The sequence below is a fragment of the Mauremys reevesii genome, linkage group 19 (genome assembly GCF_016161935.1).
Source record: "Mauremys reevesii isolate NIE-2019 linkage group 19, ASM1616193v1, whole genome shotgun sequence".
Classification (NCBI taxonomy): Eukaryota; Metazoa; Chordata; order Testudines; family Geoemydidae; genus Mauremys; species Mauremys reevesii.
The window spans coordinates 20,702,899-20,847,077 of NC_052641.1; the positions used below are offsets into that span (position 1 = coordinate 20,702,899).

Consider the following 144,179-nt stretch of genomic DNA (forward strand, 5'->3'; position numbering starts at 1 on the left):
TAGGATTGGTACAGCTCCTTGTGCAGACAACACCTCTCCGAAGCTATTGTCGGGCAGTTTGTAATAATAATGCCATGTCTTTGGTCACAAACAGGCATGCACATCTCAGTGACCATGACACGTGCAAACCTACAGTCACAAGCCAGCAGGACTCATCAGGAGTAACCCTACAATAACAAATGGGATCTGCTGCTAATTATGAATCTGTCTGAGCAACCCTACAAAAACAAACCAGTGAATGCACATGCCACACAGACATTCTGGGAAGGGGAACAGAGATCAGCATCAATGGAATAATTGCAAAGAGCAAGCAAAACTGATCGTTTGATAAATTATAGAACGGTTCTTTACAATGTCTGTTTTTAACAGCTGTCGGACAAGTAGTTAATAAGCAACTTTGCCCTTTCTTCCTAGCAACTCTCTGAGATGCTGAATCTCACCATGTGAAGCTGCAGTGAGCACTGTCTCATTTCTACCTCTAGATCCAGAGCCCACTGCAACTGTTATAATCGAATAAAATCTGCAGACCCACACAAGCCATCCAAGCAACCCTGCCACCCTGACTTGTCTGATCCAGCGCGGGGAGCAAGAGGTTCCGATCTGGCACACTGTTAGATTAAGGGAAATCTGGAGAACGTGACTATCTGAGCGAGGTATGTGTTGTAAGTGTAGGGTGACCACAATAGGCAAAAGGAGGACACATGCAAGAGCCTTGCCCCCCTCTGTGGTCCTGCCCCTACCCATCCTCTTCCCGCCAAGGCCTCACCCCCTGGCCAGGCTGGAAGCCAGAGCCGGGCACTGGTAAGAGCTGCCCAGGGAGCCTGGGCTGCTGCGGGGAGTCCCAAACCCTCCACCTGCCCCGGGTGGTGCATGTAAAATAAAACCTTAATCGTTCATTCCCTCCCAAGCAGAGTGCAGCCTGCAGCGTCAATGCATGGGCTTTGGGAAAAAAAGAGGCAAGCAGGAAGCATGGGCATATACTAGGCCCTAGTGGCACATATAGGCCTGCCAGCCACCCCCGTGCTAAGACTGCCAGCTCTGTGGGGGGAGGACCTCTCTTGGTTATGCATGTGTACAGCCTTGACCCCTGATGGGGGCCTCTAGCTGCTTCCGCCTTACAAGTAATGAATGCTGGTAATTAACTATTGTCCTGCCCAGAATTCTGCAGACAGTTCGTGGCACCCCCACGGTGCATGGCTTTGCTGGGAAAGAGAAGTAAATTGACATGCTGAAACCATGACGCTCTTCATTAGAAATTCAAACACATTCGTTTTCAAAAGGAAACTAACCAGCAGTTTCAGCAGCTTGATTTAGAGGAGCGGTTTGAGTGGGAGTAGTAAGGTGCAAACACCATGAGGCTATAGACAGGCCCGTGTCCTCACCGGAGGGAGCAGGTTGTGGGTGCGAGGCAGGGTGTTCACACCACTCAAGCTTAATTAAACAAAGTAAAACAGGGGATGGGAGCGATTAAACCAGCATTGTTTGTTTCTATAAGGTGCCAGAGGATTCTTCGCTGTTTTCTTCATTGTTTGTTTGAAATTTCAGGTGCACATTTTTATGTTCGCGTTAAGTCATCAGAACGAGGAGAACAAACCAACTTTTCTAGGATCCCCTTTGGCTATTCCATTACTGCCACTCGGTGCTGGTAAGAGAGGCGGCTTCTGGGATCTAGTTAAAAAAATCAGTCTGTGGTTTGCTCCTGCCTTTCTCCAGCCAGGGATATTGATCCCCACCAGGAAGACAAAGCCAATAATGAGGGAGAGTTCCTCAGGAGAAGCCCCGGTAATGGCCGTGTCCTCAGGTAGATGCAAGAGCGGTGAAGCAGACAGTGGCGTGACAACAACTAACAAATTTATGAAGCAGGTCTGCAACCGGAATTAAGGTAATTAACTTGCGGTCTTTCTCTAAGTGTCTCACACGGAAGGACGCTTCACGGATGGGATTTTAAAAGACTGAGCCATGTAATTTCTGGCAGCACGTGACCTTTTCTCCTCTCAGGGCTTGATGGCAGCTTCCACCAGTGCTAGTGGGGGGGGGGGGGTTCGGTGGGTGGAGAGGGAACAAATGGACAGCTGCGCGCTCCCCCGGATCCTGAACCCACCAAAGCCCCTCGGCTCTGTTGCGCTCTGAGGTCAGACAGGTCGGGAGAGTGGCTAGGTGGGGGCAGATGGGTGCTACTGTCCTACCTCCATCTGCAAAGTTTCTGATCCTGTGTTATCCTAGGAAGCTTTCACCTCTGCACCATGAACCCTCCCTAAAGGTGGGACTTTGAGGGCAGTAGGTGGCTAGGAAGCCATGACACCTGGTTCTCGAGGGAAGTAGGCCTAGGGAACATTGTGGGGGCACCGGGGCCTCTGCACGAATGTCCCAGCCCTGCACAGCTGTTAGAAAAGTGCATGACCTTTCCCCTGGCTCTGAAGCTGTCTCCCAGCTTGAAGGGTCTAGCTCCCCAGGTGTGGAGGATGAGAAAGGAGACTCTCTTCTTCACCCCCCTGGAGCCATCAGCTGGAAGCTCTGCAAGGAGGACCTCGGTTTCCTGACATGGTGCATTTGCAGCAATTTCCACCATCAGAACAACAGTGGATGACAGTCAAGGAAAGCACATGGATATTGTGGAAACCTGGCTCTGCTAAGCCAGGCCTGAAAGGGGTCAGATGTCAGCTGACCCCCTGTGGTTCGCTTGCTGAAGCTGCAGCCACTGCATTTTGTAGCCTTGTCTGCAATATGGCTTCAGACCAAGGTAAATGGAATCCATGTGCTGATTAACGAGATGCAAAGGCACCTTTGAAATGTGGGGAAGGTTCTTTCTTTGCACTGTTACCAAGTCCTGCTCGGCTTTCCCAGCCCAGCAGCTCTCAGTGAGTTGGCGGCAGGTGCGAGACATCATCTACCTTTCTGCTGGTTTATAGACCGAGTTACTGAAGGCCAAATCCCCCTTCCTCTTTCAGCCTTCTTCCTCTTCTTGCCTCTTGCCTTCTAACTACTTAATAGTCTCCACCACCAGAGTATCTGAGAGCCTTTCAATCCGTACAGGATATTATCCTCACAATACTCCTGTGTGAGAAGGACGTATGCTCCCCGATTTACAGGTGGGAATTGTAGCAGGGGGTAGATTGAATGACTTGCTCAAGGTCACTCAGGAAACCTGTGGCAGATCCTAGGTCTCCCAAATCCCACTCTGGACCATCCTTCCTACACCCTTTTTCCTTCAACCTAACGAAGTCTGTGCTGCTGGTTTCTCTAAATTCTGGCCTGGCCTCTGAATTCAGGGAAGGGATTGCTGGTTGCCTTGCACAACCCAGCCAGTGACAATAAGACATTCTGCACAGAGGAAATAAAATGAGTCAATATACAGAAACAATTCAATTCTGCAAAAGGAAAGAGCGTTTTTGTGTCGAGGATAAGACTTCAGCTGTGGCTAAGGATAGGGGTTCTTCTGACCTGATTATGTCTAACTTCGCTGTGATAGCTGCCTACATCAGGCTTTCTCTAGCACATTTAGCATTCCAAACCCCAAATGAAGTTTGCTTCCATTTTGAAAAGAAATTAGATCAGTCTAATTCAATGCAATGGGGAAAAAAATGCCAAGCTGCAAATTAAGAAGACAGATAAATCCGGGAGGGGATGTGATCCTGTGGACCGATACAGAAGTTACAATACATAAATTATTGCGCCTAAAAGCTTCTATAATTTAACTTCTATTTGATTCACCATAAAGTACCACAATGCCCTCTGCATCTCATCGTTTGATTATACATTTGTGCCAAGACACAGCCTATGCTTAAAATAACATTACTGGAATAGAGATGGACAAGAGAATTCATTTGAACGGAAATCAATCTGATTAGAAAAGTAAATTATCCAGAGTATATGAGCAGCATGTTGCAGCTCTGAACTTTAAAAAAACTTTGCTGCCACTTTTTTTTTAAACATTTTTTAAAAGACTCACTTCCGGCAATGAATGATGGGTAATTGTCTCAAAATAAACGACCGGGTCTGATCTTCCACTCCTTGTCGCCAACACCTGTGCAACACGTGATCAGCTCAGAACGTATTCCTGCTGATGGGAGTGTTACACCTGCACTTTGCAGAGGTGTCAGTGTTTCCACAAGGTGCCAGGCAATGGAACAGCAGGCTCTAGATATGCCAAATGGCCAGATGCCTTCTGCAGACATGCACCGAAATGGAGCTGTTTGTTGACAGTGCTGCTCTAGTCCCCCAAATGACCCCTTGCTCACTGAGCAGATCTGCTCCCGGTGGGTACCAGAGCCAGAGCCGCTGCCCTTACTGACTAAAAGACACTTTTAGGGCTCGTTTCCCCAGGGGGGAGGGTTGCAGCAGCTCACTTTAAGGCTGCTACATGGAATTCACAGCCCTGAGTTAGGCACCCAGGCGCCCAGGTCGATGCATGGAGGGTGGCAGGCGCCTAAAGAAGGAATGAATGGAAGCCAGCATGCTAAGTAGGGAGCCGCCCAAGCTGGCCAGTAGGAAATGCTGGGGCCTAAGCCCCACCCCCCAACATAGCTAGGTGACTAACCCTGCGCTAGGCGCTGTACACACGCATACTGAGACACACCCCTTGTGCCCCCAAAAGCCTATGATCCAAAATACACAAGGGAAAGAACGGGTGGGGAAACAGAAACCCAGAGATCGTCGTCTTCCATCTGATGAAACACCTGCCTATCTCCAGTGATCTTAATGGAGCGTAACCCACTAGGGACTGCACTGTTCACTGTGCTTTGCCGTCACCTGCTCCAGCAGTCATATTGGCCTAGCTCTTGGAGTACTCTTTGCTAGTCAGCTAGCTAAGGTAGTGTCAGACCAGGGCACACTGTTTCATGTAGGTCCTGCTAATACGGTAGCTAATATTTTTACATTTTTCAATGAGCAGTTGTGGGTATTTTTTAAAGGGGCGGTTTAATGCAGAGAGAACGTTTTATAGTTATTGCTATAGCCAGTGTAAAATGGGATTCATTTCGGGTTCTTAACTAGCTGATCCTGTCTCCATAGCTAAGAGACCTGTGATATGAAAGCCCTCTTCCATCACAGTGCTAATGATGTTATACATTAACATGAAGGGGGTCCCTTCCTGCTTTCCAAGCAGGTGTTGGGCATGACGAGTGATGTATGATTGACATAATCGCCGAGGGCAACAGAACTGACACTTATTTGTGGTACAGGCAACAAGGGAAAGTTTAACTGCAGAAGTGGCCCAAGAACAAGGACTCACATGGAAGATCAAAATGAAATTCCCTGACAGGTCCAAACTCTGCCCTCTGCTTCACCCATGCAGCCAAATGGCTGAATATCAGATTAATCAGTGATTGTAAAATGTAAAAAGAACAGGAGTACTTGTGGCACCTTAAAGACTAACAAATTTATTGTAGCATGTAAAATGTAAGAGGCTTTGTCTACAGGCTCTAGTATATACTTCTAGGCAAATAAATAAATAAACAAGGAATCTTCCTTTCAATGTGGGACAGTCTCTCTAAGGAATCCCTGCTGGGAAGACACCCTGGGATGAGAATCAAGGTTCTCTTCAGCAGATGAAAACCTGCAGGTCTCTCAAACTTTAGCAGTCTTCAAACCATTAGATGCCTGCTGTCTCCCTTGAAGTCAATGGAGCTTGTCTGTCTACATCAGCTGAGGTCTGGTGTGTGTGTCCCTGATATTGCTCAGGGCGAGAGGAGGAGAGAAGCAGTAATGCATTGTCAGGATGAAATTGCTGGGAAGCAAACTGTAAAATGCAAAATAATCCAACACACTAAAGGAATAAGCTTGGAGTGGAGTTTTCCCTGTGCAGCAAAGCAAATTGTGCATGCCATGCCGGGAAATTGATGACTCTCTTAGAAGGAAGCATTTTCAACTCCTGCCCTATGCCAGTGACACTGCCATTTCACGGGCGTCTCTGGGACAGAGGAAATCCCCTCAAGCCAGTGGAAATACGTGGGTGCAGAACTGCTGCTTTATCTGGTGGGGCACCAGGATCAGGCTGAGACAGGCCTCACTGGAGGCCAGGTCAGGTCACACGTGGTTCTGTGTTGTACTGATTAGCTGTGGGATCGGAGAACTACCCTCCCTTGCCTGTCCGGGCTTGAAACGGTCTCTTTCTTCTGAGCTTCCAGGACTATCTCAAGCACTACCTGAGACTGTATGGATCCCCTCACATCTTCTGCCAGCTTTTTGCCTGACAAGGGATTTAACATGTAAGGCTAATCACAGGAATTACTGGTGTCTCTCTGTGAATCATGCTGCCAGTTTCCCTCAGCCCCGAGTGTCATTGATCTGCATTAAATCTGGGTTCGAATCCTGGTTCCAGATTTCTCTCGCTGCCTGAGCTGAGTGGGCTGAGGAAGGCAGCTTGTGAGGAGAGGGAGGCAGTGTCATCCCCTGCTCAATAGCGGCCCCTCTGGGCAGCCGAGGTGCAGCATCCTCAGCTAGGAAGATGGCAGTGGTGGGTGGCAAGGTGGCCCAGTGGGAGTGGTGGTCAGTCCGTGGGGCACTGATGCGCTCGGCTGGGCCTGCTGTCACTTTCATTGGTTCTCCTGGCCAGTGACTCCTTCACGTCTGCTAAGCACCAGTCTGGGATGTTGGGCTGGGCCCTGAAATCAGGGTAATTCCCACTTTTCAGTCACAACATGATTAACCTCAGTTGTAGGCAGAGTAGGCAAAGAGGGATAAATCAGACTTTGACAAGGATGCAGACGATGCCCCAGTGAGAAATGAACTCACACAGGCTTGAGAAACCAAGTCATGTGGATGCATGGTTGATGTATGTGCTTGAGCAGAAAGAGAACAGGGCTGAGACATCATGTGGAAGAGGGTGAGTTAAGAGGCCTGGGGCTGAACTTCCAGCATACGCCGCTATCCTATGAAAATTAACCTTGGGCTTGAATACAGGCTGTGTGTTACATCAATAGCAGCTGATTATTAAAAGTGTGTTTATTCCATGTCAGTTATCATATAATAAGATGGTCGAATTGCACGGTTTGCTGAGCTGCAATATATTTTATAAATGATCAATTGGTGTTTAAATCCCATGTGATAACTGTCTTATTAAATCTAAATTTAATGTGTATTTGGGAAACCCTAATTTAAAGTGTTTCTGCAGGCACCAGCTGGTGTGCTTTCTAAATACAAATGCAATAACATAATTCAGAATTACATCATAAAAGTAAGTTATAAGAGATTAAAATGCACAACTATGTTCTTCAGGCAAGGCAGCTTTTATGTTTTTTCTCCTTATCCAGACACAAATCAGAGCAGAAGCATCTTGTCCCTGATTAAGTGATTTTCCTGATACACTGGGCGGGATATTTTTAATGGCAAACAGGCATTCACTACAAGGAAGTTATAGCAGATCAAAAATAGGCAGTTGTTCCTTCTTTGATGTGCTGTGACAGACAAGTTAAAGCCTTAAAATATCCCTGGAATTATTTTTTGCACTCACTGAACTTTGATTGCATAGTGGTATTGTAAGTACTTGAATGAACTGGTTAGTGTATGGGCTCATCCCTGCTCCACCATGTGCCATAGGCACTATACTGCTAACAGTCGGTGCAGCTTCTCCTTAGCTCAGGTGGGAGGGGGTCTTGGCTTTTGGAGTAGCAGGAACTGCAGAATATAATAATATTATATAAGCCACAAATAAGAAGTTCCGGGGTGGCAATGGGATTGTTATAATGCTGTTCCAACCTCACGTCAGTTTGACTTTGTATTCACACTGGAATCCTCTTTTCTAAATTTACCTCAGAAAAACAGTCCTGCATTTAGGTCCCCTCCTTCCCTTGCTGCAGGATGCACAGTATTTCTGGACAACTCTGGGAGTTGGCTGCATTTCAGTGGTGGGTGGAGAGTGCCCAATAATATGACATGTTCGATCAGCTTCCATCCCAAAGCATTTTGAAACTACCAGTGTAAGTGTCGATATTGCGATTGCATCCGCATAGACAATCAAGTGAAGCATGTCAGTCTGACTCATTCGACAGCTGAGGGAAGGGCCTTGTGCAGGTCCATGCGGGAGCCAGGCTGCCCTCGCAAATGGGTGCAGCCAAGAGCCAGCAAATATGCCACCTACATCTTCCTACAGGCCACAGCAGCAAAGGGGAGTCAGGAGAGCCCCATTGACAGTCATTAGCCACACATCTGATCACGCCACAGCTGAAGCGATTGAGCTTTCCCCACAGATGGCGCGGAAGGTCAAATCCAGGGGGCTAGACTGTTGGAGCTGTCACAAGACAGGCACCGGTTATGTTCGAAGCTTGTTCTTGCCACCTCATTCGCCACCTGGAGCGTAAGTGGTTCTTTGTTAAGGAAAATCACTAGCCGAAATGTCGGTTCCACAGTCACTTACCCAGGGAGCCTATAGGCAAGCTGCTGTCCCATTATGGCCAGCTCAAAGCTAGGGAATTAGAGGAATAGGTGTGACAATGGTACGCACCGTACCAACTTTTCTTTAAAACCCACTCAAATATAAAATATACTTAAGTGCATCAATGGTCTTTTATAGCTGCAATAAATCTAATATCTTTACAAAGACCAGTATTTTCTCTCTACATTGAATGAAACATGAGATTCCTTAATAGAGAGGGAAATTAAAATCTAGTTTTATTGCAGTTCCTGTAACTGGTATCTAAGCTATTAATAATCAATCCATTCTTGCTTAAAAGCTAGCATTTATCATGCCAGCTAAGACGAGCTGATGGGCACTGGGGGGGAAGCACAATTGTCTGCAATTACACTTTGAAAAATGTGATCTGTGCTACTGACCACCTGGGATAAATGATGAGAGCGAGTTTGTTTTTTCAAGGGGGAGGTTTGGATTTTTTTTCTTTTCCTAGAGATCGTTTAGATGCCAAGCTAATCAATACAAACATTTGCCACAAAGGTGCTACCAAACAGTGGGTCTGTCCCCAGGAAAAAGATGGATGCCCATTTGAGCTGCGCTGCTGAATAGCGCTGAGTTTTATCTTCGGTAAACAGAAGTTAGGGTTGGGGGTTTTTTTAAGGAAAGTTGGAGCTCTTGGAAGCTGCCTCAGCTGGAGGTTACAATGAGTCCCTTCTCCTGAAAGGGACCCACAAAAAGCATGCTCAGAAGCCAGCATTTTCCACGCTTTAGATTCTATTCACAACATCAGATAAAAGCTCTCCAAGCAACCTGTCCAGCTCAGGAGATTCTGAGCGCTGAGTTTATAGGTTGTGTTAACTTGGCTGGCAAGCTATGTGCCTGGAGCGGGGTTTTTTTAACCGCTTGGCATAGTGCAGCAGGAGTCTACCCAGATGGGCTGCATTAGGGATTTTCCTTTTCTGTTCCCACGTGAGTTTGACGGTTGTGGATGTGGGGAACTAAGCTAGAGCTAGATGTTTCACAGCCAGATGCTCTGAAACCTTCCCCATGCAGCTCTACCAAAGAGTTTCACCCCTGGCTCCTGCTATTCCAGTCCTGGGCCCCCAAGCAGTTCTGCCAATGCTTTGCCCCAGGCCCAGCCTGCAGCACATCCTCCTATTCCTCTTCGGGAAACCAGGCAGCTCTGCCAAAACACCTCCAGCCTGACCTGCAACGGCCCATCCTTTGCTGGCTTTTAACCCCCGACGGGGCAGCTCTTCCAATGCACTTGGGTCTCACTGTGCCTGTGTAGCTCTGTCCTGATCCCCAGCAGCCCCTGACAGCTGATCTGAGTGCTGGGCCCTGCACACAGTTTTTCTAATGCACTTCATTCCTGACTTGCTGCAAGCATCCCTTTGCCAGGGCAGATTCTGTGACGTGGCCAGGACTCTATCATGGATCCATGACCACTGCACTCCTTTTCCCGTGTGAGCACAGGCTGGATTTGAGCGCTGGTTTCTGCTGGTGAAAAGCAACTCTACTAGAACCACTGCACGCTCTAAGGGCCACATGAGCTCCTACAGCAAGAAGGAAAGACACTCACTGATCTATAATAGTGTTAAATGGTCTCATGTACAACCCTTCTGTAAGGTCAGTATTATCAGCACTATTTAACAGACGGAGAAACTGAGGCAAAGAAAAGGGAAGTGACATGCTCAAATGCAACAGAGAGAGTCAGTGTCAGAGCCAGGATTGGAACTCAGGAGTCTCTGGTACATGATCTCTGGTCACTAGCCTGCATCCTTCACAGCTGTTGGCTTCAGAAATCACCATGTTGCATTTCACTAACGGCGCTGGCTCCTGGCTGCACACAGATATTAATGTGCATGAAAGTGTGGAATTAATTCTGCAGGCATCACTGCTGCACAGTGTAAGGTGAATGAGCTAACCATGGGAAATAGGTACTCAGAGGCCCTGAAATAGGCACACAAGTGTCCTGCCTAAGCAATAAATACCTTCTTGCAGGGCATAGATTGGGGGCACTTGATTTGTGCATCCCATGAGCACCCTCCAAAATGAGGCAGAATTCTCTCCCCTTCACCGCTTCATGCAAGCGAACCTGGGCACTGCTCACTTATGTTTCCAGCCATGGAGCTCTCAGCCGAAAGCTGTCTGCAGCACTCTGTAAACACCCACAGATCCGCGCAGCGTCAGCACTTTCTGCCAAGATCCTCTAATCCTTCGACAGCTTTCTTTGCAGCTTGGCAGGCGTGAGCTGCTGGAGCCGGACTAGCACCAACACGGGCTCCTGATTCTTCTGGCAGCGATGAACAGTGCAGAGATCAGGCTGGCTGGAAGAATGGGGTGGGGGTGTTTCCTGGGGAGACCAATCTCTCCCACCCACTCACGCCGTTCAAGAATCCTGTGCAAGGTCACGAATGCAGATGGGTTTGAAGTCCTGGTACTGGGTCACTTGCTAAGCTGGGCCAACCGGAAAGAAGCTGCATGTCCCAGGAATGAGCAAGGAGCCAGACTGCCCGCTGGGGAGTTCATTTGGCTTAAGGAGGAAGAAACACACAGAAGTCCCAGTGCATTGTGGCCCAGTGGAGTTAGTTCTCTGAGGGTCTGTAACTCTAGGCTGTGCAAGTCCCTGGCCTCCCAGTTCTTTGCTGCCTGTGCCGCTTACTCCCACAGCCAGCATCAAACCAGCAGGGCCAGGGCTAAGTGCTTCCCCTTCCACCTGTCCCTACTTCTATCCAACACTCCCGCTCAGCAGCCCACCCGTCTCTGCTCTGTCTTCTCCTCATTTCTGCCTGGGCAGGTCTACCAAGGAGATGCAGACGCCCTGTGTCGGGAGCAAGCTTTGGAACTGGACTGTCTGTGAGTGCCCATGAAATCCTTGTGCTAAGGCATAAGAACGACCAGACTGGGTCAGACCAAAGGTCCATCTAGCCCAGTATCCTGTCTTCCAACAGTGGCAAATGCCAGGTTCCCCAGAGGGAATGAACAGAACAGGTAATCACCAAGTGATCCATCCCCTGTCGCTCATTCCCAGCTTCTGGCAAACAGAGGCTAGGGACACCATCCCTGCCCATCCTGGCTAATAGCCATTGGTGGACCTATCCTCCATGAACTTATCTAGTTCTTTTTTGAACCCTGTTATAGCCTTGGCCTTCACAACATCCTCTGGCAAGGAGTTCCACAGGTTAACTGCATATTGTGTGAAGAAATACTTCTTTTTGTTTGTTTTAAACATTACATTTAATTTGATGACCCCTAGTTCTTGTGTTATGAGGAGGAGTAAACAACACTTCCCTATTTACTTTCCCCACACCAGTCATGATTTTAAAGACCTCTATCGTATCCCCCCTTAGTCATTTCTTTTCCAAGCTGAAAAGTCCCAGACTTATTAATATCTCCTCGTATGGCAGCCGTTCCGTACCCCTAATAATTTTTGTTGGCCTTTTCTGAACCTTTTCCAATTCCAATATATCTTTTTTGAGATTGGGCAACCACATCTGAATACCATGGATTTATATACAGGGAATATGATATTTTCTGTCTTATTCTTTATCCCTTTCTTAATGATTCTCAACATTCTGTTCACATTTTTGACTGCCGCTGCACACTGAATGGATGTTTTCAGAAAACTACCCACAATGACTCCATCTCTTTCTTGAGTGGGAACAGTTAATTTAGACCCCATCATTTTATATGTAGAGTTGAGATTATGTTTTCCAATGTGCATTACTTTGCATTTGTCAACATTGAATTTCATCTGCTATTTTGTTGCCCAATCACTCAGTTTTGAGAGGTCCTTCTGTGGCTCTTTGCAGTCTGCTTGGGACTTAACTATCTTGAGTAGTTTTGTATTAGCTGCAAATTTTGCCACCTCACTCTTTATCCCTTTTTCCAGATCATTTATGAATATGTTGACTAGGACTGGTCCCAGTACAGACCCTGGGGGACACCACTGTTTACCTCTCTCCATTCTGAAAACTGAGCATTTATTCCTACCTTTTCTTTCCTATCTTTTAACCAATCACCAATCCACGAGAGGACCTTCTCTCTTACCCCATGGCAGATTACTTTGCTTAAGAGCCTTTGGTGAGGGACCTTGCCAAAGGCTTTCTGAAAATCTAAGTACACTATATCCACTAGATCCCCCTTGTCCACATGCTTGTTGACCCCCTCAAAGAATTCTAGTAGATTGGTGAGGCATGATTTCCCTTTATGAAAAACATGTTGACTCTTCCCCAACAAATTATGTTCATCTATGTGTCTGACAATTTTGTGCTTTACTATAGTTTGAGCAAGTTTGCCCGGTACTGAAGTCAGGCTTAACGGCCTGTAATTGTCAGGATCACCTCTGGAGCCCTTTTTAAAAATTGGTGTCACATTAGCTAACCTCCGGTCATTTGGTACAGAAGCTGATTTAAATGATAGGTTACAAACTACAGTTAGTAGTTCTGCAATTTCACATTTGAGTTCCCTCAGAACTCTTGGATGAATGCCATCTGGTCCTGGTGGCTTATTACTGTTTAGTTTATCCGTTTGTTCCAAAATCCCCTCTAATGACACCTCAATTTGGGACAGTTCCTCAGATTTGTCACCCAAAAAGAATGGCTCAGATTTGGGAATCTCCCTCACATCCTCAGCCGTGAAGACAGATGCAAAGAATTCATTTAGTTTCTCCGCAATGGCCTTATCGTGCTTGAGTGCTTCTTGAGCATCTCGATCATCCAGTGGCCCCACTGGTTGTTTAGCAGGCTTCCTGCTTCTGGTGTACTTAAAAAAAAATGGATTTACATTTTGAGTCTTTGGCAGCAGCCCTTTCAGTGAGTCTCCCGAGGTGGTGGGTAGCTGTGCCTAAGATTGCCATTGGGTATCTTTCAAGGTGTTTGTATGTGGTGCCTGTGACTGGAGACAGAGTGTCAGAAGCTGCCAGCATGCCAGTGTCGGCTCTGTCTTACTCTTGAGTACTCAGTCCTGATGCCATTTATTGGCACCACAATTCTATTGCATGCAGCAGGCCAGATCCACCCTACTGACATGGGGAGCGGGGGCAGGGATTTGCACCTCTTGCTATCCACAGGGAATGCTGCATCAGCGAGAGCATCACCTTGAGGTTCCACACAGTTTAAAATTTGCTTCAAGCTCCATCAGCATCCTGCTGGTGGAGGCTGCCCTCTAAAACAGCTTGTCTCCAGCCTGGCCCCATCTTCTCCCAGGCCAGCCTGGGCCCATCCCTCCCAGGCCAGGTGGAAGTTGCCATACCAACTCTAAGAAGCTAATTAATTAAGATGAGCTATTATCAGCAGGAGAAAAGTTTTTTTAAATTAATTAGCCTCTTAGAGTTGGTACGGCAACTTCCACCTTTTCATGTTCTCTGTATGTATATATATCTTCTTACTGTATGTTCCATTCTATGCATCTGATGAAGTGGGCTGTAGTCCATGAAAGCTGATGCTCAGATAAATGTGTTAGTCTCTAAGGTGCCACAAGTCCTCCCACATAGTACAGTGGAGGTTAAGTCAGCACGTTAGATGGGCCACTGTGACTTGCCTTAATAGCACGTGTGCATTTTATTTAAGGGCACTTTTGAAAGCTCCCCTGTATGTGACGAATGCTCACTTGAATCCAGCTGAGGTTATAGCACCCCCTGCTGGAATGTTCCCATACAGCCTGGGGCAGCAGAGCAGCCACCCTGACGTGTATCGATCTATCAGACTCACTTCCAGGTACTAACCAGCTGAGAAGGGTGTCCATACTAGGACTGGAGGTCAGTCTATTTTATCTTTGGGGTTGTTCTTTCATTTGTCTGAGCAGAGCAGCTCCCCCAGGCTAGAGCTGACCATGCTGGGATTTTATTAGATCCATGTTGCACCATGCATTTGTTCAGTAAAACAATTAAAAACCTGCGGACATCATGCTGTTATCCTTAAAGATGCTAGAGTCAATGGGTGAAATCCTGCCCCTGTTGAACTCAATAGCACAACTCCCATTGACTTCAGAAGGGCCAGGATTTTACCCAGTACATCTCCACAGGAAAAGGTGGGACTGGTCCCTTCAGAACATTTCCAGGGCCTAGGTTTGAATAACTCCAGCAAGAGAGACTCTGCTTCTGCTTTGTGAGACTATCCTCGCAGAACGCCTGTATGATAAAACTTGGTTATTACAGGGCCTTTTTTCATCCAAAGTACGCAAAGCACTTTACAGAGGTAAGTCAGGATTATTATCTCCTCTTCACAGGTGTGGAAACTGAGGCACAGAGTGGCATGACTTGCCCAAGGACACATGGTAGGTTAGTGGCAGGGCTGGGACTAGATCCCAGCTCTCCTGACTCTCATTCCAGTGCCCCACCTACTGGACCCCGTGTTCAGTGGCAAGTCGTCTTTGCTCAAGTCCATCATGTTACCTTCTAGCTATTCCTTCTGAGCCCACAGTCTACAACTTGGTCTTACTCTTGAGTTGTGGACTGCTACCGTATCCACTCTTAGCTGTCACTTAGCCAGGCAATATACCGTATGTTTAGCCTTTCCTCAGCAGGTCTATATCTGCAAGCTCTTAACTATTGTTTTTTATCCTAGGTGGGCAGTTATTTAATATTACAATCAAAAATCAGAGTCATGAGCTCAGCTGGCAAACCCAGAAAAGCCACCTGGACAAGAGACTGTAGGTAAGTGTCAGTCTTCCTTATATTGCACTGGCCTTGCTGAATTTGAAAATACCACATTGCTTTTCCTGCTGCATGGCACAAGGATGATGCACACATGATTAACATGATGCTGGTACTTAAATTCGTGTTTATTTTAAAAGCATCTACAGAATTTAAAAAAAATTAACCCTCTCCCCAAGTTCCTTTATCCGCTTATCACACTAAAACTAAACTAAGATACTATCATTCTTGAAAGGTCCCTATTGTATTTACCTGTTATGCGTTGATTAATGCGCTTCCAAGTCATTCAGTAATTTGATTGTACAGGTGTTAGAGTGCTTTGTTTATAGCTGACAAAGACAATCCAAAGCCAAAGTTTCTGGCTTTAGGTCTATTAGTTTTAATTCTGTATTTTACAGGGGGTAGGGAGGAGCAGGGGGTAGGAATTGATTTGCTTGATTTAGTGGTATTAATGGAGCCTCTGACCATAGATCTCTGGCAGTGATATTAAACTTGCTGTGATAATTCTCCAGACTCCAAACTTTTCAAATGAGTTTTTTGCCATTTAAAATTAATAATTGTTCTGTCTAGAACAAGGATAATTAAATGCCTGCTCATCCTCATTATCATCAGCCTTGTGATTTGTTGTTTTCTCTGTAATAAAATTAACCAGTTTAACTAATGGATGCCAAAACTTGATAATTAGAGCTGAGCAAATAATTTGCAACAACTCATTTACCCATTGGCTTTGGCTTTTTTTTTTTTTTACTTGCTTATTGTAAAATTTGCTGAATTGAGGCTTAGCCATAAGCCCCAGATAAAGGGCAGCGCATTGTTGTTCTGCTCCAGGACCAGACCAGGAACCAGATTGTGACTCCAAGAACTCAATGACAGGAGTGTGGATGCTGGTTCCAAAGACTCCATAGTGCAACATATGTCACATCACTACATGGCATGTCCCTCTTCGTGCCTGACCCAACTCCCACTGAAGCCAATAGACTTTAATAGATGTTGGACCTAGCCCCTAGATTGATGTCAGTTGCTCACATCTATTCTGTATACCACTGTCCATCTAGTGTTTTTTTTTTAACACAACACATAATTAACCTGTGGGTATTTTCCCCTCCTTCCAAAGAGGAAGTTTGTTAAACAAAGTTGCAGCCAGCTGGTTTTACTGTGGCGGGCTGATTGGATGTTGTGGGTAAACTGCAAGCACTGGCTCTAATCTAATGGAGGCAAGAGATAGAACAACTCATAATACTTCCACATCAATGCCAACATTTAGGAACAAAGTCATATTTCTTAACCACTGTGCTTGCATTTATGCTTGGAGAAGAGCCATTCAAAATCTGACAGTGACCTTGGATTGATATCTCACCTTTCATCCAAATAGATTTTCATCCAAAGTCCTTTACAGATGAGGGCCCCGATTCAGCAAAGCACTAAAGCACATGCTTAGCTTTAAGCTTAAAGTCAATGAGGTATAAGCACTTGCTGCTTAACTGCATTGCTGAGCAGGGGCCTGTTTCACAAACTTTTTGTGCTGGTGACCCCCTGTGGACTTACAAAAAAATTGTGACCTCCTTATATTAAGACTTGAAAAAATGTTGACCCCCGACCTTAAATATCATTAAGTAAATTAGGAATAATACTGGCCCATCAGCGTTAATAAACTAATATTTCAAACCTACGCAAATATAGTGCGTAATTTCAGTTCCGATACATTTTTATGTTAGCAGAGATTTCTTCCCCCTTAAATATTGTGTCATTAATAGTAGTAGTCTTCCTGCAACCATGTGACTTCCCGCAACCATGTGAGCTCACTGCTGCTTCCTGTCCAGACAATGTTGTTGTTTTTCACGGCTAGCAAATAGTGTATGCACATTTTTCTTCTTGCACAATGGATACATTTTTAGAGAGAGCTCAAGCAAGTACTTCACAGAATGAAGGAGTGGGGAAGGCAAAATGCAGCAAATATGACTGCTGCTATTTCATGGATGGCCTTACAACAATCGGAAATAAACCTCGTTGTGTTGTGTCCCGTGAAGTGCTAAGTGCCGAAAGCATGAAATCTTCAAAATTAATTCAGCATTTGGAAAGGAAACATCCGCAGTTAAAGAACAAGCCTCTTGAGTTCTTTAAGAGACATTTGAACAGCTTGAATAGCTGTCCAATACAAGTAATGTCAGTAAGAATGCTCTTGAAGCTTCAGATCTCGTGTTGCCCAAACATGTAAGGCACATACAATAGCTGATAATCTTAGACTTCCTGCGACACATGACATGGTTACAAGCATGCTTGGCCAGGAAGAGGTAAATAAGCTTCAATCTATTCCTTTATCAAATGATACAGTTTTGAGGCGTATGAATGGCTGATGACATTCGTGAGCAGCTGAAAGCAAAGCTACAAACGGTGTGAATTCCTAGCTGTTCAGTTGGAACTGGCTCACCGCAGTTTGTAGCTTTCATTCGATATAATTCAGATGCTCCAGTTGAGGAAAACATGCTCTTCTGTAAAGCGCGGCCTAGCCACATGACTGGTGAATGACTGGTTAACATGTTTGTTGAAGCTGCTGAATATTTTGAAATCGATTGGGGAAAATGCATTGCTACCTGCAGTGACTGTGCCAAAGCAAGGCGAGAACAGCGGGCTTGTTGCAAGATTAAAAACAATTACGCCGTATGCAATGTGGATCTATTGCTTCTTACATCGGCAAGAACTCGCTGCAAAAGGAATGCCTTCCGGGTTGCATCAGGTCTTTGATGAGTCTGTAGAATTTGTGAATGTCATAAAACGCAGCTTGCCTGTTTGCAGCTTTCTGTGATGAAATGGTGCACTTCATAAAAGTCTTGTCTTGCACACTGAAGTGAGGTGGCTCTCCCGGGGAAAAGTGTTAAGCAGACTTTTTCAATCGCAAGCTGAAATACTTACGTTCCTAAAGCATCAAGGGTCTCCTTTTGCTAAATTGTTCAGCGACCCATCGTGGCTCCTTCAGCTGGCTTACTTAGCAGATGTCTTCAGTCATCTGAATGAGTTGAATATGAGTTTTTTCAAGGACGACACAGAAACATAACAGTGTTGGGAGACAAAGTGAGAGCCTTTGGAAAGAAGCTTGGAGCCTGGTCCGCTCCGCTTAAGAGTGGAAACTTTGAGTCATTTCCTCTGAGTTGCACGTTCATGAAATTGATTGACAATAATGTGCCTTCACTTGTAATCCCCCCAAACCCATCCCATGACCCGCCAATACCCAGGTTGAGACACACTAGCCCTAATCCAAAACTCATTGAACAATGGAAAGATTCTTATGGACTTCAGTGATCTCTGGATCAGTCTGTATGGGTCAGTGGGACTCCATGTGGGGGTAAAGGTCTGCATGCATGTATCTACTATAGCATCATAGCTAAGTCTCTATCTACAGAGATTACTGCAGTGTTAACGAGCAGGCAATAAAGATGCGTCTCCTGCAAGTCTATTATTGTTCCTCATGATAGTGTGTTTCACATCTTCATGCCCACTCATCCTTGCATATTATTTGCTGCTGTTATCAACATGAATGAACTCTCGAGCCATCCCAGCTCTAATTAGCACGGTACATGCCAACAGGCCGTGTGTAATAGAATACGCCGCACTAGCTGGGGACTGCACAGCAATTACAGCGATGCAAAGCCCAGCACTTTCCGCTCACTGGGGGTTGTATTGTTTTCAGTTAATGTTTAAAAAGTGCTTTGCCGATGAAAAGTGCCCTCGGCCAGATCCTGATACCCTCACATGGAGAAGCATTTTAATCCCCAAATAGATCTGTTCACTTCCGTGAGACAACTGGTGAACTAAGGTTCTAATCACCAGGAGCAATGGTACAGTATCACAATCGACCCCTGTATAAGTGCTAATAATTATTATTATTTTAACCATTAATATCCAGATAGTCAAACTCAGCCTTGAGAGAGGAAGGACAGTCCAGTGGTTAGGGTGCTAGCCAGGGACTTGGGATACCCTGGTTTAATTCCCTGCTCTGCCACAGACTCTGTGTGACTGTGAGAAGCCACTTATACTCTCTGTGCCTCAGTTTCCCACCTGTAAACTGCAGATAATAGCACTGCCTACCACACAGCGGTGTTGTGAGGATAAATACATTCAAGCCTGAGCAGTGCTCAGATAGTCCAGTGATGGGGACCAGATAAATATCTAAGATAGACAGGTTTCATGGATGAATTCATCCTTGCTGTAACGCCATCAAATTCAACAGAGTTACAGCAGAGATGAATTTGGTGCCTTTGATCTAGAAAGTGTTTAAACTTGCTTAACTACCCCCTAGAGCAGAGGTAGGCAACCTATGGCACAGGTGCCCAAGGCAGCATGGGAGCTGGTTTTCAGTGGCACTCACACTGCCCGGGTCCTGGCCCCCGGTCTGGGGGGCTCTGCATTTTAATTTAATTTTAAATGAAGCTTCTTAAACATTTTAAAAACCTTATTTACTTTACATACAACAATAGGTTAGTTATCTATTATAGATTTATAGAAAGAGACCTTCTAAAAACATTAAAATGTATGACTGGCACGCGAAACCTTAAATCAGAGTGAATAAACGGAGACTCGGCACAGCACTTCTGAAAGGTTGCCGACCCCTGCCCTAGAGGGTAAACACCTCCACTGCACACTGCAGAGCCCTGTTGCATGGTCTCTGTGTGGTATTTTCATTGAGGTCAAGAGGGTCTCCTTGAGCGGCGTGAGCATGGAATATGCATTAGGAATCAGCACTGTGAACTGGAAAGGAGAAATGTGTCTGTAATGAAGATTTGAAAGTATAAAATCATGGAGTAAATTGTCCAAAGGGGAGGGTCACCCTTCAGCATTCTGTTTATCACACTAACATCCTCACACTGAGAACTGCACGGCAGATCTCCTGTGCACCAGGAGAGAGAAGCATTCTGCTGGATTTAAGAGTGCCTAGCTTTTCATAGCATGCAGCAATTAGAAGGAAGGAGAGATTAAATTAGCACTCCTGAATCACTCTCACTGGATATGATTGAACTAAATAAGATTAGTGAAATAATGCTACCCACATTAGGGTTCTGTGGTTACTCTTCGTTCATGCACAGTGTGCTAAAAACAGGAGACACGTTTTATACTTAACCACCAAAAATCCCTGGTGTAACTCACTGATTTCAGTGAAGTTACCTTGAGGATGAATTTGTCCCACTTATGACCTGGTATCAATCAGCATGGGCTTTCATAGGGCCAGCAAAAGACACCTCCTTAATCCGTGGACTGTCCCTCTGCCAACTCTCAGTGTCGTGCAAGCAATGAAGGTGCAAGTGCTCTTCAAAAAATTATCTGAAGGATTATTATGTTGTAAAGTGTAAGGCTTCTAAATACAGGGTCACTGCCATTCACCCCAGGTAGAACCTATATCCTCCTAGCATCACATCCTCCACAGAGATGAATAAGCAACATATTGTTAAACTTTGGTGTGTCTCAGTTACAGATGATGTTCTTGTGCTTAACAATTAGTTAGCTCTGATGATTCTCTGAGCAATCATTGCTGCTGTTCACTTCTCTTTCTTGATGATTTTTGCAAGCAGTCCTGCAACCAGCCAACCATTTGAATTGCATCATGAATTGTGCATTGCGTCTGACACTTCAGCCAGGACGGCTGACGTAAGGAAGGCAAACCTAGCCCACACTGATCAAAATGGCAGAAATTAACCAGAGGAGCAACATGCCCTCGGCACAGTCCCTGAACAGGACTGAGATGCCTACAGCACAGCAAGATGATGTTTTCCAGTAGCAAACTCCTGGGTAAGTAAAGAAAAACTTAGCAAGAGAACTTTTTTTAAAGGCCACAGGTAAGACACAATTGGTTCATGGAAACGATCTTGTAAGTTTCAAAGTTTTTTGAAATTTCACCTACTGGGCCTGACTTTTCCTGCAGTACCAGTGTGTAATCTGTACTTGACTTCATCAGAGTTAGTCCTGTTTTACGCCAGTTTAAATGAATCCATCACTGAATCCCTATGAATATGAAGCGAAGGCTGTAGATTTAGTTTTGTATCTTTCAAGAGTTACCGTATGGTATCTTGGATGAAGTGTTACCAGACGAGTAACCAAAGCTAGCAAGTCACTTCCTCACTTTTCTTGAGTCACTTAAATGTTAAAAATTTATAATTATATGTATTTAATTATTTTATATATAATTTCTAAGAAAAGAGAGTCCCTAAAAGGATTTTTTACACATGAGGAGCATGAGATCAGTTGCTCATCAGCTGACACTTTGTAGGGTTATCAATAGATTAGGAATGCTCACAAGAAGTGACAATTACTCTTAAATAAATTCCAAAAGACAATATGTAAATACTCTAAACTTGGAAAATATCTAGGGGAGAGGGACATTAAAATAATGAGCTAACAAAATAAATTTGGTCAGGCACAATCTTTTAACAGGAATGGACTTTAAAATTATGGTTATTAGCACTGTTTCATTGCATAAGCAGTTAAAGAATCTTCAGAAGGTGATGCAATTAATTTTTAAGTTTATATTACACATTAGAACACAAGGGGCCATTAACAAGGCAGTGATATTAAATTTAATGTACTTGGAAAATTGGACAGTGTCTCTCCCCCTACTGAGTATATTCCCAGGTGGCAGATAGGGGAACTACCGATAGAGGTATATCTCATCATGTCAAAGAGGAGTAATGGCCATTAGGCTACGTTTGAGGGACAGGCGAACATAACTTTGTAGGGAAGATATTAGTCATCCACGAACAGTAGGTGCACACATGGGAAATTGTTAAAATACCATCAGATGGATGAGAATTCCCAGGCACCATAAAAAATAGAAGGTGGAGCAATGGGCCAGTTGCATCATTGAACAACCATGCAAGAGAGGAAAGTAAGAGATACAAAGACATCCCACTGAAATATTGCACTCTCCTTGGGTGTGCCTTCACTAATGGGAAAAAAGGTGAGTTCTCACCTCCTGTTAACTAACACAAGGCAAAGCCCTAATAATGACAAGGCAGTTTGTAGCTTTCACAAGTGGAAGGAGGTGGGAGGTAAAGACTATCAGGGATTTGAAGCAGACAAGAACAAAAGATCCGTGGTTGTGAATGGGCTTGTTAGAATAGCAGGAGGATCAACAGGGAACAGAAGGATTGAGGTAATCTCCTGCAAGAAGACAGAAAGCAGAACATGGAGATGCAGAAGATCTCATGCTGAAATAATCCTGGTAGCTTTCTGACCGCTGCTACTTATTCTGGTGCCTGTGCTAGAAACCACTTCCCTTAAACAACCCCCCTGCTTTAAATACAGCACCGTAAAATGTTCTCTGAGCTCTCCAATGTTTGATCATTAAACACCAACTCAACCAGGCAACATATTTTTCTTCCCTAATCCCTTGTTTGAGTGATGGTTGCAGACAACTTTTGCTGCATTGAACAAGTAGGTTCATTGATTGGTTAGTTCAGCCCTGCATGGGATCAAGGGGAGGTGGGATGCAGGATCCAGTCAAATCGAGCAGTTGAGATGTGAAACCACCCATCCATGAGATGAAAGGTAACCTGGAAAGTCCTTTGAAATGCAGACCAGAAGGATGGTCTTGTGTAGACCAATGGCTGTGAGCAGAGTATCGGAGGAAGTGTAGCAGGATTATGGAAAAGACAATATTTAATGAGATGATATGACAGTGCAATGGTGAGAGATGTGGGGGAGAGATTGCTAAACACACCGCTATGCACGGCTCTTAGGGAAAAGATAAAGGAGGATGTCTGAAAGTAGAGCATCAATATAATTCAGACCCTCCTGAGGGAATATATAGTTACACAAAGAGAAAGCGGCTGGTAATGAGATAGTGCGGGTCTCCCTCCAGGAAAGTGACAGAACACAACCTGCTGAATGTTGATCCGCATCTGGAGTGGGGTAGCAGGGTTCAATGACTGTCAGTAGCAGGGATCTCAGTCTCAGGTCAGGTGTGGGGAAAGAGATGGAAGGTGTTGGCCATGCAAGCAGAAAGAAGAAGGCTGTAAAGGTGTCGTGGAAGGCCCCTGGATCAGGTGGGTGGTATGGCTCACATGTGGAGGGGATGGGCATGGCGAGCTGCTGTTCTCCATTCCAGATGTGGGTTCTTTCCCCTGGAACTGAATGCAAATATGGCCATAAGACTCTTCCTGTGCAGAGTGCTGGAGGAGAGGGCTCATCTGTCTATGGACAAGGTTTGGACGATCCAAACTCCCTGCACCCAGGGATTTGTGCAGGAGGCAAGGCATCCGTTAGCTGCTGTTCTCCATTCCAGTTGTGGGTTCTTTTCCCTGGAACTGAATACATACATGGCCATAAGAATCTTCCTCTGCAGACTCTTTGCGCAGAACTCCGGAGAACAATGGGAGCTGCAGAGTGTAGCCCCGGACTTGCTAGTCATTTTGTGATCATTGCAGAGGGGACATGTTGGCCAACTGCTCTACAAACATTTCTTGCACCAGTGCTTGCAAACCTGCAAGATGAGGTGGATTCTGTCAACCAAAGGGAAGGGGTGACTCCAATGCCTAGAGTACCATAGAGACAAGTGTAATCACACAGAACTGAAGTGGTGCGGGAGCCAATGCCCTGAAGTTTCCCACGAGTGCTTTTTTCAAGGGGATGAAAAATATCTCTTTGCCTCAGGCCACTTTGTAGTTCTCACACAGGTAGATGAAAGTGTTGAACTCAGGGATGGCCAGCCAAATTCTATGTTTGCTCACACTCGTGTAAATCCTGAGTAACTCTGTGGGGATCAACTGAGTTCTCCAGATTCGCAGAGGAGTGGGAATGACAACGGAATCTGGCCTTGAGACTCCACAGTTACGTGCCTCCCACTCTAGAAGGCCAACAGGTGACATTGTGTTCAGGGGAACAATGACAAGAGCCAAACTTCTCAGCCCCAAGTCTGCACCGCAGCAAACGAGATTCAGAGAGTCTGAAGTGTCTCCTACTATAACTTTAAATTAAAAAAGCAATGTACTGTTTATTGGTTCTTCCAAGTGTCTCTGGAGTGGCAGGCTCATAAAGATCATATTATAGTAGAAGCCATTATGCAAAGAGTTTACTATATATACATTTCTAAATGCTTCAGCAAACAGCAGCCTACTTACAAGCAGAGAAGGATAACTGGTTCGTTTGGGGTAATAAATGATCCTTGATTTGATTTTAAATGCAATGACAGCAAAATTTATTTCTTATTTAATCACTTTCCTGAGCTGTTGAGGATGCGATGGTATTAAACTGCACAATGCAGTATATGACTACTGAATCAGTTGAAATAGGCATAAGAATATATTATGTTTATAGGGTAGAAAAAGATTGTACAGCAATGCATATAACTAAAATGGGTATTTTTGTCATTTATACAGTAGCTTATATCATTATTTCTTCCTGCTTCCAATTTTTCGGTAATAAAAATACAGGGGATGTGATTCTCTTTGCATTACAGACAAACCATCTTGATTCTTTATTAAATATTTTTATTAATCTAAAGTACCACAAAGCTTTTGAACAGATAAATCAGGCTCTGAATAGTCATTTCCCCTCTGCTATGGCTCTATAAAGCGGATTCATTTATGAGTGCGCAATACCAGAAAAGAAGGCTTCCATATTCATGAATATGCTCCCCTATGTTCTTTTTTTTTTATATCCCTGTGTACTATGCAGAAGTGCTAGTGCTAACGAGATAGTTGTTCCCCGAAATAATATAGATCTTGGTAATCTGTTCCATAATCCCTCCCTGGTTTGTGTCCAGTTTAATTAGGAATTACTGTAGAGCTATCATTCAAACAGCCCTTACTTTGAGAATGAAGTTGCTTTTTATGGGCTTCCATGGCTGGAAATATTGCTCTGTCTTTCAATGCAGCAATCCCGATGGGAATGAAAAACCTTTCTCTTCTGACTGAACATCAGAGACAGTCTAATCGACATAGCCTTGTGCTGCAAAGGAGCCTCGGTAATGCTGGGCCATATCCTGCACCGATTTTCACCCCCTCGCTACTTCACTGGGGCAAAGAGGTAAGTAAGTCAGCACTGAAACGGCCCTTCAGGGACGTGTTAATGCTGGAGTCATTCCAGTAGGAGCTACAGCCACATTCAGCTCCACCGTGGGCTGTGTTGTACTCAGCTGTGTATATCGTAAGTAGAGAGGCGGCAAGTAAAGGGTTCCTCATCATCTGGAAGGATGTTTTCTTCCGGCCGCCGGTCCCAGTTCTATAGCCCAGCCCCATGGCGTGTGGCACGCAGGTATTTTATTAGAGATGATCCAAAGCATTTGTGCAGGATTCCGAGACGTTGACACAGAGTGGGTAAGTAGGTGCAGTGTGTTTCCACAGAATCATGTGCAGCGGAGATGGGAAACATTCATGGGCTCAGCTAATCCATCCTAGGCAGTACAGGATTGTTCCCTCTGTTGTTGATCGCCATATTTGGGGTCAGGAAGGAATTTTCCTCCAGGGAAGATTGGCAGAGGCCCTGGAGGTTTTTCGCCTTCCTCTGTAGGTGCGGCACGAGTCACTTGCTGGAGGATTCTCTGCACCTTGAGGTCTTTAAACCATGATTTGAGGACTTCAATAACTCAGGCATAGATTAGGGGTTTGTTACAGGAATGGGTGGGTGAGATTCTGTGGCCTGCGTTGTGCAGGTCATCAGACTAAATGATCATAATGGTCCCTTCTGACCTTGAGTCTATGAGTCTTCTTTCCTGCTGCATGCAGGTTGGACGGTGACTGCAGTAATTTGCAGATGGATTTATTTGCAGAGAAATCGCTTGTATCCTGATGTAGGGGCAACCTTCCCAAGGAATATTTTTTGAAAATATCTGCCTTGTGGTGCCATTTGGTACAATCCAAAGGCACAATGTTCAGAAACAGCCTCACAAAAGAGGTACAGGGGGTAAAAGATTTCTCTCTCTGGGAGGAATGGCTTAGCAGTATCCCGGAAGACGTGTGAATTCCATCTGAAGTAGGAAATTCACCCCCCCTCCCCCCGCAGCACTCTCCTCAGTTTGAACTCTAAGGGCTAAAACAAACTTCAGGTTAGGGTAACAGTGAATCTCAGAAAGGAATTTGCCTTTGAGCACAGCTTTAAATGACCCAAGCAATGGAACTTTCACCACTTTCATAGGTGTACAACTATTCAGCCTAATACCACTCAGCATTCGGACACTTCCTGGGATGCCCACCCTAAATTCTGCACGTATCACTACTAATTTCCTGCTAAGGGTATTGGACGTAGTTTTGGCTCTACGGGTCCCTCTAAGTACCATGCAGAAGGCAAACATTACTTAGCAGAAAAGAGACTGTGTCTTTTGGTGGAAGTTTTAGGCTCCACTGTCCTGATCTCATTTCCCTTTCACATTGCCCTCTGCCTTTGCTTGTTCTCACCAGCCACACCCGTGTCATAGGTTCACCGTATTTCCATGAGCTGCCTCCTAAGTTACAAGATTGCCCAGGGAGGAGAGCTGGGCAAAAATTTTTGGATGAATATTTTATGCATTGAAAAATGCTGTTGCAGGTCAACCAAAATGATTCGTGAATCTGGGTTGAATTTCACTGAAGAGTTTCCACTGAAAAAAATTGGGAAAAAGTATTTAAAATGTTTAAAAAACGTTTTGACTTTTCATTTTGAAATGACTTTTCATTTCAAAACGTAGCTAGATTTTCTTTTTTAAAAACCTCCCAGTGAAATAAAGGGTAAATAAACATCTGAAACAAACTGAAAAAATAGTTTTGGGTCAAATGAAACATTTTGTTTGACCCAAAATGAATTTTTTTTGGATTGGCTGCAGAATTGAAAAATCAGTGAAAATTCACTCAGCTCTACTAGGGAGTTCTTTCAATGAAAGTTTAACTCAGCAGCACTCAGCCTTTAACAGCTGCTGAGTCATTAGCATCAAAGAAAGCTGCAGAGAGTCACAAAGTAATGAAACCTATTTAAAATACAGCCAGGTGTGTAAACAAGTTTATTCTATTTTAACAGTTAATACCCAAATCAAATGGACCAAATGAAGGTTACAGTAGAAGCGGTGTTATTTAGGCTCCTTGGGAGACCTGGCATTTTGGAGTCTGGCTCAGTTAATGTTTACACAAACCACTAATCTGTCTGGTTTCTTTTCACTTGCTGTTTTTCCCCTGAGGCAGCTGCCATATTGACAGCCATGTCAGAAAGACGCAGAACTTATTGGTTTTGCTTCGTAACGGGTGCAATGCTCCTCGCTGCCTTGTGAAGGTTTCCATGATCTCTGCACCAAGGGGATTTGAGTTCAACTTACAATTTTAATGCAGCAGCTGACTAACACGTGTTTGCTTTTTAGAAACAAGAATTGCGGAGTTGGGCTAAAGACAGCATTCCTCAGGGAACTCTCGACTGCAGCTGGCGTGATGGCCGTCCCCTCTCATCGAGTGTGAAGCTCAGCCAGTCTAAGGCTTTGGCCACACTGGCACTTCGTCAGCAAAACTTTTGTCATTCAGGGGTGTTAAAAAAAACACACACACCCCAAACGACAAAAGTTTTACCAATGAAAAGTGCTGTTGTAAACAGCGCATGGTTGGCAGGAGAGCCGCTGCCACTCGGGGGTGGCATTTTTTTGTCGGCAGGAGAATGCCTTTTAGCGGCATGGCTGTAGCAGCATGGCTGTATCGCTAAAAGCCTCGTCGTGTACTATAGCTTAAGACCCCAAAGCTGCACCATGTTACTTATACTGCATGGGGCCTTTTGCAATGAACCTGAAATTACGCAACATAATGTAGTGTAACACAGATCAAACCTGGGACCTCTGGAGCTTAGTGCATGAGCTAAAAGCCAGCTGAGTATTAGCTAAGGCTGTAGAGGTCTCTCTGTCTGTCTGTCTCTCTCTGTCTGTCTGTCTCTTTTTCTCTCTCCCTCCCTCTCTCCCCCACCCCACTAGATGGGACAGAACATCAAACCCAGAAGGGGTGTGGGTTACATTAGCACCTAGAACTTCATGCTTCTCCATATAGAAGAGTGCTGGAAAATATACTTGTGTGGTGGATTTTGCCATATGACTCTCTTTCTGTTCACTGCACCTTTACATTTCTATTGTCTGCAGAAAGCCATTCGGTTTTTGTACAGCACCTAGCGTAATGGGGTCCCAGTCCATGACTGGTGCTTCTAGGTGCTCCCACAATACAAATTCATTATAATAATGTGTTCAGATGCCACCTACGACAGAGGAGTCACACATGGTGCAGTCTCTTACAGAGAACTCCTGTTCACTCTTAATTTGCTTTTCTCTTAACATAAAATAAAGGGGAATACAGAAAAGAAAGCATCTGGATGGCAAAACATAACAGGACGGCTCCACAGCTGATTTAAACTGGCATCTTTCCACTGATTTCGTTAGAGTTTTGCTGATCTCACACCAGCTGAGGCTCAAAACCAGCATCTTCCAGTTTCAACTAAAGGTGTGTAGAGGTGAAAAGATCTTGAACTGACTCCAGCTGGTTCAAGTTTGGTGAGAAAGCCCAAAACTAGATGTGCAGCCATATTCTGATAACAAAGTTGAGAAGCACCTTACTCCATGAAGGGGTCCATTGATTTCAGTCAGGAGGAAGGTACTAAGAGGCTACATATAGCACAAGATCAAGAACCACTGGTTGAAAATCACTGGGTTCGTTACAGAAAGGAAACAGTGCTATGCTATGGTGCATCTTCACGTGTGTTGTGGGATTCAGCACTGAGGAGATAACAGATAGGCCAGCAAATAAATACACATTCTGCAACCATAAAATCACAGCTGTCCCCGGACATGAATTTTTCTCTAGTTTTAGTGCTGGCATAAAGCTAAATTATGATGCTTGTCAGCATTAACACAAATGTTCATCTCCATCCTCCCCATCAAAAGCACATCAGCCAATGGTTTTCCTTATTGGCCGGTGAGACCTAAGAGAATAGAACATGAGGAGGAGAGTTGAATCAACCCAGAGGTTTTTGAAATCATGGGATTGTCGAATGCTACTTTGTCTCATATAGCCTGGTGTCTACTGGAAGCACTGATACCTGTATTTCTACCCGTAATGAATTCCCATCCATTGTATGGGAATAGGTGTGTCAGTTGGAGTAATGTGAGAATTGTTTATGCTGGATATTTTCCCAAGGCAACATTGTAACCATCCTTGAATGGATGAATGGAGCAGCATGTTTCTGTACCTCAGAGGTAAGCATGGCCACCTCCAGCCTAGAGATTCATTTACAGTCCCTTTAATTCCAAGCTTTCAAAGTGCTTTGAAAACATTAATCAATGGGAGATTCATCTCCCCATAGAAAGGTGAGTGAGTATCATTATCCCCATTTGACAGATGGGAAAACAGAGGCACAATGAAATTAAGCTCAGATTTTCTAAATTTCCCTCTAACTCAGATGTCTCAACTCTTGGGGTCCCATTTAGATACTGCGGGTCTGATTTGCACAGGTGCTGAACATGCACAGCTCTCACTGACTCAGCAAGAACTACAGGGGCTCATTCCCTGTTAGTATATAGACGTGTATGTTAGCTTGAGATAGAATTTTGGGTTTGATTTTTGATACATTTATATCCTTACTAATATGTGTGAACAAAGACACTGTGTGTTGCTTCTGCCTAACCAGATGGGCTTTATAGCACAGTGAGAAGAGATAAGGAAGAGAGTTAGTGTTGCTGGGTGTGATGGAAGTACAATATATGAGTGTGCACCTGAAGACTGCCCCAACTCCTATCTCAAGGCAAGGTTAAGCAACAAGTCGGGAAGCGCAAAGGGGGATGGAGGGGAGGCATAAGAAACACTAGAAAGCCAGAGAAAAGGTGACCCTGGTCAGTACATAACCTCACTCCTTACCCCTCTCAAAAGAGGTGGTACTGAAGAGGTGGTACTGAAGCCCCCAGGCTCACAACCCTCCAAAAGGGAACATGACCATACATTGTAAGGGGTGGCACCAGGGGCGTGCACTACAGGTATGATTCTGCCTGCTAAGAAAGAGGAGAGGGACAGGGAAAGCTCTGAAGCGTACTGAGCTATGGACATGCTTGCTTGATTAACCCCAATAGACATCACATTGCCTGCACTTCAGACTCTGGTCTTCTACTTTCTGCCTGCGTGACAAGAACCGAGGGAGGGCGAGGGGAAAGCCATAACATCCCCCCCCCCCGAAAGCAGCCCCTGGTTTTCTAAAACAGGTTACACTCCTGGGTTGCTGAAGTTGCGTGCACAAGGGAGGTGACAGCTGCTTTCAGATATAGCCCTTCCTTCAGCCCTCTCTCAGGGGCTGTAGGGACTCCTTGCTTCTGCTGGGATAGACCCAAGAAAGGATCTAGCCTGCAGCATGAAAGGCAACGGGAGATCTTTGGATGAAAGATGCTGTTGTTAGTGTAAAGTGCCCTCCATTCCCTTTTCAGGACAAAAAATGTTATTTAAACACCTGCATGGAAAGGACCAAAAGCATTTTCTACCTTTTCAAAATAACATTCAAGAAAATCAGCAGCTAGTGATTGTAATTGAGATGGATGAAAAGGCGTCTGACTTCCCCCAAAGCATTTCAAGCAACGTATTTGAGAAGAATATGAAGTGCTGCTGCTCTCTAAAGATCGCCACGCTGTGGCTAAATTATTAATGACTAGGAACGATTTCATATTTAATCTACAGACTATTAATTACACTGCAGAAGAGCAACACACCATCCCGAAAGCCCCTCTCACAAACTGAATAATTTAGCGATGGCTCATATTTTAACCTGATGTCAAGGAAGACAGTGACACACACCCCTTCCATGAATAAACTGATGGCATTTTGGACGGAGATTAATGTCCCAAAGGTAAATGGTTTTGAGGACTTTAAAACATTCTCAAGAGCTGGTGGTCCCCAGTTCCCAGGTGAGCTCTGGCTTCAAAACAGCTATTGTCTAACTGGCCTCTTGAAGTGGATCTCAGAGAAGTTCATCAAGAGGCTCTTGGGTTATCGAGTCATTTCCTCTTGGCCAGCACAGGAGAAGCTCTCCAGTGGCGGAGATTGGAGCAGCTTTGCTCATATCCGTGGTACCGGGTTAGTTTATGCCAGCTGGGAATTTAGCCAAGTCTGTTCCTGATGCTGTGTATGAGTCAAGTGATGGGCTAGGGAGACTGTTCTGCAGGTTGGTTTAGTGAAGGAAAAGACACAGTGGGCCCACACCAGGGAGGTTCTCCATGTCTCCCTTGCAAAGCCATGAATATCCTCAGTTCCCATTGAAGTCAATGGGGAATTGAGCCTGCTCAATATCTTGCAGGAGCTGTTCGGTGTCTAGCGGGGCTCAGGGCCATTGCTGGCTGGCAGTCAAGGGAGTGGAGCCCTGGGTGTGCACTGCCAAGTGGGAGATCTGGATTCAAGTGGCGGCCTTGTGGCTTTGCGCCCCAGACCAGCAGGTCTCTAAGTCAGCAGTTCTCATACCGCGGTCCCAGGACGTCTTGCTGGTGGTTTGCAGAGAGCTGGTCACATAGTGCTGGCTCTCTTCCTTGCTTCCAGCTCCTGAATTGTACTGATGGGCAGCTAAAAACATGCAAAATACTCCCCCAGCATCGCTTGTCCGCGAGAGCAATGGCTGCCGTCACTGGCATGCAGTCACCAGCGGGAGGGGCGGCGGCCTGAGCTATCAGTTCTACCAGCTTATCAAGCCGCTGACTCCTGCTTCCACTCTGCCGATGGCCCTCGTCTGTCTGGGGGTTTGGGTCGCCTGCTCGTCCGCTTCTCCCCTCAGCCTCTCTGTGCTCTCTCCCACGCTGCCCTTCCCCGCCCCTCCAAACCTGTTTTCGATGGTGTGCCCAAGGTCACTCCTGTCAGGCACCGGTGGCTCTTCTGTTCATTCTGGTGCTGTACCCACCCTGTCTGTCTGATTTGTCCCCCTGTCTGTCAGGTAGATGGGAGCACCCTGCAGCCAGGACTGTCTTCTTTGTTACATGACTCTGCAGCACCCTGATCCTACAGGGTTTCCTCCGTGCTCCCCCAAATAACAACCTATAGACTAGGCTGCCGAATAAAGACCCACTTGGCCCACGCATCATGTTTCCCTCATGGGTTTGACAGCTGCCTGTGACCGGCAGCCTGAGAAGAGACTGCAGCAGGGAGGTGGGGGAAGGGTGCTAAGTATCTCCGGTTGCTGTCAGCTAAAGAGAGAGAGAGAACAACCCCCTCAGTGATCTGCAGCAGGTCAACAGCTTGGCAAAGCACCAGCTGTACAGGGTGTTCCAGCTGAGCGGAGCTGTATTTATATGCAGAGAGGCTACTGGAGCAGTGGAGAGCCAGGGCTGCGTGTGCAGAAGGCACTCCCTCAAAACACAGGCTTTGCTCACCTCATCTCAGTAGCTGGCAGGGGGCTGCTCTTTGGGTAGCCTGAGACAGGCAAAGCCAGTCCAGATTCGTGGTGCATTTGCAATAAACAGTGAAACAGGGGGTGGGGGGTAGGGGCTCTGTATTGCTTTGATCTGTGCTGCCCCCAGAGCTGGGTCAAGCACCCGCTGGGCATTGCAAAGACCCGGCCTCGCTCTAGCTTACGTCGTAGGTCTCAGAACTACAGCCCAGTTCCTGAGGTCACAGAGTCAGAGAGTTTACGACCAGCTAGGCTGAGCTCCTGTATATCACAGGCCACCGCCCTCACCCAGCACCCTCACGCGAAACCCAACAACCAGAATGAGACCCAAGTATCAGCCCACAGGAGACTAGCCTATGATGTGCCACAGGCAGAGAAGAGGAGCCGAGAGGCACCAGGGAGCCTAAGACCCCAGCAATGGCAGGGAAATGGACTGGGCAAAGGGGAGTGTTATCTGAGCAGAGGCTTTGGTGTAATCTGATTGATCTCCTTGTCCAGGCTCTGTGTGTGCTGGGTAAATGGTACAGCTGGTTTTTTGTGGGTTTTTTTTTACAGATGTTTACTTGTTCGTCATTAGTGTTAAGCACGCTGATCACTATTACGGTGATTCTAGGGATGATCATTAAAACATGCAATGGGCTGTTTAATAATAATGCTTAGAGCGTGCAGTTAGCTTCACATTATGGGGAAGTTTAAGCATAAGCCCAATTAAGTCCCTGAATATGCCCAGTTGTGCAAACTATTAGGCAAACTACAGGCTCCCCTGGAGTCTGGCATTCTGCTAGCAAGCCACTTCTATCCCGAAGCCAAATTAAAATCCTATTGTGCTGCTGCTGTTCATATTTCATGCTCTTGTTTCCAACAATTAAATTGTGACATTTAGCCAAACTTTATGAGGAAACAAGACCACCTCCTTTACCAGCTGAGAGAATAATTCCGATAATCAACCTCCCTTGTGGCTCCTAGATACTATGGTGATGGTCACACTACAAACTGCAGTTGACTGGATTAGATAAAATGATGGAGAAGGGGGGTGGGGAGTCTACAGAACAATTGTAAGCTTTTTCTTTTTCGTTTCTTTTTTTTCCCCCAGATATAAATCATTGCACCAGCTCCTTAGCTGGTGGAAGTCAGCATAGTTCTACTGACGTCAATAGAGCTAAGCTCATTTACACCAGGTCAGAATCTAGCCCAAAATGTATTTTCTCCTGATCTTTAAAAGCAAAAATGTTAATACTAATGTAATTCTGACTTACATTACTGTACAAACACTGAGGACCTGGTTCTGCCACCCTTCCTCACCTTGAGAAGGTGCTTACTCCCTGAGTAGCTCATTGATTGCTAATTTGTCCTATCAGCCCCCACACCCCAAGATCCCGTGAGCTAGGGTTATTAATCCATTTGGGGGGGTTTCTTTCTCTTTCAGGTGAATTTGATGCTGGTGAAAAATAAGAAGAGTGGCAGTTCTGGAGTGAGAATTCCTCTGTAGCCAAACATAATGTACAGCCTAGGCAGCAGCAGTGCAAGCTATCCCGTGCCACCTTGCACTGCCTCAATCCTGGCCTGGATGGAGGAAACCCCTAAGTAGGTGAGAGGGGTGTCGTGTCTCTCTGACCCATTGAATCCGTGGCCTCTCTGCTGAGACAGTTGGGCTGGTGGAGCGTGGTGATGTGGATACATGTCTACAGACAGGTCTGAAAACCGCAAAGCCCATGTCACTAAGCAGCCACCAGACGGAAATAACTTTTGGTCCCAGCCATCCTGTACTGGATGGCAGCTGGCGAGATAGACGGGAAAGTGCCAGACACAGTCCCCTGTGCTATTCAGACTCCTTTCTAACCCTTGTGTTTCCACATGCAACAGTGGGTCTGGGGTGGAAAGACTGGAGTTCAAGCAACATCCTCCAGCACTTTGTATTCCCCCTTTCAAGCCTGAAATGTCTGGGGCCTGAATCTGATCTCACTTGCAAGGCAAGAGTAATCCATGGCAGTCAGCATGGTTCATACAGGCATAGAGTTTAAGGCCACAAGGGACTAACCGACCATTTAGTCTGACCTCCTGCGTTGCACACGCCCCTAACACCTGCACACTAAACCCAATTGTAATCAGGCAGCCCCATGCTTCTTCTGATCATTGAAGCAAGCCTCCTCCAAGCACCAAAAAAAAAAAAGCATTTAGGTGTGGCACATGGGGTGTCACAGAGGGCCCGGACTCCAAATCATAGGCTTGCAAAGGCTACCCGATTCCTCTTGCATGTTTTTAACTGGATCCCAGCTGTTCTTTAAACAATCTCTTCCTAAGGTACTAAGGCACATTGCTGAAAGGAGCTTCTCTCACGTGAGAAGGGCAGAAATTGATATAAAATAATCTGTGTTGCCTGGAATTCTGACTAGATAAACCCAGATGGGGGGAAGGGAGAAAACAAGCTTGTTTAAAAAAGAAATGACTATTTGGTCACTGCTTAAAAGTTGGTACTTAGAAATTCCATGAATTTTAAAATAAAGACATCATGAGATTTGAACATTCTCTGAATACACACAAACTGCGGTATCTAATACCTTCCTTGCCAATTAAAGAGCTGTGCTGGAAAGCAGAGCATGTTAAGTATTATACTGATAGAGTAGTTAAACAGGATAATAGGAACTGTGTTTGTAAGGGTTGGAATCAAGGTATAGAGACAATACATAAACAAGGTCATTACCAACCATGGTAAGCAGAGAGAGAAAATTTCATGAAAGGCTTTGTATATTTATAACAACCCTGCGAAATGGTTTGGAACACAGTCAGAGGGCTTTGAGAATGATTCTGGGAGTTAAATATCACTGCACAAATATGTTTTACATCACTACAGCCATAAAGCCAGCTTCTAGGGGCTCTGAGCCGAAGTGAGGCTGAAGCCTAGAGTTCTGCACCCCTTCACTGATTAACCAGAACGGGAGATGGCAAACGTTTTGGGGCAGAGCACAATGAAGGCAAATAAAAAAGGGTTTTGAGACAATGGGGTGTAAAAATAATTGTATAATCATCATGCTGATTCTTTATTTGCATTATGCTAGCACACACACGTCATTTGTGACCCCACTGCGCTGAGCACTACACAAAGTCATACAACTACAGCTGCTTGAAAATTTTCTCAAGGAATGTTTTTCCCTGGGAAAATGCTATTTCATCAAAACCAAATTTTTCCATGGGATTTTCAATGAAATTTCGTTTTGGAATAAAAAGTGTTTTGGTAAGATTGAAGCAGAACACTTTGACCTCAGTCTAATGGAATACTTATTTTCAAAGGACATTTGTTTGGAAATTATTTTTTTTTGTATTATTACTTATTAAGTTGTCTTAAAAAGTCCGAACTGGAAAAAAAAAGTTTTGATTTTGTTTACATGGAATGTCTTGATTGACCCAAAGTGAGATTTTTTTTCAAAGATCTTTTGTGAGATATTTTGATTTGGTTTTGGTTCTTGTTCCAGTTTGGAATGGAAACAAATTTTGAACCATTGGGATGTCCCAGGGGATAGAAATTCCACGTTTTGACCAACTCTAGTTACATCATCTGTAATGATATCTCAGATACATAGGAGCTAGATCCTCAGTGGAGGATTTATATAAGCTGAGGATCTGGGTCAGAAGAATCTCCCAGAAGGAACTATTCTGATCATCTGGTCCAACCTACTAAATTACACAGGCCAGAGAATCTCACCCAGTGGTTCCCTCATCAAGCCCCTAAGACTCTTGGTGGATTCTTTTCTGCCTGGGGGCTCCCTGCCTCCTCCATGTGCAAACAGAGTCACAGACTGAAATGAACATGGTTTTTGCGTGTGTGTGTAACTTTCAGTCTACTGTTCTCTGGCAGGTGGAGTAGAAAAACGGAGGCAGGAGGGGAGCAAGAAAGGATGGGCAGAGGAACTTATTCTTTAGCATGTATGGGAGCAGCAGACAGAGGGATGCAAATGTCAGGACCCTCCATGGCTGGAAATCACATAGAAGGAGTGAATTGGTGAGTCCCACCTCTTGATATTACCAAATAAAGATCAGCCGCTAGTGGAAACGTGCCCTGCTTCCCAAGCTGAGATGTAAAGTTAAGAGCAAATGAAATTCATGTCCCTTCCCCATGTCGTAGCTGATGAAGATGACAAAAAAGACAGACTTTTCCAGATGGTTTGAAATGTAAATAAAAAATGGAGAAATGAATCTGGGCACTTTCCACTCACCCATGTGTCTTTAACATACTAACCTCACAGCCAGATGAGAGGGCTCCTGCAAGCCTCAGGACAGACAGAGGGTATAAATAAAGTTCACAGCCAACCAATGGAGGCTGCTGATACTGAAGGCGGGTAGAATCTCCTTCATGATAGAGAGCAGACCGGACTCAGTGGTAATGAATATAGAGATTCCTTCTTGAGGCTGCTGGACCCAGGCAGATCCTGTGGTTCTCTCTGGTTCCTGTGTTACAACACAGGGTCTCTGAGAAGTCATATAAAAAACTGCTGACTACATGACAGCAGCGTACGAAGATGCTGCTCAGATCCAATGTACCAATGGTAATGCATATGATTCAAAACAGCATAGTCAGAGCAACTCTGCATGCCCTGAGGAGCCACCTCTGCAAGGAATTTCAGACTCTGTGTAAACTAATTGCAAGAGATCACCATCCAAAGCATATTTATTGCTTTAATTTCAATAAATATGTATTTTGTATTTACAAAAACTTTACTCTGCAACTGCTGCAAAATCTGAAACGAAGCGATACAGAAGCAGTTAGAGCACTATCCATAATAAAATGCTAATTACAATTCATAAATTATATTGGGCTGCACAGGACTATTGAGGAGCCCTGGATGAAATGTAGTGTTCAATTTATCCTATGCATGCTGCCAACTTTGCTGCCAGCCTCCTCCATGTCCCCCTGTGTTATTTTGTCATTTCTGTACTATCACCAATTCATCACAAAGGCAACTGAACCCTCTGATGTCCACCCCCGCAGGTGACTGTGTCCTCGCTACTCTATGACTTCTAAATTAAATTGTCAAAACATATTACGGAGAAAAATATTGTGAAGGGAAAGTTCTTTACCCCTTTATCCCATCCGAGGCGTGAATCTGTTTGATTGGAGGAAGACAAATTTGCTTCATTATCCTTTCCACTAGCATATTTCTTCACTCAAAGCTATCAGGAAAGATACTCAGTGCCAAAGTCTTGAAATAAATGATGATCTTCCTGCAGTAGGTGTGTATGCCACAGAGACCCTTGGAAATGGGTCCTCTGTTCTTTGGAAACAACTTTCACTTCAGACCTGCCAAACTCACTACACCAAACACACATCTTGCCGGGTATTTATCCATAAGGGATATCATGTGAGGTGTCTACAGAAAGCTCATAACTTGTCAAAACTCATAATCATACCAAGATGTATGTACGGGTAATATTTAAGGAACAGTGTGTGTATATTCAAGGGATGTTTTCTGGACTTGGAGTTGATGTTCATGGCCCAGTCATGCCACGGGGAGTTGTCACTCTGCCCTGTCTGGCCCATGATGCAATATAAGGTTCAATTGCTTAGCCTCTTGCAATACTAACACATTGAATGGGAAACCATCAGAGGCCACGACAAAGAGTCAAAACCACTTAAAGGTAAAATAGAAATACTGCAGCAAGACAGGATTCGCCCTGTCTGTGAATAGAAACAATAGACTGTTTCAGTATCACAGAGTGAGGGGAAGGATGTTCTGGATCCATTCACTGAGGAAACCCTCAGTGGGGAGCAGGGGTGAGAGGGGACATTCATGGATGCTTGGATCCTGAGTTGTCTGAAATCAGCCAGCTCTTCAAAAGACTGAACTTTCAGGGGAAAATCAGTTGTTTTGGATAGGAAAGGAACCACTGATAAGTGTAGACCCAGATTCACGTTCTGTGTTTTGTTTTGCATTGTGACCACTTGTTTCCACCATTCTCTCCTCTTTCTAGTTATTTCTTTATTCTTTCTTAAATACATCTACTTTTCCTTTACTGTAGGTGGTCACACAAGTGATGTGTGGTTCGCAGGAGTGGGGGCTTATGGTGAAACTGGTAAATTGGGGCACACTGCGCCTTTGGGGACAAAGGATCTGGAAGTTCTGTGAGTAGCCAGCGACAGGGGAGTGATTCAAAGAGATTCAGGGGTTGGGGTGCACCTGGCAGGGCGAGGGAAAGCCTGGCCTAGCCCAGAGGAGTGTGCTTGAGTGGCTAAAGGGCTGGCAGTGTCAGGGAGCCGCTGCTGAGCAAGCAACAAGCCACACTCCCTCTTGCTGGAGGTGGGCGGGGGTGAGAGGGCACGAGAAAGGAGCCAATTCTCACCCCTGCACAGACTCACTATAAGCCCCTTGATGGGAGTCCCCAGCTGGTTCCTACACTGCCTTTCTTGGGGCATCTGGAACAGAGGGTATGTCAGGAAAGGGAGCAGCCATAGCAAATGCATGCTAGGTATCCTCAGCCACTGTCTCATCTCTAGGGGACCAGAAACAGTCTGCAGATGTTAGAGCAGCCCTAACACTGCTCTGACTTGCACTTGGCACCATGAAGAGAATAAGGGAGGCATAACCGACTCCCTGACAGCTCCCCTTGTCTCTGTTGGGACCATCGTAAGGTAACATCAGAGAATCTGTCCCAAGTTGTGTAGCAATTATGGCCTGGATACCCACTCAGAAGCACATGGCATAGCTCAAGTGGAGGTTGCAAAGGTGGGTGGTCTTTGCACTCTGTACATGTCTGGTTCTTTGATGTGATTTAGAGCAGCCCCCAGGCCAAATCCGAGTCACATTAAATCAACAGGAGCTTTGCAACTTTCTTTGGTGAGACTAATATTTGGCCCAGTCTCTGAAATCAAGGAGATTCTTGCTGCTGGAAGCAATCACCTAAAATAATTGAGCCAGAGACATAAAATGGCAGATGTGAGTTCTCAAAGGAAAAAAGACTTTGGTTTCCACTTTTCGTCATTCAGACATTTGGTCTTTTAGATATGGCATATTGGTAATAAAAAGCAGGTAACAGACTGTGCACTGTTTGGCTTTGGATGATATTAACATAATAAACATATTATATAGTTATTCTGCTAAAGGGCAAATAAAGCAGGTAATGTCCCTCCTTTAAACAGACTATTTTTAAATGCTCATAGTTCTTTAGCCTTTATGATGCATTATCCACCAGTAGCCAAATTGCCCTGTATTTGCAACTTTATGAGCACATTTTCTCAAGCAAACGGGGGCTGCACTCAAAGCATGGAAATAAACCATTCAGCTTCAGGTTGGTATATAATGTTCATGTGCAAAACATGGCCAAAAAAAATCCTTTTCTCTGCTATAGTTCCACACTCCTCTCCAAACGCGCCTTAGCCCTTGTGGAGAAGGGGCTATGTTCACTTGAAGTTGTTTGATATGAGATGTTGTTCTAGGATAAATGTTGTTAAGCGAAATTGTATGATGGGGTATGTTGTTGGCTGAAACCTAGAAGAACATATGCTGCAGGGTGCTCGGAGACAGAGGCTCAGTGCAGGGGCGGCTCTAGGCATTTTGCCGCCCCAAGCACAGCAGGCAGGCTGCCCTCGGTGGCTTGCCTGCGGAGGGTCCACTGGTCCCGCGGATTCGGCGGCAGGCCTGCGGGAGGTCCGCCGAAGCCGCGGGACCAGTGGACCCTCTGCAGGCAAGCCGCCGAAGGCAGCCTGCCTGCCACCCTCGCAGCAACCGGCAGAGCGCCCCCAGTGGCTTGCCATCCCAAGCACGCGCTTGGCATGCTGATGCCTGGAGCCACCCCTGGCTCAGAGTCTGGGATGAAAGCTCCATCCCAGTTCTTGTTGGGAACTTTGGGGAGTTGCATTTGAAGGGTGATTGGCTGGCTCCTGAGCAGAGAGGGAGCAGGATCACAGAGCGGGTTAGGGAGCTAAACTGTGACCGGGAACCGGAACCACTGCCAGGCTTTTCTAAGCTTAGGCTTTCCCTTTAGGAGAAGGAAGTAGAAGGATCACTGCTCACTACTGTTATGTTTAATCTGGTTACATACAAGTTAGTCCCGTTATATAAGGCGTTGGTAAGACCTCATTTGGAGTATTGTGTGCAGTTTTGGTCTCCCATGTTTAAGAAGGATGAATTCAAACTGGAACGGGTACAAAGAAGGGCCACTAGAATGATCTGAGGAATGGAAAGCCTGTCGTATGAAAGGAGACTTGAGGAGCTCGGTTTGTTTTCCTTAACCAAAAGAAGGATAAGAGGAGATATGATTGCACTCTTTAAATATATCAGAGGGATAAATGCCAGGGAAGGAGAGGAATTATTTCAGCTCAGTGCTAATGTGGACACGAGGACAAACGGATATAAATTGTCAGTCAGGAAATTTAGGCTTGAAATTAGATGAAGGTTTCTAACCATCAGAGGAGTGCAATTCTGGAACAGCCTACCGAGGGAAACAGTGGGGGCGAAGGACCTCCATGACTTTAAGATTAAGCTAGATAAGTTTATAGAGGAGATAGTATGATAGGATAACAGGCTTAGTCAATAGTTCAATTAAGTGCCACACTGGTAATTAGTACAATGGGTCAATGATAGGATATTGTTAGCCTTTTTCCAGAGGGTATGGCTGGAGAGTCTTGCCCGCATGCTCGGGGTTCAGCTGACCGCCATATTTGGGGTCGGGAAGGAATTTTCCTCCAGGGTAGATTGGCAGTGGCCCTGGAGGTTTTTCGCCTTCCTCCGAAGCATGGGGCAGGGGTCGCTTGCTTAAGGAGTGGGTGGATCGGCTTATGTGGCCTGCATCTTGCAGGAGGTCAGACTAGATGATCATAATGGTCCCTTCTGATCTTGAATTCTATGATTCTATGATTAAGTTTAGTAGCTTTTAAACCCAGAAGACAGAGGCATAGTAAATCAGTGGGGTTTTGAAGAGAGCCATAAGAACAGCCATACTGGGTCAGACCAATGATCCATCTAGCCCGGTATCCTGTCTTCTGACAGTGGCCAATGCCAGGTGCTTCAGAGTGAATGAACAGAACAGGTCATCATCAAGTGATTCATGCCCCATTCCCAGCTTCGGGCCCTTGAAATACAGTTAGGAAAAGCAGCCAGAATCACTCGATAGCCACATGAAAGTATCCTGAGAGGAAGCTTAGAAGTGTAAACGACTGTACTGGTGACCCAGAGACACCGGTGTTGAAAAAAGTGTGTGCCAAGGAAGGGGTGGGTCATCACAGTCCAGCACCAAAGGTTGTGTCAAAGTCTACACAGCTTAGACTTGCGTAGAGCTCACTGCTGAATTTAGCCCATTGTGGAAATCGCCTGAGTGTTTCATTGTGTTTAAACATCTAACAAAATATACTGGTTCCTCCTGGCTTAGGTGAGAGGAGCTGCGAGGACCTCAGCTAGCTGCATTGTTCATTCAGAATCCAAATTTTCATCTTCTCCCAGGACTGTGGAACCCATACAAGTCCCATTGAAGAAATAATAATAGTAATGATAATAAAAGTATCACTGCTGGTTCCTTTCGGGAGGGAGATTGATTCTTTTGCTGGCAACCACAACAGGCCTGGCAAAGGCTGAGCCACAGCAGCAGCTGTGCACAGACGTATAATTGTGGGAATGCTTTAGTAGAAAGTAGGTGTGAAGGGTCCCAGCCTAACGGAAGAACATCAAGGTGCCTGGGAAGTCTTGGGAACCAAAGGGCTAATCTACCACCCATTGAAGTCAATGGGAAAACTGAGACTGACTTCAGTAGGAATTGGATCAAGGTGCAAATGTGCTGCGATGAGTAAACTGCTAAGGGCGGGGGAGTGGGGCATGTGTTTCAGCACCATGGAGAGGGGCAGTGAGACATACACAAAACTTCAAACTTCTCCTCCCCCACTCCCTGAAAAGAAAATATAAATGAGCTCCTTCTGCTAAGAGTTGCTCAGGTAAAAGCACCAGGCTGAACCACAAGCAAAACCACAAAGTGCTTTTGTACCTATTATTATTTGGTTATTTGACTTGTATCGATGAGCAGAGATAATCGCTAATGAGAGAGGATTTCTGGCACTGTCAGCCAAGGGTGAAGGGTGGTTAGCCTGGGTATGGGAAGGAGGGATATCATACTGCAATGTCACAGCCCTTTCTTTCTTTCTTTTGTTATTCCATTAATAATGGAGGGGATCCCTGTCAATAGATATGAAAGTAAAACCAGGCAGCATATTCAAATAGCTGATGGGGTAAAAAGTAATGGTCTTTTATGTGGGAAGACAATCTATTCATCAGCTGGAAGGCTCTTGCAGTCTCTCCCCAGAAAAAAGAACAGGAGTACTTGTGGCACCTTAGAGACTAACAAATTTATTTCAGCATGAGCTTTCATGAGCTACAGCTCACTTCTTCGGATGCATAGAATGGAACACACAGACAGGAGATATTTATGTATTCTCTGTATGTATGGTAGGTGGCAGGGGATCATCTAAGGGGAAATTTTCTCCCTCTTGTGGTCTGTTAAAGCTAAGATCTCAGAGGCTTTAGGATGGTGTGCAAGATGCAGTTGTTTAATTTGACTTTGTAACTAGGGCTAATAGCTGGGTGGGTATTTATTGGCTTGAGGGACATGACAGTATTGGGGAACAACTAGTTAATTTTGGTTGCCAATCAAGTTTGTTTTAATGGCTATAAATTTACCCACATATTTTCATTATGCATGTGATACAGAATACAGTAGAACCCCTATTTTATGAACTAATGGGGGACTGAGGAGTTCATAAAATTTAAAGTTCATAAAACTGAACATCTCCAAACTACAGCAGGTAGGGTATGTACATTGCACTATGATACACTACATTAGACACATCAATATTCTACCATGGAAAAAAGTACTATGTAAGTGCAGCATGTATTTTTTTTATAATTGTATTTATTTATGATGATGATCTTGAGATGGGAGTCAGGCGGAGTGAAGATGGAATAAAACAGTGTAAAGACTGCTTTGGCCATAATCTTTTCAAGACAAGACCATATCATCCTAAATATACACCAGTTGTTTAGCATTCTGATTTTTGCTACAATCACCTTCACCCTACTCTGTATATATTATGACTCTCAGGGACATGGTGGGGCATGATTGTAGCAAAATTGTCTTCAAAATAAATAAATAATAATAATAATTAATAATGAAATCCCTAGCTCTTAGTGCATTTCATCAGTCGAGCTGAAAGAACTGATACAGGTTTGGTGTGCAATCAGAAATGGGGTGCCCCACAGTCAGTAGCCATGTGCCTGCATACAATTGGGGAGATACAATGAGCCTTTCAGAATTATTGACTAGACCCTTTACCTTGAGAAATAAATGTTCAGTGCACAAACCCACCAAGCCACTAGGAGTGTTTGGATTTATTTTTTCCAGAAAGCTTCATCTGCCTGTCAGCCACACTTTATATTTCCAGTAATCCTGTCTTCCTTTTTAACAAATCCTAAATACAGTTTATTGTCTCCCCCAAATGGCCAAACTGAAAACTTCCTGTAAAGTCCCACAGCTACACAAAAATAATATCCATTATTGCACAGCTACTGTTTTCAGTCTTTTACCCATCTCTGGGAATATCATAGTGCAAATGTAAGGTATAATTAACAATAATTTCAAAAGGAAATAATTGACTGTACTTTTCTTATGTTTGTCTCATACTCCTCATCTTTTTATTTTTTCATTTAATAACCTACATGTGTTTCTAATTGTCTTTTCATCTTAAATTGTTCTGATGTCAATTGATTTAACGTAATTTTTTTTAGCTTTATGTATTTAGCCATGTATTTCCTTTGAACTGCTTAGATGTGTTTAGAGCATAATTTAGCATAATTTTTTTCCATCATCTGGAAAATGTTTTTTTGTTTATCTAATCCATCATCTATCTGCCTATCCAGGCATTTATATTGAGCTCATCACCATAGTATCTGATTACCTAAGGACAGGTTATTTTGTTCTGGGAGTCTGTAAGAACCAAAACTTCAGAAAATATATGGTAATTGAGTAATAAAAAGGAAGGGTGATGTTTGAACATTTATAACATCTAGCTGCTATACAGAATCCACAGATCACAACATCCTGCATCCTTCAGAAAGGAAGATAAGTGTCTACATAAGGTAAGTATCCAGCCCCCATTACTGTAATATCTTAGTGCCTCACATTTTTTTAAAGTGTTTCTGTCCTTACAACAGCCTGTGAGGCTTGGAAGTATTGTTTTATTTGCAGGTATGGACCAGAGGCACAGAGAGACTAAGTGAGCTGCCCGGATCACACACAAAGTACATGGTGGAGCAAGGAATTCAGCTGCACTCTCCAAAGTCTCAGGCTAGAGCCCTAGCCACTGAGCTACCCTGCCTCTCTGTCTGTCCAGTCTATAGATGGGGAAACAGAGGCACAAACAGGTGAAATTACTTATTCTGAAATTACAGAGACTCTTTTACCACCTTCATTACAAAACAGGGTCGAGTGGAATTCTCCTAAAATGACATAATCTCTTTTATTCATACATCAACAAGAGGAATCAAAGAATATCAGGGTTGGAAGGGACCTCAGGAGATCATCTGGTCAAAGCAGGACCAGTCCCCAGACAGATTTTTACCCCAGTTCCCTAAATGGCCCCCTCAGGGATTGAGCTCACAACCCTGGGTTTAGCAGGCTAATGTGCAAACCACTGGAAGGGCTGAGTGTTACGGTATCGCTGACACCTCAGTCCCAGCTTTGAACCCAGCCCATTAGTGGTAGGGTGGATGCCTGTGGGATGTTGTCTTGTAGGTTTTTTATGTTTTGTTTGTTTTATTGAAATGTACATAATAGTACATCAACTCCTGTTTCCATTGCAAGATGAGATCCAATACTAACAGACATACCAGCAACCACTATTTTCTGTCACCGCTGGAGTTTGTTTTTTAGGCTTTAGTTTGAAATATAAAATGACCATGGCAATGCTTGCATATGTAGCTATTACATAATTCCTTCTGCCTGTTATGGTGTAGGAATTGAAGTATTTCTGAATACCAGTGAACTTGTGCTGTGTTCCAGAGTCACGTCCTGCCATGGTTGCTGGTCCTGCTGCACGCTCTTGTAGTTGTGAGAGAGAAAAAGCTGAGAGAGGTAGAATAGACAGATTACAGTGGATTATTTCGTAACCAGGACTACAACTCCCATAATGCACTTGTGGGGTTTTTTTTCTAACAGAGACTACTACTCCAACAATGCACTTGGGCTTCATTTCCTGACTAAGACTACAATTCCCATAATGCATGTAGGGTTGTTTATTAAATAGGGCCTACTACTCCCATAATGCACTTGGCCCGTTTAATTTCCTGGCAGGGACTACAAATCCCACCATGCACTTGCACTTCACTTGGAAGTCCCTTGTATTCAGAGAGAGAGGATGTGCAATTTCCACAATGCACTTTGTTTGAGGTGAGTAAAACCCACACAATGCCCTGGGACTGCAACTGTTTACAATGCACCATGCCTTTTTCTGGGTGCGGGCCTCAACTCCCATCAGAAACCAGGAGGCTTCCCTCCTCCCTCCCCACCCCAAGTAAAAAACTACAGCTCCCAGAGTGCACTGGGCTCCCTTCTGGAATAAGGTTCCCAATTTTAATTGGACATATTCCTGGATATTTCATCACATGACATAATCGTTAATTAAAAGTAATTTTTAATTCCTGGAGGGTTGACAACTGGAGAGGGAGGTAAAGGGGGAACCTACAGCCCCCAACAGGCAGCTGGGCCGGCACTTCCGGAATGGTGTCAAACTCTGGCAGGCAGTGGAGGGCGGAGAAAACTACACGTCCCAGCATGCAATGCGTCTTCCACTTCCGGTGTTGTGCTAAACGCCTGCGGGCCGCTGAGGGCAGAGAAAACTACAAGTCCCAGCATGCAGTGCGGCACACCCTACTTCCGGCGCTGTGCGGCTTGGGGCGGCCTCGGCGGGGACAGGAGCTGCCGCTGGAGCCGAGGGCGTGTGTGAGGCGGGGGCCGCAGAGCGAGGAGCCGGGCCCGGGCCCTGCTCCCCTCCCCGCCCCGCCGGCCGGCCGCAGGGGCCGCGGGAGCAGCAGCCATGGCCGCGGGCTGGTGAGGGCGGCCGGGCGCGATGTTCGTGCAGGAGGAGAAGATCTTCGCCGGGCGGGTGCTGAGGCTCCATGTCTGCTCCATGGAGGGCGCGGAGTGGCTGGAGGAGGTGCCCGAGGACACGACGGTGGAGAAGCTCAAGGAGCGGTGCTTGAAGCACGTAAGGGACCCCACCTCCGGCCCGGCCCGGCCCGCCCCGGCCCGCTCTCCCCGCCCCTCCCCCCCCGTGGCAGGGGAGCCGGGCCCCCGGGGTATTTATAGCCCCTCTGCGGGGGGGGGGGGTCTGCAGCGCATTGGCAATAGGCCCCGAGTGTGCCCGGGGGGCGGGGAGCCTCAGTTGTACCATCCACCCCCACCCGCCCTGTCTGTAGCCAGCCGGGGGGCGGGGGGCGCACAGTGCCCTCTGCCTCTTTCCCCCACCACAAAAGAAAAGTTCCCTTCACTGTATGGGGGCGGGGGAGGGGGGTCCTGCATTAAATACCCTCTGACTGTAGTTAATTGTCGCGTGTCCTTGGTGGTGGTGCGGGGCTTGTACGTGCCTAGTGGGTGCCATTAAAATCTTGAGGCTTCATACACTATTTGACCTCTGAGCCTGCTGGCCCAGGTAAATGCTGCAGTTTGTAGTGAATATTTCAGATTTTGTACGTTCCTCCCCTTAATGTCCTGTATATAGAGAGCTGTTTTCTATTCCAGTTCGGGGGGCGGGGGGGAAATGAGGTTAATGTGGGAATTGCTGCACAACCTTTAACTACAGGAGTTAGGATTCATGGGACCCCTAGACTACATATTTCTAGCTCGTATACTCACACTATTGTATGGGTTGGCAGATACACCTTGTGAGAAGTTGCTGAAGTGGTTTTGGATGGTTTCCTACAAGCGACTGCAATATTTGTTTGTTCCTTGGTTTTCTGTATTTTCAGAACAAACATAAAGAATAGGGATAACAACTACAAGTTCTTTGAAGTTGACAGTGGGGTACTACTTTATCAGAAGATTACTACCTACTACATCATTACTGCTTAATTGGTTCAGTAATGTGGGTTTCATGTTCTCCTTGCCTTCAATCCATTAAGGCTTTCACATGCCTCGCAGTCCTTTGCCCTTTAGGAAACTGATTGCACTGAAGAGAGAATATGTAAAGATGCCATTGGATGAAATTTGGCTGAAACAGAGGGTTTCTTCATTCTGGTTTACTTATTTACCATGCATCTTGTTGGTGACAGGGTTTGGATCTGTTGTTCATCAAGAGAATGGGTCAGTTTGTTGGCGGGTCTGTTGGACTGAAATTCTAAGCTTGTAATGACTGTTCTATTTTTTCAGTAAATGTGACAAATACAGTAACGTATAGGTTTCAGTGATAGTCGTGTTAGTCTGTATCAGCAAAAACACCCGAGGAGTCCTTGTGGCACCTTAGAGACAAACTCAATTTGTTAGTCACTAAGGGTATGTACAGAGTACCGGCCGGATCGGCGGGTAGCGATCGATTTATCGGGGATCGATATATCGCGTCTTGTCTAGATGCGGTATATCGATCCCCGAACACGCTCCCGTGGACTCCGGAACTCCACCAGAGCGAGGGGCGGTAGCGGAGGCGACGGGGGAGCCACGACCGTCGATTCCACGCCGTGAGGATGGGAGGTAAGTCGAAATAAGATACGTCAAGTTCAGCTATCGTATTCCCGTAGCTGAAGTTGCGTATCTTACATCGACACCACCCCCACCCCCCCCACCCCCAGTGTAGACCAGGCCTAAGGTGCCACAAGGACTCCTCGTTTTTTGGTTTTTTTTACAGTAACCTATAGGATCTCAGTACATGAGACTGTTACCATGGTTTGCCCCAGAAGATGCAATTCCTGGGGCAAGACAGCATGTTCAAGTTGTCTGAGCCAGGAACTCCTGCGTTCTAATCTTGACTCTGACACTAAATGGCTGTGTCACTGAAAACGGGGCGGGGGACGTAAGTCCTTGCCTATTTCCCAGAGGAGTAAAGGATATTTTCTTGCAAAGCACTTCTCCTCTTCAAAACGTTACAGAAATGTGAAGCTTTGTGTCTCTTAGTAATAAAAGTGTGTGTATACATATATACACACACGATAGCTAGATATATACACACGATGTGAGAGCAAGCAGTTATACCAGAAACCTATAATTATGTTTACACTTTATATTGCTTACATAACTTTAAGTAAAGGGTTTTGTCTCTTAGATGTGTAGTGACTCCATTCGAGTAAGTGTGGTCAGTGAGCTAAATGTAGTAAACAGAAATTTTATAATGTGTCCCCTTGCTGTTTTATTTTAAAATATGGAACCCCTGGAAGCCACAGGTCTCAGCATGCAATATTCCAACTTGATGCAAAGGGTCATCTGCTCAGCTCATAGCATGCTAGGGCCTGTAGTCTCCACAGCCATATCTGTATTTGGAGAACAGCTTCATTTTATCCAGGGTGGGTGTGGTCCTTGGTAAGGTACCAGTGCAACCTTTGGTTGGGAAAATTAGGGTGCCTCTGCATTATAGAATAGGTGTGGGACTGCCACATCCTGCAGAGCTCATGGAGAATTATCATGTTGCTATCCTTATTCAGCCCAACTGAGTGATTAAGCACAAGAGTGGTGTGAGGATTGCCAAGCAGAGTAGCACAGTGATTGCATGCGTATCTGAAAGACCTTTTAATTTTCAGGAAGCCTAATTGAAAAAGTGCTTGTAGGTAATGTGAGTTGGGGCAGAAGACAATTGATAACTAGGCAGTGGTGTTTCATCTCATTCTGTCTGCTTCTTAGTGATAATGGTGTGGATTTGCATAACCATTATCGATAATATATAACCTTATGAAGAGGAAAAATGGAAATGGAAAAATCTTGTCTAGTGATCACAAGCATATTGTAATGAATCTTGGTAGCACCTTCAGATAACTGATGCAGCCACCTCTAATGTGATGCTAATTAATCTGTCCCCCAAAGCCCCTGCAGTCACTATTGCTGTGAGTAGTAGAAAGTAACATTCATTACATAGTCCTACTTTGGATAAGGAAAGAAGGCATTCCATTTCTCCCCCCTTTTCCTCTCCAGTAGCTTCCAAAAGGTCACTGAGCTCCAAAGTTGTCATTAAGTATCCTGATGTCTTTTCCTAACTAATTCTGCACTCAGCTCTTTATCCTTAATTATCTTTACTCTCGGAGGGGTTTCTGTCGCAAGCGTTTGTACCAACAAAAGAGAAGCATTTTCCCCCAGTTATCTGTGAGCCAAGGCCCCGCTCCTACGAGCTGCTCTGTGTGGGAAGATGCCTGCCCCTGTGAGGAGCCCCTCAACCTTTAGTGGGGGCTTGGTGCTATGGTCTACCTGCACATGACACCTGGCAAGTTCAGGACCCAAATTTTCCCAGTTCTGGTTTTGAAATTGGCAGTATTTAAAGAGAGTTTTTTTTGAAAAGTCTGTTCAACCACACACAAGTGGGCATAATTACATTGCACTTGAGCAGTTGGTAAGTTGGCAGTTCAGGAAATGACACTATAATTGGTGCAGACATTTTGGAATAATTCCTATGAGCAGATGTTAAGCAAAGAGTAGGGTACACGAGTCTAACATAGGGGATTTGTCACTTTGAAGAGGTGAACAATATCTTCATCATTGTGATGGATCCCAAAGGGTTGTAGCCTACTTGCAGGTCAGGCGTCTCCCAGATCAATCTCTAGCTAAATCCTTAAGGTGGTCTGGCTGGATGTTCAGTCTTTGTCCACCATATGTTCAGTGGTGTGATAGGAAGAGACAATGGCACGCTGCAACCAGATGGCCCTGGAGTCCGACTGTAGGTGTATAGTACAAATTTTAACAACCCACACAATGTTGCTGTAACTAGAAAAGCAAAACAGAATTTCAAACAAAAATTTATTGAAAGTAAAAAACACACAAACTCTCAGCAATATCTTCTTGTCTACCAAGGAAAGTAGCAATGCAAGCAAATATTAAGGTTGAGTACCCACAATTTTGCATACTATAAACAAAAAATTAAAGATTAACTGCAGGCCTTAGATTCCTAGCAAGATGCCAGTATGGTACCAATAGTTGCAAAGCTCTGTAGTTAACTCTAGGGGAGATAACTTAGATTTATCAGCCCCATGTTCTTTCACAGAAGAGTCTTAATCCAAGGATTTGTAAAATGTATGGTGTCCAGAGATCAAACAAACCACTGATGGTCTCTTCTCATGCATTTTGGGTACCTCGTTAGATCAATTTTAGGAGCTTCTGGTTGATCCTAGCTTCTAATGCAGTCTTTGGCTTTAGATCAGCAGTTAACATGCTGAAGGACTAGTTGTAAGTCACTGATACGCAAAGCAGAGCTAAAACAATCTCACTGCAGCCCTGTTGATGTGTTAGAGGTGTTCGGAAATAATTTAAATCAGGAGCTGAAGACTTGTGATAAAACTGGTGCATTTTGATGTATAAGAAGAACATAAGAACAGCCATATTGGGTCACACCAAAAGTCCATCCAGCCCAGTATCCTGTCTGCCAACAGTGGCCAATGCCAGGTGCCCCAGAGGGAGTGAACCTAACAGGTAATGATCAAGTGATCTCTCTCCTGCCATCCATCTCCACCCTCTGACAAACAGAGGCTAGGGACACCATTCCTTACCCATCCTGGCTAATAGCCATTAATTGACTTAACCTCCATGAATGTATATAGTTCTCTTTTAAACCCTGTTATAGTCCTAGCCTTCAGAACCTCCTCAGACAAGGAGTTCCACAGGTTGGCTGTGTGCTTTGTGAAGAAGAACTTCCTTTTATTTGTTTTTAAACCTGCTGCCCATTAATTTAATTTGGTGGCCCCTAATTCTTATATTATGGGAACAAGTAAATAACTTTTCCTTCACTTTTTCCACACCACTCATGATTTTATATACCTCTATCATATCCCACCTTAGTCTCCTCTTTTCCAAGCTGAAAAGTCCTAGCTTCTTCAATTTCTCCTCATATGGGACCTGTTCCAAACCCCTAATAATTTTAGTTGCCCTTCTCTGAACTTTTTCTAATGCCAGTATATCTTTTTTTGAGATGAGGAGACCATACCTGTACGCAGTATTCAAGATGTAGGTGTACCATGGATTTATATAAAGGCAATAAGATATTCTCCGTCTTATTCTCTATCCCTTTTTTAATGATTCCTAACATCCTGTTTTCTTTTTTGACTGCCGCTGCACACTGTGTGGACGGCTTCAGAGAACTATCCACGATGATGCCAAGATCTCTTTCCTGATTAGTTGTAGCTAAATTAGCCCCCATCATATTGTATGTATAGGAGAGTGATCAGTTAAGGTGAGCTGTTGTCAGCAGGAGAAAAAAATAACTGTTTGTAGTGGTAATGGTAGTGGTGGATGGGCCATTACACAAAGTAAAACTATTTCTCCATGCTTATCTCTCCCCTCACCCCCAGTTCCTTATATCTCTTTGTCAAGTGCTGGAAATGGGCTATTTTCATTACCACTACAAACAGTTATTTTTCTCTCCTGCTGACAACAGCTCACCTTAACTGATCAGTCTCCTTATAATGTGTATGGTAACACCCATTGTTTCATATTCATTGTGTGTGTATATATATCTTCCTTCTGTATTTTCTACTACATGCATCCGATGAAGTGAGCTGTAGCCCACGAAAGCTTATGCTACAATAAATGTTAGTCTCTAAGGTGCCACAAGTACTCCTATTCTTTGTGTGGATACAGACTAACACGGCTACTACTCTTAAACCTGTCATTAATACTAATGTTTACAAAGTACCAAAGAACCCACTGAAGTCAATGGTAAATACGTCTTAGAAGGGAAAGAGACTTGCAGAGAACAGAGTAAAAATACTTAGATAAAAATGTATATTGAAAAGAATCTCATTCAAAAAGCTCTGTTTTCATTTTTGTGAGCAACTGTGTAAGGTCTTGCTCAAGGTTGTGGTTATTAAGTGTTTTGCTTGGCCTCAATGAGCTGCCTGGGTGAGATGAGTAACTTTATCAATCTTGTGGCTTCGGTGATTTTAGTTTCTCCCTTTCCAACGTTTCAACTGTTACATTCCCTGTTTCCCCTGGAACAAATGAGAAGCCTCTAGATGCACTGATGTAATGTTATTCTGGGAGTCTATCACTTTGGGTCACTGAACCATTCTCGCGTGAAGATGAGCCAGTTCAAACTGTGGATGGATTCGTATTTTGTGTCGCAATGCTAAAATAGCCAAGCAGCGTAAAACGCCAAGCTCCTTTCTAAAGCTTCACTGGGCTACGTACGTTCAGAGGCTAGATGCTTACATTTGCTGAGCTTACCAAAAGCTTAATCCTGTGCAGTCTGTCTTTGATACCTGGACAAAAAGGGCCAGATCCTCAGCTGGTGTAGATCAGCAGAGCTCCATTGACTTCAGTGGATTTTGCCAATTTACACCTGCGGTGGGCCTGATGCACAATCTTAGCTTATACTGGGTGCTAGAGAACGGTTTTCCTTATTCTAATCAGATTTTTTTTCCGAGAAAGAGGAGAATCCCTGGTTTTGTGTCAGGCTTTGTAAGTATGCTGGCATTGCTGGGCACTGTTATAATCTAACTTCTGACAGCATTTCTATGGCAAGCCCAGGGGGTTTGAGTTCCCAATTTCGTAATGAGAATGCAGTGACGTATGCGGCAAAAATATCTTTAAATGATCCAGTTACTTCTGTTTTTAACGGTTGGTGCATTTCTAGACATAGAACACTAGGAGGAAAAACTAGACATACTGTGAATATTTCTCAGATCAAGAAGAAAAGCTACAGAAAACACTGTTCGGTCTAGTGGTTTACAGCCAAAAGGGAGTCTTGAGGCTAACTCTGGTATTGATTCCACTGAGGGACCTGGGGCAAGACACAGAAATTTCTTCTATATTTGTGTGTTCTTCTGTACAGCAAGGAGTTCTTGTGGTACTTAGTGTTTGCAAGTGCTGTGAGATCCTCTGACAGGTGCAATAGAAGTGCAAAGTATCACTACATATGATGGTGTGAGAGGAAGTAGTGATTGCTAGATTAGGCAGAAGGCTTGTGCATTTAACACTCCTTGTGAAGGAGACGTCTGCTAACAGCATTGCAGCCTTCAGTATTGCAAGAATGTTTTAAAAGCTCAGTGTTTGTTTTCTTCAGCCTTTTAACTTGAAGGCCTAATTGCTACTGTCTGAGCTGTCAGTCTTTCCCAAAAGTCTCCCTTTGTCTGTATATTGGCCCTAGTGCCCAGAGATTTCACCCCTGAGCAGTGTGATAGAATCAGCTCTTACACCAGTGTAAATCTAGTCGACGTGGTGTTATACTGATGTACCTGAGATCAGAAGCTGGCTCGCTGAATGCAGATCTTCATTAACTTCTACTGTCCTCACCTTCAGTTCTTCTGGAGGTAGCTACTCAAAAATGTCATCTACTAAAAGTGAAATTGTTGGTTCGGCTTTAAAGCAATTTTCTTAGCAAACCCTTTCTATCTGTGAAATTAGGAAATGTTTGCTTTTATTAGTGATTAGAAAATTGTAAACCATCTGCATCACCCCAACCCATAGAATCGTAGGACTGGAAGGGATCTCAAGAGGTCATCTAGTCCAGTCCCCTGCACTCATGGCAGGATTAAGTATTATCTAGACTATCCCTGACAGGTGTTTGTGTAACTTGCTCTTAAAAATCTCCAATGATGGAGATTCCACTACCTCCCTGGGCAATTTATTCCAGTGCTTAACCATTCTGACAGGCGGTTTTTACTAATTTCCAACCTAAACCTCCCTTGCTACAATTTAATCCCATTGCTTCTTGTCCTATCCTCAGAGGTTAAGGAGATCAATTTTTCTCCTTCTTCCTTGTAGCAACCTTTTACGTACTTGAAAACTGTTATGTCCCCCTCTGTTTTGTCCCCCTCTGTTTTCTCTTCTTCAGACTAAGCAAACCCAGTTTTTTCAATGTTCTCTCATAAGTCATGTTTTCTAGACCTTTATTTTTGTTGCTTGTCTCTGGACTTTCTCCAATTTGTCCACATCCTTCCTGAAATGTGGCACCCAGAATTGGACACAATACTCCAGTTGACCTACTCAGTGTGGAATAGAGCTGAAGAATTTTCAGTAGTAAAGTAACAGAGAAGTTTGCTCTCCAACCGTGACTGCTCCTGGGGTGCTCAGACTGAAATGAACATAGCACATTATTTACAGCTCAAACCTATATTTCTCAGCAGTACATATTTTTTTAAAAAATCCATAGAAGCTCTGAGTATGCACATTAGGAAGGCAGTGGCTGCTAACCAAATGCTAGCAATTCCAGTTGAGAAGCCTACCACTTTAAAGCAGTATTTCAGCATTGGCCTTATATTTTTCATATGAAAAGTCTTAAGGGTTTTTGGGCTAATTTGTCCCTTTTTAAACAGAGAGAAACAAAATTAATCCTCCTCTGATAATGTTAAATTAATGGTCTCTCATGTTTTCTGGATCACCAGATTAAATAAATTCTCATAATAAAATATTATATCTTGCCAAATATTTCTACCTGACATTTCTCTTTCATTTTTTTGAGGCCTGATCCTGTAGCTATTGCATGAGTAGCCTACTGACTTCCAAAGGACCATTGATACGTGAAAGGGCTGCAGGGTTTGGTCTTCAAAGTTAGCTGTTTGAAAAAATTGTTTAGAGCATCAGTCAGTCAGCAGAAACCTAGATATTGCTTTTTTCCAGCTTTTAATTTTAAAAGCATCACTATGATAGATCTGAAATCCTCCTTTTGGATGTTTTCCCCTCACTGCCAGGGCACTTGGCTATGTGGAAAGATATCCATTTGCTTGTTCACTACCACAGTGAGTACTGTGGTACACCATGACTCAAATTTCCATTTCTTTAGTGCACATTATACTCTGCATTAGCCTCTGGCATACTGTCCTATTACAGGGGTTCTCAAACTGGGGGTCGGGACTCCTCAGGGGGGCCGTGAGGTTATTACATGGTGTTTCGCTAGCTGTCAGCCTCCACCCCAGACTCTGCTTTTCCTCCAGCATTTATAATAGTGTTAAATATATAAAAATGTATTTTTAATGTATAAGGGGGGGTCACACTCAGAGGCTTGCTATGTGAAAGGGGTCACCAGGACAAAAGTTTGAGAACCACTGTCCTATTACTTAAGCTATTAAGAGACTGGTAAATGCTGGCACAGTTCAAATGTGGAAACTCCTTTCAATACGAGGTACAGTGATTCATGCAGTAGGCTTATTATTCCTGTCCTCTGATGCTTAGTATTTATCGTTTTCTCTAGTGTGTACCTGGGAGCTTAGAGGATCCAAAAAGCATAACACATCATAAATTGATCCATGCTACTTCAGAGAAGGTGCTGACAGATACAAAAACGGTCTTGGAGGAAAACATTCAAGATAAAGGTAGGAGAGCTCTATGATTAAACCTCATTGATGCGATCGTAGCCTGTAAGCCTAGTAACATGAGACTGTATTTAATTGTGAGGTGCATGCCAAGTTCTGACCTTAATGCCTATTCTGGATTCTGAGACAAGGGCACTGATAAAATGGCTAAAAGGTACAGGAAATAGAAAGTGTTTAGACTATCATATGTTTTTGCTGCTTGCTGCAACATTGGTTTTTTTAAAAGAAATAAAAACATGAATTATACACACCGTAGATGAGCCAGTAGGTTAAATTATTTTTTTATTTTGTAAATCTGTTTTAATACCAACAAAAAAGGAACTAGAGTTGTAATCCGATCAGCCTAATAGGTTCATACAGTGCACAGCTTTTCCCATTTGCAATTGTGTTTGAGGATGGTAAACACAAATTAGACCATTATGAATACCACCCCATGCATACTTTTATTTTGAATTGGCTTTTGGATATTTGGTAGGGCTGTAAAGGGATTAAAAAAAATAATTTTTGTTTGATTGCGCTGTTAAACAATAATAGAATACCAATTTTTAAAATATTTTTGGTTGTATTCTACATTTTCAAATATATTGATTTCAATTACAACACAGAATGCAAAGTGTACAGTGCTTGCTTTATATTTATTTTTGATTACAAGCATTTGCACTGTAAAAAAAAAATAGTATTTTTCAGTTCACCTAATACAAGTACTGTAGTGCAATCTCTTTATCATGAAAGTTGAACTTACAAATGTAGAATTATGTACAAAAGAACCTGCACTCAAAAATAAAACAGTGTAAAATTTTAGAGCCTGCGAGTCCACTCAGTCCTACTTCAGCCAATCACTCAGACAAACAAGTTTGTTTACATTTGCAAGAGATAATGCTGCCCACTTCTTGTTTACAATGTCACCTGAAAGTGAGAACAGGCATTCACATGGCACTGTTGTAGCTGGTATCACAAGATATTTACATGCTAGATGCGCTAAAGATTCATGTGTCCCTTCATGCTTCAACCACCATTCCAGGAGACATGCGTCCATGGTGATGATGGGTTCTACTGGATAACAATCCCAAGCAGTGCGGACCGACGCACATTCATTTTCATTATCTGATGCCCCGAGTAGAAGGTTGATTTTCTTTTTTGGTGGTTTAGGTTCTGTAGTTTCCGCGTCAGAATGTTGCTCTTTCAAAACTTCTGAAAGCATGCTCCACACCTCATCCCTCTCGGATTTTAGAAGGCACTTCAGATTCTTAAACCTTGGGCTGAGTGCTGTAGCTATGTTTAAAAATCTCACATTGGTACCTTCTTTGCGTTTTGTCAAATCTGCAGTGAAAGTGTTCTTAAAACGAACAACATGTGCTGGGTCGTCATCTTAGACTGCTATAACATGAAATATATGGCAGAATGCCGGTAAAACACAGTGCAGGGGACATACAATTTTCCCCCAACGTGTTCAGTCTCAAATTTAATTAACGCATTTTTCTTTTAATGAGTGTCATCAGCATGGAAGCATGTTCTCCGGAATGGTGGCTGAAGCATGAAGAGGCATACGAATGTTTAGCATATCTGGCACGCAAATACCTTGAAATGCTGGCTACAAAAGTGCCATGCAAATGCCTGTTCTCACTTTCTGGTGACATTGTAAATCAGAAGAGGGCAGTATTATATCCTGTAAATGTAAACAAACTTGTTTGTCTGAGCGATTGGTTGAAGAAGAAGTAGGACTGAGTGGACTTGTAAGCTCTGAAGTTTTACACTGTTTTGTTTTTGAGTGCAGTTAAGTAACAAAAAAAACTACATTTGTAAGTTGCACTTTCACAACAAAGAGATTGTACTACATCATTTGTATGAGTTGAATTGAAAAATACTATTTCTTTTGTTTATCGTTTTTACAGTGCAAATATTTGTAATAAAAAATAATATACACTTTGATTTCAGTTACAACCCAGAATACAATATATATGAAAATGTAGAAAAACATTCAAAATATTTAATAAATTTCAGTTGGTATTCTATCGTTTAACAGTGCCATTAAAACTGCGATTAATCGCGATTAACTCAAAACAATTAATCACGATTAAAAAAATTAACTGTGTGAGTTAACTGCGATTAATCGACAGCCCTAATATTTGGCTATAAGTGATTATTTTTATTTAATCTTAAAAAAAGAAAGAAACCACCTTTATCAGATCAGGTCTCCAAGTCAAATAGTGGGGTTATGTTGCTTTCTGAAGTTTTTTATTTCAGCGTCTCAGTTTTATGGCGCTGTAGGCTTACGGTGTGCTTTGCAGATGTAGATCAGAATGGATACCTAGTGTAACTCCACTGGTTATAGTGGAATTGCTCCAGGTGTGTATTTAGCCTGTAGAATTAAAATGCAAAAAGGCTTAATGTGAGACAAAGGCAGGTCTAAAGGTTTGAGTAGTCAGGTAGCTGGGTTCTGTTCATATTGGGCACATACATTTTCAGAAACTCCCATTAATTTAGGCCTCAACATGCTTGTCTCCCCATCCTCCCTTCCTGTAAATTGATATTAATGACCTACATCACAGGGGTACTGGAGACTTAATTAAGCCAATGGGTTTAAAGCGCTTTGAGACCCTTGGAAGAAAGGTTCTTTTTGTAAGTGCAAAATATTAGTATGAAAAGCCTAAAGGGAAAGCATGTGATGTAACCTGAGATCTTTCAGACTTACTTTTATCTGTCCAGAGATTTGCTCCAGTTATAGCCTTTGGTGGGCAATCACGAGTGCAGACACCTAGTCAGAGCAGTTCACTCTGCTTAAAGCTGTCATTTGCACCTCAGTGTCAAGTAGGGGTAATCTTCACCACTGCCGGTAGTGGCTTTGCATGCATATACTAGGGGTTTGCACTGGTGCAGCTATACAGGTGGCTGGCTACTGATGGCTATAATTAGGGCAAATCCCCAGAGCAGAGAACACTGTAGGTGGTTTGGCTCAAGGTTTTCTTTCTAGCCTCTGGTTTGGCAGGGAACTCATTGCTACTGGATTTTTGTGGTGGAGCAGTTGTCACTTTCGCAAACAGCACAATCCATTTTAGGGGACTTGGGGCCACAAGGAGCTCCTTTCCTGGGGCAGGGGGGAGGTTTAACATGTAGATGAAGTGTAACTAATGATGAACCATGTTCTCAATTCTATTAGAACTGTAAATCCAGGATAAAACCGTTGTTTAAATGATGTCAGAATTTGGCTGCAAAGGTCTGATTTTTTTTTTAAGTGCAATATTAAAATAAGCCATTTCCCAGCAATATCTCAGATGATTACAACTGAAAGGATTGTTCAAATCTAACTTTTCAGCATTTTATTTACTCTTTGCATGTCACTCCACCTGACCCATAGACCAGTCAGTTTAACTTTGTCCAATGATTTATTGTCAGTTTAATTTTTTTACTTTTATGCCCTAATATAGAGATGCAGCAGTTGGATTGCTTGCACTAGCATAATGCTGGAGTGCATGAGTTGCAAACAGAGAAGGGGAATGTTTCTATCCCAAACCGTTTAAATCTGGAAAATCCCTGAAACTGTGCAAAGAATGCAAACAAAACTCCATTTTTGTTAAAACCTTCATTTTACAATTTCTAATGTGACTGATGTTGCAACCACATGCAATCTCTCTGGGGACTATATTGTATTTATCACTGTGGGGCAGGGGTTGTATGCAACTCCAGTGGGGAGGGTTGTCACAGCTCCTCCAGGAACCAAACACAGTAAGGGGTGACTTAGGTGAAACACCTTTGAAGAGGTGCCACCCTCTGGGATGGCTGGTATATACTGGTGCAAAGTGGGTTTTCCAAAGACCAACAAAGAAAGGGTTTGGGGCATAAAAAAGCTGCATTTAAACTGACTTGGGCCTTCTTTCTGATCCAGCAAATGGACAGGACCTTCTGTCCAAGGGCCCCAACCCTCGTGGAAGGGTTGGGAAGATTTTGGCCCCATAAGACTGATGGGTGACCTCTAGTAAGCTTTTTGCATGCATATAGGAAATTTCATTGTTTTTTTTTTTTTTTGTTTACTCTGTAATGCTTTTACCTCAAGAATAAAGGTGCTAGCTCACAAAGATCTGAGCGGTACCTTGTAACTGCTGGCATTATGCTGTTCATGGTCTTCGCGGGGAGAGAGCAACGCACAGGGGCTGCTGGCAAAGTCTGTCAGGCAAACTGGCTTGCAAGGTCATCACAGTGGATGGTGGGGGGCTATGCAGCCTTAAAACCCCAGTTGGCAGGGAGAGAAATACAGGTCTCTGCTTAAGAGAGGTGCATCTGGGAGCTGGAAGCTCTCAGTGGGTATCCTCGAGGGATCCGTGCAGGGGGAATACAGGAGCAATTAGCCCAAAACTGACATCCTTCATCGTACAGTTTTTGTAAATTTTTCATTCTAAATTGCCTGTGGCCCATTGCATGTTACTTCCAACATATTCCAGTATCTTCTTTTTCTAGATGTCTTGTTGTTGGTAAAGAAGCGAGCTCCCCCTCCGCCTCCCAAAATGGCAGAAGTATCAGCAGAGGAAAAAGTAAGTTCAGAAGATTTGTAGGTTTTTCTGGTCTGCATTTTCCCCCTTTTATTAACAACTTGGAAAAGCGTAGCTGGGTGTTCACTGTTTATTTATGGAGGCAAATGCATCCATTTAATTAAAGATTAAATAAATTAATTTCAGGAGGATTCATGTTCCTTTGAAACTTCCCAGAGAACACCTTAAGCATTAGAACTGTAAATTAACAGTAACGTTTCTCTCAAACAGGACAGATACGCTCTGTGGAAATGCTGTAAGGTTGATCTTTGAATGTCTAATAACAGAATAAATCTATTTTAGGTTGTGCCATGTTGTACCTTCAGATAGATCTGCCCTTTAGAAAGTTGTGTCTAGCTGCTCTAATTTCTGTCTTTAGCTACACCTGGTCTCTGGCCCTGTAACCAGGTCTCTAGGAGTTTGTGTACACTGGAGCTGGGAGCGAGCCAAAATAGCTGTGGGGATGTTGCAGCACCAGCAGGGAGCTCAGATCCAGGGGGTAGAATCCACACAGCTGTTTTTAGAGCATTAGAGCAAGCACCACTAACACAAAAAGAACAGGAGTACTTGTGGCACCTTAAAGATAATAAAGGTAATAATTGGAGATATACCAATCTCCTAGAGCTGGAAGGGACCTTGAAAGGTCATCGAGTCCAGCCCCCTGCCTTCACTAGCAGGACCAGTTTTTGCCCCAGATCCCTAAGTGGCCTCCTCAAGGATTGAACTCACAACCCTGGGTTTAGCAGGCCAGTGCTCAAACCACTGAGCTATCCCTCCCTTAGAGACTAACAAATTTATTTCAGCATAAGTGTGTCAGCTGGAGCTGGAGGGCTGGCTCCCAGCTCCAGTGTAGACATACTCTGGGGCACAAGCATTGGCCCTGCTAGAACTTTATCTCCAACTGGGACAACAGTGGGTTGCTTTTTTTCCCCTCGGGGTGTAATTGTTATTACAGTGGGTCAACATTCTCTAAAAGGACATTTCTGCCCAGGTGGTGCTGTAGCTGCCATCATCTGCAGATGTACTGAGTTGTGCCATTGCTTGTCCTTGTGAATTGCTGGAGGTCTCTGCTTGTATGTGCAAACCTGTTTTTCTCTTCTGCCATTTGCTTCCTGTCGGTATCTGTATTTCCCTGTGCACTGCCCCTGTGGGGTCTTGCTGTGCTGCGTGTCACACACTCTTCCTCACACTATGTCCTCTGTGCATCTGTGTCTTTGGACTTCAAGCCTTCCATTTTTGGACTGTATGTTGAAAATTTGGAGCTAGTCTAGGGCACTGTATTTCCCCACACTGTATTTACAAACAATGCAACGCTTTCAGTATTAAATGGCACATAAGGTGTTCACACAACTCACATCTCCCTACTAATTTTGAACAGAAGACAGATATGTTTGGAGAGAGTGCCCTACAGGGAAGGAACATTGTGACGGGTTTGGGCCCTTTGGGGTGTCACCTGATATGTTGGGATGCCACTGGGTTAGCCTATCCTGCCAACTACGCCACTGTAACTGTGCCTCAGTGGGCCACAACTGAGGATGCCAAATTCAGAACAAACTGCTGAGAAATAGGGCAAATATAACCCAAATCTGGTGGTGATTCTTTCATAAGCTATACCAAACCAGCCACACCAGTAAACTCCTGTTTCACCACACTGGTTAACAAGAAGTCATAAAAGCAGTTTCCTTGGGCATTCCAGTTCTTATATCCCCACCAAAAACACTGGATTCAGAGATGAGTGGTTCTTTACAACCAGTCTCATCAAATGAAAGGTTCTTCTGATCCCAAAGGACCAGCCACACATCCAGGTCAATATCTTACCCAAAAATCATGCTGATGCCAATCCCTTAGAATTAAAAATCTAAAGGTTTATTTATAAATAGGAAGAAAGTTGAGAGTTAAAATTGGTTAAAATAATCAAATACCTACTGTAATTGCAAAGTTCTTGGTTCAGGCTTGTAGCAGTGATGGAATAAACGGCTGGCTTAAGTCAAGTCTCTGGAATATATCTACAGCTTGGATGGGTCACTCAGCCCTTTGTTCAGAGCTTCAGTTTATAGCAAAGTTCCTCCAGAGGTAAGAAGCAGGATTGAAGACCAAATGGAGGTGTTTCCAGGACCTTTTATAGCTTTTGCCATGTGGAGGGCATCCCATTGTTCTTACTGTAGAAAATTACAGCAACAGGATGGAGTTTGGAGTCAGATGGGCAAGTTCTATGTCCATGCATTTCGCCTAGTCACAGCAGGAAATTGCATTAAATGTAGATGGTCATCTCCCATGGTCCATTGTCAGTTAAATGTTCTTTTGATGGGCCACTCTATTTCAATAGTCCCAACAATATGTGCTGACTAGCTACCTTGTGGGCGTTACTCCAGGAGCGAACACTTGAAATCCAAGTATAGAGACAATATTTATAACTTCAAATACAAAAATGATACATGCAGACATAGCAGAACCATAACCAGCAAATCATAACCTTTTCATAGACACCTCACTTAACAACCTTTGTACAAGATTTTCTGCAAATATATAACAGTGGTTGCAACAATGATCTATATGGTCATATTTTAATCGGATAATGTTACAAACATATCATAGTGGTTAGAGCATGGGACTGGGAACGGAGACTCCTGGATTCTATTTCCCGCCACTGTGTAACTTTTGATGAGTCAGTTCCCCCCTCGGTGCCTCAATTTCCCCATCTGCAAAATGGGGATAGTTCAGTGAAAAGCACTATGTGGCCCTGTGGAAAATGTGGGAAAACTGATTTATTTTTATAAAAATATATGTGACACAGCAGGTCTGCTTTGACCCTGTGATTACAAAGTATTAGTGCAATTAACCAATTGCACTGCTAGTCAATTCCCTTAGTCACTTACATCACTTGTTTGCCTGCAAGAGAATATGAAATCAGTTGGCTATAGCATAATTTTTATTACTGTATTTCAGTGGATAACAAATTACAAAATCTGACCATGCTTCCTTTTTTTGGTTAGAGGAAGCAGGAACAGAAAGCTCCTGATAAGGATGCTATTCTCAAAGCAACAGCAAATATGCCCTCTCGCAATGTAGATCGCACTGTGGCCCACCACAACATGAGGGATGTAAGTATGGTGCTTTTTATCTCATTTAATTCACATGCTAAATCTAGATTTCCTCCCTGATTTAACTCTTCTCTGCTACACCCATAGGTTAGTTAATCTTGTCTTGAAGACTTCACTGAAACTTGGGCCTATTGCTTATTTCTTTTGAAATAATTGAAAATGTATGGTCCATGTCTCAGGTTAAAAATAATACGGTGTGTGTGTGTGTGTGTGTGTGTGTGTGCGCTTAATATACCGGTAGCATAGGTAATTTAAAACTGAACTTTAAGAATCAAACTTAAGGTTTTCCTTGTTTATGCTGTGTTTTACTTCTTGCATTTCTCACTGAATGATAAAGCCTAGACACTTTCAGATTCTAATGCACTAGCACAGCAGTGCAAAGTTTGGTTGGGTCAGGGCAGCCCAGAGGATTCAGGGGGCCTGGGGCAAAGCAATTTTGGGGGCCCCTTCCATAAAAAAAGTTGCAATACTTTAGAATAGTATATTCTCCTGGGGGCCCCTGCAGGGCCTGGGGCAAATTGCCCCATTTGCCTCTCCTCCCTCCCCCGTTCCCCCCCCACCCCCACCCCCCCCGGCGGCCCTGGGTTGGGAATGTGGTGTTTATTTTTTTGTTTTTAAAGAGAAGTATGATCTTTATTCCCTGGTTTTAGGGTATTATCTCATACATGGTCATAATAGTGAAACTGCCCTATACCTGTACAAAATATTTACGCATTTTGTTCCATGTTTTTCACCAAAGAAATTAAAAAAAAAAAAAAAAAAAGTACCTGATCTTTTGTCTTAGTAGCTACCTACATGGTTCTAATACAAATCTTAATTAAAAGACCAGTGTGATTATAAACTGTTCCCCGCAGAAAATAAACTTTTTTTAATTCCAAGTTTCTACTGCATTCTGGGTTAGGTTAAGGTTCCATTTGTAAAGGATTAATGAATACTTAATAGAAGTTTTAATAAATGGGTTAATCAAATATTAGTCTAAAATGTCAGTAGTTTGCTTATAACCATCTATAACGTCTCATGCTGAAATGCTTATAACACCTAACATACTTAAAGGGTTAATAAATGATCACCTCTACCTCGATATAACGTGACCCGATATAACATGAATTCAGATATAATGCGGTAAAGCAGTGCTGGGCGGGGGGCGAGGCTGTGCACTCTGGTGGATCAAAGCAAGTTTGATATAACACGGTTTCACCTATAATGCAGTAAGATTTTTTGGCTCCTGAGGACAGCGTTATGTTGAGGTAGAGGTGTATTTTGTTAAGGTTCCATTTATAAATAGTTTATAAAGTGACTGCACTTTGTTTGCATAAAAATTTTGATTATACGTGGAGTTTGAGGCAGTTAGTTTTCCTCATCTCTATTTTCAAAGTTTAAAAATGCCCCAGCACTGTGCAGCTTTCAAAATGCTGAAGGACCTTGTGAGTATGTGTTAGTGTGATTTGCTTCTTCAGGTTTGATACTGCCATGTGCATGAAGTAGCAAAGCCCTATGTGCAGAGTATATGCTGTTTATTTTTCAAGATTTTATTTATTGACTATTTAAAAAAAAAAAAAGTCAAATGTCCCTAGCACTTACTATTAATTAAAATGAAGTATGGAAAACTTAACATGTTTAGTGAGCAGCTTGCCCTGTTGTATATGGGGTACACTAAAGATGTTTCCAGATGAAGGAAGGGAAGCCGTGACACATTGGTATGACAAGTCTCAGAAGAAGCTGGTCGTAGGAAGAAAATGACACTAGCCAAGAAAGCTCATCCCTTTATAGAAACAGGGGTCCCCAGTCCTAAAAGTAACTCCACAGCATCTGACCAGAGGCCCACTGACTTCTGTCTGCCCTTACAGGGTTGGGCCACTGTTTTTCCATTAAGAAATAAGCTTTCTCAGCTAGTGTCATTTTCTTATGGGACTAAAAGCAATGGAAGAAATAAACAACCCTTCCTGCATGGCAATTCTTGCTCTATATAGCACTCCACGGGAAACATGCCAACATATTTTTGATAGGCTAAACGCAGTGAAAGCAAAGCCATAATAAAGCAACTTTCTCTACAGGGGGCAAGGGCATAGCATACAGACTCTAACAATAGATGTATTAAGTGACGATGGCTATTGGTAGCTTCCTGTCTAAATGTTTTGACAGTTTCCTTTCTTGCAGTTCCAGACAGAGCTTCGGAAGATCTTAGTTTCACTTATAGAAGTTGCACAGAAATTGCTAGCACTGAACCCAGATGCAGTTGAACTATTTAAGAAGGCAAATGGTAAGAACGTGTCCTCAATGTGTTTTGTGGAGCTGTGTTTTGACTAGTCTTGTCAAGAAGTACCCAAAATGTTTATTCATCCTATTACAAAATGTCTGTAGCCATACCCACCTTCTGCTGTGATTCCTTCATATCTCCCAAGCTGAGCAGAGGTGGGATGGGTCAATACATCAGTGGGACTCTTCTGAGGAATACTCAGGTACAGAGGAAGGAAGTGCTGTTGGATATTTAGTAGGTAGTACTCTTCCCTCTTACTAATCAGTCTCAATTTGATGGCTTATTTTTAAAAATATTCCTGTCCTATACTTAAGGCCCTACCAAATTCATGGCTGTGAAAAACGTGTCATGGACTGTGAAATCTGATCTCGCCCATGAAATCTGGCTAGTGTAGGGGAGGGACAGGCCTGGAGCCTCTTACCATGTGCTGGTTTCCAGATGCCGGAGAGGGATGGGATTTCCTCTTCCCTTGCAGGGACCGGGTCAGACCCATCTCTGGGAACCTCCCCCTGCTGCAGGTAGCTCCGCAGAATTCTCATTGAATTGAATTGGGGAGGATTTCATCCCTTGTGTATTGGTTTTTGTTTGAAAAGCACTTGGGATGAGAGGTACCATGTGAATGTGAAATTATTCCTAGTACAGTATAACTACTGGAAAACTTCACTCAAACTGCAGCTCTAGGGAAGGTGAGGAATGGTTTAGGGTGTAGGGCACTAAAAGGGTATGTCTACACTGCAAAAAAACAAAACAAAAGTATGTTCTTAACTCTAGTTGGCTAACCTGTGTTAGCTTACTGGGGTTAAATAGCAGTGAAGACTTGATAACTTGTCTTGTAACTTGGGTTAGCAGCTAGAGGTAAAGGCTATAGAGGACCATAGGGTTGAACTCAAACTGCTAACCTAAATTGCCATGTCTTCAGGGTTATTTTAACCCAAATTAAGAACACACTTTTTTTAGTGTAGACCTACCCTAAGAGTTAGGATTAAATGGAGAAAAGGGAAAATGTAGGATGAATATAATGGAAAACTTCCTGACTCTGGGATTTATTAGGGCCTGATCCCACCACATTTGTGTCTCTCTCTCAAATAATTCTTTAACGTGTCTCATAGAAGTCAGCAGCACTGCTCGTTTGCGTAAGGACTGCTCATGTCTAAATGCTTGAAAGCTCAGTCCCGAGTGGAATAGAACGTTAAGGGTAGTGAGGAAACCCACTCCCCGTCATTTGAGACATTGAACGCTGTTCTTGACAAAGCCCTGGGAACAATCCAGCGTTAGCTGAGCTAATGGGGTTGAACTAGAAGACTTAATAGGTTTTTTCTCTCACTTTCTGATTTGTTAGGATGGGAAGGGGAAGACTAAGGATTCAAACTTAGCAGATATCTTTCCAGATGGAGCAGGGACTTAATTTGGCTTGAAATCCTAACCTGAATCTTTTTTGTCTGTAGCCATGTTGGATGAGGACGAGGAAGACAGAGTGGATGAAATAGCCCTGCGCCAGCTTACAGAAATGGGGTTTCCAGAGAGCCGAGCTGTCAAAGCCCTTCGGTTAAACCAGTGAGTATACGCAGTCCTCAGTGTACAGGATTGCTAGTTACTGAGATAACTGGTGCACATTATTATTTGGCTAATAACGCAGTTGCTGTAAACCGCCTCTTGGGACACCTAATCCAAGACAGGACAAAGCACTAGCTCAGGGAACAACCCTGCTCAGGGTAGAAGTCCATATGGGTGGGGAGAGAGTGTCAAGTGACAGAACCTTACTCTGCTGCTGACTGCGCTGGACTTGTTCTGAGAATAAATGGGGGTCTCTGTATTTGGCATCATTCATGAGTATTAAATTCACACTCTCAGTTTAAAAAACAAAACAAAACCCAGACCCAATCCTTAAACTGCAGAAGAAACATTTCACTCTGACTTCTAAAACCATTTTAAATTATTCATTTCTGTCCCCACATCCAAACAGTGATATCAAGGGCTGTTCCTTTCTTCTTTGGTTATAAAATTACTTGTGTGATTGTGCCAATCCCATCTCTGGATTTTTCCTTTCTCTGGTACTATCTCAAGCTTCACCTACTTCAGATACCAAAATGACATGAGACACAGCAGATTATGCAGAGGTTCAGAATATGATCACAGTGATCTCCTTGAGCTTGGCTCCTTTTCAGTGGAGTGCAAGTGCTCATAGGCTCTGCTTGGTGGGGATCAGATGCTCTTTTGGGCTCCAGGGATAAGTGTGGGGGAAAGAAGGGGTGATGCTCACCCAAGCACCATCCACTCCTGGTACCAAAATGAGCTGTCATTCATGGTAAATTGTGTAAGTGTGATGTGCTTGCTCCTCTCCTTATTTGCATGCTTTGATTGACAGTGAAACAGTTCCCAGTGTTGACATTTTAAATGATAGTCACTGGGTATCAGAATTAATACTCCATAGAGATGAACAGGGCAATTCAGCGCTCTGGGCTATGGTTTCAGGTTCTGTGGAAACTTGGGCAGACATCACATTGTTAATTGCAAAGCGAGAGTTTCTTCTGACCTGTAAGGGTAAGAGTGACTTTCTGTGTTGAAATGGAAGCAAAAGCATGTTTAAAAATGCTAGATTGCTGCTTCAGCTCATCTTGAACCCTGGCTTTCCTCTATCTCCACCTCACCTCACCTCTCCTTTCACTATTAGCTCAGGAGAAATCAGTTTGTGGTGTCCGTGGTATTTCAGGAACATCTTGATACAAACTAGCTGGTGATGCTGAAAGTCCTAGGAACAAAAGCCAAACCTGTGTGGGATGATGATTTACTCACTGAGTCTGTCCCCCCCCTGCAGCTTGGGAGTAAGCCTCTGAGACTCCATTGGCCCGAGTGTAGATGTTGCCACTCGGGCTCTCAAGCCCAACTGATCCCCCTGGTCTGAGCTCAGGTGGCCAGCCAGTGTCTCTGCTGGAGCCAAGGTGTCCACACTGTTAAGCTAGTTGGAGTCTGTCTAGCTGGGCTCGGAGGCTTGCTCTGAACTGCAGAATAGAACAAACCTGTTGAACTTTGCTGACTCCCCATAATGGTTTCCATTAACTTTGTGTCTCAGTATGTCAGTGACGCAGGCCATGGAGTGGTTGATAGAACACGCGGATGACCCCACGGTTGATGCACCGCTTCCAGGTCAAACCTCATTAGAAGCTGCCTCTGAAGTGGGTGCTTCCTCTGCTGGAGCAATTGCTGGTCCCAGTTTGGAAGCTGGTGGGGAAGAGCCCAAGGATGAGCTGACTGAAATATTCAAGAAGATCCGCAGGAAAAGAGAATTTCGTCCTGACCCACGAGTATGTCTTGTCTTTTACTCTTTACCCAACAAATGTAATATGAAGGAAACCACGGGGACACAGTGGACTCCAAGTAACCATGTTTACTAACTATATGCAAAATGTCAGGTCTGGATACCTATATACACTGCTGCTCTAGGAGGGTTCTGGAGGCTTTTAAACACAGAAGATATTAAGGACCATTAGAGGACTCTTAAAATATTTAAAAGGATACCACCCAGTACCTATACGCTACAGTCTCTAACACAGGTGCATGTAAATTACCAGTGGTGTTAGGTCTGCCCCAGTGTTGGGGCTAATGTCTTGACGTAGCTGTTTGTAATCATGGTTTGCTCCCACCACTAAAGCCAAAGGAAATAATGTAGTTGTGTGTATTGGTGAAGAAGCACCATAGGATACTAATTATGGTGCCCTGAGGACTCTTACCATAGAAGGGTACAAAAGAGCATTTAAAGTGAATCTTGAAAAGTTTGCAGAAGTGATGGTGAAACATCTCTTCTAGTTGTTTATCTGAACTATTATAAATATCATGCATAGAAAATGTATCCCTGTTCAGAACAACTTATATGATTATTTCCCCTTAAACTCACCAGGAGGCGCTGTTTAGAATTCAAGATAGATCTGTTTTTTACCACTAAAGGTTTCCTGAGACTTTGACAAGATCCATCAACAACTTAATAGCTAATGTTAAGACATGAGTAAAATTACTTACGTCTGAAAAAGACCTTTTAAAAAATTCAGATACACAGTTCTAAATATTTAATGCACACCAGAACTAAATCTAATTACTAGAACTCGCAAATGCACGTGACAGCATGTGTTTTATTGCCAGAAAACCACAAGCCTTGGATATGAAGCATGAAGTACAAGTTTTAAAATCCTGTCTCCCATCCCCAGCATCCCAGTTATCTGGCTCCATACCACATCATGGCTGTATTATCATAACTTGCATGGCTGCATTTCTGTTGCACCAGTGGAAATTCAGAGTTACTTCAGTGAACTCTAGATTTACACCAGCGTGGTTAAGAACAGAATTTGGCTTACAAACTCTACTTTCTGCTTCGCTTTAAATCTGCAGTTGTTCCTTTGGGTCTTGCCTCCTCTCTAATATTCCACAATACATTTCAGATTCTGCCTGCTCGTTTCTTACCTTTTACATTCCACTGTTTAGTAGTCTGATCTAAATTATGAATATTACAGGCAATTAACCTTCTTAAAAAGACCAAGCTAAATACACTTGTCGTCTTGCCTATCTATATTTCAACTGTGCCCACCATTTAATGTCCTAGTCACTAAATAACCTGGATCCAATTTGTCTGTTTGTAAATTGTTTTCTTTCTGTGCATGAGGAAGGTCACCTGTATATGAAATCTCAATTTGCCTACATTGCAATGAAATAGTGTAGTGGTGAAAAGTGGACTTGTTCCAGATCAGTGTTTAGGAATCATTTGTGTAGCACTATAACATCTGGAGTGTTTAGCTTTGTAAGAACAGTTAGTAAAGGAAGCACTTAACCACAGGAGTGAAATCCTGGCCTCACTGAAGTTAATGGGAGTTTTTCCCTAGGTGGATCCAGGTTTTTACCCTTAGGATAGAATCCTGGGTTCCTTTTGCCTAGGGCAGGCTAGATGGTGGCTGGGTTTCCTCAGATAACGGTTCCCAATAGATATAAGTACCTTTCTACTTTTCTGAGTTGCATACAAATGGGAAACAGGAATAAAACTATCCCATCTCTAGATACAGAAATGAAAACCAAAATATCTGAAGAGGAGTATGATGGGGGTATTAGGAATGACTGATGCAGACAGCAGCCTTCCTTGTTCTTATTCCAAGGCTTGTGTTGAACCTGAAGGAAACCATGGGCTACAACCAAGTGCTGCTTAGTTACACAGCTGGAACTCACTGAAGTCAACCTGATTTGACCCTGCGTAACTGAGAGCAAAATGTAACCCTGCAAATGCATAGTGGTAAAGGGGGAATGGAAAGCAAGTAGCTTCTGTCCTTCAGTACAAAACAAGTAACTTTCAAAACTGGATGTGAGAGTTAAAGCAAACTGTCCCATTTGACGTGTGGTTTAGACTTTAACCTACTTCTTAAGAGAGTCTCTGTCCTGGCTTCTGACCCATCACAACCCTCTTCTAAATGCCACATTGCCCAATCTAAAATTAGTGCCAGAGCCTACTAATGGCACATGTACTATAACTGAACTCCTAATGCTGTGAAAACCTCATTTAAAAAGAAGGCATTCTGACATTAACACGTCCTGATAGAAGCAACTAAGATGTGTGACCAGAGACGAGCAAGAAAGGCAAAAAACTAGTCCTCCTAGTGCTTGTTTGATGTGTACAGGGCTGGCTCCAGGGTTTTTGCCGCCCCAAGTGGCGAAAAAACAAACAAACAAACAAAAAAGCCTTGATCGCGATTGGTGGCAGCTCCACCACTCTGCTTTCTTCTTCAGCGGCAATTCGGCAGCAGGTCCTTCCCTCTGAGAGGGACCGAGGGACCTGCCGCCGAAGAGCCCGACGTGCTGCCCCTTCCCCTTGGCCACCCCAAGCACCTGCTTGCTCAGGTGGTTCCTGGAGCCGGCCCTGGATGTATAGGAGCTAGGTATGGGGAAGTTCACCTCTTGCATGCTGGGGCTGCATTTCCTTATATATAATTTTACATTGGTGCTGCTGTGTTTGTCCAGATGTTCCGTGTAAGTAGTAGGTGCAAGGGTGGAAACTGCTTCCAGATTACCAGCAAAGAGAGAGGCTTCTAGTGAGAGGAATCATCTGTTCCCCCTCTGAGTCCCAAGGATATTGACGTGGAACAATATTATAATGAGGGATCATTCAATCATTTCTCTTTCACCTATGCGTTGGAACAGTGCAGTAATACTTAGTGCTCTTAATCATGGGGGAGAGATAGCTCAGTGGTTTGAGCATTGGCCTGCTAAACCCAGTGTTGGGAGTTCAATCCTTGAGGGGGCCACTTAAGGATCTGGGGCAAAAATCAGTACTTGGTCCTGCTAGTGAAGGCAGGGGGCTGGACTCAGTGACCCTTCAGGGTCCCTTCCAGTTCTAGGAGATTGGTATATCTCCATTAATTTATTTTATTTTATTTATTTCAAACAGCTCTGCAAACATTTTCCCCCACAATACGCTGGTGAGATAGGTAGGTCTGAGTGCTCTTACTGATGAGGGGGAGGGAAAACAGAGGCAATGGAGATGAGTGAATTGCTCGTGGTCACAGAAGGAATGTGTGTTTGACATGGGAGTTTCTGCTTCCCATCCCATCCTGCTTTTTTAGAGCCAAATCCTGCTTCTGGTGACATAAGTGGGATTTTGACACTTATTTTAATAGAAGCAGGATTTGGCTGCTGCTATTTTATTATTATTCGCTTTTATTACAGTAGTGTCTAAGGACTCCAGTCATGAATCAGGGCCTGGTTGTGCCATTGGATTGGAAACAGGCTACTTGTAGCCTGATGGTAGACCTTCAAAATCTCTTGAATCTCTGCTTGCCAACAGTTTGCACTCAATAAAAGCCTTTTAGGAAATAAAACAGTCAAAAGGGAATTTATTCTGCTATATTCTCCTCTCAGTCACACAGAAAATCCCATTGGCTCCTCTAGTGAGGAGAATGTGACTTAATAAAGCCAGTCAGGATTCTTAAAACCAGGACCATCACCTTCTGCACCTTTGCTGTATGTGGAGAAGGAAGAGCTTTCCTACAGAAGGAGAAGGGATACGATTCATTCCTTGTGTGTGTTGTAGCTGCCATGGACAAGCTAAATGCTGCGTGTAATAAGCTGTGTGTTTCTGATTTAGGCTGTCATTGCCTTGATGGAAATGGGCTTTGATGAAAAAGAAGTGATAGATGCACTCAGAGTAAACAACAACCAGCAAACCGCAGCTGTGAGTATCCTCTGTTATTTTCATTCCTAATTGCTATGATCATCATTTGCTCAGTTGAGAATTCTTGATTGCTGAACCGGGTGGCGCTTGGTCATATTTTTAATTCAAACTCGCCCCATTTTACACGGCCTTCCTCTTCATATTCCAGCCCTAGCAGTTATTGGAGTTGAAGCAAACATGATTAAATATTGTGCATCTTTGAAACTAGCTACGTACACCACTGGAAAGCAGTCACTTCTGGACTGGAGAGTGGCAGTCAGCCAGCATCCTGCACAATGAGAGAACTGCTTGCAGAATGGAAATGTTGAGATGGAGAACTTTGGCCAGGAACATGGGAATTGGTTTTTGAGGTTCTCATCTGAAGGAACACACACACACACACACACACATGCGCGCGCACACAGAGGAATGCTCATTTTATCCTCTCCTGAAGGAAAAAGGGCTGAGTTGACCATGCTGGGATTTTGAGATGTGCTCCTGACAGTCAGATTAGTGAGCCTGCCTCCAACTTTGGAATTGGGAATCCTGGAGGGTTCTGGTGTAGGAGGATGACAGTCCTGGAACAAGCTGTAGATTTCCAATGTGATCTACAGAATGTCACCTCGTGTGGGTTTGAAAGCCAGAAATCACTTTACTGCTGTGTCAGGCTCTAGTCCAGCTCCCGCTGGAGTAATGGGAGCCTTGCAGTTGATTTGGAGCAGGACCTAAGTGAATAGTAGTTAACGTGTTAATAGAGACATGCTTTAGTCTTTCAAATTGCATGCAGGGATGATCAACGTTGTCTAGGATGTTCTATCTTGTGCCTTATTTACATGCGGGATTGAAGTCCACAAGCTTGCGTTTTAATGGAACTAATTATAAACTTGTCATGCCTGCTGACTTTTACAGTGTGAATGGCTGCTGGGAGACCGAAAGCCATCTCCAGAGGATTTAGATAAGGGAATTGACACCACTAGCCCTCTCTTTCAAGCCATCCTAGAAAACCCAGTGGTACAGTTAGGGCTAACGAACCCTAAAACGCTGTTAGGTAAGTACTGTCCTGGCTTCGGATGAAGAAGCATTGCTTCCACAGTTGCTGGCAATCAGAAAATACTCTGTTTAAATAAAGCCACGTGAATAGATGGGGGAGGGTGCAGCCTGACAGCTTGCTTTGTAGTGCTGATGCCATGTGGGCAACAGGGGCTTGGGAACAATCCTGGGGCTGTCAGATATGACACTGAATCTCTAGGGCAATGATTTCAACCTGCAACCATCTAGAATGTCATGGCTGCTGGCTAGAGTATCCATGTGGATCTAGGAGACTCGTTGCACCCAACTTGGCCAGAGTTGGCAGGGAAAATGTAGATCTCTGCTTGGTATCCTGGGGTCCTTAGCTGCAAAAAGCATGGAAGAGAATGCATGCTGTAATACAGCTCACTATAGATTGAAGTCTGCTCATTACTCAGAGGGCAGTGGTTGGCCGAGTTTAACTGAACTGAAAGCTGCCAGCTAAGGACTTCTGTGTGTGTCCTGCCAAGGCTGAAATAACAGCTATGGACACATGCTTCACCCTTTTTGGAGGTTTGCCCTGTAGAGCACCTGTGTTTTCTCGGTCGAAAAGCATCTGTGGCTGGGAAAGCCACATCACTAATGAGCCCAAAAGAGACTGAAATGTAAATCTGTGGTTGGTGGATTGCTCTGAGGAAACTCCGCACAGGGAGATATTTAGTAGGGAGCTATTTGGCCTTTTTGCAATATATAAACATGCTTAATATTTGGCCTCAGTTTTACCTAGACGTTTTATTTAAAGACATGTTTTAAAACATAGGTTGCATATGAATTCCTTTGCAGTGGATCTTTTGAACACTTACATTTACTATGAAGTTTCATGGGTTTTAAAGAATGCAGGAGCAGAACCTGGCCACCCTGATTTCTAAACAAGTGGCATCTTCGTTTCAGAGGGAGGGTTCCATGCTGCAGCGCAGGATATAAAAATAGAAAATGAAATGTCATTGTACACATGTATAAAGCTTGGATGAGCATCAGAGCACGTACTGTAGCTAATGATACCTTGGCTTATTGCCAGTGTCATGCATTTTAACATGAATATTTGCATTGAATTAGAAAATACCTAGTTATGAAAAAAATGATCAAAAGTCCTTCTTTAGTTCAATATATTTTTAATCTCTCACTTCTCCCCAAAAGAGGAGGAAGCATGGTCTAGTGGTCGAAGCATGAGAGCTATATTTTATTCTCAGTTCTGCCAGAGACCTGCTTTGTGACCTTAGCAAAGTATTTATAGTCTGGCATTCAGAGGTGTTGAGTACCTACAGCTCTTGTTGACTTTATTGGGAGCTGTGGGTGCTTATCACCTTTGGAAAATTGGACCATTAACCTCTATGCCAGAGTTTGCCAGACTCTGTTATGTAAATTGTTACACTGACCTTTAGGTGACTTCTGAAAAGGTCAGACTTGTGTTTTGTGTTGGGGGTGGTGAGTGAGTTCCAAATTTCAGTATTCTAACTCAGTGGGAAGCTAGATGTCTATCGGACCCATGTCCCAAGCATCTGTAAACTACTGGATCAAATGTTCTTGTTTCCTGCCGTGTTTGCACCTCAAATCTTGCAGTGATGTGCTAGTGCATGAAAACTACAAAGTGGCTCTGACTTGTCTGTTCTTCATCCAAGCTGAATGAAATGCAAAATAAGTTAAAACAAACAGTCAAAAGTAATAAGTGGAATAATCTTGGGATAGAGGGGTTGTTTGACACAGGTAAAGAGAACCATTTTTAGCCATTTGGACCTAGGTCATCCTTCCAAAATCTACAAATGGAGGGGACCCTTCCCCTGCACACACCATGGAATTTGGGGTCTACTGTCTCCATGGCAGCATGCATGCCCTTGACTCCAGTCCAAGGTGAGAGGGCAGTGATTAGGCTGGTGGAGGAAGGAGCTTGCTCGCTGGTGGGATAACACACTTTATTCCCCCTCTAGCCCCAGAGAAATTTTCCAGGAATTAAGGATCGTCTTGTGGCCAAGGCACTTGACTGGGACTCAGGAGATTATAGTTCACTTCCTAGCTCTACCACGGGCTCCCTGTGCGACCTAGGGGCATGCCTCTGTGCCTTAGTTTCACCACTTGTAAAATGGGGATAATGCTTTACCTCACAGGGGCGTTGGGAGAGTAAACTGATTGCTGGAGGCATTGAGGTATTGTGGTGATGGGCGCCATAGGAGTACCTAGGTAGAGCGTGTACCACAGCTGGCTTTTGTACTACCTCCTTCTCGTCACCCCCAGTAGCCACAGCCACGAGGAGTCGCTGGCAGCGCTGCTCCAGTGGAGTTGTGTTGCCAGGGAGCTTGGGGAGAAGGCCTCTGTGTGGGTGGCTCTGGCGTCCCAAGATCTGTCCTGACTGAGTTGTGGTGATCAAAGCAAGTCGTGATTTCTGCTGCAATTTAAACTAACCTTTTATTTTGTAAAACATCCAAAATACTCAATATTTGCCAAATAAACCATCATGAACTGAGTTTTACCACCTCCTTCTCTCGGCAGCCTTTGAAGATATGCTTGAAAACCCCTTAAACAGCACTCAGTGGATGAACGATCCAGAGACTGGACCTGTCATGCTACAGATCTCTCGAATCTTCCAGACGCTGAACCGCACGTAGAGGGGAATGCCGATCCACTGTGCCACTTCTTGCTGTCTCTAGCTTCATGTTTCCTGAACAAGAGGAAACAGATTTTTGGTGGGGGTGGAAGGAAAATGAAAGGAGGTCTGAGGGAAGAAGGTAGCGGAGGAAGCAAAATATCTTTTTGTTGTTTGGATAGGCACCTCTCAAATAAGAGTGTGTGTAGTTATAGCCATCCTGAAGTTAATAGCCTTGTGAATTTAATGTTAGAGGTAGAGGTTTGAAGACTTGTTCTGGGGTTTGTTTGTTTTTTTTTGCTTTCAGGTGGTAGGTTGAAAATGAAATATATATCCAAATACAGGAACAAACTTTGTGAACACAACTGAGCATCTGATTGGCGAAGAAAGTAATATGATGACATTGCCTCATGTTTCAATCTTCTTGCTCAAAAGGCCTAGGACAGCAGTTTTACTAGCCGGTGGTTGTAGCATCTGGCTAGTGTTTACAAAAGGTCACTGACCACTATCATAGGATAGTAATCATACTGTTCATCTCTCTGCAGTGTTAATTTATGTCTATATCAAAATACAAAATGCTTTTTAAATTGACACTTAGGAATTTGTTTTTTAAAATAAGTCCAAATGTTGAGAGAACATGCTTTTATCCAGACTTGTCTGTCTTGCATTCTGATTTAAACAGAATAATTCATAGATGGAATTTCTTTAATTAATAAATAGCGTTATTCTTTCCTATTTATTTGCTGAGTTAGTGTTGTTCCAGTCCTGCAGGACTCATACGTTTGCAGCTCTCACTCAGCGAGATTAAAGATGCAGTATCTCCTTTCACAAAAACGTAACTTGCCATTCCAGCACTTTGGTTCTCAAGTGCTACAGTTCAGAGGTTTGTCCTGTTTTAACAGATCTTAGTTTGAAAGGTGACTTGTTTCCATGCAGTTTTCCATTTCTAAATGTATACTTTAGGAAAAGAGTTCTGTGTTGCAGGCATCTTTCTTTTCAAACTCTGCTTGCAATGCCAAAAGCCACGAACTTACTTGGGTTTTAATTGAAAGATCACCTGCAAAATGAAACAAGAAATCACACAAAAATATTTAGGTTTGTGTCCTGTTTTTGCTGGCTTGCTTATCTAAAACACACTTGAAATTATTGCCCTCTTCCAAATAAGGAATTTTCCCCTACTTGTTCTGTACCTTAGAAATATCAGCAATGTCAAGTCTTGTCTTCCTTTGTCTTTATTGGAAGACTCGCTGGAGGTCTCAGATGTGTATTGTGAGTTTTGTCATCCTGCCAACTAAAGTACAAAGGGCTGAATCTCACACACAGATCTCTTCTTCCAACTGTTTATGCTGCAGTTGAGTTACACAGGTCTTAACAACATTTTTAAATAGTTGGACTAAAAATCATTTCCCTTTTCAATCAAGTTTCACTTGCTTGGTATCTGCAGTGTAATAAACAAGTCCTCCACTAGTCTATATAGTCTGCCAGGAAAGACAGGGTAAACAAGACCTGGATTTCTAATGTAAAAAGTATGCTGAGAAAATAACCCGTTTAAGCTTTCATTACACACCATAAAGGTGTGTATGTGTTTTGCGAGAGAATATTCTGCATATCTCTGCAGGTCACCTGTTAAAGTGATCTTACTGCGGGCTTTTAGATTCAGACCTAAACCACACAACAAGTTTTGGCCTGATCTTGGCATCTGAACTGTAATATTATGCAGCTGAGACACAGAAGTTGCCAATTTCACATAATTAATGTGATGGGTGGGGAATTCAGTCACTCAGATCTTATCTTTACGTACTATCCCAGTTTCATTTTTGGCTTTTGTAATATCCCATTAACAGCCTATTGCACTTAAACAGATTTCTGTAAGGCGCTTAGATTTCCAAATTCAAAAGTAACCATTTCCAGCACCCCCATTTTTCTTTCAACCCATTCTTGGCATCATCTAAACTTAATTGCAGTTTTGGTTTTAAAAACGGAGTCAGATCCTTCAACTCAATAATTACTCAAATTAGTCCTATTTGATTTCAGTGCAACTGCTTACGTGAGTAAGGGTTATCGATATGATATTAAGAATAATATTTAAACAAGTTTCCTGATGCTAAAGAATTTCAGTTGTTGGTTCGATTAGTCTTTCTGTTTTGCAATGGTTTCCTTGAAATACTACCTGAGGATGTTATTACTTGAAGCTCTAAGCATTTGAGGCACTGAAATGTATGGTATTCCCTCTTCCATCCAAGTTCTTGTAAATAATCAGTGCTTGTTTCTACAGGACAGTATTAGGTAGAACCATCATGTGATTATGCTGATTTCCTTACTAAACAAGAATTGTTCCAGACTGTGGTTCTGAATGTATTGGACGCAAGTTGTGACAGCAGCATGTCCTGTAAGAACTTATGGTCTGATCATGTTCCCATTAAGTCGTGTCCAAGCTCCCATTAACTTCCCATGCTGTAAGATCAGACACTTTAAAGTAATTTATAAACAGAGATTCCACAAAGAACTCGCATACTGTTTTTATCTACATATCCTTCATACTTCAGCCTTCTCTTTCAAGGAGCAGAATGGTTCACTTTTAAACTGTGTAAGTTCTGCTGCTTGTGCACCTCTGCATATCCCCATGGCAATGGACTTGAGGTAGATTGCATGGTTTCATCACTGTCTGTTACTGAACAGGGTGTATTTGTTTCTATGTCAGGCTTATCTAGGTGACACAAGTAAATCAAAACTGCACCCCTTGGCATGTCAGAACAGGTTCAACACATCTTTTAAAATAGTTTTCAGTATAATTGCAGTAGAGAAAGTGAAATAAATGCAGACAGGAATGCCCTGTGTATCTGCTTTCCTAATAAAACTAATATGGCAACTATAGTTTAAGAAACCTTGTGATTAAAGGAATACTGCATCTTTAAAAAACCTAAAAAGTTTGAGGATATGCAGTTTTAGACCCTATTATTTTAGAGCTTTACACCTGTACTGTATAAGTGTAAAAGGAGAGAGGCTGGTTATCATTATAAAGTGTCCTCCAGCCTTGGTTTTTTCCTATGGCTTTTTTATTTTTAAACGCTGCTTGTCTTTTGAGAACACAAGTTTCCAGTGGCCAATATCTGGGATTAGTGGAAGGTGATATGGATTTAATCTTTTTCAGCAAGATTTAGGAGTGAATAAAGATGTACTTAACAATGTCAATTCAAATGTAATGTAGAATGCCACTTATTGAATCAGTTGATTCAGCTCATTAATATGAATGTCTGACACTAATACATGCTGTGTGCTGCCAGTGACTCTGGAGCTTAGAAGTCCAGTGGCACGTCCTGTGAGCTGGATGGGTTGCTACTCCAACCAGGTTACTATTGCTTTTTAAGTCTGTTGTGGTTGCAGTTGTGGCAATTCTCCTGTGCTTTCTAGAATTCTGAAAGCCTAAAGATCCCTACAGTGACTATTAGGCTGGGATTCATCATTTGCAGGGGCTGGTCTCCAGGTAGTGTAATGATGAAAGGATTGTGGGTTCAAACCTGAAAAACCACCAGAGTCATGGGAGTAGACACTTTTTAAAAATCAATGGGATTACTTGTGTGAGTAAGGATTTGCAGGTTTGAGCCGTGTGCTTGCATGCCTAAAGTCCCGATTAAAGCTAGCAAAGAGATTAGCAGTGGTGCTGGCTTCATTGCAAAGTGTCTCATTGCATCATCAGAACTAGGTCAAGGGAAAAAGTGGAAGATAGATAAAACCAAGGAAAAATGAGGAAATGGGCCAGGTAGGTGGATTACCTGCTGCAATATTGACTGCTTATAATTGTTCTTCTGCTAGGTCTATACTTGCCCCATCAGTTGACAGAGACAATCTCTTACCTTTTGATATGTGTGACTCTTGAAAGCTAGCTAGCTATTTATTTAAATAGATATATATGTAACTTATAATTTTGTCATCACAAAGCTTTGATATTTTTAATAGAAATGTTCTATATAGAAGTTTGTTCTCAGGGCTTCATATTTATACTATCTTTACAGGGCGATGCATTAAAGTGATGTATTGGGGTGGAGGGGGGAGCCAGTTGCCACTTTGCAACTTAAACGTTGGTTATTCTTGACCTGTGAGACCGAGCTAGCATGAGACTCCTCTGAGCCACCGTAATAGGCAAGTCCAAAGAATCCACCACTGTTTCTTCTTCAGTCTCTTGAGGGTGGTGGAAATGGTCACACAAGAATACACAGCTGCTTTGCACATCGTTGCCCTTTACACAGTTCCAAGGACACTTCTGCTTTGTGTGTATCGATGGAAGTGGAAAGCTGATTCACGCAGATTCTAGTACAGTAGTCACTACTCCTGCACTCTGCTAGGAATGCAAGAACACATGGCTGCAAGAGTTCTTCAGTTTCCAGACATTTGGCCACTTGCAGCCTGTCACAATTGTTCCCCAGAACCTTTGACCCCATTTTGCCTGGAGCCAAACTTGACTACTTGGGGTGGTTCTTGGTATCTGAGAAATGGTTGTGTTTATTCAAATGCTTTTTAGTTGGAGCAAGTTGCAGTCTTCTGGCATCATGATCCATGGGCTGAGAATGATGATCGTATTCTATCACTGTCAGCATATCTTGCCTATTGAGCAGGCACATAAATTGTTCCCAGTAGTCTGAGGTTCAAAAGTAGTATGTACAGGATAGTAAGAGTGTTCTCCAAAGGAAATACCTCATTTTTCTGCTAATTAGAGTGGCATTTTTTATCAGTTGTTAATATTTACTCTTAGGACTTTATAAAGAGCTGATGGAATAACTGCATCCACAGCTGGACATTTACATCCACAGGTATATTGGATAAGATCATTTAAAAGGGATATAAATCCTCATGTTTCGGGGCATAACCCAGCCACTAACTGCATCTTCATTGATGGGCAGATTATTCCTCTGAAGCATTTGGTGCTGGCCATTGTTAGACTCGCTAGCAGACTAGCTCAACCACTAGTCTGAGCCAGGATGGCAGATCCTATGGGGAAAAAAACAAGCAGTGCATAAGTTTACATGTACATGGTTTAAAAAGTCATGTTCACTTGCAGCCCAACCTTTTGTCATAACAGAAGGCATGTGTTGAACATGTGGCGTACCTTTTGCTCTAGGCTTAAAGAACTTACATGCAGATCCCTGTTTGAAGCTTACAAACTTTAATAAATGTAAAAGCATTAAATTCTTATTGAATTTGGTTATAGTTTTTTATATATATAATCATGTTCTGGACAGGGGAAAAATTGTGCTAACATTTTAAACTAAAAACCTACCAAATGTGTGTTGTCTTGTTGCAGCAGGTAAGAAAGGCGTGTAGACCTTTATTAATTTGCAAGTTTATTTTTATTATAGTTTAATGAACTATAGAATGTGATTTGCCATACAGCACTGACCACAAAGTAGCACTAGTGAAGTTATACTGTAAGGTACTATGACTTAACACTTTTCATTTCATCTGTGTATAGAATGGGTACAGTACATAGTTTTTATATGGAATTGACACTGATGTGTGGCATGCACAGTTGTTTTTAAGATGTAATGTTACTTTTATGAAGTTTAACTTGGGTCAATATCAACAAACCTGTAGAATTCAGGGTTCATTCTGAAACTTATTAGCATGGGTCAGTAATCTGCTGCACAGCTGCAGAAAGATTCAGCACCAACTAGTGCTAATACTAAACATTTGTCACCCATTTTTGCTTTAATACGACGGTCTGACCAAAAGAAAATCAATTCTGCATCGTTACTAATCTGATCCCTTTTAAACAGTCAGGCTGTTATCTGCGGAAATGTACCGGTATTTTTGAGAGGCTATCACGAGTGTTCGTTTGGTGTGGCTTTGCTGGTAACTATTACCTACGTTAGTATGGCGAAGTTGGACCCATGAACGTGATTAGAATGAACGCTGAGTCTTTAAACCTACACACGTGCACTCTGAGAATGATCTGGTAATGTGTGTTGTACATTTATAACATCTTCAAATAATAAAGTTTTTTGATTTATTACAAACTGTTTCTAAACCTTTTGAAAAGTATCATTGGGCTGACAAATCCAGGTTACTGACCAGTCTGTATCGGAAGGATTCTAGAGCTGTGCGCCTACTGGTAAGCGGTTCATTAACAGACTATCTTTTACTGACCAGTTCTGCTGGAAGGAAACCTGGAACAAAGAGTGAGCCGCAATAACCATTTCTGCATCTGGGAAATATTCTTCCTCCTGCTTATCAACTTGGCTCCTTTAGGGTGAAATTCACCCTAAGGGCTTAAATGGAGCATAGACCTTGTGCTGGCCTTCTGCAGAGCGGTGAATGTTTGCTTACCAGGGATTATCCTGAATCTTAGTTGATTTGTTGAGCTGAAAAAAAGTCTTATCCAGCATGCTCTGCACTCTCGCAACAGACTGACTGGAAAATTGTGGGCTAGAAAGAAATGGAGCTAAAGTAAATAAGTGTAGTGCGGAAACAAGGTGGGATGCATCAGTACTATGACTTGCATATGAGTTACCTAAGATGCTGCTCCTACTCATGGGGTACTAGTGCTACTGCAGCTATTTGGGAACATACTGGAAGACTTTCTCCCTAAGTTTGCCTGTGCGTGGTCGCCTTGGAGGCTGCTGAGCAAGAAATGTAACTGTGTTAGATAGTTACTCTGGAGAGCATCTGGGATTTATTAAAACTTTTATGAAATGTACAGAGGAGAGGAGTGAAGAGCATCTGCAAAGAAGAATTGGACACTGTGCAGCATGTAATAAGGAGCCTGCCATAACCCTCAATACATCCTTTGCAGAAAGGAGATGACTTGGCTCCCAATTCCTGTCAGGTATTCCTCCAAAATTCTTCCTCTCCCCTGCCTGGGCCATGTGGAACAGTACAGGTTAGGGAGTTTGAGGTGGCTCCAGTGAACAACTGATTAGGATTTTGCAAAGATTTCCATTAGGAAGTTTACAAATATCTTAGATCAGCTGGACTCAAGAGAGTAACCTTGAGTAACTGTTTTTTGAGTTTGCAAATGACAAAAAAAAAATGCAGGAGGGGGTAAATAAGGACGAGGACAGGCCACTGGTTCAGAGCAATCTGGATCACTTGGTAAACTGGGCACAAGCGAACAACGTATGTTAATAGGGCACAGAATAAATGTATACTTCTAGGAACAAAGAATGTAGCCCATACTTACAGAATGGGGAACTCTATCCTGGGAAGCAGTGACTCTGAAAAAGATTTGGTGCGGGGCATGGTGGATAATCAGCTGAACATGAGCTCTGTGATTCTGTGGCCAAAAGAGCTTGGGATGCATAAACAGGAGACTCTCGAGTAGGAGTTAGGGAGGTTCTTACCTCAGTCTTTGACCATGGCTGGAGTACTGTGTCTGGTTCTAGTGCCAACAATTCAAGAAGTATGTTGATTTAAATTGGAGAGAGTTCAGGGAAGAACCACGAGAATAATTAGTGGATTAGAAAAGATGCCGTCTAGTGATAAACTCTCAGAGCTCAATCGATCCAACTAACAAAGAGAAGGTTAAGGGATGACTTGATTTGTCTGTAAGCACCTACATGGGGAACAAATATTTTATAACGGGCTCTTCAATCTAACAGAGAGGTAGAGCATGATCCAATGGCTGGAAGCTGAACCTAGACAAATTCAGCCTGGAAATAAGGTGTACAGTACACTTTTAAAAGTGAGGGTAAATTAGCCATTGAAAAAATTTACCATGGGTCATGGTAGATTCTGCATCGCTGACTATTTTAAAAACAAGATAGAAAAACATCCTAAGTGATATACTCTAGGAATTATTTTGGAGAAGTTCTCTGGCCGCTGTTAGACATGGGGTCAGACCAGGTGATCACAATGCTCCCTTCTGGCCTTGGAATCTGTGAACCTCCAGTTCTTCAATAGTCAGTTATTTAAGTCTTGAGTAATGTTTTGACTGCTGTACATGATTAGGTAGTAGCACTTCAAACTGAATCTAAACAGGCACAGCAGGTTTTCTCTCACGTGGCAGCTGGCATCTCAGTAACCAAAGTTTAGACATATACTCAGTCAATGTTCAGAAAGCACTTAAGTGCTGAAAATGGTTAAGTGCGATTATTACTAATTTTGTTCTTCAGCAGTGCTGATCAGAAAAGTGATCCTCTATTCTGGCCCTGAAGTCGCAGTGCACTTCCTTGACTGAGACCTTGTGGTCAAAACCTGTGTTCTGCCCTGAAAAAGGATGGGAAAGATAAGTGCATGCCATGCTTTGTTGAGCAATCTGAGCCTAGTCCTCATCTCAGGCCTTATCGACAGCAGCAAAATTCAGACACTAACAAGCCTTCACCCTAGGTTGGCTCATCCTAGGGTTACTCCTTCCAAGACCTTTTTGTCCTTGCCCCTCTCTCTCTCTCTCTCTCTCTTGAAGAGAACATTCCCCCACCTTCTTTATCCTGAATTGGAGCTAATGAGTAGCGATGCTCTCAAAAGTAAGGAATAGAATCCAGTGTAAAAGTGTTTGACCAGCTCAACTAATGTACACCAACTGGACTGGGTTCAAGGATAGAGCAGAATGAGTCAGCAGATGCTGTCCCTGTGAGGTCCTAAAATCTGGAAGTCAATCATAGACAGGTCATAGATACAGTCCCCTCAAGAGAGCATGTATCCATCTAATATCTCATACTATGTTTGATTTTACAGTTAAATACAGCGAACTTGTGATAAAGAACATCCAGAGGACCGGAAAGAGTCCGCCAGTAGAAAACTGCTCTGAGATGAGGGTACTTCAGTGGTTGTTTAAGATGGGATTGCAATATCTGGGGTGGGGAAGGAGGATGGGTTGTCTTGGGGCAGAAAAAATGGTATTAACTCTTCCTCCACCCCACCCCTGGGCCAAAAATTCCTAACTCCAAATAAAATTTTGATATATGTGATTGAACCTGGCAATAGCTCAAATGTCTTTGGCCTGGAAGGTGACTTTCAGCTGGAAAATATCTTCAGAGTGAATGTGGGCGCATTGGCAGAAGACCTGCCACGTAAGTACAGTGAGACCTCCAGTTGGCCAAACCCTTGGGTATCTAGTATCACTAACAATCCTGTGCCGTTTTATATAAGCAGGCCAGAAGCAACGTGTCCTTTGAGATGTAAAGACTAGACCGTACTCTACCAGAATACAAGTGGATGGTGTGGCTAATGTTTTCAAAACTGGGTCTAAACTTTGATGCCTAAACAGGGACATGGGTCCTAAATAAGTGGCCTAATTTTCAAAGATGCTGTGAACCCTTCACTCCCCTGGAGATCACTGAGAGCTGTGGGTGCTCAGCTCTGGAAAATCTGGCTGCTTATTTTGATGCCTCATTATGGAACAGGGTACTTAACTTCAGGCAGTTGAGTTTTGCAGTTGTTAGCCTGTGATTCTGTGTGGTCTTGATTAGGCCCTGGTCATGTGCATTGTTAAAAAGGTACAGAATTAACCAGATCAGTTATTCAATTGTCTCTATAGCATTGCTGTGATTAGACGGTTCTAACCTGTTTTATTAGACCTAGCTGAATATTCTGAAGATGACACCAGTGACTGCACAAAGGGCTCTCTCTCATTTAGTCTGGAAAAGTCATGTACATCAAGCTGGGAGCTTGCTTAACTGGTTGAGCTTCTGATCACTTGCCAGCATGTGTTCACTGATAAAACCAACATATGCCCAGACCATACTTAAGATTTATTCTTAGCAAATGCTGTTTAAATGGTAAATTATGTAAATTGTAAATTATGCTCCCCAAGGCCTCCTTGCTTGGGTGAAATGGCCCAGGAGTAAGATCCTTTAGAACGCACTGGCATTCATCAATGTTAAATTTCCTGAGCGAATAAATCTATCAGGTTTCCATCAGTTACTACTACGTCTATATATAGATTCCCTTTCTAAAAATAAAGGCTTATGGTACTTGAGCAATGTTCTATTCCATGACCCCTGGCTTCATATGAAAAGGTACATAGGAAAAACGGCCAGAGGTGTGGGGAGCCATGCATGTAGGCACTAGGGGCGAGTCATGCTTGTGTGTAACTCCTCATGCAAATGGCTAAGAAATAAAAGCAGTTGAAATTACAATATTTCTTAATTTTTAGATTAGGTGGGAAGTCAGTTTCACTGCAATTTCCTACCATCACTTTATGCTAAATGTGGAGTCTTGCACAGAATTTTTACTCACTAAAAATATTTCTTGCTGTCATTTCTGGCTAGGAGATCAAATAAACAAAGCCTGTGACAGAGAGATAATGAAGCTTCAGTATTTCTGGTTTTTTTAATCTGATCTTCTAGCAGAAAGGTACTCACGGCATTGCTATGAGCAACAACTATATGAAACGCATCAAATAATTATGAAAATATTTGTTTCTGAATGTAAAGTTAGCACGACATTTGCTTTAGAGTAGCATCTATGTGCGTGTATTTTAATATTTCTCTAGCATCTTTAGCCAAGGATCTCAAAGTGTTTCCAGACTTGGGAACTGATCTTAGCAGCTTGTCTACGCAGGCATGAGCAAGATTCCCTCAGGATTGGGGCTCGAGCGCCTGAGGCAGTCTCACGATGCCCCTGCGAGGCAGGTAAAGTAGCTCAATGGTTAGAGAGAGGCCCAGATTCGGTCGCTTGCCAAAGGTCCGACAAGGAGACAGTGGTGGAACTGAAGAGAGCGCTTGAGAGTCCTGCTCCCGATGCTGCGCTGTAACCAAACGGCTCTGGAGATACAATCACCCTAAGGCCACGGGAGGCTCAAGGGCTGCTGGGCCACGTCTGCATTTCTAAGCTCTGACCAACAGATGCAACTATCTGATGACTAGTGCGTAATCCTGCATGTAACTAGTGAGTGGTCCGACTACAGGTCCTCACAAATAGCCTCACCATCCTAATGGGCAGCGATGTCATGGAGACTGAACTTCCCCCATCTCTCCAGCAGACTGGGGCACGTGAGGCAGCTTGCTCTGATGGTCTCTCTATTGAATGTATTTCAGGGCTAAACAGAAGGCTTCAGGTTCCACTCCCCTGCATGTGGCACCTTTCCAAAGCAATCCGGAGGTCTTATTTTTTAAAGATGACATGCCCAGGAGTTTTAAAAATAGAGCTTGGGCCTTTTTATTCTGCGGTGTCTGAAAAAGGCTTGACAGGGTTTTGTTTAGGGCTGGACTTTTTGTTTTGTTTTTACTTTCAGGCGATGTCTAATCTATGCGCTGGGGGTGCGATTCCCCTGCTCATGTACGCATGTGCTAGCACGAGTATAAATAGTGAAGCCGCAGCAGAGCGGGTAGCAGCAGGGGAACCATGGCTGAGCTGTATGGGTATGTGCCTCCCACAGCTACGCTGCTATTTATACTTGTGCTGGCTCCATGAGAGCTGGCGTCAGTGTGAGTACATGAGCAGGGGCATCACACCCCTATCTCCTAGTGTAGCTGTAGCCTAGAAATATCGGGACTCTCAAAGCTGCTCTTCCCTTGTTTTGCTGGAGGACCTCTTGGGGAGGGGTGTGGGTGTGAGAGTGAGTGAATGCATCTGTACAGTGAGTTCTTGCACTCCAGAGGGGTGGGGCTGCGCAATCTGTGACAGATATTGCCTCCAGAATGTATGTTAGTCAGTGAAGTAAAGCAGGGATGAATAAAAACTAGCACACCAGAGTTAAGCAATCTGACTAACAATCCCTTGCCCTCTCAGCTGTTGTGATGTGCTCATTTCAGTGTCATTCAGGACTGATGAAACCTAAATTTCTAAGACAAAAAACCCCATTGGGCGTGGGGGGAGACAACTGCCTGTCAGGCCTTCTTTAGCCCTCAGAAGGAAGCATAAGTAATGGATGTAAGCCCAATTTCCCACCCTTCTTGCAGGTCCCCTTTAGAGCAGACTGTGTCTTGATCGTAAATGTAAATGCTGGGTGTGTCTTGCTAGCATTTGCCCAGCAGGGGGAGATGTTCTAGAAGAGAGCAAAACATAGCAAGGGCAAAATAACACAGGCTGCTGCTGCTAAATGCTAGCAGAGAAAAGTGATCGCTGGGGCCAAAGAGGACGACAGGAGGCAATGAATGGAACAAAGGTGAGCAGTGAGGTTAGGAAGTGATGCGGAGTTAGTCAGGGGAGTAATCCAGATGCACGAGGACAGGGCAGTTTCTCTTTCCGGTTGGACTAGAATAGAGGACAAATGGCCCTAGACTGTATAAATGATCTGAATTAAATGTTAAATTTAACTTCTCTAGCCTAGCTCATAACAAATGCATCCCTTTGTGTGTGTGTGTGTTTCTCTCTGTACGCAGGCTGAAAAACTAGCAGTGCTTAAAATTCAGTCTTTAAACTAGCCCAGGTTTGCCAGTGAAACAAAGGATTGAATGAAGTGTCTGGGGAAGTGGTCTTTTAACAGTGCCACTTAATACAAGGTACTTAAACTAACAGGACAGTATAAGGGATCGGATGCTGATTAAGCTGCATAAGGAAAATGGAAATATAGTAAATTATACTGGCATGGTTACAGAGCTAACTGCCCCCTCGGCCCTGCTCCCTACATGCTCTTGTCACCCCAGTATTTCTCATCAGTTGGGGCAGCCATGAGGGGCTTGTCCCCCTGCAGGACAGGCCTTAGCCAAGCAATGCCTTTTGTAAATGAGGGGTCCCCAATTCATGCTAAGTGTGAACCCTCAAACCTTCCCCTGAGCTGAGTTCCAGTCTCTGCCCCTCCCCTGGGTGGGGTCAGGGTCCCCTCTGGAAACACCCCAGCTCCCCCAGTGAGGGTGGCAGTGGACCAGCCCTTTGACCGCCTGGGATTTCCCCCCGCGTGGAGGCTGTGAGGCCCCTTTGTTCCGTATCTGCTGAGTAGAGGTGAGCCGTGCTTCCTCCCAATCTGACTCAGGGACATTTCTATTGGGGATCTGGCTGTATTTTACTCTCGGGGTGCACAGATAGCTGGAGTGTGAATTCAGTCGCATGTACATTTTACATCCCCTTTGGGGCTATATCCTCCTGATTAGCCTGCTGCATTGGAGGGCCAGCATCCCAGCCCTCCTCTGGCCTGAATATCAATATGCTCACCTGCCGTGGCTCCATGCCAGTGGCTGAGCCTTGGGAGTTGGCCTGTTGATGTCATGACCCCTGGCAGCTAGAACACTCAGATCTCTGGTCTATTTCCTCCCGCCTCAGTCCACTGCTGTGCTGGTCCTTGGTTCCTTTCCTGACAGTCAGAATACACTGGGTTAACTGATGTGGTCAGCTCTTGAGAGTTTAGCTGCCTGTCTGCATAACTCCACCTCCTGACTTTTCTAGAGTTGCTTGGACATCCTTCATGTCCATCTTTTCCCTATTCTCTTCCTGACAAAGAATATAGGGCTGGTTTTCTTTTTTTTTTTTTTTAATTCTTCTGCTGTATTTGCTTTCGCTGCTCTTGGTACTTCACCACTGTCCCAATCTCACTGCTGTATATGTCCCATTTACTGCCACTAACTACACCTCTGACGGCTCCTGGTCCCTTGAAACAACCCCCCACTCCCTAGGTCTTGGGCCTTTAGCCATCTGGAATCATGCAATTCTCTCACACTCAGAATGGCCCCTGGGTTGCAGTATATCAACAGTGATTATCTCAGCAGGTCTGACTTCAGTTCAGACCCTGCAGTTTTGTTCCCTCTAGAGCTATGATGATAGTATCCAGAAACCAAACACCCCCTTAGAGCAAAGTATTTATTTAGAACAAAAGCATTTCAGAGAAAAGACCTTAAAACAATGAACCAGGTTATATGCATGACTGCCTTTCCCTAGGGCTTATCCTTCCCTGGAGCTAGGGTCCAATGCTTTCCAGCTCCTCCAGAGTCTCTCCTCTTGTCAGCTGGTCTCTCCCTGGGCAGCTCAGACAATTGACCTCATTTGTCCTGAGGAAGGTTTTTCAACTGTTTCCAGTTCTTTTGATCTCCAGTCTCCCAGCCTGGCAAAACAGCTGTGTCACTTTGGCCTGGAGTCTGGAAGTAGGCCATTGTCATTCATGTGTGTTTGGGGTGTTCTCATCTGGGGACCCATTTCCTTGCCTTCCTGTTTGTTCTTCCCAGAGCATCTACTAAGCGAGATCAGTGCATTTATACAAGCAAGTCTTACTACCCACTATACAATAACTTCACTGACCAGGTGGCGTGCAGTGTTCATCAAATTATTACATCTCAGTATGCTTAGATGATTACGTGGCAGCTCCTCATCCATCTCCTATACCCACCTTTGCTTATGGGATCAGGGTCAGTTAAAACTTCCTTGCCTCTCTAATTATAAACTGTTCAATTACAAAACAAACAACACTGCAGTGGTATTCATCGTTGGACCTACTGGACAGCACATGCATACATAGTTACATACACTACACACAGTAAACAAGTTTAGTTCTGGCTTTGGTAAAAGGCTTACCAAAGAAGAGTACGTAAGATGCTATCAATAGCCATTTTAGAAATTTCATTATAAAGGGTTGGTGTATTATATATACTTGTATATTGGTGAACAAGCAGATATTACTCAAAGTAGGTTTGCATTATTACTACCATAATGACTCTTAACTCTGGATGTGCATGATGCGCTAAATCTTCCAGTGCTTCATTGGGAGTTTTGACTGTAAATGAACTGCAGGATTTGGGGACATAAGTCATGCCTAGGGTATGGCCTAGGAAATAGCCAGGAACAAAGTGGTAAAATGTGTCACATGGTGTGACACTTGCATCTGAGATCAAAAGGATTTCACAGCTTCTCATGTGCAAAATGATCCTCCGGGTAGTTTCTCACGAAAAAGGATGTTGTTTTAATCCTCCTTCATTTTAATGTCTGCTTAAGGATTGATTTATCCATGGCAGGGTTTACCTAAAGCTTCCATTGTTAATGCTAAAGCTTTCTCTTCATTATAACTGCTAATAAATATTTGATGGTGAAATTCACAAATTAGGTGACTGGGGCACAATAGATTACTTAGTTATTTCTCACCCCTGGGGGCAGAAATGTCAGATTGATGGAACCTGTCCTGAACAGATGGCTGCTTGTCTCAGCTCAATTTGAGAGGGAGGCAATATAACCCACCACCCAGTATTATCAGGCTTTCCAGCCATTCATCTGATGTTATTTGCATTTTATTTTTCTTTTCTCAAAGGAGCTGGAAGACCAGGATTTCATGATTTAACATGCAAGACCTGCTGCCCTGAGCCCTGCACATGCAGTGGTTGGGCTGTTGGTGTTGCTAGTCAGGTCCTGAATCACAAAGAAGGAAGAAGGTAGGTTTTACAGGCTATGACAAAGCTCTCTCCTCTTCTGGCCCTTTCTCTCCCCTTGGGGTTAGAGCCTAAGCAAAGGGAGAGGAGTAACCTTCACCGATAAACCAGTGTGTCAGTTATTGAGTGGCTGTCACTGCGGAACTGTTGGGAAGCCGTCAATAGAGGTTGCTATGCTACCACCACTAGTAAGAGTCAGAGGAGGAAGGATGTGCAAATAAAAGGACAATAATAGTAAGTGTTGATATCAACAAGGAGCTGGGATAAGCACCTGCCTCAGCCTGGTCCATAAAGTCAAGAGACCGTCAGAAAACCTGGGGCCAAATGTAAGTTTCATGTGGAAAAAACAAAAGTTATAAAACACGCTTTTAAATGTAAGAAGAGAATCTTATGATTGGACTTATGGTTCTGCTAGTCCCCTGTAGCCATGTATTGCAGCATTGTGCTAGTGCATGAGAACCAGAAAGCAAAACTGATGAGTCTATGTGCACCATCCAACGTGAAGGTTGATTAAAAAGTCAAGCAAGTATTTATAACTGTTTTGGTTAATAACTAAAACTAGTGCTGGGAACATAGATCAGGATTTTTTTTAAATCTTCTCCCATTAGGTGTAGACAGTATATTGCATTGGCAAGAGAGACAGTTTGACTTGCTAATTGACAGTCATGTTCTTTTAGATCAAACTTAAGCTTTTCTCATGAGTTCAATGTGTAACTTGTCTGTTTTATCAGGCAACTGTCACTGCAATAATAACTTTCAACTTTCTTCACATGATTGTTTGTCTTAACACATTAACAACAGCTAGGGTGACCAGGTGTCCCGATTTTTATAGGGACAGTCCCAATTTTGGGGTCTTTCTTATATATAGTCTCCTATTACCCCTCTCCCCGTCCCGATTTTTCCCATTTGCTGTCTGGTCACCCTAACAACAGCAGGGTTTCCTCTTTCTAGATCTACAGCTTCCTAGTTACTGTTCCATCTAGTTTAATCCTGTACATTCATTTCTATAGGCTCTAGAAGCCATCTCTTGTTTGAAAGGCTAGAGAAGTGATGGTGGCAACATGTTAATAAAAAAATTCAAATTCTGATCTGACATGCATTCCTTGAACACCTGGAGCCTGATTTTCTCATTGTCCTGCACCTTGGGTCGCAAAAGGTACCAAGTTAGCATGGTATTGCTTGTAAATGATGCAGGGCAAGTGAGAACCAGGCCCTCAAACTCTAGGTTTTTTTTTTCTTTATTCAAAGAAATCTCAATGTAAAAAACAAATTTAACAGCTAGCCCAGACGAGTGCCCGGACTCCACCCCTCACACACAGGGATGAGCTCCACGTCCCGCACTATAAAAAGACTGCCAGCGACACCCACAACCTGGGGCTCAGTTGGAGCAAATGACAATTTGGGGGACATTTACCAGCATTACTACTGGTATAATTATACCCGTATACCTCCCCGTGTGGACAGCTCAGAATATCAGTGGCCTTTTCTTCTGTACAAGAAAAACTGATAAAAGGCCACTGTTCTTCTGGATAAGACTGTGCACGTGGGAAATAATTGTATTGGTATAGTAATGCTGGTAAATTTCCCCACATAGACCAGCCCTTTTGCACAAGGAATGCAGAATTAGGCCCTAAATCTACGGAGAAAATAATCTGAGGCCGTACTAGAAAGGTGCATTGGTTTAACTAGATTGACTTAAAAATTGGTCCTGTTAGCATCTTCATCTGCAATATTTGGAAACACTGGCCTATCTGGAACTACAGATCATCAAAATTCTAATTCATGTAAATGAAACCTGCTTAGCTGCTAGATTCCCCGCCCCTTTCTGCCCTAGGAGGATTCAGAGTTGCCTCCCTGTAAGCCTTCTAGCTCTAGGGTTTACATAAGCTAAATCAAAGTAAGGTAAGAGTTAAACTGATTTAAGTGCATCTACATTAGGGGTTAGCAACTGTTTAACAAGATTGATTTTTAAACGGATTTAGTTACTGCGGATGAGGCCTAAAACCACATATAAATGAGAGATTGTTTTGGCTAGTCTTTTATGGTGGTCTTCCCCCAGTTATAGTTAAATCAGACCAGTTTCAGTCAGGGGGGCTTGAACCGATGATCTGTTATGTTAGCAGGGCTTATATCCTGTCTGCTGTGGAACCCTAGAGGCTGTACCATTTGGATTCCCCATCCTAAATTCTGCCCTGGAGGTGGCCTTTTTACAGCAGATTGAAAATATCATCCAGAGGTCAGCTTTTGTCAAGGAACAAAGCAGAAATTTAAATGGATTCAGTCTTTCGCAGCTCATCCTAATTATGCAGATGCACACAGAAAATAGAAATACCCTCCATGCTTCAGGAACTGGCTGGCAACCAAAATGTTACCCTGGGGGAAGAAAACAGAACTGAAATGTCGTCTTCAGCCATAATGCTCTTTCTTTAATGAGCAAGGGGAAAAAAATCCCACCTAGCCACTTGCTGTTTTCATCCTATCTCTACTGCAAGTGGAGGCAGAGAGCACTTCCCTACACTTGAGCTCTTCACAATCTCTATTGTGTGCATAACACACACTGATTGCTCTGCCTGGAAATACTTCACACACACCCTTCCTTCGCCCCCCCCACCTCCTCTTTTGCTTTTTTGTGATGTCACATTATAAAATGATCATGATTCATTTAGTGGTTGCCATAGTGATGCTTGCTATGCTCCTATCCACCACATTTGCAGCAGTCATTCACTGGGAATGAGTCAGAGAATGTGGGTTGGAGGCCAAAGCCTGTGTCGATGAGCAGCTGTGTGAAGCATCACAGACAGTGGCTGTGTTTTCTTCTGCAGGGAGGCACTTGAGTACCAGGTGATTAAGGAGACTGCAAAGATTCAGGCAGAAAAGGCCAAAAGTGCAGTCACCTCCAGTAAGTTAATTGTGCAGGTAATTTACCCTGCTACAGTGCTTTCCACCCAAGGGTCTTAAAGCACTCAGACACTCAGCTGTACATCCCCATGTGAGATGGGGAGTATTAGCAGCTTTTTGCAGATGGCAAAACAGGGCCGGGAAAGGTTGGGACGTGCCCCAGGTCTCTCAGATGGTCTGTGGCATAGCTGGAAGTAGAATACTCGTCTTGTGACTCCCAGTGCTGTCCTTCAGCCACAAGGCTACAGCTTGCAGTATCCCTGTTGCAAGAAAGAACAGGAAGGGGGAGAAGCGTGGTGCATGGAGAAATCTGTCAGTCAGGCCTTGATCCTTCATGGAGAACCAGGCAGGTGGAAGACCTGTGAAGTCAGTGAGCTCTGCTGGGGTGCTGGTGTCTGTCTGCCTGGTTCTTAATGCAGGATGAGGTTATGACTTTGCAGCTGATTTGCCTTCAAATCTTCGCTTCTCTTCTCTAATCTTTCCCTGTCCTGTAGTTAAAACAAATAAATCGGGGGGAGGGGGAGCTATTCTGACTTGCTCAAAAGAAAAACTGTTCTTGTTTTTAAACTGTGGCTTAACCTGATACTCATGAAAGTGCAGGAGCTAATAACATGGGTTGGGGGAAGGCATATTAAGAGTAGATGCTATTCTGTCTTCCTTCATCTAGCTCTGCCAATGCCCCTCAGGTTGCTCAGATGCAATTTTCACCAGGGTAGACCAGAGGCACATGAATAAGTTTCCTGAGAGGCGATTATTTCAACAGACCCAGTGGTGTCCATGGTGCTTCCCAGACCAATGTAAGACACAGTCCCTGCCCAAAGAGCATCACCTAGAAAGGGCAGATTCCCCCATCCCTTTCAGAACATGCCGAAAAGACAATCAGATGTGCCATGCTAAAATCTGGCTTAAAGGAGAAGTTTTAGCCATCAATGAATATATGAGCACCACCAATTTTGCTGCGTAAAAGAGAGAGACTTGTACACCTCTGTCCACGAAAAAGGTACTCCTAAATTGGCATGAAGATGCTGCTTTGTATATCAGAACATGCCAATTGTTATAATATGCCACTCAGAGTGGAGTGGACCTGAGCATGTGGGGTGTGGCACTTCAATTAGATATTTTGTCTTATTCATTTTTCTGCCCTTCCATTAATTGTTGCATTCAAATCATATTTAAATAGTATAAATGTTGGGATTAGCCATTTACAATATGGTGGAATTTTACTTTCCAAGGTATCTTTCAGGAAACAAGTGCTCTACAAGAAAACTATTTTTGTTTTTAAATTATATAGTAAATGTAAAACAAATGAATAATTCCCACCGGAAAGCAGTTGAAGTAGGTGGGTTTTGTTTTGCCCATCTGGGAATTATCTGACTTTGATTTTAATGTTTTTGATTAGATTGTGGAAACACCCAAAAAACTTTCCAAATGCACAGGGAAATATAGCCCCTGTCCTGTATCTCTGGGGTGGGACTGGAAAAACAAGAACAAAGGCAAAAATAGGATGCTAAAAAATACCTTTTATGGAACTCTTTATGGAAAACCAAACTGGTTTGTAAGTACTGTTGCACCGTTATACTCCTGAAAAACAACGTGATGTAACTCTGCAACTATAAGAAACACATGACCTGACTGTATGCAAGGTATTTTTAAATAATACTGTCCAATTTTAATAAAATTAAACCTCACTGACTTCTTCACTAAAGCTCTAATTATTAAGTACTATCACAATTCTGAGTGAGAGAAAAATCACAAATTCTTCACCTTTGGTAAATCAAACAGGAGAGGTGGAAGAACTGGGAGGCTTAAGAAGAGAATTAGAGGGAAAATAGGAAAAAGGACAGCCTCCCTGCCAATAACTGATTCATTCATGTTGGTTAAGCTCTTTGAAGATAAGTGCTTAGTAGTAATAGTACTTTGAGTAAGATGCTGATCATATTGGTGCAATGAACAATAAATGGGTAAGATGCCCCTTTCTGTAACATGTTGGTAGTCAGCACCTTCAGCACTACACTCCTTATTCACTTACAAGTGAAGTCAGCTCCACTGATTTTCAATTAGAGTTAGCGTACAAGAGGAATGCTGAAGTGTGCCCATAGCCTGCAACCTATAAAGTGTTAGTGGGAAGTTCCTCCAGGCTTAAAAACAGTGAAAATAGTTTTTTAAACAATAGTGCTACTATGATGACACTCTGAAATACAACACATTTCAAATGAGGGAAATTAGCATGTGCCTAGATAACTATATGGATCCCATCAGTGTAGTTTCTGGGCTTTATTTACATTTTATATCTTAATTATTAAATGGATTAGGATACACTTTATTTTGTCTGCATTATTAATAGAACATCTTCACTATTTTTTTCTGTAAAATAATCTGTTTGTTGCATGTGGTCTATTCTTATTTCCCCAAAGAAAACACGCTATCGCATATTTCTGATGCATTATGTACCTGAAGCTAAGTAATCACTGATAACTGCATTACACTGTAGAAACTGTTCCTGTGTTATTGATAATTGCACTATGATAGTTCCTGTATTACTAAGACTATTATTCTGATCTCTCTTCCTAAAGGATGGATACATAATGACCTGTCATGATATGATTTTGTACATGGGGAAGAAAAAGACATTTAAAAACTGTCAAGGCAACAGCTGAGTTAAGGCCCTGCCTAATTCCTTATTTCACATTCATGTCATATAGGATTATCAGGTCCCATTTGCAATGTGTTGTCTTAAATACCATATTTTATTTATTTACTTGATCGAGTACATTTTAGAGTTATATTAAAACCTAATGGCACAATGACGGAAAAAATGTGTTGTTTTACTGACACTCTCCCATGCCATCCCTGACAGCATATAGGCAAGAACAATTGTGCAGAGATGAAGGCAGGAATACAGTTAAAACAACTTCCAAATAAAGCCAACCACCCTGGCATGCTCCTGAAGGAGATAGGAGGATTGGCAGGTGCTCCCACAGAAATGCTAATGAGCTACACCAGCAGCAGACAGCTGATTCCCGGAAGGATGTGGGTTATAAACCAGCTGGAAGGAAGAGAGAGCTGGAGTATGAGACACCAACGTGGTGGTTTCTTCTTTGCACTGTGGCCAAGCTGCCAGAAGCAAACCAACCTTTATATCATTTATACCTTTGGGTATAGAAAACCTTGATATATTATGAACCATTTTTGAGGGGATTGGGAGAGGAAAAACTTCCCTACTCAACCAGTGATGGGCTCTATCATTTTGGATTCCTTATCATTCCTAATCCCTAAAATGGGGATAACACTTGCCTTTGGCAAAGTGTTTTGAGAGCTTCATATAATAACCACACCTAGCTCTTATATAGCACTTTACATCAGTAGCTCTTAAAGCACTTTTAAAAAGGAGGTCAGTATCGTTATCCCAGTTTTACAGATGGGGAAATGGGCATGGAGAGGCAATGACTTCCGCAAGGTCACTGAATGGAGCTGGTGGTGGAGCCAGGAATAGAACCCAGGTGTCCTGAGTCCCAGTCCAGTGTTCCGTCCTCCAGGCAACATGGCCTCAATACAGCAATTAAAAAAAACCCAAACAACCTGAATGAGAGCAGAGTGTTCTTATGAGGTGGTAGGCTGTATGTGGTGCGGCTGCTATGTTTACTAGCCAGAGTTATCTAGTGTGACAAAATGCCTAAGTCACAAATCCTCCCTGCCCATTTTTGTGAATTTAGTGTGGGTGAAAGATGGAAGAGTGACAGCCCCAGCCACTGGAATCTTCTACTTATCCATAGAGCAGATGCTGGACAGACAGTGGCAATGTAAACTTTCCATGTCATCTCCCACCGCTATGCCTCATCTCTGATCTGAAGGGATCTGATGTGCTGAGAGCATTTGAATACCCCACTGCCTGTTCAGTTCTTGGCCTCTCTAATGAGACTGCCAACAAAGGTGCCAATTAGTGCCATTAGTGGGTGGGCTCAGTTCATTCTGTCTTTGCAGCTGAATGACCTATGACAGTGATGTCGAAGATAGTTGCAGTGCAGCAGAAATATCAATGTGTTGCATTGTGAATGTACCTCCATGTGTCATTGGGCTGGTACAAGTTGTTTTTTTGCCCTTCCAAACTGGTTTGTGTTTTTTAAAAAAAAAGGCTCCAAAAGTAAAATTCCAAGCATTCTTCTAAAAAGGCAAGGAAATCAAGAGCATGGTTCTAGCTTCGCTAGCTACACTATCACTGGGAAAGGTGCCATGTTTTGATACAAAGGTAGCACATACTAGCAAATTATCTCAGAGTACTGGAAAAATGAGTTGCATAACAGTCCTCAGTGCATATTTACACCCACTCTGACAAACGATAAAGAAATCAAGGAGAGCATCATAAGAGAAAAATGATTTCATATGAAAAAGCAATAAATTAACACTTTTCAGCAGCTAAGTCTTAAACCAAATATTATAGCGCAGGACGGGGCTAGGAGCAATTGGTATGTGAATAATAAGTTTGCTACTACTTAATGTTGCAGAACATGGGATAGTCATTAACATTCTCATGGCAAAAGCAAACACGTTCAACAACTCACTGATATCCCTCCCATTTTAAATACAGGCTTTTCATCACTTACGTGGTTTTGAGAATGCCAGCGTTACCAGAACATCAGGCAGTGTTAAGTGCCTGACAAGCCACTTGATCATCAGATCCAGAGCTTCTGCAAGCATCAATTTTTGTTTCCATGTTAGAACACAAGTCCCCTAAGTAAGGCAGTTACAAGATATTACCATGCAGGAAGAAGTCATAGAACATTTTGCATCAGGAGTGGAAGACAGCAAGGGTAAAAATAGCAGTTGAGTACAAAGTAATGTTAGGGTTAAGTGGAGGTTCAACTAAGTTATCTCTGATGATACAGCATAAAGTATTGATCATGTCTGTACAACTGGACAAACTTCTTATTCTCATCATTAGATTTCTCCATAGCTTCAGGTTTCTTCTAAGCTTCTGTAGTTTTGAGCCAAAAGTTTCCATTGGTTTGTCCACGGAGGTGCCTGGGTTTGGCTCAGATACACCTTGACAGATTACCTATAAGAAGCAAGTTTTAAAAATATGCTTTATAACTCTGGAGTGAATTTTGTGCCAGACTGACAGATCTGGGTACCCGAGCCCTCTGTTTGTCAATGCAATAGATACCGCAAGTGCAGCAGCAGTTCAAGCTTCCCCTGCAAAATGTGCCCCAATCTCACCCTAAAGATATCCTCTCTCTGGCCCAGGGGTTAATTCTGTTTCTACAGCACATTTAGGGCCCAATTCAATATTCACTGAAGTAAATGGAAATATTCTCATTGATTTTCTATGCAAGTTAGGTCAGGCCCTTTATCCCTAACCTAGGAACAAGAGTATCAGTTATGGTGATAGCAACATCACAAAACTACCCTGTATGAAATTGACTGAAAACACCAACTCATTTTACACAGACCCATCAAAAACTAAGTACTTTGCAAAGTACATTTAATGTATCAGTTTTTGGTGCATGCTGTTGAGTACAGAGTTATAGCTTGAGATAGTGACACAGATAACTGCTGTAGTTCAGACCCACCCCTCTTGAAGACATGAAGTTGAATGCTCTCTATTTCTCACCCGGAAGAGGTTTAAAAAAAAAATGTGGAATTGTTCAAAGATGTCAATTTATTTTTAATTGTTCTGAAGCAATTATATTCTCCAAACAGAGAACAGAAAGGAAATCAGGCGGACTAAAATAACTACGTACTCCTAATCTGCTATAAATATTCAGTTCAATTTGTTGAATTTTAGCCAGAAACATGCTCGATCTACAAAAGATCAACTTTGTCTCCCATTGCAATTGTACAAAGTATAGAAATTACCCTTAGCTACTACCTCTAAAATCCTGCACATACTTATTAAGGACCTAAACCCGTAGATATTTACATCATGCGTGTAACTTTACTCATGTGAGTATCCCAATTGACATCAATGGGACTCATCGAGTGAATAGAATTACACACTTAATTACTGCAGGATCAGTCCCTTAGGCCATGCTCTCAAACTGCCTAGGCACTCAGAACCCTACTGATTTCAACAGGGCTCCACGTGAATGCAGGGATCTGTCCCTCAGATTGCATACTCTTCGGGACAAGCAATGGTATCTTTTTACCTGCCTATGCTGCCTAAAAACTTACTGTAAAATAATAATTAACAGCATGGTAGTTTTAGTGCAAGAAGCTAAAACACTATTTACCACTCAAAATTTTTGTAAAGCAATGAGATAACATATTTTCTCTCCCTGATAGCAAAAGGCCCATCACACAACAGAGCATAATCAATAAATCACATGTGGTTACTTTGCAGATCAAACCATATGTTTCTATATCCATGTCCAGACTGTAATAATGTTTGCATAATCTTGGTGGATTTTTCTAGTTCCTTGCTGCTAGTTTCATTTTTTTAATTCTCAATTCAGTGACTGTAGGAGAAAACAAACTGCAACCACAGTACAAGAATCAGCAGAAGACTCCACTTGCCAAACATCACTCCCCTCTACGGCTTTGTGATTGAAACTCATGCTCAGGTGAACAAACTGCCTTTCTGCTAAGAAATCTTCAGAACATGTCACCTAGTTACCAGTATGAAAAACCAAAGCCACCTTTGACATTGACAGATCATGAGCTCATTGGTACATGGCACATCCAAATCAGTACAATAAGAAAAATTATTCTAGGCAAATAACCTGATGGAGAAAATTATAAGAAATCTAATAATTCCAATAGTTCTCTGTATTCCATAAGAGGCAAGAGACCTTGAACCTGCAATTAGGTGCCTGATTTTACTTCAGTGGGACTAATTGTGTAGTTATGCGTTTTCAGGTTCACTAGGTAAACCAAGGGTCAAAACTCTCAGAAATAGACACCTTGGAAACATATCCTGACATTAACAAAAACAAAGTTATAATGACACTATAAGAATATGTGGAGATGTTTGAGTATAGCAGACCTGTCCGATCAGTGGCCAAGCAAACAGTGGGCTCTCTGTGACTGGGTTAGGTTCCAGCATGTGAGTCACCATTAGAGCACTGAGCCTGCAGTGGATCTACCAGAATGGATCCCTGAGCCCAGACAAAACCCCAAAGGGTGCTAACAGTACTGACTGAAGGACTGGGCCTTAGTTACAGATCACTTATTATGAAAATATAGACAGGAACCGTGGCACAAAATGATCAGTTCAACCCTACTTATGAACCTATTTTAGTTTCCTGCTGGGGTTTGACACAATTATTGGCTATATTTTTTTAAACAAAACAATATTGGCAACACTAAATTAAAAAATCATGACTCAGTTTCCAAAAACCATAAGGTTGGCTTAAGAATCATATTTAAAAAAAAATTAAAAACATTTTTGTTTCCCATTTGCATTCAGGTTTTTGAGCAGGTAGGAATCACATTTTCCAGCTTTACTCAGCAGCCACGAGGACTACAACCATTTTTGTCCCCAGATAAGGAGCTAGGGCTTTAAGAAAAACACTAGATATTGATGGAGTGGGTGACACGGCCTGGCTTCTCCTGAGCCACATACTAGGCTGGACACATTAAATTAAGTTTTGGGAACAAAAAATTCCCCAAACCCACTTCATTCCGAGTGCATCCATTGCTGCAGTGTCCATACAGCCCCAGTGCTACGAGCCACTGCCTGGGGTGGGGACACCAGGACCTGGGTCCCAAGGTCACAGCAGAGACACCCCCCATGCTAGGGACCATGTATGTGCTGGGAAGGACAGAGACCTGAGCCAGCTCCAGTGGCCTGGGGCACCTGGCAGATGTGCTGGGCAGTCCAGCCCTCATGCTCCACCCTGGCCCCTTCACAAGATAGCAGCATATACAGCTCAGACTGGGCCTGGGCAGGTCTTTATATACAACTCCCCCTGCCTCTCATCACTAGGGGACGGTTGCTGGGGTAGACGAGGGAGCCAATGACAGGCTCTAGCCCTTGCGCTTGCGCAGGGCCCGAAAGGCGGGGCCGCTGCCCACGCGAGAGCTAGAGCGCGAGCGCCGGTCCCGCTCCCTTTCCCCGAACGCGGGCGCGAGCCGGTCGCGCCCCCGCCCCCCTTCCTCGCTAGCAGGCGGCTGGCAGCGCGCGCCGTCTGGGGGGGCTCGAGGCTGAGAGCGAGCGCGGGCGCGCGCCAGCCAGCCCGCCCGCCCGCCCCGGCTCCCTACGTCCGTGTGAGCGGCGCCCCGGGAGCCGGCCTTTCAGCCTCCCCGTCCCCTCCGCCCGCGCGCTCCGCCCGGGCGCGGGCGCGGCCGGGGCATGAAGCTGCCGTAGCCCTGCGAGGTGAGTGGGGGCGGCCGGGCCTACAGGCCGCGGGGGCCGGGCGGAGGGCTCCGTGGGGAGCAAGGTGGGTCGAGGGGCCTCTGTCTCCCCGGCATCCTCGGGGCGCCTTCCCCATCCTCTGCCTGCGGGCGTGTGAGGAGGGGGGCGGCCGCTCCTCAATCTCGGCCCCTGAGTCAGTGCCTGAGGTGCTGCCCCCACCGCAGCCCGGCAGGGGTTCCCGGGGCGGTGGGACCAGCCTCCAGCAGCAGCTTGGTACCTGCGGGTGTGGTGAGGCTGGCCCCGGGCCGGGGAGGACAGGGTGTCTGCGGCAGGCAGGAGATGAAGGGGACCTTGTGAGAGGGCTAGAGACCGAGCCTCAGCTTTTCTTTCTCTAAACGGCTGGGATGAATACGGGATTTGTGCCCGTGCCTCGCTGATACGGGCTGGTAGCAACTGCAAAGGGTGGTTCTTGGGGTTTTTTTTTAAACAAAACTGAAATGCAGGGTTTAAAAGGAGAAGGTGGGCTTACATGGCTTTCAGTCGTGGGTGAATTTTCAATTGCCAAATAGATCGAGCCAATAAAAATCTTTTGAGGGTCTAAAGGCCTGTGTTGTTCAGTCTACAGTATTGTGCCTGGTGTGATGCATTTGAATGAGCTGTTCAGGCAGCTAGTCTTCTATGTGTGTGTTTTTTAAGTGTAATGGAACCCATTGCATTGTTTTTGTTTTAGATGGTGGATGTTGATGATTGTGCCGTTGGAGATAGCACCAGAAGAAAAATGGATGCCCTGACAGATAGTGCAGTTGAGATTGTCCCTTTGGAGCTCTATGATTCAGCCAGAGCAAAAATAGCTGCTAATCTACAATGGATCTGTGCTAAAGCCTATGGAATAGGTAAAATCGCTTTCATCGGGCAGTCGTTCTTGTCTCTATTCTTGCCCTTTTCATCTCCCCTGCCATCACACAAGTAATTAAATCAGGCTTAAATCACCTTTGTTTTCATTATCAATAATGTGTCAAACCTATTCCCATGTAATAATCCAGTATTTCATGATGCATCTAATAAGAATAAAGCAAACAATCAGAATAAAGTGGTGTATCAGGAAACCTGACAGTGAATGCTATCTATTGTCACTATGAATGATTTGTACTTCCAAAATCTTATTGTTTTTACTAAATAGGATTTTCCTAAACCGAGCTGTTTGTTACCACCTGCAGACCTTTAGCTCATGTAGGCCTCAAAGGCTTTATCCTGATTCCTTGTCTAGTCATCTTTGCAGATTGGTGCTAGGACCTTGATGCTGGGTTGTTGTTTTTTTTTCCACATTGTCATGTTAGCTTCTTTTATTTTAATTTTAAGTTATGTAATTTATGAATCTGCTTCTAATGAGTAGCAGACTATTCCTTTTTTCCAAAAATGTGAACAAAGCTAATTTATGAGTTACAAATACATTTATCTACATTCTAGAGTATAGGGGAGGGAGGTAGTGTGAAAAAGTAAGGAAAGATACTTCTATAAGCTGTTCTTTGTCAGAAACCATTGATATCCAAAGAGTTTTCCTATGGCAATAATAAAGATTATGTTGGAACCTTGCAATACTTTCACAGGCATCTGTATCTACTGATTTTTTTCTATTGCAGTAGACCTGCTTGTATATTGTGAATTTTTGCTTGCTACCATTTGAACATAAATAGCCATGCTGTATATAAACTTGATGGAATACTTGTCTTTATACAAAACATAACAAAAACCATGCAAAATCTTGTTTTGGAAAATTAGATAGCCCTGTTAATCTAACTCTAATTTGCCAAACTCTAATATGCTTACTGGATTAACACTAGCTTATTTTGTGACAGGGCTGAGCAAAACAATACATTCCTGCAATTAAATATTTTAGACTGTTTTCAACAAGAATGTTGCTTTCTTCTAGTATTTTCAGAACTGTCAATATTTTCTGTCACTTTTGCATTTTTCTACAATTAAGAGTAAAAAAGAGATAGTGATATTGTTACTTTTAAAATTTATTTTCCTTTCTACCGAGTGTGAAGTTATTGCATTTTATGAGAGGAGTAAAGGGTAACATAACAATAGTATGATTATCTAAACAAAAAAATTCTAATGCAGCCTTTGGGTGTGTAGATATAACATAAATGTTGACTACTGCTACCACTATTAATAATTGGATACTCATGAAAACTAAACAGGCATTGTCCTGCATGAATATATTTCAAGTGCTTCAGTTGCTTGTAATGCCTCATTAAAGAGATTTTTAGTGAGTAGAAATAAAACATGCTTTGCAAGTTATAGAGGTTCATTGTTTATATTTTGGCTTTGTTTCAAAAGAAGGACCTAATCCTGCATTAGGATCCACACGCATGGATCCTGTGGTGCAGAGGAAGGATGACTGACTGCCTCATGTTTACATTGGCATTAACCTTTGTGGGACTCTGTAGGCTCAGAGATCTGTACTTATGCCTTAATCCTGCATCAATTTGCTAAATTTGTAGCGTATACTGGTTAGAGAACTAGCTGTTATTAAATCAGTTGGCCTTTTCTACGCTAGAAATTTAGCCTAAAATTCTTATTTTTATTAAAAACAATATACCATTGCCAGTGATAGAGGTGGTGGGAATACTTGTGTAGAGAAGACCCCTGTGGCTACTGGCATTTTTTTCCCACTGTCATGTAGACCTGCTTGGATCAAATGTAAATAAGAGTTAAATGTCAGCAACAGCAGGAGCATTATTTTCAGTAGGTACTTTCATTGTTGCTACCACTGGTTGGCTTCAATGGGACTAGTTGCAGTGAGTAAAGTTAAGCATGTGCAGAAATATTTGTAGGATCTGGACCTGAGTGAATTGTCTCCATATGGTGATACAAAAAAAGTTGCTTTGAGATATATTAGCATTACTTTGCTTTTTCTTTCCTAATCATGATACATCCTTTTCTACGTTGTCTTCAGTGACTGCTTTCCTCCATGATTTTCTCTTTCTTTACATGATGCTTGTTCTGTCTGTTTTCTTCTTATAAAAATCTATCTGTATCATACTCTATTTCTAGTTTTACTCTGTTCTCTTCTACTTCTAACTCCCACATGCTTATTATTTATTTGTATTATGATGGCATCCAAGGGCCTCAATGAAAATTGACTCTACTCTGCTGGTGGTTTAGAAATACACAGGAAAACATCATCCCTACCCCAAAGAGTTTAATTTTAGGGCTTGACTACATGATGGGGTAACGCGTTCAACAGGGCTGTGATTTCTAAAGCACACTGATGTGCTGTTCATTAATTGGACTGTATAGACCTTGCTGGTGCATTCTAAAGTTTACTTAGTGTACTTTAACATAATGCTGTTTGAAAAAGTACTGTGTTAAAGCGCACTAGGAACCTTCAGTGCACACCAGAATGGTCTACTCTGTTCAGTTAATGCATAGCACATCAGACCAGTTACTGCGCTTTAGAAAACACAACCCTACACTGCACATTATCCTACCACATCGACAATCCCTGATAAGTAAATGTAACAAGAAGTGGAGAGAGGGAAAATAACAGTGATAGTTAACCTAGGTAACAGTGTAATCCTATGTGCTTATGATTCCAGATCACTTGAAAATTTTTAAGCTCCATTTATGTGAAAAGTTTAAGACACTTACTTAACAAACAAACATATAAAATAAAGGGAGGCCCCACTAGCCACAGGGCAATGCCCTGTAGTGAAAGCCCAGCCCCAGTGCCTGCAAGATGCTGAGATTTCTACCACTGAGCTCTTGCAGTGGCTCCTACTTTGAGATTCTAAGTTTAGTGTTAGGCTGGCTAGTAGGTATCTGAGAAATAAGAAGTGCACCAACAGCCTCCTCTGGCTGCTGAAAGGAAGGACCCCTATGGCTGTGGGGACAAATTTGTGAAAAAACAAGAGGTTTTGGGGGGAGGAGGGGAACCCTGTTCTTTTTTCCTTTTGAACTGCTATTTCACTGAAGTATTTACACAAATATAATATTTGAGAGCTGTGGGTACTGAAGTGTTCAGTTTTGTCTGAATATCAGCTGTAACTGTTCAAAAATGTTAAAAGGGAGATGTTGAGAACATTAAGGTTCTTGTTATGCCTGTTCGTCTTGTTAGGAAATAATGAAAAAGTTGTCCAACTGTCTAGAAGCACAGAATGAAAGAGGAATGAATGGGTGGAGTTGTTGGTCATTATAGGGGTGTGGCTAGTGGTTAGAATAAACTCTCTCTGGATGTTGAAGAGGGGAGTAGATGGAGCTGTGAATTTTTATGGGGTCTTGGTTTACTAGAATCTAGATAGGTCTGGAAGGTGGGCAGGACATCTGACCACTTTTGCTTTATGTATAAAGTTGGCAAGGTTATCTTATTGTTTCATGCTTCTGTGTTGAATTTACAAGGTGATGATTTCTCAGTCTGATTATAGTAAATGTGAAAGCCAATGATCAGTACTGCAAATGGGTTATTAATGTTTAATGATTACCAAATGTTGGTGTATGAATCTGTCTGAATTAGCATGGCTAAAGTTGAAATAAATGGTAGGAGGAAAAACTGAATGGATTAAAGTAATGAAAAACTAATTTGCAAGTAAAATGTACACACCATCAAGAGTTAGATGGATAACAGTTTTGTTCATCTGAAAGTTCAGGAAATCTTTTTTCATATACTTCAAGATCAAATTGGCTGTTGAATGAAACTTTTCTATTGGAAGTGGAAGAGCAGAAAGTTGATGAGATTGTTCTGCAAGTGAGATCTCTTTATGCCGTTGTCTTTAAAAACATAGCTGTGGTAATTTAAGCCTCTATCTTGGGCTTATCATCATCATCATTCAGGAAAAGTCTGTGATGTCTTTGGTACCTAAAATATAGCAAAGATCAATTTGTGATTATGCCTTAAACTGACAGGCAAAACTAAAACTTGATAAGAATTTTTCAGCCTTTGTTCATGCTAGCACAAAATGAGCAGTTAAAAAATAGTGGAGCACTTTGCCCTTGATATACTCTTCCAGACTAATTTAAACTATCTGGACCAGTACTAGAATAAGAAATAGGAAAAACAAAAGAAAGAAATAATAGAATCTACATTGACATTCATTGGGAACCAGAAGCTCCATTTCATGTTTGCCAGTAATACTTGCTCCTATATAGCACCATAAAACATTATTTAGTATGTAAATACTACTGCCGCTTCATAGACAGGAAAACAAAGGCTCAGAAGTTATCTGACTTACTAAGGTCACAGCAATAGTACCAGGACCAAAATTAGGAACCACGTCTGACTTCCCCTACAAGTCCTTTGAGTAAGCCACCAGACTACAGTGCTCCCAACTAAGGGTTAGTTTGTTTTTTTTGGCTCTGTTTCTCTGTCTGTTAAACAGATGCAATGATATTTTTATAGGCCCGGGTTTGAAAAAAAATGCGCTTAGCCTTAGCAAGTAGACACTCACCAAGGAAAGTTTCCATTTATTTTGTAGATTCTGAGTTTTCATTTAAGAATTTAAAGCTCCTCATCTTGAGGGTTACGAAGATAACTTTCCAAATGTAAAGTGATGTAGTACCGTCTTAAACCTGCAGACCTCCAATACCTTTATTACTGCTCATTGTTTTTTCAAGACTCAGCAAAATGAAAACTGACTAGTTTTGTCAGTTTTGACTGCTGCTATTCAGACCCCTGAGAGTAAAGTAAAACTGACAAAGATCAGGTCCATTTCACTCTGCTGTTTGGCAAACGTTTTTCAGCATGTGGCCTATTGTTTAAATCAAGCAATGAGTCTGCAAAAATACCACTCTTAGACTGCCAAGTTCCTTTAAAACTTCTGTCAGTTGCTTTTGTACGTTAAGGTGGGATCTTCAAAAGCACCTGAGTGACTTCGGTTGAACACCCAAACATCAAAGTTTAGCTCTATGCTAAATCCACTAGATCATTAGGCTTCAGAGGTGGCATCTTCAAGAATACAAGTTTTTCAAAGTAGCTCTTTGCTGTTTTGCAAAGATTTTAAATTACAAGACATTTTTCTGAATATTTGTGAGATTACTACAATTTCATTGAAGTTTTACCATTTTAAAACATGCAGATTTCATGGAGGAAGGAAGTCCACAATTAATATTTTACCCATGTTACTAATGTCTACATTTGTGGTATTCACCTTTTTAGTTTGAGCACCAAATGCCATAAAAATTAACTTTTTTATTACATTTTGACAGTAAAATTGGATCTAGGTCCAGTCCACATCACTCTTGCGACTGTGATAGCAACATCTGTGTATAAGGTTTCTAGCCTGGTTTCCCTGACTGATGTGGGTAGGGTTTTTTCCCTCCCAAGTAACATTATTATAGATGATTTAGAGAAGTCTATAATACGGTTCTATAATACAATTATAAGGACAAAAATCTCTTCTAATTGGTCAGGGAAACATGCAGGAATGACTTCAGACCATAATGTAGACAAGGCCTTAATTGCAGAGCAGGGGTGATTAATGCTTTATTGCATTTTAGTGTAGCTTTAAGTATACACATGCAGGGCTTACTTAAATGATTGTGTAGACTTACTAATTTAAAATTTTGATATAAAATTAAATTTTTGCTTGGATTTTGGTTCTCTATCATGGTATCACACCTCAAACAGCATTATACTACTACCTGCTTTTGTAGTTTAGATGATAAGTCAGATGTTTCAAACTGGTGCATTATTCCTTAACCATGGTGTGTGAGTGAGAGAGGGGGTAAGGAAATTGTATCCTGGGAGCGGGGGGCGAGAGAGACTCTGCAAAATGTATAGCTGGCTGCTGTTAAATTTGAAGTTATTTTAAAAGTTACGTAAGTAACTTTTTAAAGTGATCTGTTGTATACCAAGTGATTTACACTTAAGACTGCTCACTTTTGGAAAAAACAGAATTCATTAGCATGTGTTAAAATAAAAACTTTCTCATCAGGAGTAATACAAACTTGCATTTGAATATTTCTTCTCTGAAAATAGCTCACCTATCTTTCTGCTTTACTCACTGGAACAATTAATTTTTTTAAATTAATAATTGGAGATATACCAATCTCCTAGAACTGGAAGGGACCTTGAAAGGTCATTGAGTCCAGCCCCCTGGCCTTCACTAGCAGGACCAAGTACTGATTTTTGCCCCAGATCCCTAAGTGGCCCCATTAAGGATTGAACTCACAACCCTGGGTTTAGTAGGCCAATGCTCAAACCACTGAGCTACCTAACTTGTACTTGATTATTGTGTGTTGTTAAAAAGCTGCTTACGAGCGCTGGAACACACTTTTTATTTAAAAAAAAAAAGCATTGCATTTTTTAATGGAGAGGCAGAGTAAATATATATATGGTATTTCAAAGTTTATGCCACTATATGAGGGGTTGTGATGGGAAAAGGTATCTTAAAATTTTAGAATTTTTTTTTGTCATTTAATACTGTATCAGTAGGCTAATTCAATTGATCTAATTCTGTTAGCGTATTCCCTACATTAGGGAGGTGTAAGAATTTTTGAATCCATAAATATTGTGCATGAGCGGGGAGAAGGGGACAGGAGGTGTGCTGCTTGTTGTTTTTGGATGGCTGTGTGCTACATATAGAGAGGTAATTGGCAGTTAGAGATGTGAGACTTTGACTTGTTAGGTGATCTAGCCTCTCCTTTAAAATGGGTTTTGAACCTTACAAGTGATGTTTGCTGAGGAAGACAGTCTCTTAGACCAAGGAATAACCTAAATGTGTAGTTGTGTGATGTTGCTAGGAAAGCTTTTATTGCCACATGTTTGAGATTAATACTTTACATGTTGCAAAGCCACAAGGGTATTATTCGAGTCTTCTGAAACTCGTGATAGTAAACATTATACCATTCATTCTGCATCACATTTTGTCCCACTTAGGTTTTTTTAGTTTCCAAATTTTCTGGTTCATTAATCAAGCTAGTTACTAAGGTTCAAGTATTCTTCCTGTGGGTTTATTTTAATGATATCCACAAGAACAGTATAAAGTAAATCTGTATTATAAATACAAAAGCTTACATTGTTACAATTTTTAGTCATTGACTCTAGCTATGAGAGTTGCCAAACAAATCCTTGTAAAATTGGTTTAAATTTATAAAGTATCTTGAGAGACTTTGCTTCTAAATTTGTTATTACTAGAATCAGTGGTTAAAAATCCTGTTGAGTTGAATGGGTGTAATATCAAGTCCATCAGGAGTTAATGTTGCCTATTGTGTGTATATGTTGTACATTTCTATTTGTAATTTGTTAAAACTGTGATAGGCCTTAGCATTTAGGCATTAAATTGATTAAACTTCCTTGCATTTTTTTCTGAAGGAATATTCTTACTTCTAACTCTGATATATAAGGTACAAAAAATCCTAGAAAACTCGACTGGACAAACATTGCTATGGAATTAATCAGTAACATTAAAGAACAGCAGTAAACCTCAAATTATTTTTGGTACTGATGTGCAGATTGAAATTATTTCTAGCTTTGATCTTCATGTTAATTGTTCAGAACAGCAGTTGGTGATGTTTTTGGATGAGTTGTGGACTGCGTACTATACTGCCCATCAGAAACTGGGGCAAATTAGTTCTTCTAATTACCTTTAAAATATTTTTCTTAAAACTCAAACCAAAAATCTTAGGTTGGCATTATAGAAAGCTAGGTAAACAGTGCTGCTGTGCCTTGAATTGCTGAATATGCAGTCTCTTTATTCAGATGGGGACCTGAAGGGATACCATCAAATTGAAAACTACTCAGTTTCAAAAGTGAAGTGAGAAGTAGTTTCATGTACTACACTTATTCTGGGCCCTTCTGCCAATTTTTGTGGTTGTACAGTCACATTTTCATGTCTTTGAAATGTTTTCTCTTCTATTGCCTTGTCAAAACCCACCAAAATTGTGAACTATATAGGGAAATCAGTGAGAAGAACTATACGTAAAGTGCTTTCAAATGCACAAAGAAAAAAACAAGCAGAATTTTCTGTAATCTTTTATAGTAATCTTAGATGTTACTTGTAATGATAGCAGGTACAGGGCCCAGTACAGTTGGCACCCCAATCTGGGTGAGGCCTCTAGGTGTTGTTGAAATATAAATATTAAATAACATTAAAACATTCTTTAGACAGAAGGTTTTTTGTTTAAGACAATGACCTTTTAAAAAGAAACACACCCATTGTTTCCATCCGCAAATCATTGTAGTAAAGAGTTCTATCTATTAGAATGCTAGAGAGAGCATTTGTATTTTTAAGCACAAACATCTGAATTAATTAGACTACCGCAGTTTCTGATCTTTCCTCCTTTCCCTGGAACTGCAGCTCAGGGTTTTTCCTGAAACTAGTAATCATTTTTAAATTGAGTTATGGCTTAACCATATTATAACACTAGCCTGATAAGTGTAGACAGAGCTGAAATAATTTTAACTAGATTTTAAGTCTTGAATCTGGCAGAGTTTAAAAACTCTTCCTACTATAAAACTGTAAATTAAAGGATGAATGCTAAAAGGAAGCTGTCAAGAAGAGTGAAACAAAATGTTAATGTTAGTACCGGTATGTTAGTTGTCCTTAGTAAAGCACTGAACTTGTGAGCAAATGCGTTCTGAGCAATTGGGAGGGGGGGACCAAAAACTTGCAGTTAGAGTTTTAGGAATGTAACTGAATAAGAAGTTGTTAATTCTGGTCACTTTTAACATAAGAATTATCTAGCTTTTGACGTCATTTTTCAGAGTGTCTTTAAGAACTACGTGATATGAAAAGCTAATAGAAATTTAATATTTTCCACTTTTTTAATGGGGCAGTTATTAAACCACTTGCAAATGCATTACTGCAGAGATTCAGGGTTCCAGGTGGCTGTAAGGATTTTAAACACTATCATGTAACCCTGCCTAGACACAGTGATAAAAATATAGGTGATCACTGGTGCTTTGTCTATACTAGCACTGCTACTGTGGAGCTGCACTGATAGTAGCACATGTAGGAATTTTAAGGGGAAAAAATCCCACTGTAGACAAGGCTGAAGTCTTCTGCATTCATAATTTAAAATGTATGTAAATTACTGTGCTCGGGGTCCCATGTTCAAGTTTATAAAAACATTAAGATGTCAGATGTGAAACTGTGTTGCTTCATGCTGAAGGCAATGAGGTGATTATTAGAAATCCCGGTTAAATAGCTTTTCCTTCATATATTTGCACCTAAATAAAAAGGGCTTCAAGAGTAGTATTGTTTTAGCTTCTGTGCTTTCATTATGTTGAAAAAAACTTGTTGTTTTTTTAAGTACCAAAACTAAGATTAATCAATTTTGTAACCAATATATAAAGCAGCTGAGGTGTGTGGTGTTTTTTTTTTTTTTTAAATCAGCTTCTGGGCTTTCTTGGTAACTGGTGCTATTTAAGCTTTATGTATGTTTCCTGTCACATAAGCCTTAATCCTGGGTTAAAAAATTTTTGATCCTCCTTTTTCATGTGATTGTGTTCATCCAACCCCTCTTAATAATTGAGCACTAAATAATTTAGAATAAAGTGGAAACATCTTTACTACGAGCAGATGCTTGTGGATGCTGCTTGAATTAACCTACAGTTTTGTTTTGAAACAGTGTATTTTGTACATCTGTGATAAACTCCATCTATAGCCTGGATGCTCTGAATAAATGGTTAACAATATTACTCTTAATTTTAATTGTAAATCTCTCGTGCACTACCCACCATGTACATAGCCCTTGATTCAGAGGAACTTCCCTATTCAGGGAAGCACTTAAACATGTGTTTAAGTCTAAATGAAATCAGTGGGACTTAAATATGTGCTTAGGTGCTTTCCTGAATTGAGGCTCTTGTGATTTAAGAGAGAACTAGAAGTACATTGGTTTTTAATGTAACAGTATTGTGTATAGGAGGAGGGAATGATGTATGTTGCTACTTCAATCAAGCACATGCTGTTAAATATAATTGAAAACTATTCAGCATATAAAACTGCAGACTTCATTTTATTTCTCATTCAGTATTTTTCTTTTTGGTTGCAAAATGAACCACGCAGTTTGTTTTTAATATGTATGTGTTTTCTCCCTTTCTCATGTTAGTTTTGAATTCAGGTGCAAAGTTTTCACTTTTGCTTACAACTGTATCCACTTGTTTGAGACTCTTCGTCTTTGTTTCAGATAATATCCCAGAAGAGCTGAAGGACCCATTTTACATTGACCAGTACGAGCAAGAACATATTAAACCACCTGTCATCAAGCTGTTGCTGTCCAGTGAGCTATACTGTCGTGTCTGTAGCCTCATTTTGAAAGGGGATCAGGTGGCTGCTCTGCAGGGACACCAGTCAGTGATTCAGGCTCTGTCTCGGAAAGGGATTTACGTCATGGAGAGTGATGATACCCCTGTGTCTGAATCTGATCTCGCCAGTGCACCAATCAAAATGGTTAGCTTAAAGTTTAGAGATGGATTTAATCATTAAATCTCACCCTTGACTTTGGGGATAGATAATGGAGTGAAGAGCTTTTCACCTCTAGGTTGCTTGTCTCAGCACTTTTTCATGCAAATATATTGTAAATACAGTTAGAATATGTAAAGGTGTTTATTTCTTGATGTATGTTTGACTGCAAATACTTTTGGTTTGCTCCTTAGGGTTCTCATATGGCAATGATTGATGCTCTAATGATGGCATACACTGTAGAAATGATCAGCATTGAAAAGGTGGTTGCTAGTGTCAAACGTTTTTCTACGTTCAGTGCCTCAAAAGAACTACCCTATGATCTGGAAGATGCAATGGTTTTCTGGATTAATAAGGTAAAACTGATATTTAGAAAGGATTGCTTACTTCTAGAAAATTGTAACTTCTAAAACTGATTGTTAAAAAGGGCTTGATCAGTGCTTTGTCCATGTTTTGTTAGGCTTCCATTGCTGGTCATGCCCTCTTCTGATATGGAAGAAAGCTATTTGTAATTACCTTAGAATGTCTTGGCTCTGCACAGTGGCAGTGAGCCAACCACCTGTATTCCTTTAGGTATACAGATAGTAGTTATTGCTTCTTTTTTGTGCACCTGCAGCTTTTTTAGATTTCTTCCTTCTTGGCTTCCTCATCCCCCTCCAAATGCAAATCAATATTTGCCAAGAGGAAGAGGACAAGACTAGTAGGGGAAATACGTTTCCTTTTTTTCTTAATGGCACAATGGTAGATTTTGTCATCTTTCTAATATAAATCAAATTAGAAAATACTGCAGTTGGTCTGTTTCCACCTAAGCTACTTGACAACTGTCTTTCAAGCATACTGTGGGGAAAGAATGTTTTTTAAAAAAACATTTGTGTTTTAAAATTGTACATGGAGGTTGAACCAATATTTATTATCAGGTTAGAATCTGCCAAATAGGAGTTGGAAATAAAATTGATTGTAGATACTAACATACCAGATGATTTTTAGTAGTGGAAACTGTTGCTATTAAAAATACTGCTAATTAAAGATGCATTTTTTAAAAGTGTTAGACCATCTCTTCCAAACCCTTCTCCCCTATGTTTGTTTAATTTTTAAACCTGGAAGTAGTATATGCAATGTAAAAATAAGAATTCCTTTTCTAAAGGGAATCAAGTAACTTTGTGATATCATTTGTTTGGTAGATGAGGGAAGCGTATTGTTTCATGTTCACTAGCCAGATAGATTTGATTTTGAATATATTTTACTGTAACCACATATGAAACATTTCAGAGGCTATCAGTTTAGAGTTTATACATGAAATCCTTGAGCAGTAGTATTACTGTTTCCTTTACATTCCACACTTCTTCCTCCCACAGATTTTAGTGCAGTACTATAAATCTTGTATTGGATAGAAAGTTAATAGTAAATCTGTCTAGGATTTTTTTTATATATAAAAACAAATTTTCAAGAAATCAGGAAGCTGGTCTACATAACTGTTAAAACAAAATTACTTCTCAGATTTTTTTATTTGCGTAAAACTTTTATTGAAAAGTAACTTCTTGGGTTATTAATCCACAACTTCTTCTAATAACTTTTGCATTCTGTCAGATTTGTGCTCTGTTGCCAATGGGTAAGAAGTTCAGCTATATAGAGGAGTGGGAAGAGACCATTATTTAAGAGATCTGGGGACTATTCATTGAACTAATTAGCCCCTGCTCTTGTTCTTGAACAACGCGTCTGTCTGTGGCTGCACTGAAACTATTTAAAGAGAGTCAGTTTCTGCAGTGCCAATTTTATAGTACAGGCAACCCCAACACAACTAGAGGAGAATAGACTCCTTTATTTTGTAACAGTGGTATACACAATGAAAGTTAATTGAATTATTGTAGTTTATATTGTAGAAACATGTCTGCCTCTCGCAGGAGAACTAAGAATGTAAATTTACACTTACAGCACTTTCACTTCTAAGTATTTATTTTAAATATATCTGAACATTTTTTGGAAGAAATTACTGTTATGGCTATATTACTAATTAAGCAATTGTATTTGCAAAGCGGTACCTTATGTTGCTGCAAAGCTTACCAGTATCAGTGGAATGTCAGTTGAATTTAGAAGCAGAGTTTAAAAAAAACAAAATCATGCGTATTATGAGTCGTATTTCTACAATGGTGGGAAATAAAGATTGATCATTATGTTAAGTGATGACTTCTGGAAATTGGTATGCAATTGCATTTTTATTATCTTTTCCCTACTATTTTAGGTGAACCTTAAAATGAGAGAGATAACAGAAAAAGAGGTCAAATTAAAACAGCAATTACTGGAAAGCCCAGGTCACCAAAAGGTAAAATATATATTTAATTTTCTTAGTAGCTGAATTATGAACATTGTCAGTTAAAACTGAAATCATGCTGTGAAATCGGATATAAATGAGTTTCAGTACTTTTTAAATAAAATTGTTATGAGGTATCCTCCCCAGTGAAATTCATTTGAGATTTTGTGTATACAATTTGTTTTCTATTTATCTGTAATGCCCTTACTTCCCTTTAATCCCATTAGTGCCTTTTGTCTTATTTTAAGTTTTGGTTAGTATTGAAATAGCTTTGAATGCTATGATTTTGGTAAATACAGTCTATGATTTCAGTACCACAAAACATACAGCATATGTTTTGAAGTCCTTTCAGGCCCAGATTCTTTGTACATAAAATGACTATAGCAAGGAAATTCAGGAGGTTAATCTAACTTTAATAAGTATGTTCTAAGCATTTGAATGGTGTATCTGTGTGTGTGCAATTTTTACCCTATTCCCCCTTAACTTATGTTACAATGCACTAATGTTGCAAAGATATAGTACACTTTCATTACTGGAGAATGTAAAATGGATTTTCCTCAAATATAAATAAATACAATACTGATAATCTCAATGTATGTCTTAATGAAGCCTAAAAAATATCTTTCTTATGCTTGTCCCTCAAATTGGCACTGTTGAGTAAAGGGATACAATTGTAATATGCATAAATGAGGCAAAGATGTTTTACTTTCCATATTGAGGAAGAGTTACATTTTTTCAGATCCTTTGACACAGAATAACGTGCTTCAATTTTAAAGGTTTATATGCTGTTTTTAATTTACAAGTGGTCTTGAGGATCCTGCTAACAATTTGGTTATCAGTTGAACACCTTGGATTTCACTGTAATGCTTTAAAACTGATATTTTGGACTAGCATCCCTCTACAATATGAAAGTGTTTGTTGCTTAAGTGCATTTAAGTATTACTGTGTATAACTTGCTCTGCTGATGTTCCTCTCCTATTCCTACATTCCTTTCCTTGCTTCCTGAGCAGTCTCCTTCCAAATGGTATTGGAAATTAGTACCTGTAAGTGAACTACTTTTACACCAATTGTCTTCCACAAAACCATTGCTTTTAAACTTTTTCAAAGTACTTGCTTCCATTAAAATGCTCGTTAGACAAAAAAGTTAAAAACCTTTCTAATTAAGGTTTTTGGAAATAAAGTTTAGTTTCCATAACATGATTTTACATACTGTACATACAGCATAATCATCACTATACAGCACTTTAGAACTTCAGAATTGTGTTAGAAATACAAGAGTGAGGGATGGGGTGAAATAAGATTACAGTAAGAGAAAATTAGAAGTTGCAGGAATGGTACTTTTTGCTCAAGGTAGACATTTATTACAGTACTAAGGTGATAAAAACTGATCAATTTAAATTTAATAGGTACTTAAGTTTTGTAGTAATTCATTAGATGCATTTCCTGCACTCCCTTAAATAACACTTTGCAGCTACAACTTGGCTAAAAAAAATACAAACTATTAACTTTCTGTTTATTTAACAATAACACCCTTAGAATCCTAACCCACTTAATAGAAGGCTTGAGCCTTGCCTTGCCGGTGTTTACTCTGTTGGTAACCCAGCAAATGTCAGACACCATTGTCCAGTGAGGTGGGTTAGAAGACATGATGGTAAAACACTTGAACACTAAGTTACTGCAGCTGGTGGAAGTGCATCCTTGGTGATTTAATGAAAATAGAGGAAACATACTAGGGAGAAACGTAATTAACATATGTTTAGGCCTGATCCAGGGAGACTTTCCTTCCACCTGTTGGCAGAAGTACCTACATGAAAAATGAGTTTTTAATGGAATTGAACTTATATTGTACAAACCTACTTGCTTTTGGCTGGGGTAGCAAGTTATATGAATAGGCCCCTACCAAATTCACGGCCGTGGAAAAACACATTGCAGACTGTGAAATCTGGTCTTCCTCTGTAAAATTTGGTGTTTTGTGTGCTCTTACCCTATACTATACAGATTTCGCAGGGGAGACCAGCGTTTCTCAAATTGGGGGTCCTGACCCAAAAGGGAGTTGTAGGGGGTCACAAGGTTATTTTACGGAGGTCGGAGTATTGCCACCTTGACTTCTGTACTGCCTTCAGAGCTGGGTGGTCAGAGAGCAGTGGCTGTTGGCTGGGCAGCCAGCTCTGAGGGCAGTGCCCCGCCAGCAGCAGCACAGAAGTCAGGGTGGCAATACCATACCATGCCATCCTTACTTCTATGCTACTGCCTTCAGAGCTGGGCGGCCAGAGAGTAGCAGCTGCTGACTGAGGGCACAGCTCTGCAGGCAGCAGAAGGGGGCAATATCATATCATATATCATATATGCCATCCTTACTTCTGCATTGCTGACTTCAGAGTTGGGCTCTCGGCCAGCAGCCGCCGCTCTCCAGCTGCACAACTCTGAAGACAGTGCCACCGCCAGCAGCAGTACAGAAGTAAGGGTAGCAGTACCACAACCTCTCCACAATAACCTTGCAAACAAGGTCCGTCCGTCCGTCGTCCCCCGTTTCACCCCCACACACAACTGCTTTTTGGATCAGGACCCCAACAATTACGACACCGTGACATTTCAGATTTAAATAGCTGAAATCATGATTTTTTTTTTTTTTTAAATCCCGTGACCATAAATTGACAAAAATGGACTGTAAATTTGGTAGGGCCCTATATATAAACTTTCTGTGTTCTCCTGTTCCTCAGTTCCTCCTTGGCTGTGATATCCCTTCACTGTCTCTTGCAGTATTTCCTTTGTTGTTCATCATTTTCATCATCTTGGGAGGATGGGAACCATCATCTTGGTTGTAAACTGGAAAGAGTGCCAAATTTGGGAGGGGAGGGCACAGTAAATACAGTTGCTCATCCCTCAGCCATTCCTGTGTTTCTGCAAAGAACTGCTGGTTTGCTCAGTCCCCCCAACACCATTCCCACCTTTTATTTGTTTGAGCCAAATATGAGGCCCAAATTAAATTATTTAAATATCTGAAATAAAGGAGGAAGTCATAGGGTGGTCAAACCTGTCCTTTTACCCCACACCCATGACTTGTCTGTCTGTACCACAAGTGACACTGAGTCAGGTGTTTACCTAGTGCTTCACACCCAGACTAAAACAATGGTACTTCACACTAATTGCTCTTTGTTTTGAAGTGGCCTGAAAAGTAAATTAATTTGAAAGATCCTAAAGCAGGAAAAAGTATGAAATGTTTAAAACCTAGTGTTGATCATGTCTATAGACGATCCTTAGCTTTCTCTGAACCTAAATAATGTGTCCAGAAGATTTTCTGAGCTATATTCTCTGGTCTTGACCAGAAGTGTTTGATGCAGGTCCAAAGGGATGCACTAAGGCGTCTGTAGGTTGTCTTTGCCCCTTCCCAGTCCTCGGTCTGCCAGGCTAGTTGCTGACAAATTAGAATGGCCTTTAAGGTCAGCTGGATGCAGGGATAGGTGACATGGGAGCAGCAGTGGCAACCCTGAATTCCCATACACTGGGAATTCTCCAATGGCTGGACATGCTGCTTTTAGTGTTGCTTTGTGCTACCAGACTTCATAAAACAGGCGGATTTCATAGGAGAGTTAGGGGCTTCCATTTTTTCTGCCATAATGATGTTGCAGTCACCAAGAAATAGATTGAAAAACCCATTTAAATTATTTTATAAATATTTTCATTTTAGGATATAATATTTCATGCTTAATATCAATCCAAATGCTTATTTGAATTTAACTGTGCTTATCTGAGATCCATGCTCTGTGCTGCTTCAAGAGAGCAGTCAAAATAACTATTTATATTCTATTAATACCTAAAGGCACCAGCTGAGGTTGGGGCCCTGTTGTGCAAGGCATTGTACAAACACATAGCAAGGAACAATCCCTGCCCAAAGAACTTGCAGTTTAAATAGTCAAGACACGCAAAAGGTGTGAGAGGAAACAGGCACAGAGGATGGAAGTGACTCGTCCAAAGTTTCAAAGCAAGTCATTGGCAGAGTGAGGAATAGAATCTCCTTGACTCCCGGTCCAGTGCTCTGTAGACCACCCTGGACTGTGTGCCCTCCATTATGTCACTTTCAATGCTTTAATTTTATAACAGGGATACTCCACTTTATACTGAAATTAAACAGTCATTTCAGCACAGAAGACGCAGGTTTAAGAGAATAATGGATTGAAAATAATGATTTCGAATGGAATGGATCGTTCAGACTCTCTTTTCTTATTGTGGATGTAATGCCTTTCACTCCAGTAAAGGAAATGAGGGAGTCTATAGGTTGGAGTGCTAAGAATTGCTAATGACTGGCTCAAATTTAATTTAAAAAAAATTGGCATTATATTTAAAATGGATATAAAAGTGTTTCATTTTAGTAATCTTAGGTTTAAAGAGAAATCTTTGAAGTTCATCTTTAAACTACTTAAACTCTACTGAACAGCATGTAAATAATACACTTGTTAAACTAACCAGATCACCTTAGTATAGGTACTCATTTTATTTGATTTAGCAACCACATAATGGATTTAATTGTTTCATGACTGATTAATCACCATCATATATCTTACTATTTCTTTTTGTGTAAGCCTGATCTGATGCATGCCCTATCGCACTGCATGCTGGAACCAGTGGAGTATGCGCGTGTGGTACAGTATGATTAACATTACATTACATATGTATGGAGAGCTTCAGGCTGGGGAAAAAATAAATCGGCACCCGGTAAAGAAAACAAATGTTCTACCAAAAAATTAAGATGGCTTTACTTACAGTGTAGCAAATATTGTTTACTGCTCTCTTTATACAATATAGATATTATTTAAGACTGAAAGAGCTACATATCTTTTGCAATGGAAACTTAAAGCTAAACTTTATGTATTATATAACATAACTTGAAATATGCTGTCACCTAGTTAATTTCTTACTTTTTAATTTGAGTGACCTTTGTTCCATTGAACAGAATTTTTCTCAGCCGGTGCCATCCTCAAATATATAGATATAGAACGACACACCTTTCCTGAGCTGTCTTGCAGAATGTATAGTATCATTCAGAAAAAAATGATTTTTAAAAATAAATGCATTTTATGTATATATTTAGAGTAGACTATAGTTGCATAGTAGACCAGATTATAACAGTCAAAATAGTTTCTCAAATGTAGATTTTTTTTTTTTTTTTTTAGGCCCTTCATGTATAAATAAATATTTTCACTCTAAAAAGGATTCCTACTAGGATTCACAGTGTGCACTCATTGTGATGTCATTCCATCAATTAGCTAGAACTTAAACAGCACACTCTTAAACGCTGAGGTACCTTACTAACCAGCATGTGACTTCTTAAGAATATTAACACTAAATAATTTTTAGTTTGGAAAATTGCCTAGCAGCAGTTCCAAATGATTTTACTTTCTGTAGTTAGATGACTTTGAGTTGTCAGCTCCTACTTCCCAAAATCTTTAGGGTGGGGTTTTCAGAAGTGCTCAGTATTGACTTGACTTGCTCATGCTGAAATCTTTGGGAGTTTGCCATTGACTTCTGTGACCTCTAACTTTGCTGTCATTCATGAGCACTTTTGAAAAGCTCACCCCAATTTGTTTTTCTGCTGCACAAAACTGTATGTTGATGAAATCGCCTATGATATTCAGTATCAATTCAAGGGAAGTTTGACTCCAATAACTCATTGCCTGTGAAGTCTGGGTTGATAGTAGGGGGCACCCTGGCCATGATTAAGTTTTGTATTGGCTTTTCAAGTTTTAAGTGGGTTTGACTTAGTCATCTTTGTCTTTTGAATTTGATCTGTTGCACTCACACCTTGACTTAATCTGTTTTTAGTTTCTAAAAATACATAGGTTAGATTTGGTGTTGGTGAGTGCTTCCAAATGTTATGGAAAAATGTTAAAAAGTAAGTATAATAGTATTCAAACTTGACTTCCATTGAGGGAAGAGGCTACGTTCTAAATGATTCACAGTAGAGAAAACAAATTTAAAACTAAAGATGCACCATCAGGTATTTCAGTAATTATGCAGTAAAACATAATTTTTATTTAGGTGCGTTATCGACGAGACCATCTTTCAAGCAGGCAGTTACCTTATTTCCCATTACTTGAAGACCTGATGAAGGATGGCAGTGATGGTGCTGCTCTTCTAGCTGTGATACACTATTATTGCCCAGAACAAATGAAGCTAGACGGTATGTGAAGAAACTTTTAAAAATTACTTTGATTAAAAAAATTCAACTAGAAACATATAAAAATATATACAGTTGGTCATTTTTTGTGCTGCATTGTAGTATTTGTTAAACAAAATATAGCGTAACCCAATAATTAATCTGTTGTCCAAAATTAACTTCAAGTTAGGCAAATAGAAATTTTTCATAAAATCAGTATTTGGTGTTTCTAAAACAACATCCTTTTGGTTCATTACTTTGCATCCAAAGGCATTCTGAAGAATATAACTACTGTAGTTCTATATCAAATAAATTCAGATGTACATCTTTATTTTGTTTTACAGATCTAGGAACATCTGATAATGTGTTTTTGTTAAAAGGAATTATTTTAGTAATTTGGCTTCAAACTTAGTCTCAGGAAAAGGAATAAGTATACAACTGTCCATTTATCTTTAAATTTTTCCACATATACAAATTAAATGTTATCAAATTATGTATGAATGGCAAAAATATTAATCATACTTACAATATAAATTTTTTTGGAATATTTCGGAATATACAAATCATAAACTTACATATCTACCCTGAGATTTATTTTCCAGGTATTGTTTTCCTGTATGATTCATTTTCTTCATTGAATTATACATATTTCTAAGTTTAACTCTTTTTATTAAATTTTCTGCTCTCCTTTATTAAATTTTCACTCAGAATGAGTCTCCATTACCTTGCACCTTGTGGAGTTATTTACATATGTGCAGAATGGCTTAAAATGCCATATGTTCAATTGATTCTTGGAGTTATCTCAATTTTATTCCTTTTTGATCAGTTTGCTCAAAGTAAAGAGTAATAGCTTAATAGATAGCAGCATATAAATACCAAATATTTAAAAACAAGATTTAAAAGCCAGACAGTAGAACATATTCTATTTCTTTAAACTCTAAGTTCTGGAAAGAAAAATAAGGTAAAGATGATGTGATGTAGCTATTTTGTTTAATAATTGTCAAAGTATACACAGTTACTTAGCTAATAATTTGTAAAGTCTGACAGTGGATGGTGATGCACTAATCTGACACTCAAATATATATTTTCTAAATGTTCTACTGCTTTAATGTACAATATCAGGAGTTATGTAGCTTTATAATGAAAGCAATGTTTTTTTCTTTGCAATAAAGTTTGCTGCTTCAGAACAGCTTTTTATTCAGTTGGCATGGTCGTGTGTGTTCTGCTGATGTTGTTTTACCATTCCTATCACTGAGATTTACAAGCCCTTGTTTGGATGGGTGTTCCAAATTGAATACAAAACCATTTTGTTATGCCTATGTTTTTTCCTTCCTCCTTTCATGTATATGTGACTTTCTTCATTATGGTGCCTGATTTCAATTTAGGGCCAGTTCAGATGCATCACCAAGGATTCCTCAACTTTTCATTCTGGAAATTTGTCTCCAAAATTGATTGTAGCAGTCATAACCCTGCTATAAGGGTGCTTAAAATCCATCTGCCTGGTAGATAAATGTCACTACTGGTCCATAGGTATCCTGTCAAGGGGTTCAAGCAGTTTTCTGAATTGGAGTCTCCTATATCCCTGCTCTGAAGCTGAGGGTTCTTTTTTTTTCCTGCATGTATTGTTTACAGTAGCTATGAAATAGACTGGGAACCCAGTATTCAGTTCACCTGGATAGTTTCAGTAATCCTTGACTTTTTCTTTCCCCACCAGATATCTGTTTGAAGGAGGTAACCTCAATTGCAGACAGCCTCTATAATATTCAGCTTCTGAGAGAATTCTCAAATGAGTATCTAAACAAATGTTTTTACCTTACATTGGAGGACATGCTATATGCTCCTTCAGTTCTGAAGGTAAGACGTAATGGAAAACACATTTTTAAGCAAACTGTAGGTAAGCCACTAGCCTAAACTTTTTTTTTATTTTATTTTTTTAAAGCCTAATGTTATGGTTTTCATTGCGGAACTATTCTGGTGGTTTGAGAATGTCAAGCCAGACTTTGTACAGCCCAGGGACATTCAAGAAATAAAAGATGGTGAGATATTTTGACTTTTCGGTAAATATTAATTCTGTATTTTATTTGTTTAAATAAATATAAATTAATGAAATTGCTTGTTTTTACTGTAATGTTCTCTCCATTGATTGCCACCAAAATATTTTGTTCTTTGAAGTTCCTGGAAAATTTTTACATTTTCAAAAAAAAAAAAAAAAATTGCCTTGAGATCCAGCTGTGGATTGAAAGATATGTAATTGTGTCATCTGCTGTCATATTTCACATTCTTTTAAATAGTTCTCTAGGAACTTCCAGTCTATGAAAGGAGAAGGATGTTACAGTTTTTCCTCATTGTTAATTAAAACTTCATAGGAGCACCATCAGATCAGATACAATGAAGATAAATTGATCACTAGATCATTTCCACTTATAATTATGCGTTTACATATAACTTTCTCCAGCTTTGGGGTTTTTTTGCTTGCTTTTGTTGTAGAAGTGCTAATGACTCACTTAACTCCTTTTGAAACTTTGGAGGGAGTTACTGTAGTAAAAACCTCAAATTTTAAACGGTGCAACAAAATCCTAATGCAGTTTGGCAAACTGCAGTTGAAGATTTATTTTTGTCCTCTTGAGATTTTTTTCAAATGGCAAAGGTGAATTTCTTTCATTCATCATGTCATGGATCCTCTGTAACTGAAGACCTAAAGCGTCTTACTTCTTTACCAGACTAATCTGAACTTCTGAATTTATCTGTTAGGTCTCTGTCATGTAATTTTAACTTCAGTGGAGTAAGTTGTGACTATTTACACCATCTGCTTATGCCTGCAGAAATGAGGCCAGAGAGCTTGCTTTAGGTCATTTCTTCTGCAGCATTGGAATCTTTTCCATTAAACACCTATTAAAATCTTGTTTGAATGCTCAGATGATTCAGCCCTTTAAAAACAAGTGTAGTAATTCAAAATACTTAATTATTTTAAAGTGCTGCAATAACAATTGTCTTTTTATATTCGATTCCAACAGAAGACCTTGATGTAACACATCTTTGCCTTCCATGCTCGGTGTATTATTTAATCCACTGCTATGTGGTATAGCTCACAGTGATAGGGACTGTGCTTTCATTCCCCCTGGAGTTTGTTGGGTACAGTATTCACATCTGTTTCTTAATCTGTTGTGCAGTGTTCATGTATACTCTTGAATAAGTGCTACTCTTCATCTTTCTGAAATGTAGCCATTTCCAAGAGGTGGAATTATTACTATATATGAGGAGTGTCAAAACATGACCCCTGGGCAAGATCCAGCCCACAAGACATATTGAGATTGTGCAGAATCTCAGCTTTCATTTTAAAACAAAAATAAGTTCTTAGTACTTGGCTACAGAGAGTATTCCAGATGTGAACAGAATGTAACCGAACTGAATCTGAAGACAGCCTGAAACAGTGTCTCAGAATTGAACTCCCCATCCTCTAGTAATCTGATTGAAGTGCCAGCTATAAAGTCCAGTGGTGACATTTAATTGCCAACATAACCATGTCATTCTTGGTAACTTCTTCAGAAGGAATGGGGAAGGAGGTGGTGGGATTGCAGTTTATGGGGATTGAGAACTGGGAGTTGCTGCAGGGAAGGATAGGCAGAGAAGAGAACAGAGGAGACTCAAAGACAGGGCAGGGAGGAAGAAACAAAGGTAGGAATAACAGTGGGCCTAAAAAAACCTCATAGTTTCTGAATGAGTCAATGTGGCAGTAGGGCACTGAACAAATAACTTAAGTTCTTTTTCTACATAAAAGCCATATTCTCCCTTTTGAGAGAGAGAGCATTCTGCTGTGCATAGCATGGTGTATACCAGCCCATGGATTGTAATTAAAACATGGAATTCGATCCTCCTCCCAATGAGTTTGACACCCTGGTTTACGTATGTGAGTTTTTTAAAAGCATTTTGGGATGAAATATACTATGTAAATGAAAGATATTTAATTTAAAATTCTCAGTCATCTTCCTGTCAGTGACAGACTTAGATACAGTGCTGACTTGAGTCCCATCTTTATTGAATGTCACTACGATTCTTCTTTTGTAATACAGCTTTTTAGCACAAAGCCTTGTTCTCAAAAGTGCTGTTTTAAAATTAAAATTAGAAAGTTTCATTAGTAACTTCCACATACAGTAAGTAAGGTCAGGTGCAGGAAGTAGTGGAGCTCTACCTTGGTTTTTTATTTTGTTGTGCTTTAGAATCACGTCACATTATAAAATGCTTCTTCTGAATCTCATAACTTGTTTAAATTAATACTCATGTGGGCTTGTCTTCACTGAAGTATTAACTTCAGGTATAATCAAGTGTTGCTCACAACCCAACTCACGTCCACACACAAAAATCTATAGCTTGAATTAAGTAGTGATTTAAACTGGCGCACCAGGTGCTATTCGTTGAAGATCGAGTGCAGGTGATGGTCAAGCTAGTAATGCAGTGGGGATGCAGGTTTGGGCTGTTTGAGTTAGCACAGTTCTCCAACTGCTAATCAGATCACTCCGTAGCTTGAACGTTTCACAGAGTGGCAGGCCTCACTTGAGCTAACTTGCTGTGAAAATAAGATGAAAAATGTGTAAGGAAATGAGAATTATGGTGAAGTTTTTTATTTATATGCTTAAAACTTAATAGAGTAATATTTTTGCTGAAACTGTTGAAATTGATACCAATTTTCTCATTCTCAAACTTTGTTGCATTAGTCTAAAATTTAGATTTTGTAACCTTCTTTGCGACTCGGAGCATAAAGGAAAATAAAGTAGGTAACTATGTATAGTACTATTGCCTCTGAAGACCTGTGTCTCATGTACAGTGGGTTAGGTAATTCATCCACAGACAGTTATTTTTAATTCAAAAGCCACTATTCCAGTTTGCTCTAACTAATCTGAGTTTAATGATTCCTCATCAGTGTCAGTTTTCATATGTTATAAATTTGATTATTCTGTATTTTAACTATTCTGAATCATAAATGTTGCAAAAACTAAAGTGAAATTTAAAGGTTCTCGATATTTTAATTCTGAGCTTCTGCAGTGAGGCTACATGATTTTTTGTGCTACTTTCTAATACTATTGTTGTAATTTGAAGTAGTGCTAACACTTATACAAATATGTGCAGCTAAAACAGTGTTGCAGCAGAAGAGCAGTCGTCCACCTGTTCCTATTTCCAATGCAACTAAACGAAGTTTCATGGCTAGTCCAGCTAGTACAAGTCCAGCAGACCTGCAGCCTTCAATTCAGCTACCCCCAGAAGCTTGCAACAGGTATTACCTGCACCCTGAAGAATCTGACTATCTGTAAGTCTGTCTTTCTGTCTCTAGATTCATCGTCTTGCTTCTATTTCCAGTTGGGTAATCTAGGAATTTCTATTACTGCTAAACTGTCTGGTTTTGTTATATATGTGAGTTTAAGGTCTTTGCACCCAGTCTCTAAAACATGCACAATTCTCAAGATTAAAGAAATATTTGACAGTGGTATATGTGATCTTCATAGCATGAGTGAAAAACTCTAATCATGATCGCAGTATCACTGTATTAGAAGCTGTACTAATTCTCTGTTAGGCAATTTTTAAAAATGAAAGCTATTCTGGAATGGCAGTGTTACTAATAATTTCTTATGAATGACTGTACAGGAAACAAGCAAAACAAAAACCCAAACTGAAATCAGTCCACTGTATGGACAGAAGAAGAAAAAGAGAATAGTAAGCAAGAGAAATGTTTGAGGGGAAAAACAGATCTCAGTTCTTATGTTGTTTTCCATGCTGATAAGAACTGGAAGTCTTCTAATGGTTATTGGCAATTCTGGGGTAGAGAAGCCGTTTTCCTTCAAAAATAGTAGCATACCTAGCTGTTCTTCGAGAGGTGGTCCAGCTTCATGATTCCTATTCTTTGTAGAGAATGGAGATACACCTTCTGGTGGACTGCTCTTATGAGAGGTAGTAGCATTATTCAGTACGGAGGAGAGTGGACTGAGAGAAGGAACTTACCTATGCTAAAGCCTATGAAGCTATTAGCTAGACCAAGTCAAGGACAACCATCTCTTCACATGATGTTGATCAGGACACAAATAGGAGTGTAAAAATTGCCTTACTGGATCAGACCACTGATTCATTTAGCACATTATCATGCCTCTCAATGACCATAAAAGCTGCCAGAAAAAAAGGTGCAAGAACCCTGAACGGGGCAGTTTGCAATAACCTGCCCACAGGGGATATTCCTTCCTAATCTCCTCAGAAGTTGGCTGTGCCCTGAAGCAAGGGTGTTTATATGCCTCCAAACCTTTATTTTTAATAATCCTTTCTAATGCAGCCATGGATGTTCTGAGTATTCATATAAATGTCCAATCCTTTTATGAATTCTATTAAGGTTTTGGCCTCAATGATATCTTGTGGCAATGAATCCCACAGATCAATTGTTGCGTAAGCGTTTCCTTTTCAGTTTTAAAGTTGCAGCCTTTCAAATTCATCAACATCTCTCTTTTCATATATTATGAAAGGGGGTAAATAGGATCACCCAGTTTATCTTCTCTTTATTTTATACATTATGACCCCCCTTTTGTTTGTTTCCCCTAAACTAAATGGTCCCCATCTTTTCTCTTTGTATGGACACTTTCTTTTCTTGCTTCTAATAAATTTTATTACTGTCTCTGAACCTTATTTATTACTACTATATCTCTTTCCAGGGAATATGAAAGGTGGGGACATACCAGTGGCATATTATTTTCAGTATTACTTTCCATCGTAATCCTTATGCAGCCTTAATATTTTAACTTTTTTTTACAACCGCTGCATGTAAAGCAAAGGGATTCGTTGAACTGTCCACAATGACAAGCAGGTCTTTCTCCTGAGTTGTTAGTTAACTTAGAACCCACTAAATTGTATGAAAAGTTCACATTATTATTTTTATTTATTATTATTATTATTATTTTAGAGAGAAATGTCCATTAAGATGTTGAGGTAGCAGAGCTGTGGATGGTAGCACTTTAGGAGCCAGTCTGTTAGTTGATTTTGTCTTTTGACGTAACAAGCACAGAAATCTGTTACAGCATGGCATTTTGGTTTTGCCTTGTAACCCTGTAGCTTTCGTGACTACATGTATATTATTTTCACATATTCATGACAATATATTTAACTTGGGCACAGATCATATTGCAGATGGTTGCTTCAGTTTAATAGCCTATTCTGGATATGTAAAATCTCTCTTAACTGATTTGGGTTAAAACTCCCTGGGTTTCTTTTCTAATATTCTATTCTCTTTCAGATTTAATCATAAGATTAAACTAAAAGCTTAACTCTAGGTTACTTTTGAAGAGGTGTGTTAAGAATATAAAATTACTCAATCTTCCCTCAGTCCTCTTTTTCTATTAGTTATACATGTATTTGTCTCCAGTGTACTGTTAAGTAAGTTACATATTAAGATCACTGCATGTGAATAAGTAATACATGTCAATTTGATTTCCAGTAGTAGACTGAAATGTATAATACTGTAACTGAAATATTGATTTTAATTTTCCATATTCGCTTAGAATAACTTTCACCAGTTCTGTTATTTAGTGATACGTTTTTGCTTGGCAAGAATGGTAGGGTATCGGCTATCAGGTAACTTTCCAAGTATGTCACTTTTCTTCTACCTCTGTCGAAAAGTATTTCTCATGATAGTGATTACGTTGTTTTTGTTTTTTCCCTTAGTGGCAAAGGAAGCCCTGCCTTTAGCCCATCCCATCCATTACTGCCTTTGAGACAGAAGCAACAGAAATCATTGCAAGGGGAAGATAGCTCCGGTAAGCCTTCCAGCTCAAATCTGTATGACAATGTACGGTGAGCCAAGTAGCCAAGGGCAGTGTTTACCTGGAGGAACTAATATAGCATACGTACAAATATGATGTCAATGTAAGCATTATTACATTCTGAATGAGTTCTCAAACATGATGATATTGATTATTTAGGTAATGCAGAAATCTCCATTTTTGGCTGTGGATTTAATTTTAAACATTCTAAATCAGAGGAACTTTAAAGATTTAAACTACTCACTTGTAAGCAAATTCGGGCGAAAGGTGGGGAGATGAGTTGCATTTGTTACTACATGTGATTCATAAGTGAACAATCTAAAATTGAATTAAGCTACAGTCAATCACTATGCAGTCACTTATGTATCTATTGTGGTTAAAGATTGCTTCAGAATTTAATATTGACAATATACGTTTCTTGATATTAAAGGGATTTTTAAGATGTCTTCAGGAAAGATATTGTAAGAGTGCAAAGTATTATCAATATCATTTGTTTCAAAAGTGAGTGTGCTCCTGAATTAAATGTACAAGAAATGAACACAAACAATTTGAGTTTCTTGGCACAAAAAGAAAGCAGCAACTTATCAGAGGTGTGGAGAACTTTTGACAAAAGGGTTAGGAAATAAGATAGTCAATAAAAACAAGTCTACTCAAAGTTCCAATGTGTTTTGCATGTCTGTGTGTTCAGATTTTAAAAATTGGCTTTATGAAAGGATCATATTCAAGTTTAGAATTTTATAATTAAAGCAAATGCTAAATTGTTTAATAATCTTTGATATTAAAGATTTTTTTATACCTATATTGTCTACAGTCATCACATACATACATACATACATACATACATACATACATACATTTGTTGCAGGTTAGCTTTTACTTTTCATATCTATTTTAAATATTGAATTTCCCTTTATTTCTTTTTTCCTGCTTTAGTATACTAAGGTTTACCTGTTTTATGTTGCCATCTCTTGGTGGTGTAGTTTATTGTATTTAATATTTTTAAATGATAATATAAAAACACCATTTCCAAAGCTTTCAGTAAACATTTTAAAAATATTATAGGTCATCGACATCGTTCTAATTCTTTGACACGAGTTGATGGGCAGCCACGAGGTTCAGTTCTTGCATGGCCAGAGAAAAAACCCAGGTAATTGCTCTGTTTGATGTAAGAACTTCCTTTGTTCAGAAGCGGGGGGTTAGATTATATGGCAAATTGACAGCAATAGTCTGTAGTCTGAATTGTTTGGAGCCAGGCATATGTAGGATATTTAACTTTATTTAAACACATTGGTGTACATGTTCAGAGGTGATTTGGGTGTCTTGATCTTTGGATGACAATCTGAGATGCCTTAAAGGGATGTGATTTTTTTCAGAAAGTGGCAAACACTGCCCAGCCTCTCAAGGTCAAGGCATCTCAAATTGCCACCTGGTATCGCTAGTCACTCTTGATATAGGCCACTCCTTCTCAAAATAGAGCACAGATTTTATATGTTGTAGTCACTGCAGATTTTTTACTTTCACATCAGTAGATTCTTTTTAATGGCTCTCTCTCTTCTAGGCCTCTGTCTCAGCCAACACCATTTGCTCTTCATCATGCCGCAAGTAGCGATGTGGACCCTGGATCTGGTGACAGCATTAGCCTGGCTAGATCAATCAGTAAAGACAGCCTAGCTTCAAATATTGTCAATCTAACTCCAAAACACCAGTCTCATCCTTCATCAATTAAAACGAATGGAAAAAGTTTACTGAACAATGTTGAAATTGAGGATGAAGATGAAGAACTTATTGCAATAATCAGATCTGATGAAATACCAGACCGGGGTGACCTCGAACTGAAGAGTGTGTCATCCAGGGCACCTAGCCTAGTTGCAACCGCATGGTCTTCAAAAACACAAAGTGAGGCCATAGAAAGCAAACCAGATAGTTTTTACTTAGAACCTTTAATGCCTGCAGTCCTAAAGCCAGCAAAGGAAAAACAAATGATCAATAAAGAGGATGAGTGTGGCGAGGGGAAACAAAGGGGCTTTATAACAAAAAGACTAAATGAGGGGCACCTCCCTATGGTCCGTAAAAAAGCAAATAGCAGTCATGGTGCTCATGATGTCAATAGGACTTTTACTCCAATTTCTAGTTCTGATTTCACCGCAGTTGCAGAGCCCTGTACTGCAGATTCAATGACACTCTCTGAGGCAGGATTAGAAGCTCCTTGTCCGTTAACTAGTAGCAGTTTAGATCCTTCATCTCAGGAGCAATCCAGTGGAGGATTCTTCCTTCATACTGCCAAGGTTGATGAAGATGTAACAAGCAAAGTCAGTGTCAGCTATGTGAAAAGTACTAACCCACATGTTCCCAGTACCACATGGACTATGGTGAGACAAGATTCTGATTCAGATCTCGATGCAGAGGTGGCTGAACAAGATTTGGTGGTAGTAGATGACCATCCAGTAGTCACTAAATACATAGGTGAAGAGGAATCAGCAAAGTTACAAGAGGATATGAAGGTAAAGGAACACGAAGATAAGGATGATGCCAGTGGACGTTCAAGTCCATGTCTGAGTACAATTTCTCAAGTTAGCAGTGTGTCCATGACTAGTGGGAGTGTCAGAATGACTAACTTTGCAGAACGGAAACTCCAAAGACTTAATAGCTATGAAACAAAGTCCAGTACAAGTAGTTCCCAAAAGACCACACCAGATGGGTCAGAGAGCTGCCCAGCACCATTAACGACTTGGAAACAAAAGCGAGAGCAAAGCCCCACCAGACAAAATAAAGATAATGTCAATCTTTTGGCTTCTGAACTGGTACAGCTCCACATGCAGTTGGAGGAGAAGCGAAGAGCAATAGAAGCTCAAAAGAAAAAAATGGAGGCTCTGTCTGCTAGGCAGCGACTAAAGCTGGGTAAGGCAGCTTTTTTGCATGTTGTTAAAAAAGGGAAAAGTGTTGATGTTCCACAGCCACTTAAACCAGAACACTTTGCAAAAGAAAACTCTCGGAACAGTGGTGACGATTTAGATGAAGTTTCTTTGAGTTCAAAGTCAGAGGAATTTCTGGGAAGAGAGGAAGAGAGAGAAGAAATGCTTTATGATTCACAAGAAGTAACAAAAGTGAAAATGCAAGAAAACATAGCTTTTGTTGAGCTACACAAACCAAAAGAATCTGCTGCTATGCATGAAATAGAAAAAAGCAAGATTATTTCTGCTGCTCTTCTAGAAGATAATGGTGCTGAAGTGGTGGATATCAATGAATGTGATCTTTCCATTGAAAAACTAAATGAAACAATCAGTACACTTCAGCAGGCTATATTAAAGATTTCTCACCAGCAAGAACTTCTTATGAAATCTCCAACGGTACCATCACCAAGTACAAGAAATAACTCACAGGACCAAAAGGTAAAACCATCAATTCATTTTGTTGAACCCCTCTCTCCAACTGGAATGAGCAATCTTCGTAAACCACCTCGACTTGGTCAAGGGCGGAGTCCTCGCTCTGGAAAACCAGTTGAACTGAAAGTCGCTAAAGACAGACATCAAAACTCAACACGTATTAAAACCCCAACACAAAGTGTAGAAACCTTACCACATTTAAGACCATTTCCATCTAATAATCCATTCAGGACACCAACAGAAACTGGTTTTGAAAATAGTCCAGATCATGGAAGTGGCTCTCAAGATAAATTTTTCTTTGATAGCTATAGACGCCATGATGAGAGCAATCAACGGGCATGTGTTCTTTCTACTTCCAAAGATGCAAATATTATCTCTGAAATGAGCAAAGATGTGAATAGCAGCTTAAAAGAAGGATTAAATTCTTCCGATGGCTCAGGAAAAGAAAACATCCCAGTGGATGAACCACTGAGAAGCAAGGTTAATCTCATAGAAGTAGACCTGTCTGACTTAAAAGCCCCGGATGAAGAAGGCGAAATTGAAAGCCAGGAAAGCTCTACAGACATAATTAATGAAGGTGATCAGAAGTCTGGGCTAGGGTTTTTCTTCAAGGTAAGCACAGGACGCTTTCAGTTTCATATAAGCATCATTAGACATTTGTTTAATATTAGAATCTAGTGTGCATGTTTATTCCTCAAACTCCTTTGGCCCAACTCACTACAGTGTGGATGCACTTTAATTATAAAATTTGAATCTGAAAAGAGTTCTTTGTAGAGGAGAGAGTTCTTTAAACTTATGGGTGAAATCCTGGCCTAATTGAAGTCAATGCTAAAGCTCCTATTGATTTCAATGGCACCAGGAATTCACCCCATATGTTTTTACTAATATGGTCAAAAGGATTTATTCTCTGTATTCAGAAGATAAATGCAGTAGGAAGAATACTTTCATAAAATTTATATGTAATACAAGCAATGTAACTTACTCTTGCTCATTTACTGTCCTGTTCCCAAAAGTTGGGATAGGAAAAAAAAGATTAGCTGGAATACACATTTCACTTTCACTTTGTAGTCATTAGATGGATTTTCATCATGTGATGTATGAAGCTGGATATAATTTCAACAATCTGTTAACTTCATGACTAGATTCCATGCTACTGGAGGCATATTAAACCATCATTTGCTTCTGGTGATTCAGTTTCCAGACATCATCCGATACTCTTCAATCTATATAACTTGAGAAATGGTGGTAAAAATAATGGAAACAATAATTCAATATTTTAAAAGCCTGTTAAAGGTCTATACCTTCCAGATACATAAACTACATTCTGCTATTTTAAGGTTTGTTGTAGGATACATGAAACTATCTGAGATGAATAATTAAAAATAACTGTTTTTGTTAATTTAAACATCCTGTCAAAGAAATAATTGGGTTCCCCATGAGATGATTTAAGACCAATCTGTCACCACCATTTTGTCTTGCATGCTGGGAACTCTAAGAAGCCTCTTCAAGGTTGCAGAAATACTTCATCTGCAATTTTTGAATTGTTCGACTCTCCATTTGGTGTTCTGAGATAATTGTAGCTTGAAATATTTACCTGACACCAGGAAGTTGCAAACATGCAAAAGATGGATGTGGTGGTTGGAAGTTCCCAGCAGATATAAACGCATGCACTAGTGAAAAATTTGTGTGGCATGTGCCCAGCTGCTGGAAAATGAGAATTTTGATATCATCTGACAAACTTCTTGTATCTACCTCCTATTTCCAGTGAGTTGAGGAGGAGAGGGAGCTCTACATCGTTTTTTTCCCCCCAAATGTGTGCCTTTTTTGAAAACATAAATTCTGTCTTTTGTGTATTGAAATAGTTTCTCTGCTGCTCATCTGTTGAGCTGGACAGGGTATAGAATTATTTGCATAACTGGTCGTAAAAATTTCAGCAAAGCATTTTTGATCAGAATTAGCCTATTCATCAAAATTAAAGCATTTGGCAGGACCACATCAATTTTGACAGAACCGTACCTCCAAGGCAGGTTTCAAAACCTGCCTGGTTTCCTGTTAGCTTACCTGCTCAACACGTCAGCAGCCCTCATGATGGGCTGGATTTTCAGGCTCCCAGCTCCCTGGCAGCCGAAACTTCTATTCTCCTGGCTCAACAGCTGCCTAAGCTCCCAGGGCTTCCATGACCTTAGGGCAGCCCACCACATGGGCTACCTCAGAGTTGGGGCTGCCAGGTTCCCCAACACCCAGTAGAGGTGTGCAGAGAATGGTAATTTTGTTACATGGAGAATTTAGAAATGTCCAGGTTTTTCTCCAGATCGTTGCAAAACCATATCTTGAAATCCTATGCTAAAGGGAATTACTGTTTTCCAGCCAGCTCTAATTATCTGTATTGTGGTACTGCATAGGAGCCTAGGTCCTGGACCAGGGGCCCATTGTGAGAATTACACTGCACAGTGTAGTTTGCAGTTTAAGATATGTTCCTGCATTGTGTTTGTTTGATGATGAAATTATAGTGGACTATGATTGAGGCTGATTTTTTCCCCTTGGATATTTATGAACGCTAGATGTGTATTTTCACGAGATTTTTCTTATTGAGCAAAAATGCTGAAAACTACTTATGTAGTGCACAACTCCGTAACTTATTATATTGTGAAGTCTGGAAAAGTGTAGACTTCACAGGATATTTGGAAACTGTTTTACACCTGTAAAGTAGATTATTGGAATGTAGTTTATACATTCCTCAAGGTACTCACAGAATAGAAATGAGCTTTTTGAAGTTTTCACTTTTGACCCCAAGTATTTGTTGATGTCCAGTTTAATCTCCCTTCTCCCATCTCCAAAGCTCTGTATCTTATGTGGAAATTCAATTCTGCAGGATGAACAGAAAGCAGAAGATGAACTAGCAAAAAAGCGCGCAGCATTCCTTTTAAAACAGCAGCGGAAAGCTGAAGAGGCTCGGATCCGAAAACAGCAGCTTGAGGCAGAAGTTGAACAAAAGAGAGATGAAGCCCGGTAATTGTAACATTTACACTGTACTATAGAAAGGAATAATTTTACAACTTATCCTTTTCCTTGAGAAAATGGGAAGTTACTAGATTCTGAAAACCATGTTTGCTTTTCAGTCGCAAAGCTGAAGAGGACCGAATACGAAAAGAGGAAGAGAAGGCCCGAAGAGAACTCATCAAACAAGAATACTTGAGAAAAAAACAGCAGCAAATTTTGGAAGAGCAAGGACTTGGAAAACCCAAATCAAAACCCAAAAAACCTAGGCCAAAGTCTGTCCATCGAGAAGAGTCATACAGTGATTCAGGAACAAAATGTTCTTCCACACGTAAGTATTTTTCATTCCCACTTGAGTCCGCAATCTGTTTTAGCAAAATCATATTTCATGTCGTCTTTCTTTCCTATAGCTGATAATCTAAGTAGTGCTCAGTCTGGTTCCAGCCTGTCTTTGGCCTCAGCAGCAACTACTGAACCTGAAAGCATACACTCTGGTGGCACTCCTTCGCAACGGTAAAGACAATTAAAAATAAATCTTATATTACGAAATAGGACTGGGATTAAATGTTGATGATATAATGAATAATTCTTAATTTATTTTATAAAGTTATTAGGCATAAAATGGCATATGGATGGGTTCTTCATCTGTTCTATTTGGATCTATAATACACATTACCTTGTATTCATCTTTTAAAAATAGGGATGATAGAAACTGACCGTCTTTTGGGTGGGACAGTTATGCTGGAGAAGAATTGCTTTGCTCATTAAGAGAAAATGTCTGGTGAATAGGAAATAATTTATTTAACAAAAAACTCAAACTGGTGATCCCTGCTTTGCTCCAACAGAGTAGAGTCAATGGAATCCTTACCAATATTGAGCAGGAATCCAAGCAGAAACACAGAAAGAGATTGGGAAAATGCGTCAACAGCATCTTCAATTGCTTCAGTGGCAGAGTACACAGGTAAATGTTTCCATTTTAGGTTAATCATTTCTAACTAACAATTATTAAATAATAAATGTTATGGTGTGATGAGTTCCTGTTTTTGGAAGCTCAGGTGTGTCAGAATGCTTGAATGTTTCAAAAGTGCCAGTGATCTAATTTAAATAGTGAATATTAGATATAGAAATTGCTTCAGATGTTTCATTTTAAATGAATTACTTTTTGCTATAATCAGTGCAAAATCCTTCAATATTTGGAGTTGCTGCAATAGGTAGGTAAAGTCAACATTGTTGTGATAAGTTTGGGAGAATTTTTTTTGTTAATTTGTTCCATAAACACAATGCTTATAGTCTTGGTGGCTACTTGTGAGCTTCCTAGTTGTTAGCTGCTGAGCCAGAATGTTAGTTGCCTGATGTAGTTGCTGAGGGAATGGGAAAAGGATTTAAAGTAGAAAATGGTTGCTTGGAAAGAGGGGGTTCCCCAGGAGCCTAAATTCCCACTAGAACTTTGCCAGCTTCTAGTACAGATTCAGGTGCATACGTAGGAATGCGGAACCCCTCTGGGTTTATGCACTGGATGCATGACTGTAGAGCCCTTCAGTACATACAAAACAAACTTTTATTTAAAGTCACTTTTCACTTAGATTTTTTTTAAATCCCTGATGCTTCCTTAATGAAGTGATATTTTCCATCATAAAAATGTAAGCCATTGTTCCCATCAATTTGAAACTGCGGCTCTTAGCTTTACATATTTATTTAATAGAATTAAAATTTAAGAACTGTTATTAAATTTACCTTGTTACAATATTTAGTTAATAACTTGTTTCATAACTTTCTTAGGTCCAAAATTATTTAAAGAACCCAGCAGCAAGTCAAACAAACCAATTATTCACAACGCTATATCCCATTGCTGTCTTGCTGGAAAAGTGAATGAACCACATAAGAATTCAATATTAGAGGCAAGTAGTTATTTATTAAAACTGCAGTGTTATGAATGCACCTGCAGTAAACTATCATCTGTAATGCTTATTTCATAATTTCGTTAATAGCATATTATCTTGAATGCTCTTCCCATAACATGCCTATGAAGTCAAGCATGTTGTTTTCATTAACACAGCAGACTGTTGTTTTTCCTTCCTCTTTATTCCTCCCTTCCCCAAATCTGCATTTGGAAGAATTTTCTGCATGCTCCTATTTAAACTATTAGAAAAGTTGAAAATTAAGTTCAGTTTTATTTATTAAAATGTGGATGCTTCCACTGGCAACATGTGTGTTGTGAGTAAAACACATTCATTTCCTTGGAGAAGGTCAGTGATGCAAAGTTAGGCAGAAGGAGATTTTAAAGAAAGAAAAATGAACTTTAGTATTTAAATACTACAGTGATAATATTAAAGAAAAACTTAAGCTAAGTAGATTTGAAGGATGAGGCAAAAGGATAACCATTAAAAATCTTGAGGCAATTTCTTTTTGTCATTAAGAAAAAAGACTTTGCCTCAGTATTTCTGGACACATTTCCACAAACTGTTATGAGCTGGGTTCGCTTGCATCAGAAAGGAATCTTCTTTGTGATTGCTGAGATTTCGCAACTAAACTCACTTTTGTTTCAGAAATATGTACAGTGTCTAACACCATCACAAACAGTGGTTTGTAAAAATTAAAAACAATTTTTTCTGTGAAGCAAGTCAATATAAATGCCCAAAGATTGCATTTCCAGAAGTCCTGATGTGATGTAAATATGAGAATTATATTGTGTCTGGCTGATGGGTCTTGTCCACATGCTCAGGGTCTAACTGATCGACATTTTAGGGTTTGGGAAAGAATTTTCCCCCAAGTCAGATTGGCAGAGACCCCGTGTGTTTTTTTGTTTTTTTTTTCAACATCCTCTGCAGCATGGGGCACAAGTCGTTTGCAGGTTTAAACTAATATAACTGGCAGATTCTCTGCAACTTTAAGTCTTTAAATCATGATCTGAGGATTTCAGTAACTCAGCCAGGAGTTGTGGGTCTATTGCAGGAATGGGCAGGTGAGGTTCTGTCACCTGCAATATGCAGGAGATCAGACTAGATGGTCCCTTGTGACTTTGAATTCTGTCAGTTCAGTAATCTCTCCCCCCACTCCCCAATTTAGAGCCAGACTAATTTAAAGGGGTTAAAGAAAAATTCACGTATTCATTCAAAAGAAAAATGCGTGCACTCTTTTATACTGTGAAATTCTTCCTGTGATACTGAGTTGCAGAGCAAGATATTATAATGGAGACGGTGCAAGAACAGGAAACAAACCAGTGTTTTCTGAATTATTACTCTTCCTCCAAGTCTCTTTACAGTAAAATAATTCAGACAATATTTTGAGATCTTTAATTTCTTCAGTGTTCCTGTTTTGGTTTGCATCATCACTTTCTTTGGCTGACACGGCTTTCACAGGAGTTGCTTGTCCATCTCCCTGAAATACCCAGTACAACTAAAAATAATCCTAAACTACCTTCTGTAGGGTATGCTCAGGTATTTAAACACCTGTGTTCACAAAGGTAATCTGTAATTTTTCTGTTTATATGGGGCTTGTGGCTCTTGTGATGGAAAATGATTGGTCTAGATGTGCTCCTAACGAGCCTTATTTATTTATTTATTTATTTTAAAATCACTTTTTATGTTGTTCTCTTTCCATATTAAACTGGCAACTGCATTCTCCAAGGTAAAAGCTTCATGCTCCTCTATGGGTTAGTCACCAGGAGGTGCTCATATCGCAAGAGAATGTCAGGTTTTTATCCCTGTAGCCCAGGGTCGGCAGCCTTTCAGAAGTGGTGTGCCAAGTCTTCATTTATTCACTTTAATTTAAGGTTTTGTGTGCCGGTATACATTTTAAAATATATTATATAGCTAAACTAGTGTTGTATTGTAAAATAAACAAGGTTTTCAAAATGTTTAAGAAGCTTCATTTAAAATTAAATTAAAATGTTGATCTTACGCCGCTGGCCCGCTCAGCCCGATGCTGGTCTGGGGTTCTGTTCACCTAGGCCGGCAGCGGGCTGAGCGGGGCCTGCAGCTGGGACCTTGGCTGGCAAGGGTCCAGCAGCCAGAACCCCAGACCGGCAACGGGCTGTGCAGGGCCGGCGGACAGGACCCCAGCTCAGCAGCGGGCTGAGTGGCTCAGCCCACTGCCGCTCAGGGGTTCTATCCACTGGCTGCTGCCAGCCGGGATACCGGATGCTGGACCTGCTCAGCCCGCTGCCGGTCTGGGGTCCCGGCCCTGCCTACATACAGTGGTTTTGGCTCATTCTTTTCCTCTCTCTGCACGGAGCTGAGGGTGGGAATGAACTGAGCACAGGGCTGGGGGTGAAGGGTCTCGCCAGGAGCTAGAATGACCGGGGGGGAGGGGTTAAGGTTGGGGCAGGAGGTTTGGATGTGGGGCACTTACCTGGGCAGCTCCCATTTGGTGCGAGGGGTGCAGGTGGGAATGTGGGGTGTGTGTGTGTGCGCAGGAGCTCGTGTTTGGTGCTCAGGGTGGGATTGGGGATGTGGGGGGGTGCAAGAGTCAGGGCAGAGGGCTTGGGGCATGTGAGGGGGGTGCAGGTGTCAGGGCAGGGGGGGCTGGGTATGTGTGGAGGTGCCAGAGTCAGGGCTGGGGTCATGGGGGGGGGGTGAAGGAGTCACGCAGAGGGCTGGGTATGTATGAGGGGGGTACAGGGCTCAGGGCAGGGCCCTGCCCCCATCCACTCCCTCCTACGGCCTACCCCCTGACTGCCCCCCTGAACGCCCCCCACCCCCCCCCTTGTCCCCTGACTGCCCCTCTAGGACCCTACCCCCTACCTGTCCCGACCCTTATCCACACCCCTGCCTCCAGACAGACCCCTGGGACTCCCATGCCTATCCAACCACTCCCCGCCCCCTGACAGGACCCCCAGAACTCCCGACCCATACAACCCCTCCTGCTCCTGCCTGCCCCAACCCCTCACCACACCCCTGACAGGCGCGCGCCCCAGAACTCCCAACTCATTCAACCCCCCAGCTCCTTGTCCCCTGACCACCCCTCCAAAGACCCCCCCACCCTAACTTCCCCCCCAGGACCCTCCTTGCTCCCTGTCCCCTGACTGCCCTGACCTCTATTCCCACCCCCCTCCAGACAGACCCCAGGACTCCCATGCCCCATCCAACCCCCCCTGCTCCCTGACTGCCCCTCCAGAGACCCCCGCCCCTGACCACCCCACCCGGGATCCCACCCCTATCCAATCCACCCTGCTTCCTGTCCCCTGACTGCCCCCACCCTTATCCAACCCCCCTGGCCTCGGACCCCTTACCATGAAGCTCCTAGCAGCATGTTCTGCTCTGCGCAGAGCAAGATGCACTGCCCCACGGGAACGGGCAGCCCCACCCCTCAGAGTGCTGCACGTGCAGCGGCATGGCTCCAGGGGACGGGAAAGCGTGTCTGCCTCCCCACAGAGCCAAACACTGCCCCACAGGAGCGCGCAGCCCCGCCTCCTCAGGGCAGGGCTCCAGGGGAGAGGGGAAGGCAGGGGAGGGGCTGGCGGCTTGTCATACCGGGGGAGTGGGGCCATTTGCCCACCCCTGCATTAGGGCGCATGCCTATGCTTCTGCCCCCTCCGCTCCTCCGCCCCCCGGAGTGGCAGAAAAGCAGGCCGGGCTGGGCAGGGCAGGATTTTTAATGGCATGCAGCATGCCATTAAAAATCGTCTCGCGTGCCATCTTTGGCACACGTGCCATAGGTTGCCGACCCCTGCTGTAGCCTAATGTAATTATTGTATCCAATCACTGTATCTTAAGCAATATACCAGGGGTTGGCAACTTTTCAGAAGTCATTTGCCTTGTCTTCATTCATTCACTCTGATTTAAGGTTTCGCATGCCAGTAATACATTTTAATGTTCTTAGAAGGTCTCTTTCTACAAGTCTATAATATATAACTAAACTATTGTTGTATGTAAAGTAAATAAGGTTTTTAAAATGTTTAAGAAGCTTCATTTAAAATTAAATAAAATGCAGAGCCCCCCGGACCAGTGACCAGGACCCAGGCAGTGTGAGTGCCACTGAAAATCAGCTCGCATGACGCCTTCGGCTCCTGTGCCATAGGTTGCCTATCCCTGCAATATCCTATCATTGCAGTGTATAGTTTCTATGCTGATAATGTCAAATACGGAAGAAATTCAGTTAATTAGATCGCTGTTTGTATATTGAATGGTACTGTTTTTTTCCGTTTTGTCCTTCTGAAAAAAAATCTTATTACACAGAAGTTTATTCTAAACTTAATATTGTCAAATTTAAAAATAAAATAAGCAGAAGCATAGTGAAAATTGTTGACAAGAAAGTGTTGTCCTGTCCCCAGCCTGATGAGGTTTTTGCATCCCATTGTTTTTAGCTTGGAGATTCTTCTTTTAATAATTGAGTTCTTTCTGGGTCATGAGTTCTCCTTGTCTCCAATATGATTATATTGATACGTGGCAGATCAGCATCTCCTGTGCTCTGTATCACTGTTATATCTGGAAAACCCAACTTCCAGGGTCAGAGGTCATGGGGGGGGGGCAAACAGCAGAAAACACTATTTTAAATGTTTAACATTCAAGAATTCCAAATTAAGCAACTTTTAGTCTTCATACCTTTAATTTACTGAGTACTCAGTATTGTTTGTTAGTTTTCTTTATGAACAGTCCTAAGCATTTTTCTTTTTTAAAATATAGGAACTAGAGAAGTGTGATGCCAACCACTACATTATTTTGTTCCGTGATGCTGGCTGCCAGTTTAGAGCACTTTACTGCTACTACCCTGACACTGAAGAAATCTACAAGCTGACTGGAACAGGGCCAAAGAGCATCAACAAGAAAATGATTGACAAGCTTTATAAATATAGCTCAGACAGAAAACAGTTTAACGTAATTCCAGCCAAAACCATGTCTGTCAGCGTGGATGCTCTTACTATTCATAACTATTTGTGGCAAGCCAAGCGACCTGCAGTGCCAAAGAAGACTCAGACTCGTAAATGACACTGAATTTTTGGGGAGAAGATTGCTGAATGGGATTACATTGAAAGAAGAAACGGTTATCATTTTCCTCCAGTTGGGTATGAAATGTGCAGAACCATAAATATTTTTAAGAGGCTTCTAAACAAAAGCCATGGATGCAAGTAAATAAGAATGAAGGAACAATGCCAGTGTTTTTTTATGAATGATAAATCTGCTGTTACGCCCAATGCTAACTACTGAGGCTTTCAAATGAGAGACTGCATGTAGCAAGATCTTTAATCAGTGGATTTCCTTTTACTTGAAGCTCTTTGTCGGTACAAATTGGAAATAAT

At 41.9% G+C, this 144,179-nt stretch overlaps 3 protein-coding genes and 1 long non-coding RNA gene across 5 annotated transcripts in view; 3 read left to right on the forward strand and 1 right to left on the reverse strand.

The window, feature by feature from the left end:
* The first annotated feature begins 579 nt into the window (after positions 1-579).
* LOC120386884 lies at positions 580-36,728 on the forward strand. Its single transcript, XR_005589958.1, has 5 exons — positions 580-653; positions 1,714-1,882; positions 14,917-15,005; positions 20,567-20,783; positions 36,184-36,728. It is a non-coding gene; the product is annotated as an uncharacterized LOC120386884 (long non-coding RNA).
* An 8,041-nt stretch (positions 36,729-44,769) lies between these two features.
* LOC120386947 (ATP synthase membrane subunit DAPIT, mitochondrial-like) lies at positions 44,770-45,391 on the reverse strand. Its single transcript, XM_039507016.1, has 2 exons — positions 45,188-45,391; positions 44,770-44,797 (listed from the first exon to the last, which is right to left on the reverse strand). Exons 1-2 carry the CDS (start codon positions 45,373-45,375, stop codon positions 44,770-44,772), a joined length of 216 nt encoding a protein of 71 aa, XP_039362950.1. The 5' UTR covers positions 45,376-45,391.
* An 852-nt stretch (positions 45,392-46,243) lies between these two features.
* On the forward strand, positions 46,244-82,065 carry UBAC1 (UBA domain containing 1). The gene is made up of 10 exons (XM_039506711.1): positions 46,244-46,563; positions 55,669-55,789; positions 60,242-60,315; positions 63,306-63,413; positions 65,571-65,673; positions 67,116-67,224; positions 68,741-68,972; positions 72,785-72,871; positions 73,760-73,898; positions 76,403-82,065. Exons 1-10 carry the CDS (start codon positions 46,426-46,428, stop codon positions 76,516-76,518), a joined length of 1,227 nt encoding a protein of 408 aa, XP_039362645.1. The 5' UTR covers positions 46,244-46,425; the 3' UTR covers positions 76,519-82,065.
* A 15,596-nt stretch (positions 82,066-97,661) lies between these two features.
* CAMSAP1 (calmodulin regulated spectrin associated protein 1) overlaps positions 97,662-144,179 on the forward strand; it is a 48,058-nt gene continuing 1,540 nt past the window's right edge. Inside the window, exons 1-20 of one of the 2 annotated variants that reach the window (XM_039506397.1) lie at positions 97,662-97,771; positions 99,201-99,435; positions 101,065-101,172; positions 103,636-103,798; positions 114,036-114,298; positions 114,505-114,666; positions 116,550-116,630; positions 122,655-122,796; positions 124,487-124,626; positions 124,712-124,808; positions 127,897-128,074; positions 130,465-130,556; positions 131,625-131,709; positions 132,121-134,557; positions 136,818-136,954; positions 137,065-137,273; positions 137,353-137,455; positions 137,788-137,903; positions 138,722-138,840; positions 143,566-144,179. The exon at positions 143,566-144,179 is cut by the window's right edge and continues 1,540 nt beyond it. In XM_039506397.1, the coding sequence (XP_039362331.1) occupies positions 103,636-103,798; positions 114,036-114,298; positions 114,505-114,666; positions 116,550-116,630; positions 122,655-122,796; positions 124,487-124,626; positions 124,712-124,808; positions 127,897-128,074; positions 130,465-130,556; positions 131,625-131,709; positions 132,121-134,557; positions 136,818-136,954; positions 137,065-137,273; positions 137,353-137,455; positions 137,788-137,903; positions 138,722-138,840; positions 143,566-143,868 (4,827 nt within the window). In that variant the 5' untranslated portion in view covers positions 97,662-97,771; positions 99,201-99,435; positions 101,065-101,172 and the 3' untranslated portion in view covers positions 143,869-144,179. Of the gene's footprint in view, positions 97,772-99,200; positions 99,436-101,064; positions 101,173-102,742; positions 102,927-103,635; positions 103,799-114,035; positions 114,299-114,504; positions 114,667-116,549; positions 116,631-117,628; positions 117,662-122,654; positions 122,797-124,486; positions 124,627-124,711; positions 124,809-127,896; positions 128,075-130,464; positions 130,557-131,624; positions 131,710-132,120; positions 134,558-136,817; positions 136,955-137,064; positions 137,274-137,352; positions 137,456-137,787; positions 137,904-138,721; positions 138,841-143,565 lie in introns of those variants that run through there. The other variant, XM_039506396.1, reaches the window with a different exon arrangement.

Bases quoted from the DNA above. Each gene is read 5' to 3' on its own strand.
- LOC120386947 (XM_039507016.1), bottom strand. From the start codon at position 45,375: ATGGCAGGACGTGACTCTGGAACACAGCACAAGTTCACTGGTATTCAG. The intron at 44,798-45,187 runs GTATGTCTGTTA...ATGTCATTTTAG, and splicing joins ACAGAAAATAGTGGTTGCTG to GAGAATTCCACTCGACCCTG.
- UBAC1 (XM_039506711.1), top strand. From the start codon at position 46,426: ATGTTCGTGCAGGAGGAGAAGATCTTCGCCGGGCGGGTGCTGAGGCTC. The intron at 55,790-60,241 runs GTAGGAGAGCTC...TTCTTTTTCTAG, and splicing joins GGAAAACATTCAAGATAAAG to ATGTCTTGTTGTTGGTAAAG. The intron at 68,973-72,784 runs GTATGTCTTGTC...TTTCTGATTTAG, and splicing joins AATTTCGTCCTGACCCACGA to GCTGTCATTGCCTTGATGGA.